The sequence below is a fragment of the Neovison vison genome, chromosome 5 (assembly GCF_020171115.1).
Source record: "Neovison vison isolate M4711 chromosome 5, ASM_NN_V1, whole genome shotgun sequence".
Taxonomy (NCBI): Eukaryota; Metazoa; Chordata; class Mammalia; order Carnivora; family Mustelidae; genus Neogale; species Neogale vison.
The window spans coordinates 43,344,643-43,488,821 of record NC_058095.1 but is presented as its reverse complement, the minus strand read 5'-3'; the positions used below and the strand labels follow the sequence as shown (position 1 = coordinate 43,488,821).

At 37.5% G+C, this 144,179-nt stretch overlaps 1 non-coding gene across 1 annotated transcript; it reads right to left on the bottom strand.

Annotated features, from left to right (window-relative positions):
* Positions 1 to 108,084: 108,084 nt before the first annotated feature.
* On the bottom strand, positions 108,085 to 108,191 carry LOC122908032. The gene has a single exon (XR_006384836.1). It is a non-coding gene; the product is annotated as a U6 spliceosomal RNA (small nuclear RNA).
* Between the last annotated feature and the right edge of the window lie 35,988 nt (positions 108,192 to 144,179).

The window sequence follows — 144,179 nt, the reverse complement described above, 5'->3', positions numbered from 1 at the left end:
ATTATTTGGTGTCTATTATATGTGAGGCATTCTATAAGGCAATTAATGTATGCAACCTTATTTCAGCTCCATAGCAAACTACATAAGAAAAGAACAATTTGAGAGAAGTCATTCAGCCTACCCAAAGTCACATAGAAAAGCAAAAACAAGGATAGAAATAGAATTAGATCCCAAATCTAATCGACTTTAATGTCTCAATTGTTGAGATAGATATAAATAGATATAGATATAGACATATAGATAGATCTATATCTGTATCTCCAAAGTTGGGGATATTTTATATAAATATATAATTTCAATATTTTATATATTAATATAACATTAATATAAATATTATATATACATAAATGCATCTTTTTGGGCTGAAAATAATTGCTAAAGGAATTCTTGGCTAGAACTTTGTGTAGCCTAGATTATAGAGAGATTGCATTAATTTTAACCATTGTATTCCTCCTGCTTTTTCCTTCTCCTCCTCCTCATTATCTTTATTCCTTTGAGTCACAGGCAACAAAGTACTATATTTTCAAAGCAGATTTTTATCATGTTTTCCTCAGGGATATTTTATTTTTATCCCTCAGAGATATTTTATTTATGTTGATATTCTGCCATCAACTTTTACAAATGTTCTATTTTTAATTTTCTTTCTGAAGCGTTAATGCTTTATAAATGATCCTATGCCGATTTTATTGTAACTCAGTTTAAAGTCAAGGTACCAAAATTCTTGTTTGTGTTGATTTCAATTTACAGTATTAATCAATGAAATAAATTATTAAAAATAAACAAATTGATCTCTGGATATCCCAGAACTTTTCAAGGTACTGAAGAGATGTAGGTAAATAAACATATTCTCTGTCTCCTAGGACCTTATATTCCATTTAACAGTAATGATACCTTATATCAACACAGAACTCTATGGCTAATGAAATACTTTAACGTCTAAGATATACTTAAGTCGTTGGGATATATTATACTTAAGTTGTTGGGATATATTATATGAGGAAGGAATTTGAAAATAAGATTTAATTAGCTATAATCAGTTTTACATTTAACAAAAAGCCTATTGATGAGGCTATTTTCTTTTTTTTTTTTTTAAATAACTTTTTTTAATTTTTTATAAATATATATTTTTATCCCCAGGGATACAGGTCTGTGAATCGCCAGGTTTACACACTTCACAGCATTCACCAAAGCACATACCCTCCCCAATGTCCATAACCCCACCCCCTTCTCTCAAACCCCCTCCCCCCAGCAACCCTCAGTTAGTTTTGTGAGATTAAGAGTCATTTATGGTTTGTCTCCCTCCCAATCCCATCTTGTCTCATTTATTCTTCTCCTACCCACTTAAGCCCCCATGCTGCATCACCACTTCCTCATATCAGGGAGATCATATGATAGTTGTCTTTCTCCGCTTGACTTATTTCGCTGAGCATGATATGCTCTAGTTCCATCCATGTTGTCGCAAATGGCAAGATTTCATTTCTTTTGATGGCTGCATAGTATTCCATTGTGTGTATATACCACATCTTCTTTATCCATTCATCTGTTGATGAGGCTATTTTCTATAATACAGAGTAGAAAATAAAATTTTCTCCAAACCATAATGATTATGCCTCTATAGGTTTTTATGAATTTGGCTGAAGAAATAGGGTTATAATTTACGGGCTATTGTAGGACGATGGAAGAGAGGGATAAAACAAATTTCAGGAATAACGAGATTTGGGGAGGAACTGGAATTGAAAATAGTGATTTGCTATTTTGGCCACAAATAAGAATTATCTTGGAGCTCTCGAAAACATCACTGCCCAAGATTCACCCATAGATGTTTTGAATTTCTTGTTGTAGGGTGAGCCCCACGTATTGGCATGTTTCTATTGGATAACAAGGATTGAATACCACTCCCTTAGTGTTAGCGCTCAGATTTTAGTGTGCATCAGAACTGCTGGAGGATTTATTAAATCCAGAGTTTCTGGCTCATTACATTTGGGTTGGGACCTTACAGACTAAATGTTTGTGTCCCCTCGAAATCTATATGTTGAAGCCATAACCCCCAACAGGACTATACTTGGTGGTAGGGCCTATGAAGATGTGATAAAGCCCTCATCCAGCAGGGCTGTTGCCCTTATAATAAAGGGAAGAGGCCCCAGAGCTTTCTTTTTCCATCATGTGAAGACACAGCAAGAAGGTAACTGTCTGTGAGCCAGGAAAGGGCACTTTCCAGAAAGCAAATTGGTGGGCACCTTGATCTTGGACTCTCTAACCTCCAAACTTGTGGGCAAATAAATTTCTTTTGTTTAAGCCACCCTGTCTATGGTATTTTGTTATAGCAGTCCTAGAGGTCTAAAACAGGGCCCAAGAAATGACATTTTTAAGAAATTCCAGAGTGTTGCTGATGCTATTGGCTCAGGGACCACATTTAAAGAATACTAGTTAAATAAAAGCTGTCTTAGTCACCAGAAGTCGTTATTGATTATGTTCATGCAAAAATAACAGTGTCTACAGTAGAGTTTCACACTACTGGTTTAGTATTCACTCCTCATGGAGGACACATTCTCATGGTTAGTAACCACATCCTCATGGTTTAGGAGTGAATTTCCTTGGTTTCCTCTATAGCTTAAGCAAATTGTCTTGCTAATAGGCATTCTGTTTTATCCTAAGGAGTTATAACAGACTCTATCATACCTAGAAAACCCACAGAGAAGACTGTTCATTCACAGTACCTTGTCTACATGTAACTTTGCCCTTTTTATTTTATTTCTAAATAGTCTATGATTTGTTTATTCATTCTAGAGAGAACCAAAGCTGTAGGATTAGTATATTGTGGACTTTTGGGGTCTACTTTTTTAGTTTGTTTTAAATAAAATTATCATATGGTTTCACTTACTTGTGCAATATAAGGGATAACATGGAGGACATTCGGAGAAGGAAAGGAAAAGTGAATTGGGGGAAATCGGAGAGGGAGATGAAGGATGAAAGACTGTGGACTCTGAGAAAGAAACTGAGTGTTTTAGAGGGGAAGGGGGTGAGGCTGGGTGAGCCTGGTGGTGGGTATTAAGGAGGGCATGTATTGCATGGAGCACTAGGTGTTACATGTAAACAATGAATCTTGGAACACAACACAAAAACTAATGATGTATTATATGGTGACTAACATAACACAATTAAAAAATTAAAAAAAATATATGGATTACACTACTCACCTATGGTAGGCATTGCTGATTTATGGAAGATATTTCGCTATAATTTTCAATAACAAAATTAGTAATTTCATACAAAGAATAAACATCAGGATCTTTTCCAATCATAGGACACTGCAAGAAGATTAGTTAAAAGAACTAGTTGTCTTCCTCTGACAGTATTCACTGTCAGAAAATGACAAACTTGAATACCATAAAATAGCAACCTTAACCTCCAAAAATGCTTTATTTTTCTCAAAAACAAATTATTCATAGAGGTTATTCATAAAGTTTAGTTAGAGAAGAACAGAAATGGAAAGAAAAGGAATCCTATCCTAAAAAGATAAGAACCTGAGAATGTCTACATATGTAAAGTGAATGAAGACTTCAATTAATCATTTCGGTGCTTTATCCCACAAGCATTGCTATTAATAAAAAATGTAGGTTCTTCTGAGAACTAAGTTAACCGATTCTGTGGCTTTATGAGTCTGATAAATGATTGGTTGTGTATTTCACTGTCCTCCCTGAATTTGATTCACAGCAGCAGGTAAAATTCTCCTTTGTAAAAGTGGCCGGCTAGGGAAATCACTCTGGAAGGAGAAGGAACTGAAAACTTGGAGAAGCAAAGAAAAATGAATCTGGGGATGACATTGGAGGCTTTGAAAAATGGATAAATTCTTGGTTCAAGAACACTGAAAATACTATTCAAGGACTCTGAATAATGAGACCACTTGGGTTTGTACATGGAGGTTACTGGCTGCCAAAGCATTGTCTCCACCTACCAGAAATAGCATCATCTGCTCAAGAAATAAAAACCTGAGTGTCCTCGTTTTATAGACTGTTTGTGCAAGAGAAGACTATCTGCTTTATGCACGTGGTGAAATAAGCATGTGCAGTATTTTCTCTTTCCTAACAAATAGACAAGTTTTTGTTTTGTTTGTATCAGAGATTCATCTGGAAAAACTCAAGCAATTCTGTAAGGAAATCAGAAAGCCAATGTGTGGAATCACACCATCTCTAGAATTTGTGGACTATAAAGAGTAGACTGAATGAAATACTAAATATGCTTCTTAGCTTCCAGTGAATTGTGGATAGTGGGAAGTACGTGTATTTGAGATTTAAAGTCAAGAAAAGGTGATCAGAACTTTCTTTACTGGTTTCCAAGCTTCTTCTTGGTATGAGTAATAATACCACGGCTGATTATGAAGCTCAAATTTTAAAAATTGTCCAGTGAAGCTATTTTTGTCACCCAGAATGTTTAGTATCTACTCAGGTTAGAAGGTTTAAATATTGCCAAGTAATTTTTCTTTATCGATAAAGAACTTTTGAATAGGCTCAGAGACAATTATTTTTTAAAGGAACATCTTTCTATTTCTCCTAAACTATGGATCTGGAGGTCTTTTGGATACATCTTTTATAATGTTTCCTTTTCAAAAAAAATTGCTAATCTAAGTTTCTCAAGACAGCTCACTACTAAGGAAGAGGCAGAATTTAAGCAGATAGATCAGTATTGACTATCGTTAATACTGCATGGAGAAATCTGTTAGGAACAAAATGAGATTGTTTCCAGCTTGTACTGGTCTCTCTGCTGAGTTTCATTCAGACTTTGACTCTGGATAGCAAACAATGATTAAATAAGTAATGCAACCTAAAAATGAGCTCTCAGGCAATGATTCTCACACAGAATACAAATCTTACTAAAATTATAAGGGCCAGAATAGCTATTGATGAGAAGATTGAATATTGAGGTAGTTTAAGGCACTGGTATTTAAAAGTTTTGTTTCTTAACCTGTTTCCTCTTCTTTGAAAAATTATTCTAGTGAAATGAAATAACATTTTGTAAATCAAGATTCAAGACCTACTGATATGCTGACAGATAACTGTTGTCCTCCAAGCTGATGATAGTTTCATTGCCTTAAATTATAAAAAAAAGCCATAGCAGATAACTTGCCATTCTATGTAATACAATTTAGAAACCAACACTTCTAAAACAGAAATCCTCATTTGGGATAGCTGCATTCTCATATATATATATATATATATATATATATACCATAAATATAAATATATTCTCATATATAATTCATAAATATATTCAAATATAAATATAAATATATATTTATATATCTTTAATATATTTTAAATATAAAGATAAATATTTTTATACTTATATATAATATAAATATATAATATATAAATATATTTCTTATTATTTATTTATATAATATATAAATATATAAGTATATATTTATATATAAATCTATATTTTATATATTTTAATATATTTTGTATGTTTTTAAAATATATTTTGTATATATTTTTAATATATTTTTTGGCTTATCTCAAAAAATTTTATAAAGCCTATCAACTAACTGAGTTACATGAAACATACATTTCCCAGAAAAATATTTCCAGGAGTCCATATTGCAAAACACTTACATGTTTCCTATATGTGATATTGAGATACTTTTCTAGTATGAAACAACTAGAGTCGTGACATTTTGGCACAGCTACCCTGATGTGATTTTTCAAATACATTTTTTTACAAGGACTAAAAGCAAGCCATTCCATTTGGGGCATGGTAAAAGGGGGAAAAAAAAGACTTACTATTTTATCAAGAGCCAAAGACTGAGGTTAGCCCCTAGGAATACAGTTTGGACAAGATTAACAAAGTCTTTTCCTCTATTGACCATACCTTTTGTTGCAGAAACACATCCACTAAGAATTAGAAAATTATTTAATTTTGATCATAATGCAGACTGTGAGGGGAAATTACAGGTTCTCTTGGGACTCAAGGGAAAGTTTATTGATGAAGTAATCTTTACGCTGAGTTTGCAAGAATGAGGATTTACTTGAATCAAGGATCGCAGAGAGTGTTTCAAATGTGGGACAGATTGTGTGAGGACCTTGTGGCAGGAAACATAACAAATTCAGGAAACATAACAGATCATTCAATAGACCGAAAGAAAACACTGAGCCAAGAAAGAAGCACGAGTGATAGATAAGTCTCAGGAGGAAAGTAGATCGAGATATGATGGAGGGATGTGAATCTACATTGAGGAGTCTGGTCTCTGCTCTAAAAGTTGTCTGTTAGTCAGTTCTGTTTAAGGTGGATGTTAAAACTTTATGAACCTGAAAGAATTCTCAACCAAATTTAGTCTTGTCTCATGTCTTGATTATTTTAATTTCAAAAATGATTCAGTCCACATTAGCTCAAGGGGATGAAGAATTTGCCTTCATAAATTACCCTGTTGTTCACTTTGAGGGGTAAGCTCTTCGAGAGATAAGAACCACATTTCTCCAAGTCATGTAAATTTTCTGAAGTGTTGGCAGCACTCTATACCTTGTGTAGTACACTCAGGACCTTTTGTTTGATGTTGCTGATGAGACCTAAAAAAAGAATCCCTTAAAATACCTGCTATTAAAATGTAGCAAAACGGATACATCAGTCTTTCTCTTTTCTCATGGACCATAAGCTATATATATTGAAGTGATAATTTATATGAAGAAGCATCTGCTGTTGTTCACATAAGTATGGTTTCTATGAACAACAAATGCCTTTTACCAGTATTTAAAAAGCTTAAATTGAAAAATAAATAAAAGTGATGGGTAACCATTGATCACTTTCAGTAGGATAATTAGAGGGTTGGATTTGTGATTTCAGTGAAGGAACAGGTAGAGTGTGTTAACGAATTTGGAAAAGCTCACTGGAAGGCTTTTTAAATCATTTGGGTCAGAGACTAAGGGAACTTGGATTGGGTTTTGGTAAAGGAATAAAAGAAGTGGACATATTTGAGCAGTAACTACAGATGGTTAGGATATATGGGAAAGGAAGAAATCTTGGAGGATTATGAGGTTTGTTTCAAGAGCTATTAAATGAATGGCTATATTATGTTCTAATGGAACTAATATTGTTCAAAAAGCAGAATCTGTGGTGAGGTTGAGGGCTGAGGGAAGAGATTATGAACGTAGTTTTATACCTGAGTTCGAAATCCCTATGAAATCTCCCAATGAAGCTGTCAAGTAGGTAGTTGGATGTCTTAAGCTATAAGAGATTTAAGACTAGACCTACCGCAAGATGTTCTGTCATGGGGTGAGGCTACAGTGAGATCTATCAAGGGTCGGTGTTACAACAGGCAGATAGAGTAAGAACTCTCACAGGAAGAGTTTAAGCAACTCGCTCATCAGGGCACCAACCCCAAGTAGATAAAAAGGGAGTTAGCCACAGGCCTGCAATCCATTTTCTCCCTTTTCTGAGGAATACCTCAGGAAAGAAAGAAATGTAACCTGATCTAATCTTTATAGATCTGCTAATGACAGAGCTCTTGGCAAACACCTTAATAGTACTTACTAACTGGAGTGTCCTTTTCCATGGAATGCTTTGAGGGCATTTACCTGGTCTTTCCAGGATAGCTTAAGATAAACCTAGAAAATGTCACATAAAGTATGTCACTACTGGAACATAAAATGGAGTTTGGTTCTTTTTTGAATAATACATGTATGGACATCACTTAGATTTCTCATAGATTATATATAGGACTATACATGGCCCATATGTCTTAATGTGACCCAAAAGCATGTCAGAACTTGCAGTGACATTCTGAATTTCTCCATTTTTCTTGTGCCCTGTGAATACTTGTGTCCTTGAACCTAGGACCCAAGACTAACCTTAAAAATGAAAACAAGAACAAAATACCAACAATTGAAAATTAGGTCAAGGATGAGCTAGGAAAAGAAATCTGAAAAGTAGTTCTCAGAGAAATGTGAGGAAACAGCAGGAAAATGTGGTGTCACAAGAGCCAGGAAAGAAAGCTGGTGTTTTCATCCCTGAGCCTTATCCCATTGCTGAGCCTCTCTCCAGTACTTGGCAAAGGATGAGCCTGGGCTACAGACTGTTAGGGACAAAGAATAGAGTGGGTTAGGGATAAAAAACTTAGAGATGAGTCTCAGAGAAATGGGTAGCAGTTAGGGAGGAGGTTTTGTCAGGGAGGGGGTGAGGAAGGACATAATAGTCAGGTACCACCCAAGTCAAATTATGTATAAGCACAAGATATGAGTAGGATACCAGCTTAATTCAGAAAAGTTCTTAAGTCATTTTAAGCAGAATGTTTGTTCAGTTTCTAACAATTCTCTGATAACCTGAGTGATTTGCCACTCACATTCACTAATTACTTCATGAACATTACGATGGTCATACTTATTTACTTTCTAATAATAATTTCAGAATACTAATGGAATTTATTTTGCTTTCTCTTTGAAAATGTAGCCGACAAATTAATCTGCTTTTTGTAACTTCCTAATTGTAGTAATTTTGTTTGACTGAATCTGTATTGGGCGCTGGAGTAGAATGGGGAGAGGAAATTGTGGGTCCATAAAAAGATCCCTTAAATCCAACTGTCAAACTATATAGTCAATCCTCGATTAAATTTTTTCCCAGTTGTTTCAGTAAAACACAATGCTATGAATTAACTTTAAAATAATGGTTTTAGGATAAATAACCAAGATCACAGAGCCCAAACAAAAATAGATAATACATTTTTCTGGTTTAAAAAATTAATACTGGTTCATGGAAACTCTAAAATGACGGAAATGAACACCCATCATAATGGGTGAGGGTCAGGGATATGTGCAAGGCACACCTGGTAATTAAGAAAAAAGAGTCTTTTTGATGTAACTATGTCAATTCTTTGCTAAAATATCCTTTGCATAAAAATGATTATATCAAAACTGCTAAATCAAAATGGCTATCATCATACAAATCTATGGCAAACCCCTACAGCATGCAAAAGTAAGTGTTAAAGCTTTAAGTTTCTCTGGCACACTAGTCCTTTTGGAATACTTTGAGAAATAAGGGCTTGTGTTCAAACTATTTTGAGAATGCTGCACACTGCAACCCTCTTGCAAATTTACAATGCGTGTTTATATTTTAAAGGTTATGAAAAATATTTTTGAAGCCTGCTTATATTAATTTACTCCAGAATGTCCAAAAGTAATTTGATCACAGGACTCTCAGTGTATGTGTTTATAAAATGTCACGTATTTGCTCATATTTATTTAGCAATTATTTTGTCGAAAGCATAATGCTAAGCACTTTATGTGCATATTTCAAATAAATCTTAACCAGCCTAGGCGGTAGTTACTATTATTCCTGCCACTTTACACAGAGAGAAAGTGAGACATAACACAATTAACCCATTACCAAGGTAATCTAGCTAATACCTTAATTTAGCCAACAAGCATCTGGGACTGAGTTTCATCTTAGGTCTGACTGAATCCATGGTCTGATCTCTTAAGCATGACCCTGTACAAATCTCTAATATTCCATGGAAGTTTTGTTAATTTTGCTCTAACTTTTGGAGCTCCAGCAGTTAATTTCTTTTTTCTTTTTAATTTTATTTTTTCAGTGTTCCAAGATTCATTGTTTATGCACCACACCCAGTGCTCCATGCATTCAGCTGTTAATTTCTTTAAAAAAAAAAATAAAGAAAGACTCTTCTCTTCATATCTCTCATTATTCATCTCTTTTGAGGTGGAATTGCTGCAGTTTTGTTTTGGTCTATTTCTCAAAGCACACAGCTGCCTCTCTAATTGGCCCTATCGTCAATCTAAACTCCAGATCCTTGTTAGAATGTAAGATTTCAAATTCCCCACTGCCACTGCCCAACTCTTATTCAAACTTCAGTGACAAGTAATTCAGCTGTACTGCATAAAAAAAATGAAATCCATTCATTCTTTCCAATATTCTAAAAAGATGTTACACCTGATAGAACCACTTGGTCACGGAGAGTTCTCTCTTTGAATCAATTGCTCTGAATTATGTTTTGGTGTTAAGTGTATTCTTAGTGAGGAATGCTATTAGAAGCAAAATTTACTACTATATTTGTAGTGGAATTAGCTGACTTCTCTTGTTTCAAGCAATGATTTATAGTCATTAATATATACAGTACTTTAGAAGACATTTGGGGGAAAGAAGAGATCTTTCATCAGGATTAGGGTTTGCCCATGAGCAGCCATATTTGGTGGAATCATGGTGGGGGTACAGAAGGTGACAGAGACCAGACTTTAGGAGGGAGGCAGCAAGGAAGGAGCCAGTCAAACATCCAGTGTTTCAGAAGTTCAGTGTGACACCTGTTGAGGGAATCTGTCACAATCTGGCTCTCTGTCCTTGATAGCAAGGAACTGACTGGAACACCATTAGCACAGTGGAAATTTGCAAAGTGAATGTAGCTCACCTTTGTGTGGCCTGTGATAGAGCCCGGACTTAGCTTGGGTCAACTCTGAGCAACTGCCGGAACAACTTTCTAAATAAAAAGATGGAGGATAAGAAATAGTTGCGGGGTGGAGACAGTCTCTGCAGGGGATGAAATCAGAGCAGAAGACCTGGAATTACCAAGATCCATTAACATAAATGTGATGGAATTAAATGGCTGAGTTGGTGAACGTTGAGATCTCCCAGGCACATAAGAATGTATTTACATGTGTTCACTTCACACTGTTTTCTCTTAAAGCAAATTCTTGGGGGAAACTAGGTTTTAACTCCAAAAGAAGCTCTACTTCTCTAAAAATGTTCAGATAGTAGGGGTGCGTGTATGTGTGTGTGTGTGTGTCTGTCTGTCTGTCTGTATTGATCCCATATTGGTAAAACCAACTTTTTGGTGTATATATAGTTCTATGAATTATAACACATGTCTAGATTTATGTATTCACCTCTATAGTCAGGATACTATAGGAATTGTTCCATCAACCCAAACCACTCCTCCGTGCAACTGTTTCATGTCCAGAGCTTTCTTCTACATCCAGCCCCTTAATAACTACTGATCTACTCTCTGATGGCATAATTTTGCTTTTGCAAAATGTCATATAAATACAATCATACCATATGGGGTCTTCTGAGACTTGCTTCTTCTTCTCAACTCATGACTTTGAAATTCACCCAGGTTATTGCATTTTTATCACTGAGTAGGATTTCATTGCAAGGCTATATCACTGTTTATACATTCACCCACTGAAGGACATTTGGATAGCCCTTAGTTTTTGACAATTATCAAATAGAGATGCTATAAATATTTGTGCATAAATTCCTGTGTGAGCACCAGTTTTCATTTTTCTAGGATAAAAAGCTAGGAATGGTATTGCTAGGTCATGTGGTGGTTATATGTGTACATTCATAAGCTGACAAAACTGTCTATGATGTTGTAATTTATAATAAGAAACACGTATTTGGTCTTCAAACTCTTTTCTGGCAAGACAACCTAAAACTCTTAGAATTTCCTAAATGTGAGAACTATAAAAAGTGTCTTGTTATGTTAATGAGGTGAGGTCTAGAAAGCACCTGAGGATGGGGACTAGTTCCCAGGGGTGCCCACCATGTGATTAGACAGTTGGAACTTCTAATTCCATTCCCTGATTTCTGGGGAGAGGATTGGGGTTGAAAGTTGAATTCAACCACTGAAAGACAATATCTAATCAATTATGTCAATTTAATGAAGACTCCATAAAAATCTCAAGGGAAGGATTTTGCAGAGCTTCCAGGTTGGTGAACCCATGGAGGTGCCCAGAGAGTGGGGCACCTGGAGCGAGCATGAGAACGCCACCCCCTTTCCCTATACCTTGCCCTATGCATTTCTTCCATCTGGCTGCACCTGGTTCATATCCTTTTATGGTGAACCAGTAATCTAGTAAATAAAGTGTTTCTCTGAATTCTGTGAGCTGCTTTAGCAAATTAATCAAACTCAAAAAGAGTGTGTTGGAATCTTAGAGCCATGCTCATTAGTCAGAAGTAGAGGTGATATTTTCAGTTTGCAATTCCCTGATGACATATGATGTGGAGCATCTTTCCATGGCTTCTTTGTCATATGCCTATCCTCTTTGACGAGGTATCTGTGAGGGTTTTTGGCCCATTTTTAAAGAAATTTTTTATAAGATTTTATTTATTTATTTGCCAGGCAAAGATCACAAGTAGGCAGAGAGGCAGGTGGGGAGGGGGTGAGTGGAAGTAAGCTCCCTGCTGAGCAGAGAGCCCAACACGGGGCTCCATCCCAGGACCCTGAGATCATGACCTGAGCCGAAGGCAGAGGCTTTAACCCACTGAGCCTCCCAGGTGCCCCTGGCCCATTCTTAAATAGGATTTTTTGTTTTCTTATTGTTGAATGTTAGCAGTTCTTCATATGTCTCCTATAATGATCCTTTATAAGACATCTTTTGTAACTATTTCTTCCAGTCTGACTTGTCTTCTAATTCTCTTGATTCTGTCTTTCACAGAGCAAAAGTTTTTAATTTTAATGAAGTTTATCCAGTATTTCTTTCATGGATAGAACCCTTAGTGTTGTACCTAAAAAGTCACTGTAAATCCAAGGTTATCTAGATTTTTCTCTTATGCTATCTTCTAGGAGTTTTACAGTTTTGTGTTTTACATCTAGGCCTTTGATCCACTTTAACTTAATTTCTATAAAGTGTGTAAGGTCAGTGTCTAGATTCCTTTCTTTTGCATGTGGAGGTCTAGTTTTTCTAGCACCATCTATTGAAGAGATTATCTTGACTCTATTGCTTCACGTTTGGTCCTTATGTCAAAGATCAGTTGATATATTTATGTGTGTCTATTTCTCAGCTCTCTCTTTCATTGATCTATCTGTATATTCTTTGACCAATACCACATTGTCTTTATTACTGTAGCTTTTCAGTAAACCTTGACATCAGATAGTGTCAGTCCTCCAACTTTGTTCTTCTCCTTCAATATTATGTTGGCCTATTTATTTTTAACTTAGTTTTTTTTTTCTTTCTCTTGAGTTTTGAATGTTCTTTATTACTTTTAATATGAGTCTATCACAGGATAAATGATTTCTTAAATTTTTCCCCCTGGTATATATTTTTCTCTTTTCTAATCATGCTTTTGGTGTCATATCTAAAAAACTCTTTGTCTAACTCAAGGTCATGAAGACTTTTCTCTATAAGTTTGTCAGAAAGTACAAGACTATTTCTAGGAGGATGAGATCATTTAGGCTTTTTCTCTGACTGCATATCTTGTAGATACTAGATGAAAGATGGTGCCTTTTAATATAGTTAGGTTAATGTATTCTGGTTTGCCTCTTTTTGTTCTGAATATGTTTAAATCATTAGAGAAACAGATTTTAAAATAAAGCTATCCAATTCTTTTCATGCAATGGGACTGGAAACTAATTTATTATATTTTGTGTGGGCATAATTTTATATACATACTGTAAGTTGCCTTCATGCATTTATAAATATTTGAGTATTGACCATGTGAGAGGTACTCTGGAGAATATCAGTGATTAAAATCACAATAAAATCCTTTCCCTCATGGGAAGGATGTATTTCAGTGATATATAGATAGAATATAGATATAGATTATACATTATTATGTATGATGTATATGATCATATAGATCACTATATATGAGCTAAATATATATATATTTAATACATATATATTCAATTTACACTGACTCAAAGGAGAAAGATAAATAACAATTTAAATGTTATTAGTAATTCTTTCTGTCATTTTAGTTAATGAACCTATTCCCCCAAATCTTTTTGAGCTAGGAGCTGTGAATGAGGTATTTCTTCCATAAATCTCAGTTTCCAAGTGAATCTGCTGATGCAAGTATCTCCAAAGGTAGCATGAGCCCAAGATTAGAAGCCATATTTTTTCCTACAATATAGTTTTTAAACGTTGGGTAGGGACTTTATTTACTGGCCCACTCTCTTAGGAATTTTTTTCTAAAGATTTTATTTATTTATTTATTTGACAGATTGAGTTCACAAGTAGGCAGAGAGGCAGGCAGAAAGAGAGGGAGGAAGCAGGCTCCCTACGGAGCAGAGAGCCCGATGCAGGGCTCGATCCCAGGACTCTGGGATCATGATCTGAGCTGAAGGCAGAGGCTTTAACCCACTGAGCCACCCAGAAATTTTTAACTGATATATTTTGATCATAGTAATTTTTTTACATACTAATTTAGAATCTAATCCTTATGTACTCTCTAACTCAGCGACTTTAAGTTATATGTAATGATCACTATTTTAATAAGAGTGATGGATACACATCACTAAAATATGTTATATATTGACTCTTTCAATATAAACACTATCACTTTTCATATTATCCAAGTAGTTAAACAAATCCGTTTTCATTCTAGAAAGATTTGTGGCTGTGGACACAAGTATTTATCACAGAATAGAATACAGATTTGAAGGCATTCAAGATAGTACAGTGTAGTGATAAAAGTGGAAAATAAATGTGGTAAGATATAGAATAACAAGTATGTAGCAGAAAATCTTTCACACTTGTGAAATGTTTTTAAAATCACTTAGTTTTCTAGTACCAAAATCAAGTTGGAAATAGTTATATGACTCAATACCTTCCAAACAGAACAATATTTGCAGTGAGGGCAAACAAATTTAAGACATATTACTTCCAAGTGTTTGAATAAAGGGGTACTAAAAAAACATTGGAAGAAATATGCTATGAATATTCAATGTTTCACATGATGGCAACAAGGCATTGCCTTGTGAAATCTTAGACTGATTATTATTTGTAATAGAAGAAGCACATTGACAGCTAAGTTTTGGTTTGTAGAAATAGCCAAGGGCTGATATCCAAGATCTATAAAGAACTCCTCAAACTCAACACACAGAAAACACATAATCATGTCAAAAAACGGGCAGAAGACATGAACAGACACTTCTCCAATGAAGACATACAAATGACTAACAGACAATTGAAAAAATGTTCATCATAACTAACCATCAGGGAGATTCAAATTAAAACCACATTGAGATACCACCTTACACCAGTTAGAATGGCCAAAATTAGCAAAACAGGAAACAACGTGTGTTGGAGAGGATGTGGAGAAAAGGGAACCCTCTTACACTGTTGGTGGGAATGCAAGTTGGTGCAGCCACCTTGGAAAACAGTGGAGATTTCTCAAGAAATTAAAAATAGAGCTACCCTATGACCCTGCAATTACACTACTGGGATTTACCCCAAAGATACAGATATAGTGAAAAGAAGGGCCATCTGTTCCCCAATGTTCACAGCAGCAATGACCACAGTTGCCATTCTGTGGAAAGAACCAAGATGCCCTTCAATGGACAAGTGGATAAGGAAGATATGGTCTATATACACTATGGGGTATTATGCCTCCATCAGAAAAGATGAATACCCAACTTTAGTATCAACATGGAAGAGATTATGCTGAGTGAAATAAATCAAGCAGAGAGAGTCAATTATCATATGGTTTTGCTTATTCGTGGAGCATAAGGAATAACACGGAGGACATGAGGATATGGAGAGGAGGAGGGAGTTGGGGGAAATTGGAGAGGAGGGAGGTTGGGTAAGTCTGGTAATGGAGGGCACGTACTGCATGGAGCACTGTGTGTAGTGCATAAACAATGGATTCGGGAACACTGAAAAGAAATTAAAAAATAAAAAAGAAATAGTATGGTAGTACAGAAATTTCAAAGTGTTAAAAACAGTGTGTTTTCTTCCAAGATGTTAACTATTGCTGTGACCCCACCCCCAAAAAGTTTACTATAAGTTGTACAGCTATCTTAGATTGTGCATGTGTAAACCTGAGTTTAGTATATTTATGAATGAATTAGCCCACAATCCAAATTAGTTTTGTCCATTTACTGAGGACAGAACTAAAAAGAGACGGAAGTGGGAATAAAGTATTTCTAGTAACAACTTACGTGGAAGAAGACAGAGTAGCTGGAGGAACCAAGCCTTAAGTATAAAGTCTTGGTATATTTTCCCACATTCCAGTGGTGCTTCCCCCACCAACAGTTTAGTCCATCTTAATACTATATAATGATTGAATCAATTTTTACAAATGATAAATCAGTTGCTTCCAAAAGAGAAAAACACTGCCAATGTATCAATTTAATGAATGTTATCATTAGGAGGATGTAGTCCATCCTATTTAGACCTGGATTCATAACTGTGATTTGGACCACTTGCTAAAATGCATTGCTGAGCCCAAAATCAATATTCACAGAAATTTCACAGCCATTTGAGCATATGGGTAGAATGTTGAAAATCTGAACTGTGCAACAACGTTTCCACCTTAGGTTGAACAAGTTGCCCTCTGCTTTCTTGTTTCCTCAGTCATATTATAAACAAGTATCTTTTTTTTTGCTCCACAGAGTGTCACATTTTTGCACTTTGTGTTCATTTTTTTGGTTTGTTTAAAATGGCCCACAACATAGTGTTAAAAATGCTGTCTAGAGCTCCTAAGGCCAACACAGTTCTAATGTGCCTTACAGAGGAAATATACATGTTAGATGAGCTTCATTCATTATTTTAAATAATATGACTTTAAGCAGAAACACATACTTTAAAAAAGGTTGTAGATTGATCAGATGATGAAAACATTGTAACCAAAGGCTCACAGGAACTTAACCCAGTATTTCTCTTAGGAGCAATGGTTTAGTATTTGCTAATTCTATGTTTGTAGTAATTTTATAACTACCATGAATAATAAGAATCAATTGTATATTTCATGCAAATGTATGATTTTCTCAAATAAAAATGTCCTACAATAACCATCAGTAGTGTTTCTACTGAAGCAATTATTTGATTTAATTGATTCCAGTTATGCAGAGCTTAATTTAAGTCTTTATTCAAGCATCTAAGTAACGCATCCAAGTGGAACATAAATACACTTGTACCTATAAGGATGCTATTGTCAAATTAAGAAGTTATAGTTAAATAATTGAATAATTTCTGCAGAAGGAAAGCAGATACTGTCACTATTATTATTTCTTCCTTTTTCATAAAAACAGAAGTATTTGTTAAAGTTTGTGCAACAGTTATTTTAAAGACCAGATACTTTTTTAGATTTAAACTCCATTTAATTTCACATTATTTGACACCTACTATGTATAGATCATTCTGTGCACTAGGTCCTATTGATTCAAAAACAAAGAGAAAGGAAAGAAGGGAGAAAGAGAGAAAGGACATGGCCAGTGCCCAGTGCCCTCTCGGGATTCATAACTCGTGTGTGTGTGTGTGTGTGTGTGTGTGTGATAAATACATCTAGCTAGAGTTTGTAAAAGGAAGGGAGTTATTTCCTCCATTGGATCAAAAGGATCCTACTCTGCTTGGATCAGAGAAGAATTCACACAAGACAGATACCTGAGCTAGGCTTCAAGGACTTTTGTCAGTGGGATACAAGAGTAGAACAAAATATATGCAAAGAGAAATGAGTATGGAGTATTGAAGTCACTGTGCACAGTTATACTCAACATGGCTGGAAAAAAGAATTCTTGCAAAGTCGGCCCCAAAGCAAAGAAGAATAATTGTGTTTGCTTCAGCCTGCTTCTAAGGTAATCTATTGTTAACTGCTTAGCAGTGGCATCAATATTACAGATAACTTCAGTCTACCTGTGGAAATACTTTACAGGGTAACCTGAACTTAGCAGACAAAGGAGGTCCCCTTGGTGTTGTCAGGGTCTTGGATGTAAATATTATGCTTTCAGCAATGAACAAATCAGCAAGTAGTTTCCAACTAGGTGGTAGAGAGGAAAATTAAGAGTTATGGATAAAAGAATAAGAACTGGCAAAAAGAGAGGGGAGTACAAACACAGTATGCCAGACATAGGCAAAACTCATAAAATGAAAGCATTTACTTTTGCCTCCAGAACTATACTGTTTTCAGTTACATTATCTCACTTAATACTTAACTCTGAGGTATCATGTTGCTCAAAAAAAAAAAAAAAAAAAAAAGAAAAGAAAAAGAAACAAATGAGTATCAGAGAGTTCTATGACCTGCTCTAGGTCCCATAGCTAACATAATATGATTGTTAAGATTAAAATCTAAATCTTTAAATTTCTCACATTGTATTATATGGCACTACTTTACTCGCTTACTTATAAATCTCTTCCTAAACACTGAATATGCTTAGTCTCTTCTGGTATCCTTTCAATTTTCATAGTTACCCCTTTAGCCCAAAAGAATATTACTAAGGGTTTCCCTCTTTTGGCAAGACCTAGACCAAACTTCCTCCCTCACTGGAATGTACTCTGAAGATGTAGTTTTGAATTTTTGCTCTGCCACCAGAAAACAATTCCTCTGCATAAGTTTGTATGTATATTTGCATATACATTTGCGTATACAGAAATTTTTAAGTGCTTGTGTTCATATATAATGTATCTTGCTCCAAACAGGATTTAAAATTGTTAATAAAAATAACAAGCAATATAACAACTTACTAAGTGGTTTAAATATTTGAAGAGTACTTCTCACTCAAGAGGGAAGTTAAATAATAGTAATAGACTAAAAGTGCATAGATTCTTCATGATGATTAAAGGAAAAAGATTATAGGAAAAGGATCAGCATTGAATGAGGAATTTCAACACATTTTTTGAAGATGAAAGCAGACAACTGAGGGTTAACCAGAGGAGTCGGGCCATGGACACAGATGGAACTGCAAGGTCATTTGGGGGGAATGTGTTTACCTACAGTGATTCTAGAAAGAGAGACTAACACAATGAACAGGAGAAAGGAACTTATGAAGGAAACAATGCAAGCAGGAAATTAATCTTAACACTGAAGGGGACTATCAAAGTCCAATCAGGAGGAATGAAAATTACCCAATTGTGACATTTTAGAAGATGAAAGATTAAAAAAAAAGATATGAGAAGAGAGAGGAAGAGAGAGGAAGAGAAAAAGGGAGGGAGGAGGGTAAGGTGGGAGAGAGAAAGAAAGAGAATGAGATTTAATACTGAAACATGATATGGGTTAGATAGTATGCCCAAGTTATTGGAAGAACGAGATAATTTGGCAAAGGCAGACAGGGCAAGGGGGGAAAAAGGTGATTAGAAATGTCTAAATAAAAATTAAAAGCTATATAAGAGAGAAAATTTCATCACAGCTGACTATTTGACTTTGTAGCAAAATATAATTAGAAATTCATTATAAAAATAAAATATTTTTATTGATATTCAACTTGTAGAATTAACTTGAGAACAAAAACACAGAAAATTAATTTAAGTATAAAAATACTAATAATAAAAATTGGGAGAAGAAATAGAGAAACAAAGATCCAAGAAGTTTAGACAGACTAATATGCATATCTTGTACAGTGGGGAGGCAAGAAACATGCAGGATAATTAGCATTTTCTATAAAAACTGAAGAAATAGAGACACTTAAGTAGCCTAAATATATCAATCACCTTCCTTTTAGAGCTGGGATGAACCTCATGGGAATGATCAGGGAATTAACCTGATGGGAATGAACAAGGACTTTAGATACTGAGGCATAGAAAAGACATTATTTCTTTCAATTGAATATTGCCATTAGAGTCTCAATATTCATTCCATTCCTCTTATTTGGGGTGGTCTTAAGCAGAATGTGATCTTAAGACTTGACCCTATCCCCAGGCAAGGACTCTGATTATTCTAAGCCAATTAATTCAATTCTTTTAATTTCTTTCCCCTTGATAGTTTGCTTTAGGAACCCAGGTTTAAGTTAATCAGTACAAATCAGTCTCCTGTTGAAAGTTCCTGGAACAGGGATAGATACGTAAATTGGTCCAATTAAACTGAAAGAGAAACATCTTATCATATCCTTCATGGAATATAATAAGGAAGGCAATTCTAAGTTGCTGCTGGCAACCATCTTGTGACTATGAGAGAAGCAAAGAGCAGAGCCAAGAGAATTGCAGAGAAACAAGAGTTTTGCCCAAAATGTGCATGAAATCCATATCCCCCATCTATTCTAGCAGATATATGAAACCATCACATCTTGCATTAAGTTAAGCTGATGTAGGTTTCTACTAACTGTAGCTGAAAGTACCCTATAGAAATACCACCTCAGTTATAAGGCAACCCTGGAAGCTTCATGAGTGTGACCTGAGGAGTCAATGCTTTTCTTTATTACCCCCTACTTTAGACACAAGAGCATCATTTAAGTCATAATCATAGCTCCTTTTCTCCCTGGCTTCTTAGAGGCACAATGATGGGGGTAATGATTCAATCAACTCTAACAGATTCTATCTAAAACACTAAAATTATCTAAACCCTGTGCCATACAACTTTAAATAATGAACTAAATCTTAACCAACTCCCTAATAACTAATAACTGAATCTTAACCAACACCACAAATAACTTTGTGAGAATGCTGCAAGTATTTTGTCGGTGTGATAGACAAGGTAACCATATAGGTTACCGTAACAAAATTTAGGGAAAGGACACTTTTCTGTCACTTTAATTGCAAAAAGTTAAGGCATCTGAGGTTAGTGTTAAAGACCAAGGATACCAGCATATAGCTCAACTTTCTTCAGTTGGTTCATAATAACATACATGATTATCCATTAAAAATTATCTCTGGTAAATGAGTCTGAAATGATATGGATATCCCACAGTAAATGGTCACCTTTAATTATCTTCAAATGGATACTTTGCCTGACAGATTTCTGTCACATTAATAAATATTGCAGAAACAACACATTCATCATACCAAATAAGAGACAGCATTTTCTTATAATTTCATCAACCAATTTCTAGATGACAGTGTGGAGAAGGGGAAAGGGGTATTCACCAGAAGAGGTAAATAGCTGCGTGGTATACCTTGACAGAAGGGAACACAACCAGAGATTTATTTCCCTTTCATCTTTTTAGTTTAGATGAATTTTGTGCCAGACCAAAAGAGTAAGTCATGTGGACCAGAAGAGATCAAGGGGAAGCAGCTGGACATGAGGACTCCAAGGACAGATGTTGATACCACCAACCTGATCTTACTAATATTTAGAGTTCATGGGTAACAATTAGAGAGAATTTTTCTAACCCAGACTTTGTGTCAGTGAAAAAATAGTAGGAATGTTCTCATACACGGTAGAGATATGATGATCCCAGTGAGTTAGAACACTAAATCAGAGAGAGAGAAAAGGGGGTTAGTTCTTCCAGCTGGTGAGTTGACAGATACTGAAAGCACTCCATTACAGTGCTCTGGGAGGGGACTTGCAGTCTGGGGAGAAACTAGCGCTGTCTGTAAAAGCCATGAAAATTGCAACTCAAGTGTATCATAGTATGAAGGCCTCTTGATGGGTTATAACAAAAAAGGATTGTTTTTCTGAGACTACCTTTATATCTGGGGAAAAGAGCTCTTCATTTCAAGAATGTGTACACTCTCTTAAGGGATAGTTTTGATTGGGCAGATATCAGCTTGCTTACATGCAGTGCATGCTTCCAGCTAAGGACTGGCTGCCAGTGAGTTTCTGAGCTATCTCGGACCCTGGGCAGGATTTTGGCTCTCACAGATCCTGTTTCATTGTCTCGAGAATCCATGAAGTCACCACACCAAGTGGAGCCCGATATGCTCCACCTGGTTAACTTTATGATGACCCTTTGTTACTCCACGTTCATTGCCCTGCACTGCCTTTTAGAGCAGTGGTTCTCAGACCAACACCACCATCACTATCATCAAAGGATTTTTCTAGAGATATGAATTATTTAGCTCTACACCAGTCAAAACCAGAAACTCTAGATGTTGACCCCAGCAATCTGTTTTTTTTTTAACAAGTCTCCCAGATGATTCTAATGCACACCAAAATTTGAATAGTTCTACCTTAGAATGTTTTTTGTTTGTTTTTTAATCCTTAACTTTTCATCTACATATTTTCCTCCAACTCTTGTTGCTATCTTTACTGGGACTCTAGCTTATACCCATTCTCTAGAAGCCCACTGTCCAGGAAAATCAATCAAATTCAAATTCAGTGCTCTTTGTGGATGATTGAATAGGAATCACCCATACTTTATTTTAAATGCTCCAAGATATACACCAGGAACTTCTTGCTAAAAATCTAGATACATGTCAACTTTATTTTTCCCCACAGAACTGACAAAATTGATGGGAGCAGTCTACTCTTAATTTGTAATTTTAAGCCAACTACATAACACCGACCCATAAGTGCAAGAAATGGATGGTCAGAAATATTACTAGTGGTCGTTACAAACCTTTTCCCCTTGCTCCCACCTGTATTCAGTCAACTTCTTGTCTTGTTCCGGTTGTTAGCTTCAGTCCAGTCTCTTTATGCTTTTGGGATGATTTACAAATGGACAAACTAGTCTTGGCATTTGAAAATGGTCTCTCTGACACTTGATCCTCACACCTTAGATTCAAATTTTAGCTGCTTTCCTCATTTAAGGGAACGTCCAGTGGTACGCCTGTGGATTGGTTGCAATATGTTTGGAGGCAAGAAACGTAATATCCCCCACACAGTGGCATCAGCGATAAACACATCTATTTATGTTGCATAAGAATTATCTCACAAGCAAGAAGTCAGACGGCAGTTTCAGGACATCCATCCAGTAGCTCAGCACTGACAGGTCTCTATAGGCTCACCCTGACTCCCTGATCTTTCTCACAACTACAGAATGACTGTGTTAATTCAAATATTTTTAATGGGTAATATTCCAAGTAGGAAGAAAGGAGGAGAACAGAAAGAATGACTTCCTAAATGTGTTTCTATCATGTCCTTTTGCTTTATCATGGAGGAGATAAATTCTGGAAATTTCTAAGCAAATTTTCTCTTATGTCACCTTAGTCAGAACTGAGTTACATAATCACCTCTGGCTTAAGGGAAGCAGAAAAATCAAAAAATGACTGAGCTATTGTGTTCATCTTATCTTGTATAATGAAAGGCACAAAGTGTGAAAGGGGTTTAAAGGGTGTTTATTTCATCAAATTTCCTGCTTTTATCATTAATTTTTTTTTCTGGAGTTATATGTTACCAGCAATATTTATGTAGTAGTGTCTGTCTTCTCATCTTTAAAATGAGGGGGGTTAATAATAATGGTAGTGATAATAACAATAACAGCTAATAAACAAGATAAAAAATTAAAAAAATAAAAAGTGTTTACATCTTGCCTTATGTAAACCTTCAGCAGTTTGCTCAAATCTTTGAAGGGGGGGCAGAGAATGATACCTCAGTGAAATAGAGAAGGAGGAAGAGAGTGTAAGACTAGTCAAATTGGATAGCCAATTTGACATTTCAAAAGTGTTCCAGACATAAAGACCTGAAAATGCATTTTTAGTTTTAAAGCTATTTTCTTTTTTTAAGAGATTTTATTTATTTGAGAGAGAGAGAGAGCATGCACCAGCAGGCAGGAGGGGCAGAAGGAGAGGGAGAAACAGATTTTTTACTGAACAGGTAGCTGGAAACAGGGCTTGATCCCAGGACCCAAGGATCATGACCTAAGCAGAAGGAAGGCAGACAACCAACTGAGCATCCCAGGCATCCCTGTGTTGACTATTTTTAATCATCTCCAATGCCTTACATTGAAATGCTTAACATTTTATAATTTAAAAATGACTTCTATTTTTATTTTGATAATTTAACAATCTGCAAAGCAGACAGTATTATTCTCACTTTATAAATGATTGAGCAATGTTTAAGAGAGGTTCTATAACATGCCCCAGGCTTGGCAGAACAGAGTCTGGATCTCTAACCTTTTGGATCTAAGCCCAGGACACTATTTATTATCAAATATGATTGAAAAACAAACTTTATTTTGTCCATTTGTAAATCATCCCAAAAGCTGTCAGTGGAAATATGGAATTTGTCCTTGTGAGGTACGTTGCAATTACCTGCTTATTGTACCCCAGGAAAATGGCAGCCACGTAGCTCATTTATCACAATGATCACAGTGTCCTAGACTTTTTGAGTGGTAAGGAGATGGAGAGCATTAAAACTTAAGAGTCCCACAATATCAAAGTTCAGAGACTTTCAATGATGACACATTTTGAAAAAGAGAAGTAATTTTAATATTCATTGAAAATAAATTGTTAAGTAAGAGTTGTGGATACATAGGAGTATGAATATGAGAATATGTGACTAAAATGATAATGATGTTAATAATGCCAGATACCATATATTAATTACCTTCTATGTTGTGAGCACTGTTGTTAAGAACAGAGCTGGAATTAGTTTATCTGACTCTAAAGTACATACTCTAAAGCACTGTGCTATATTAAAATATGTATGTGTTGAATGTATGTTTATGTGAACATATATATCTCTATATTAGTTAAAGCTCCTTATTTTTCTTTTTCTTACCATTTTAACCATTTTTGTAGTTAAAGCTCTTTGAATTGCAAGTGAAAGAAATCCAGTTCCAATAACCTGACAGAAAAGAGAATTGAGTAAATAAAATAGGAAGGTCTAGTGATGTATTGGCATCAAGAATCACAGTGTTTAGGAGCACAGCATTTAAAATGAATGGATTTTGGCGTGCCTGGGGGGCTCAGTGGGTTAAGCCTTTGCCTTCAGCTCAGGTCATGATCCCAGGGTCCTGGAATCGAGCCCCACATCAGACTCTCTGCTCAGGAGGGAATCTGTTTCCTCCTCTCTCTCCCTCTCTGCCTGCCTCTCTGCCTACTTGTGATCCCTGTCTGTCAAATAAATACATAAAATCTTTAAAAAAAATAAAATGAGTGGATTTTGAACCATGGTACCTTCTATCTTTTGGTTAATCTTACCCCGATGCATTGGCCCCATTTTCTGTTCATGGCCCCACTTGCTTCACTCATTATATATTTTAGATCAGTCACTGTTACTAGGGAAATGGTATACAGTATTAACAATGAGAAGGTTTGAACTATGTACCATGAGGGTGCAGGGGCTGACTACCATAAAGGACTATCCTAAGAAAACTATCTAGAATATACAGAGTTTCCCAAAGGAATACTGCCTGAGAAATAACTAGTGCATCTCCAATGTATTTTACCCTTTGGTTATAAAAATACAGACATCTTCTTTCCCTTCATAAAATTTCAAAATGCCTCCACTTAATATAAAATTAATCCAAATGTACTCACCTCTTCTCTAAAGCGGACAATTAAAAGTCATATTTAGTTTTGGCTCTAACTTCATGTTTAGAATCACAATCTAGCACAAATTTCTCTTGATCAGATCCAAATAAGGATCATCATATTCTTTAACCTATGGCTAAATCATAAATATAATTCTCTTTAACATAACCAAACTGCACTAAGTCACGATAAATACAATGCAAATTCCCATATAGAAAACAGAAGATGTAAATAATAAATAATCACACACTGATTTTTAGTCTACTTAGTCTGGCTTATCCTTAGAGTAAGTTCCTTGGTCAGCCAATTTGGCAGTCTAAGATCCCATGTACTAGAAGTGGCTTCCATGTTTCTTGTTGGCCATCATCATGGTTGAAAGGAGGTATACGAAGATCAGTCTTCAGATGGCTTCCCTATTTCTTTCTCATGGTTATATAATTTGGAAACTGTCTTGGGTGGCTGAACAGTCTTGAGATTACCCTCATAATAGCAGTCACTCAAAACCCTAATAACCGTCAGTAAGATTGCTCAGAAGAAACCCTATGAGCTATTAACAAATAGTGAAAACCTTGTTTGTCATTTTATCAGGACCCCACATTAAGGATATCTATCCATAGTAATGGACTTTGGTGTTCTGCCCAGCCTACAACACAGCCCACACTTGAAATCTTTTTGGGTTAGCCTGTCTTTGGGAAAATAAACAATAGACTGGGATGGAATAGAATATGAACTTTAATTTCCAACTGGACCTGCTCCCCAGTGAATGACATTTAAGATGGGGGAGGATGAATACTTTAGTTTTTTGGTGTATGAGATATTTGAGGGAATCATATTTCATTCCATCAACCAAACTTTTCATCACTTTCCCTGGGTCTTAGTTTTATATCTCATTACATTTTGCCCTGCTTTGCTTTTACCAACTTAAAGACAGGGAAGAGCAGTAGACTCTTTTTCATAAGGCACTGGCTTATTTGGACCTGAGTGGTCTTGGATTGCTGACTTGAGCAGAAAGGGCCTCCTATATACGAATCATATAATCCTTACACACTGCTTATAGAAGAGACAACTTTAGTAGATTATATGTTCTAGAACTTTGTAAATCTGTAAGAAGTTATCAATATACTACCAAAGTGTTTTTATGAATTGTCTTGAAATTATAACCTTGGTAAGTACATGTATAAAGGGGTTTTATGTTTACAAATGACAGAAACCCAAATCCAACTTGTTCCAAGATATAATGAAATTTTTGACTTATGTAATTGAGATACCAAGAGTTGTCTTCAAAATAGATGAATTTAGGAGCTTAATAAATGTCATTGGGCAGTTTTCATTTTGCCGATGTCTTTCTGTATCTCTCCATTTGACTTTCTCTTGTATGTCGGACTCTTGCTCTCCTGTAACAGATGGGATTTCTCTATGTGTCTGGGGAAGCTGGCCACTAGTGTTGCAATTTCATATATATGCAGGCTAGCAATTGAGGAAAAACTCAATACTTGCTGTCCCTATATGATAGATCATTACCAATCAGCTGCCTGATCTGAGTTATATTCTCATTTAGGCAAATCACTAGACTTTAGGAAATAGGATACTGATATCAACCAAGTCTGAATCACTCTGTTTGGCAGAAATCAAACTATCTTTGCCAAACAATTCTCCTTTGGTATGAAGTATGGAACTATATTTTCAAGCTTCCTTTCCAGTTAGATGTGGGTAGGTGACAATTTTTGGTCAGTGAAATTAGGGACAGAAGCAGAGTCCCATTCTTCCAAGTCTTATCCACATAAGCCTACCAAACAGTTCTCTGTTCTTTCTCTCCTTGTTTACCAACTGACAAGAGACAATTTTGAGAAACTATAAGGAAACCTTTACTCCTGAATAACAACTCAGAAGGCCACTCTCTAACAAGGAATATCTGCACGGAACTTTTTAGGAGTTTGATTCAGGAGTTGGGCACTGTACCGACTACTGATGTTTATGTTAATTAATATAACTTTCTGTCTCTGTAATTGATTGTTAGCTCCTGCAAAGCCTCATGAATTTGGGAAAAACTGGTTTTCCAAAGGACAAAATGCTAGGCAGATTGGGGGTGGGGGGAAGGTATATATAAATGTTTTATGTGTTTACAAATCTATGTATTACAATATACCTCCATAGACAATCACAGTGTATGTGTGTGTTGGGGGCAGAGTGTAGACATACAGATGTGTTCCCCAGATCCCTTTTCAAGAAGAAATTGTTGCCCAGCAAGGGCAGTACAGTCAGCAGATCGCCTCTAGCTGTCAGTTCCTTTGGAGTTTATCTCACCTGCAGAGATTCAGACCAGCCAAGATAATGCCCTTCCAGAAGCAGCCCAGATCCAGTGACTGAGTGCGGTGGGGTAATGAAGTGCCAGTCATTGTGCCCAGATGCCAGGCATTATTATGTTCGGAGTTCCTTGCCAAACTGGCAGAGGCTTTGTTGTATCTGGATCACAGTTCTTTGTCCCATGATTGATCTCACTGCTCCCTCCCTTGCCTTTCTAGATATGGACTCCTCATAAACATCTAGAACCTCAAACTTCATCAGAATCTGCTTCTGGAGAATTCAGTCTGCAATAGTGTATGCATCTCTAAATAGATAGATTCTGAATCGATGTGTATATGTATATTCTAGAGCAAGTTCATCTAGAAGAAAAACTCATGCTTCCACCATTTGTTAAAGGAAGACGGTAAGTTATCACAGAGGACTGGACTGCGACTGAAGTGGTTGAATCCATGAAAGCTCAGACTGGTGTCTGGTACACATGAAGTGCTCAACAAATTGTGAGTGATCTGTGTATATGTATGGGTGTCTGTTGAGAAAGATTCCAGGAATATATGCCTCTTGATTTATGCAGAGCACGTCCCAGAATAGAGTAATTATTGTTAAAAACTGCCTGCTTTCCATGCTTAAAACAGATTACTGACAATGCTGCCTCATTTTCATATACAATAGACTCTCTATAATTATTTTTCACTAATATAACCATAACAACTCCAAACACAGTATTTAGCTTTAACAAGCTACTCTTATTGATGCCATCTTTGCTAAAAATGCTTTCTACAAAAGCCTGTAGAAGCTAGGTTTCAAAAGGAACTTCCACGTGTTCGCACCAGTTTCTCTTCCAACACATAAGGCAGCTGCTTCCATCACAATCTGGGCACTCTTAAAGCCAGGTTCATGGTGACAGGTACCTATGATCAGGAATTTCCTTTTGCCTTCTTTTTGACTCCATCTTCTGCCTTAGAGAGTTTCCTCTTTATCCTTGAAGTGTCCACCAAAAAATGAAGGTCTAGCAAAATAAAGGTCTGACTTTCAAAAGTCTTTTCTATTTTATCACCTTCCTTCTTCAGCCAAAGTCAGGAGACACTTTCTTGGCATTCTCAACGACTTGTGTGCTATGAGCCAGTTTTTCCCTTTTATGACTCCTGTTCACAGTGGCCAACCTTGATTCCCATGTCTTCTAGAGAGGGAGCAGGGTTGTCTTTAGTCTCCCACTGACTGTGTTCTCCCAGAGAAAAGGTTTCTGCCATAGGGCTAGCTAAGAGTTAGGTCATATAAGTATTAAATGGAATGAGCTTGGGGGAGGGGAGAAAAAGAGGGAACATTGTGTCTTTCAATATACTTCTCTGTCCTCAACTTTCAAAGCCCAAGGAGGACTTCTGTGTGGCTCGTGGCTATAGGAATGAAGTGTTTCAAGAGCTCTCAGAAGGACTGTGCGTGAGTCAGGAGAGGAATCTCATTTTAAACCTGTTATCTTTTTTGTTAAACACTCAGCATTTTGCACCTGGAGATTAATACCAGTACAGCCCCCTTATCCAGGTAGTTGGAACTACATTTGGAGTACAAAACAGGAAACTAGATTCTATATTTTCTTAAAACAGTGTGCTGTGAAGGAACAAACTTGAAATCCCCCATTTTCCCCCTTTAACAGAGATGTCTAATAAATTATTCTGACTACTCATGAAAAATCCCACTTAAGAGGAATAACCCCTTCAAGAGTTTTAGGATTTGAACAATTTATTATGATGATTCTTCAGGGTTTTTATTCTTTAAGATCAATAATCAGGTTTGGTGGTCATAATGTATATTTTATATATTGCCAGTTCTGTGAGATAGTTAAGATTAGAGTTTGTATCTATTCATCTTCACATTCCCAGGGTTTACTATAGAACTTGTAATTGGACTTTGCATTGTTGTTGCCTTGAATAAAACTGGAGTGTTAAAATTGCCTTGAGTATGGTTATATCATCAAATGTATGTACATGGAAGTTGGCCTTTCTGAAAAGCTAATTAAGAAGGTAACTTTGGGGTATTAACTTGAATATTGAAGCTACTCTTATCTCCTACAGCATACATTACACAAATATAAAAACAAAGTCATCTCCAAAAGGGAGGGTAAGGATCTTCACTGTTACTATACACTGTTATTACCAGTAGTAAGAAGCATTAGAATATAATAGACTTTCTGGTATATAAACAAACTCGAAACACATGTAGTCACATTTTTAATAGTTTAAGTTTTATGAGAAGTCTTATGGTAGTAAAATGGAGAATAACGAAAATTCATTTAAAATGCCAGTAAGGATGCTTACAGAAAATGTTAAAATATGCATACAGTTTCTATTGAATAATTCATATCTTGTAGTAAGTCTCCAGATAATGTAACATTTGAACTGTGTATATTGAAAGTTGACTTGAATGATTGTTTTGCCTATATAATCGACCAACATCCCACGTGTATATAGATATTGTATTTCCAGAAAACTATGCTGCTTTGAGCTATAGAGGTAGAGAGTTTGGGCCAATTAAATTATTCAAATGTTAAATTTGTTTTGCTATGGGATAAATTACCATAATTCGTTCTGAGAGTTTTGGGGGAAAAAATGCTGTCACCATTTGCTGATTTTTTTTTTTCTTTCCATTAAACCAGTAGAAATGGATCACTACAAAACATTTATGAAACCTGGGAAAAATCATTTATTTATTTTTTTTAACAGAGTTGTTTACCAGTTTTTCAAAGTTTATAAATACTGCTCTCATGTGAAGTTTTTACATATGGCAAAATGACCCAAATTTCATGAATCTGCACATCCAACTCAGAGGACTTTAAATATAACATTGCCCTTAAACTTTTCTGTAATTTCAGAAAGTAGTTTCTTTCTTCTTTTTTTTTCCCCCCTCCAATCTGTAAATACTATTGAATGCCAGCTACTTCTAAGCCACAGGCTGGCATTAACAGCTATAAAGATGAATCAAATACATTTTTCCTATAGGAGGCAAAGATAAGAGAAAGGGGGAAGACATTTTTAAAAATAGCTATTGCAAACCAGGAACGATGTTTTGTGTTTTCACGTGTATTTCCTACTCATTGATTCTCGCAACACTATGAAGGAGTTATTACTTTATTTGACAAATGAGCAAACTAAATAACCAACTTGAAGTCTGTGCATTTTGTAGGCATGAGCCAAGAGCTCATTCCTGAAGTTCTTTTACTCTCAACCCCTTCTATACTATACCCTATTGCCTACGGTTAAATAGGAGAGATGAAGTAAATATAATATAATACAAAATAGAAAATGTTAACTGCCAGAAGAGAAGCACTGATAAAGTAATATGAGAGTTTTACAGTTTCACATTCCACACTATAATCTTTGGAGGGCAAGAAAGAAACTTGACTTATAGCTTAGTATTTAACATTAGTTTCAGCCCCCAATGATTCAAACTCAAGGTGACTTCATTGGTGTGGTGTGCTATTTTTAGAGTTGAAAACATCAGGAAATAACCATGGTGTAATTTTTGAGATTACATAGCCATATTAATGCTGGACATTTCTTTATCCTTTAAAAAAATATTCATTTTTAAAAATTAGCATTCTACTTCCTTCCCTTTCAATAGGTCTTCTAAAAGTCATTTCCAAACCATTACAGCCCATGAAGTATTTACAGTGGCTGGCCTCCTTTCCACAGGATGATGACAACCATAATTACAACTGCAGGTCATAACCTCTCACATATACCTATAGCTTTAGGGGTTATAAACCCATAAAGAAGCTTCACATTACCATTTTTATGGTACAAACCAATCTTTTTACTGTGGGAGTCTCCAGGAGAGCCACAGCTAATCAACCTTTTTCTCCACTGTCAGTCAGCAATTGGACTTTTATAAGAATTTGAAGAGACTATTCATATCCACAGCTATAACTGTTCCAAACATGTCTCTATTTCTCACTTTCTACTTTTCTCCAAAACACAGAACATTTGTTCACTGGATATTTACTATGAAGCCTACTCTTGGTCAGCCGTGGGTAATATGTGGATACTGAACATCCAAGTGTCAAGAGTTCTAGAGTCATGCTAAGTGAAATAAATCCATGAGAGAAAGATAATTACCATATGATCTCACTGATAGGAGGAATTTGAGAAACAAAGCAGAGGATCCTAGGGGAAGAGAGGGAAAAAAAATACAACACCGAAATCAGAGAGGGAGACTCAGACCATAAGAGACTCCTAATCATAGGAAATAAACTGAGGGCTACTGGAGGGCAGAGGGTGAGAGAATGGAGTAACGGTGATAGGCATTAAGGAGGGCATGTGATGTAATGAGCTCTGGGTATTATATAAGAGTGGTGAATCAATGAACTCTACCTCTGAAAATAATACATTATATGTTAATTGAATTTAAGTTTAAAAGAAAAAAAATAGTTCTAGAGCCATAAAAAATAAGGACAAAAGGGGAAGAAAAGGACTCTGGGTCCTAGTTGGTCTCAGTGAAGAAAGATGTATGTTTGCCAAATCTGAGAACAGAGTTTTGTCTCTGGCTCAGTTAGGACTGGAATAACAGAGTGTCAGGACAGTCACAAAGGGTCTGCCACTTCGAGAGAGACTGTACCCCATAAGGTGGGTGATCTATGAGAACAGGAGCATCATTGATTTAGACAAGTCTGGTGGATGTGGTGGAGACTTAATGGAAATGTGGTAAGAAAGTGGTAGCAACAAGCTAGTTCACATTGTTTGAGAGTATTAGTAAATATCCCTTGGGAATTCCCAGAGCTATTAGGAAGAGATAAGAGAGTTGTCAGGGGGTTAAAGTCCTTTGTGAGCAGGGAGAGTATAACATTGATGTTAATCTGAGCTTATTTGCATACTAATGAAGACCTGAGCCAAAGATTGATCCCAATTTGTAATTATGAATTTATTTTCTTGTGTAGCATTCATGTTGCCCACTGTATTTTAAACTACCTGAGGACAGAGAACCTGTTTTAGACACCAATTTTTTGGCATCAAGTAGCCACTTCTTTCTTTCTTTTCTTTTCTTTTCTTTTCTTTTCTTTTTTTTTTTTAATTTGACAGACAGAGATCACAAGTAGGCAGAGAGGCAGGGAGAGAGAGAGAGGAGGAAGCAGGCTCCCTGCAGGGCAGAGAGCCCAATGGAGGGCAAAATCCCAGGACCCTGGAATCATGACCTGAGCCGAGAGCAGAGGCTTTAACCCTCAAGTAGCCATTTCTTAAATGTTTGCTAAGCATGATGGTAACAGGTCCCAATACTTGAGGCAATGTCAGTCAAATGTTGCAGACAACGGTATAATAGTGATAAGAACTATAATACAGCCAACATGGGCTCTTCGCCAGAAAACTCATGTCTTACATTTTACAAATGTTAACTAACTCAATCCTAACTAACTTGGGAAGGAGATACTTTGGTTTTGAATTTGTCTCAGAGGTCAATTTTCTGGTGACATTGGGGAAGTTGTTTATCTATGCTTCAGTATTACTATATCATAAAAAGAAAAGGGTGATAATACATGTGTTCTAGGGTACTTGTGATAAGTACATGCTAAGTACGGTGATCTTCACATATTAGATGCCAATGACAATACTGATCTCCATTGTTCCTTCCCTTCTCTTGTGTAACCCCGTGTATCCTCAGAGGATAATGCCTCTCTTCCTATAAATATAAGGGACCCTCCACATGATGTTTACTTAGAAATTACCTGTATTGCCCCCTTTCCTCCTTTTTTTTTTTGGTTGATTTTCTTAAACAAAGGAGTTTTTCAGTCTTTGGTCAGAAGGATTCTGTATCACTCTTCTCCGGATAGCTTTACATGGGAGTCCTCATTTTCCATCTCCACACAGCCCAGTATGTTGGAGGCATCAAAAGTCGTAGTCGAGAGTCATCCATCATTTTGACACCTTTTATGAGTTGACTGTTCCTGATGGTGATGATAGGAAAGGCTGCTTAAAAGTGATGACTGCCAGAGGCACTTCATGTTCAGAGTATTGAATGACTGAAATGTGTCCAAGTGTGGGGCAACAGAAAAAAATCAATAAAAATTGAAGAACAAGAGGAAGAGGTAATAAACTGCAAAGGCAACTCTGAGAAGCATGTCCTGATGCAGAAATATTGAAATACCGATTGCAGGGGAAAAATGAACCTAACTGTATCTCATCTCAAAGATGGAGACTTGGGGCGCCTGGGTGGCTCAGTGGGACAAAGCCTCTGCCTTTGATTCAGGTCATGATCTCAGGGTCCTGGGATCGAGTCCCGCATCAGGCTCTTTGCTTGGCAGGGAGCCTGCTTCTTCCTCTCTCTCTGCCTGCCTCTCTGCCTACTTGTGATCTCTCTCCGTCAAATAAATAAATAAAATCTTTAAAAAATAATAAATTAAAAAAAAAAAAGATGGAGACTCAAGGAATGTGCCTCATCCCAGATGCCAAAGTGTCCACATGGCAATAAACCCTTGAGCCCGCCCACTGCCTTAACATTTTGTCCATATAAATGAAGCACTTGGGAATCTGGCTAGTTCCAAATATCCGTGTCATGACCAAATGAAATCAGTGTCTTTTGAAGTCATGTTATTATTGCTAAAATAAATGTAATATTTCCACTGATCTCCATTATCCTATCAGGATTGTGTTCTGCTATTAAAATGGGTCAAAGCCTCTGCCTTCATAATCTCAGGGTCCTGGGATTGAGCCCTGCTCTCTCCCCTCTCTGCTCTGCCCCTTTCTCTGCCTGCCTCTTTGCCTAGTTGCAATCTCTCTGCCAAATAAATAAATATAATCTTAAAAAAAATGTGTAGTGAATATAGCCCAAATATATTCAGTAGTAATAACATTAATTGCGTGCTTAGGATATGCTCTGCTCTGTGTGGCACCTTGGCTTTCCCATGGGATCAGTACTATCATCCACACTGTTGGAGGAATTAACAATATCGCATGATCGGCCCAAGTTCAGAATCAAGTAAGATAATAGTACAGAAGGCTAGGGCAGATAGTAAACAAAATGCCTGCTTTATAACTGGTACAGATTACTGAAAAATGAAGCTTTAGATTTGCAGCCAAAAGGGGTAGTTGATACTTTACTTCAACGTGAGCAAACTATCTCAGTTACTAGATGAGCTGGAAAACCAGAGGATGCTCCCAAAAGTGGCAATGCCTTCCCCAGTTTGCTTACAACAGAGCCAGAAACAGACTAGAATGAATGTCTCCTGGAGAAAAGATGACTCAGAAGAGAGAAGGGCTTGTTTACTTCTTCCAATATTCTAATCACATTCGACTCTGTGAGGAAGAGGAAAGTGAAGAGGCAGAGAGTAGCTGGAAGTGTTTCTCCAATGATTCCCACCCATCCCTCCCCACTGAAAAGAAAGACCAAGTTTCTTTCTCTCACTGCCAATATGAGAAGGGAGAAAAAGATGCCCCCCCACCGATAAGCACACTACACAGTAATAATCGGAAAAACAGGCATAAGATGTTAAATGACTTTCTTAGTTTCATAAAACCAGTAAGTGACAGGAGCGCCTGTAAGGCTCCGTGGGTTAAACCTCTGCCTTTAGCTCAGATCATGATCCCAGGATCCTGGGATCAGGTCCCACATCAGGCTCCCTGCTCAGCAGGGAACCTGTTTCCCCTTCCCCCTCTGCCTGCTTCTCTGCCTACTTGTGATCTCTCTCTCCATCAAATAAATAAATAAAATCTTAAAAAAAAAAAAAAGAAAAAAACCCTAAAAAACCAGTAAGTGACAGAGACAGGATCCTATGAAGTTTTTCAGCCTCCAAAGCTTTACCTGTGAATGTCTGCAACTAATAAATCATTTAATATCACATATTGCAGAACTCTGAGGAATTGAGTTTATATAATCTGTAACATGCAAATGAAATTTAAATAATTGGATTTCATATCATTATGTGATTAAGACTAAATTATGAGGGCATCTGGGTGGCCTAGTGTGTTCAGCCTCTGCCTTCAGCTCAGGTCATGATCTCAGGGTCCTTGGACTGAGCCCCACAGTGGGTTCTCTGCTCAGCAGGGAGCCAGCTTCCCCCTCTCTCTCTGCCTGCCTCTCTGCCTATTTGTGATCTCTCTGTCAAGTAAATAAATAAATTCTTCATAAAAAAACCTAAATCACATTAAAAAGGAATAGACATACTCAAGTTTTTAATTTTTTTTCCGCAGACTAAGTTATTCAGGTGAACCAAGCTGAGAGCAGTTTTCCAACCAGAGAAAAAAAGAACTGGTAAGTCATAGAACCACAGATAATCATGCTATGCTCCAAGAATCACAAATACTTCCATAAGGATGTGTCCAAGGGTTGTTTGCATGTAGGGTTATGGCAGAGGGCTATATCTGGAAAGCTGACAGACGATCAAACCAATATGAACTTGGCAAGAAGTGCTAAGAATTTTGGAATTCCTTTTGAAGTTCTTAAGAATTCTCAAAGATTTGAAAAAGAATTTCATATGGAATGATTTACAGTTTAGAAATACCTCTTTGGCAGAAATGTGGAGGGAACATCACAGTATTATGTGACTGGAGAGAAGGGTGCCGATTGGGGGGCTATTAAATCATCTAAAAAAAAAGAAGTCAACGAGGTCCTATTTCAAGGAGGTAGAAGGAGTTATATAGAGAAACGAATAGATTTGTAAATTGTATACAAAAAGTATACACTCAGTGAATAATCCAATGGTGGAGGCAGAAGAAGAGTGAGATCTGTTCCCACTGAGAGCATGATCATGGCTACCCAATTGAGAAGGGGGAAATAGGCATTCTGGGATATAGGATAATAATGTATTATTTTTTATCATATTGAGTTTGATGGCCAACTGGAGATGTCCAACAGAAAACTGCACACAAAATCCTGTCCTCAGTGGAGGGCGCCTGGGTGGCTTAGTTGGGCGCTTGGGTGGCCTTCGGCTCAGGTCATGATCCCAGACTTCCAGAATCGAGTCCCGCATCGGGCTCCCTGCTCCTTGGGGAGTCTACTTCTCCCTCTGACCTTCTCCTCTCTCATGCTCTCTCTCACTCATTCTCTCTCTCTCAAATAAATAAATAAATAAAAATCTTAAAAAAAAAAAATCATGTCCATAGGGTATGTGCTTTGGGGTAAATTGGAAGGGGAGGTGAACCATGAGAGACTATGGACTCTGAAAAACAATCTGAGGGGTTTGAAGTGGCGGAGGGGTGGGAGGTTGGGGTACCAGGTGGCGGGTATTATAGAGGGCACGGCTTGCATGGAGCACTGGGTGTGGTGAAAAAATAATGAATACTGTTTTTCTGAAAATAAATAAATTGGAAAAAAAAGCATGTACTCAGTGGAGAAAACTGGGGTTAATACATCTATAGGTCATTGGATTAAAGAGGCAGACGTGCAGGTCGGTGGGATCCACTGGAGCACGTGTACAAAGTAAGAAAAGGATCAAACAGTATCTAGCTGGGGATGGTAACATTGAAAAGGTAGGAGAAGAAAGAAGAGTGTATGATTGAGGAGTTAGGCACAGAGGATGAAATTTAAGGAGGACTGCAACTATCACAGTAGAAATGAAAGAAGGTAAGAGGAGAGCCGACACATTTCCAGGGATGATTAAGAAACTTCTCTGCTGACCTTTGTGAGTGTAATTTTTGCAGATTTCTCAGGGTTAAATAGATTGTGAGTGGATGAGTCAACCAGAAGTCAGAAAATCCAGAGAAAGAGTCGTCGGGGAGGTGAGCTTTAGGATGAAGGACGCTCATAAGGAAGTAGCCTCTAAAATAGGAGGAAGTTCAGATATAGATATTTTTTGGATGTGTGGTTTGGAAGTTAAGAGATTTCCTTTGCTGTGGACTTTCATTTCATCTGCAATTAAAGTCAGGTCCTGGGCAGGAAATGCGGAGGAAGGCTGTAGTATTAGATCTTGCAGAGAACAGAAAAATAAAACACTCCTGTAAAGAATGGCACAGGCACTTATAGAAATGTTATAGGACAGCTATAAGACAAGGAAATTTAAATGTGACTCTCAGGGGCGCCTGGGTGGCTCAGTGGGTTAAAGCCTCTGCCTTCAGCTAACGTCATGATCCCAGGGTCCTAGGATCGAGCCCTGCATCCGGCTGTCTGTTCCAGCAGGGAGCTTGCTTCCCTTCCTCTCTCTGTGCCTGCCTCTCTGCCTACTTGTGATCTCTGTCTGTCAAATAAATAAACAAAATCTTAAAAAAAAAAAAAAAAAGTGACTCTCATTGAGAAAAAAAGGAATACTATTAAAAGGAATGTATGTACTAAAACACTCCAAAATCATTGGGTACATATCATAAGAGCATTTATCACACTTTTATAAATTATCTTTTGTATTACTCTTTCCTTAGGCCATAAGGTAACCTGAGAGCAAGTGCTGGGTATTTTTTCTGTGTGTTCTTCCCGAAGCGCAGAGATCTGCAATTTGATAGACGCTACGGCAAAGACTTTTGGTAGCCAATACAATGGACGTTTTAATTTACAGAATCTCAACTTTGTTTAGTAAGCAGTATATCGAAGCCTAGGAAATGAATGATGAATGGTCCAAACCTATCACAGTAATCCTGTAGTTTTTTAATGGTAATTTCCATATGCTGGTCAAGAGCAGGGTTCAGCAAACTTTTTTTTTTTTAAGATTTTATTTTTAAGCCATCTCTACACCCAACATGGGACTTGAACTTATAACCCTGAGATCAAGAGTCACATGTTCTACCAACAGAGCCAGCCCCTAGCAAACTTTTCTGATAAAGGGCCAGGACATTTTTGGCTTTGTAGACCATATGGCTCTGTCACAACTATGCAATTCTGCTGCTGTGGTGGGAAAGCAGCCACAGATAGTATGAAAACAAATAAGCATGTTGGTATTGCAATGATACTTTATTTACAAAAACAAGTGGGATCAGATTTGGCCTAAGCACCAAAGTTAACAGACTCCTGAAGAAGAGTTTGGCATAGGATACTTTTTTTTTTTTTTAAGATTTATTTATTTATTTATTTGACAGACAGAGATCACGAGTAGGCAGAGAGGCAGGCAGAGAAAGGAAGAAGCAGGCTCCCCACTGAGCAGAGAGCCCAATGCGGGGCTCGATCCCAGGACCCTGGGATCATGACCTGAGCTGAAGGCAGAGGCTTTAACCCACTGAGCCACCAAGGCACCCCCACTTTTTTTTTATTGATACATATTTTTGAATAACAAAAATTAAATTTTATATAAAGACCTGGGGGAAATATTTGCAACATAATTAATTAATTAATTAAGTGGTAAGGCCTCCTGTATAGAAAGAGCTTTTATAAATCAATAAGAAAAAGCTGAGCATCTCATGGGAGGACACAATCTTGGGCAATAATACATAAGCTGAAACCTGTTTGGTTGGAGAATGAAATATTTTAGACCAAGTGTGACACTGAAATAGCTAGTTAGGACATGTTTATAGCCAGGGTTACACATTGTGTGTGTGAGTGTGTGTGTGTGTGTGTGTAAACTTAGATGAAAATATACCTTTTTTTAAATTATTATTTTTGAAAGAGGTTTTCTATGCCAGGAAAAGTTCAGAAGCAGTAAATCATAAAATGCCCCTGACTATCTGAGGAGAAGCACTACTCTGAATTAGATGTTGCAGGTTGAAACTTTGCAGACTAATGCTTGAGGAGGAAAAGGAGAAAAAATCTGAAAGAGAGTCACATGTTATTACATGAAGTAAGGCTCATCAAGCAAAGTTACGAATTGCTGACCTGAGAGGAGATTTGCAAAGAGAAAGAGGAAATATTTACTGCACCGTGTGCCTGGTACTCTGAATAATTCTTACAGTGAAGTATCACTTGATCCACAATTACAAAATACCCTGTGACTAGCTTCAGAAGATGCTCTACTGTTTTTCTTGTTTTTAAATGAAGATTAATTAAAAATACATTACTGAAATGTTCAACTGCAATGTTCAGATTCAACAGAAAAAAACTAATAAAAATGTAATATACCATAAAGATGCATTTATCTTGTCTAAGTGTTATCAATAAATTAAAGCTAAAAGTTGGAAAATAAACTATGTAGAATTTATATTCACCAACTTTTGCTATGTAATAAATCCAAGAGTTTAGTGGCTTAAAAACAGCAACCATTCATGCAGCAAAAGATTCTACAGGACAATAATCAGGGTGGGGCTTAGTTTGGTATTTCTTTTGGTTTGACTAGGCTTGGCTAATATTGGTACAGCTTGCTTTTGTGCATCTATAATTGACTGGTGACCAAAATGGCTGTTTTATGATGGTTAATAAGGACAGTTGGAATGTCTGGGACCAATCTTTGTGTAGCCTCTTAATCTCCAGCAGCTCACCCTGAATTAGTCTCATGGCCACTGAATTCCAAGATCAGCAAAAGTAGAAATGTCAAGCTTCTTGAAGCTCAGGCTCAAAGCTAATATAATAGCACTTCTGATGTATTCTGATGGTCAAACAGGTCACAAGACCAGCTCAGATTCTACTGTTGGGGTAATTGATTCCATATCTTCCTGGGACCAGCTGTAAAATACAGTGGCCAAATATGCTAACAAGCAGAAAATCAAATACCAGCTTTTTTTTTTTTTAAAGATTTTATTTATTTGACAGAGAGAAGTCACAAGTAGGCAGAGAGGCAGGCAGAGAGAGAGGGGAGAAAGCAGGTTCCCTGCGGATCAGAGAGCCCAACACTGGGCTTGATCCTAGAACCCTGGGATCATGACCTGAGCCGAAGGCAGAGGCTTTAACCCACTGAGCCACCCAGGTACCCCTCAAATACCAGCTTTAAGATTACTAGTTATTGTTTATAATTTCAACTATGAGTTTTGCTTTATTAAATATTTAAATAAGGAGCGAGTTTATGAAGGCTATAGATGAACTATTAAAGGTGTTAGCTATATCACATGCATTTATCTACCCCTCTTTCTTGTTCTGTTTCTATCTTTATAACATGATAACATGTTATCCTTATTTTTTAAGGTAATTTCAAATTGGGCTATCTATTATTTGTAACAAAAAAAATCTTAGCTGAAATGTGAGGACAACTTTTCTTTGAGAGTTGATTAATTCAAAACTCAAATTCAAATATATATTGATCTTTGGCTATGGTTCAATCACTGTGTAAAGTAATGGGGATTAAAAGACAAATAAAACTAAAGGCATAACAGAAATATCTCCATTTAGGAGCTCATAAAAGAAGAGGGAAGGACCATTAAAGACAGTGTCCAATGCCTGAGATAGGGCTCATCATGGGGAGGCAAAAAACTCCACAGAGGAATTGAAGCTTGAGCAGACCATCAGAAAATAAGGTGTTTTTCTAGGATATCAAGAAAGAAGGGAATAGGGAAATAGGAAAGCAATAAAGGAGTATTTTAAACTAAGGGAAACCACATATAAAGGCAAATGTTTATAAATGAATTTGTCGTTTTCAGAGAACCAACAGTTCTCTTACAGTTAGTTCAGGGAGTGGATATTAAGTGGAAGATGATATGACCGGAAACGTCCAGAGGTACACGGGAAAGTGGAAGGCAATCTCTACTGACTGATGATTTGTGAACAGCAAGGCCCATGATCCCATCCAACCAATAATTTCCTACAGACTATCAGTCCCTTTTCACTTTGTGTGTGTGTGTGTGTGTATGTGTGTGTGTTTTATTTTGTTTTTGACACAGGCATCCGCTATCTCTCCAGGTCTGTCCTTACAGTGTCATAGTCATTCTAAGTGAGAAGTCAATCATTCACTAGAAATAGTTATTACAATCACCATTTCAGATGTTTCTGATTAAGTCTTAGTGAATTGAAATCTTATGCTAATTATATGACATATACAATTGTACATAATAGAGTGAGGTTTGGTTTGAAAACAATCCATGGATATGTTATGACAGGTCAAAAGAACTGAAGGAGCAATTATTAACTATATGCTTGTTTGACTTAACAAAGCACGTCACAGTAGCAGATGCAGTCGATTGTTTTCTAACTTAGTTCCATGATAGACTGACTTCAATCTATCTCTGTTGCTTTAATTTCCCCAAAATTGATATTTATTTATTTATTTATTTATTTATTTTAAAGATTTTGTTTATTTATTTGACAGATAGAGACCACAAGTAGCAGAGAGGCAGGCAGAGCCTGCTTCTCTGCTGAGCAGAGAGAGTCCAATGCGGGGCTCAATCCCAGGACCCTGAGATCATGACCTGAGCCGAAGGCAGAGACTTAACCCACTGAGCCACCCAGGTGCCCCCCAAAGTTGATATTTAGACACAACTGCTCTTCTCTGAAAGCAAATGCTTTTAAGGAAATTATAAAAAACAAAATGAAATTATATAAGTATTAGTGACTTTACTGTTCATTCCCCTTAATTAAAATTTTAGGAATTGGGAAACTCACCAGAATTTTCCCTTTACATCATGTTTGTTAATAGTTTGTATAACTTAAATATGCCTTTTTAAACTGTCAACTACTCTTTAGCATATTTATCTGAAATAGCAAAATAAGTAGAAATCCTCAACAGACAAAATACCATATTAGTACTGTATATTTAAAATATAAAGCTGCTCATCAGGTTCAATTATAGAAAGGAGACATCTAAAGTAGAACTAACAGTATGTTTATTTTAAATTACTTATGGAATTCTTTTTTAAGAATGCATAACCTGAAAGAATTTGAAAAATAGCACTAAGAACCGACATTACAAAATCAGTTAATACTGGCTCATGGCCCAAATAGTTTTACTTACTTGAGCAATGCTTATCTATATTTTATGTGCATTTATAAATTAAATTATAAGAAATAAAGTGTGTATATTAATATAGTAGAAATTTCTATGTAAATAAAGCCAGAAAGAATTTCCCATTGGTTAAAAAAAAGTTTGTTTAAGTAATCTGTACACCCAGCATGGGGCTCAAATTCACAATCCCAATCAAGTGTTACATGATCTTATGACTGAACCAGCCAGGTGCCTACAGATTGGTAAAATTTTTAAAAATACATTTTTTTCTTTATATTTCAGATTATTGATAATGAAGACTGAATTTATTTATTGTTTTAAAAGCATCTACACTGTAATCAAGTATATCTGTGTATATTACAATTTCCAGAATTCTTTTTTTTTTAAAGGTTTTATTTATTTATTTGACAGACAGAGATCACAAGTAGGCAGAGAGGCAGGCAGAGAGAGAGGAGGAAGCAGGCTCCCCACTGAGCAGAGAGCCCGATGCGGGGCTCGATCCCAGGACCCTGGGATCATGACCTGAGCCGAAAGCAGAGGCTTTAACCCACTGAGCCACCCAGGTGCCCCATGAAGACTGAATTTTATATAGAGTATTCTAATTACTATTGACAAACTATGTGTATCAACTGAGATAAGTAATAAACGATGCATACAGATACTCAAATATTATAAGTTTAAATAGGACATGAGTAATGTTAATTTCCATAAGCTGTTTGATTATAAAGCAGAAGGCATCACTGCGCATGTTAAAATAAATGTAAGTCAAAGTGCTCTAAGGTGAACCACAGGAGAAACCTGGTGGAAACTGAACACTTTTGTTTGTTTGTTTGTTTGTTTATATAATGACAAGAGGATGTCTCGTTTTTGATCCAAAAAAGAGACTTTAATTCTTTAATGACGCAGCTGTGCAAATGATCTCTTTTGCTTTGAATTAGCATCTCCAGCCTATCATTTAAAAATGATTCTTGGGTCTGTCTGGTGCATAATCAGTATTTCTGAAGCCTACTTTGTGGAGCGGGGGGTAAACACCCACATGCTGGAGAGGAGGGAAAGACAAGTGCCACACCACTTCTGGGGCTCAGACAACCCGATGCAGATTCAGTTAAAATCAGAGTTGACAGAAACCAGGTCATTATATAATTTTGTGGGTTTTTTTTTTTCTTTTAATGCCCAGAGATAGAAGTAAGTTGCTTCTATTTTTCAAGTTCTCAGAATTTCTGACTTCAGCTCCACCCCGGTCAGACACAACTAAACAATACAACAGACTCAATGATTTCATAAAATTCTTTAGAATTTAATTTCTCAGTGTATTGATTAGAAGGTAAGGAGGAGGAGGGATGAGAGCCAAGGCAGTGGAGAGCAGGAGGAGGAAAAGAGAAAGTAGCTACAGTGCCAGCTTGCATTAAAAGCAGATGTTCATCAAAACTTTTCCCTTTGTAAAACTGTCCTTAGTCACCCATCCCAAGCCCTCCTCTGTTCCAAGAGCACTTCGTATATATCTTGAATTCTTGCACGGGGACATTGAATCATATTCTGTTGTTGCTTATTCTTCCCCCTATGATGAGCTTTTGGGGGCAGAGATTGAGTTTGGGCCATGACTGTGAGCATAGTATGTAACACAGAGACTGGCATAAATAGGTGTTGGGGAATTGTGTGGGATGGACCAAAAAACTGAGTGGAGGCTACACGTAGAGCCTTCTGCAAAGCTCTACACCCAGAAACATTCGTTCCCAATAGAAAAGGGAGCTGCAAAACACAGCCTATCTTCTGCAGCCCCTTCTTTCAGGAAGTCAGATACTGCTGGGACCTTCCATCCACTTCTCATGCCCTCACTCCTGGGTGTCCATGGCCAATGATGACCCCAAAGAGGCACTGATAACATCTAAACTTTGGCTGTTGATAGGAAGTTGTAAGCCTGAGAACACACATTAAACTTGGAGTCAGGAAAACATCTGGGTTATGCTGTAAGCTTTGGCATATATCATTTCTTGTGATTTTTAAAACCACCTTGCACAGTGGGAGTTTGTAACCCCACACATTCACCTTCTCTGATTTTCTCATTTCTTTGATTTTATTTTGTAACTGATCAGGTAAATTTCTTCTCCCTTCAGAAAAGGGGAAACTGGCCTCAGCGAGGACAAAGTACTCGTCATACCTAGAACCATAAGGCTAATCAGTAGCAGAGCTCTGATTGGAATGGTTTATAAATTCAGCGCTTACTCTGCTGCCTCAGAGTTCTAGTCCCTATTCTGCTGACATTCATTTTATCGATGTGGGTTGATCATGGGAAATAACTTCTCTGGCTGTTTCTCTATAAAAGGAAGATGACAATTAGGTGATTTCTAAGGCACGGCTTCTCAAATTTTACATGAACAGAGATCACCGTGGGATCCTGTCAAAATGAGATTCTTATTTGGTAGGTCAGGGGTAAGGCCTGAGGTTCTGCATTTCTTGCAAGTTCCTAGGTGATGTTAATGTGCCTGCCCCATACACCACCCATCCAGGAGCAAGGGGGCTTTTTCTAAGAATTTCTGATTCTAGACAGAGTAGTCACTATAGAGAGAGTAATAAAACTATCCTCTACCTAGTGATCTTCTAAGTGACACCAGATATACTCTCAGCCTAAAGAACTGAAGGAGAAGAGAGAATCCAATCAGAAATGTTGTAACGGGACTGTTGCATACATGAGCAGTTCTGCATCCTTTCAAGCAACTGCTATACAGGCAACAAGCTCTCCTGCATGTCTTACAAGTCCCTGAATGAAATTCCAAAGACCATCTGTCTCAGGCACCACTGGGATGACTTTCCATCTGTACTTAGTCTTTCCCTGCTTTGCAATAATCACCCAGCAGCCAAGAAGCTCCAGAATCTTTAAAGACAGACACCCACACGACTCATCTTCCAGAGATTGATGATAACCGGCAATTGAGCTAATGCTGTACAACACCGCCCAGTATAGCGATATCATTCTAATGCAGAGCAGGGTTTGTTTTGTTTGGGGGTAACTGCCGACACACTTGGCATGGGGGAATGACAGCTATTTTTGCACATCTGCTAGAAAAAGTAAGCTTCCCACACATTTCCCCGTTGGAAAGAAAAAATCCTATCAGCAGCACCTATAAATCACAGCACTACGAGAGAGAAAGGGAAAAAAGGGATACAGAACGGGGTTGAAAAGCAAGAACTTGGTGTTACAGACTACTGTGTAACAAGTTCTCTGTTATACAACCACAATAGAGCAGTCACTGGGGCCGGGGTTATAATTAAACTCAGATGACTTCGAAAGCTAGGATTTGAAGCAGAGTCATTTTGTTATTAAGGTATTTTGCTCCGATCTAATATTTTAAAATTTTCACTAGACATTAATATGTCAGTGCTTCATAGAAGTAGCATATGAGAAAATGTCAGTGCGGAGGTTGGAGGATTGTCCTATCTGATGTTTTTTTCTTTGTTTTTTCTTCTTTCCTATACATATTCTTGGTACATGGTTGATAAATCATCAAATTACCTTTTCCTTTATTATTGCCAGTGATCTCCTGGTCCTGAAAGTTATCACATTTGTAAGGGTGATACTTTTCAAAAGGTCAACAATTAAAAAAAAAATGCTGTTGTCTAAATTCATCTTTCAATTTTGATCATGTGTATCTTACACCAAAGAAAATACTAGTGGATGTGTTTTTGTTTCTCTCTCATATGAAAGACTAGGTAAATTATTCTCATTTACATGGGAACTGTGGACTCCTCAGCTGGCAGTTTTTCAGTACTGGGACATCTTAGGAGAGGAGGATACCAAATAAATGAAATCTACCAAAGGTTTGAGAAACTCCTGAAAACAGTAGTTCAGAACCTTAGGGATCCATGGAAAACAAGCATCAATATATAGGGCCTAGCTATAGTGTTGTTTTGTTTTTTTTTTTAAAGATTTTATTTATTTGCCAGAGATAGAGAGAGAGAGTACACACAAGCAGGCAGAGAGGCAGGCAGAGACAGCGAGAGAAGCAGGCTCCCTGCCGAGCAAGCAGCCCAGTGCGGAACTCGATCCCAGGACCTTGGGATCGTGACCTGAGCTGAAGGCAGCGGCTTAACCAACTGAGCCACCCAGGTGTCCCCTTAGCTGTAGTTTTTACACTATTCCAAAAGTTTTCTGCCCCTTCCTCCAAACTTAGGAACACCAAAGTGCTTGTGTTGTAGAGATTGGGCATGGGGACAGATAGAGGAGGATGGGTGATTTCGAAAACATCGGGCTCTGTTTCCATACTTCATTTTACTATCCATATCCATTAGCCATTTATTAATGCTTTATTTTCCTATTATAAGAGGAAGGTCTTTGAGACCACCCTAAGAAAAGAAATGTTTGTCAGGCAACTACCACTAGAAGGGGAATGCCCAGAGTTATAGTCATTCTAAAATAGGAAGGACTGATACAGAGCATTTCTAAGTTAAGTCTCAGTAAAGAAAAAAGGGTGAGATGATAATAATTGTAAAATAAAAATGTTGGAACTTAATTCTTTTTTTTTTCTTTAAAGATTTTATTTATTTATTTGACAGAGAGAAATCACAAGTAGACTGAGAGGCAGGCAGAGAGAGAGAGAGGGAAGCAGGCTCCCTGCTGAGCAGAGAGCCTGATGCGGGACTCGATCCCAGGACCCTGAGATCATGACCTGAGCCGAAGGCAGCAGCTTAACCCACTGAGCCACCCAGGTGCCCCTGGAACTTAATTCTTAATTGGATTATTTTAGGAACTATTAAACGAGACATACTAAAAACAGTTTATTTAAATCAGAGCAGTGACTGATGAATGAGTCTGTAACTCGGTGAGTGGTTTTCAACATTATTTTGTATGGTGCCTTACGATTCTTCAAAGGTGCTTTAGTAGCAACTGTAGGCCCTCTTGGGCTGTATTCAGTGTCTCTGGCCTCTAATTCCACCAAAGCAGTTTTGCTTCCAGCTATTCAAAACATTGTGTTTCAAAATTATATTAATTTAAAAAAGACAGTGGCCATTCTAGTCTAGATGACGTGTTCATGCTTAATGATCTCCCTGATATGAGGAAGTGGTGATGCAACATGGGGGCTTAAGTGGGTAGGAGAAGAATCCATGAAACAAGATGGGATAGGGAAGGAGACAAACCATAAGTGACTCTTAATCTCACGAAACAAACTGTGGGTTGCTGGGGGGAGGGGGGTTGGGAGAAGGGGGGTAGGGTTATGGACATTGGGGAGGGTATGTGCTTTTGGGTAAATTGGAAGGGGAGATGAACCATGAGAGACTATGGACTCTGAAAAACAATCTGAGGGGTTTAAAGTGGCGGGGGGGGGGTGGGAGGTTGGGGTACCAGGTGGTGGGTATTATAGAGGGCACGGCTTGCATGGAGCACTGGGTGTGGTGAAAAAATAATGAATACTATTTTTCTGAAAATAAATAAATTGGAAAAAAAAACACAATACCTATCGGATCTAGAAACAGACAGCTAGATACATTTTGTGTCTGTTTAATCTCTATGCAGGGACTGGACAAAATATTTAGATGAAACTGTGCTTATTAGACCTACTTGTTCTTCCTGGGCCCCCAGCTGGGTGGTGCTTCCCAGTCTCCGTTGGAGGGGAAAAAAAAGTGGTCATCTAGCCAAGTTCTGTCAAATGCACAGCAATTCCTAAAAAATCCTTTCACTTGGGACTCACTCTCTCCTTCACCTGGATATCATTGTCTAGATTGACCCTGGAAACTAAAGATTTAAAGTGACAAACCTTCAACTGCATGAGGCAGAGAGAGCCTTATCCCTGCTGTCAATAATACTTTCAGTGAACAATAAGTAAACCTCCTATTTTGCAGCCATTGATGTTTGAGAGTTTCTGTTACAATAACAAGCATCACCTTAAATCACACCCATAATGTGAAACAACCTTTCCGAAAAACCCTACAGCAAACATCCACCTCATTGTGAAACTTTACAAGAATTCTGATTGAAGTCGAGAGGAACGCGAAGATGCTTTCGACTACCCCGATAGATAGTGCCTTTTACTGTAAGCCTCAGCCAACGAAATAAAACAAGTCTAAGAAGTAAAAATTACAATGATTGAACAAGGCAGAAATGCCATTATGTGCAGATAAACATTATGCTCAACATGAAAATCTCAATATAGAAAGTATACAAATTAACAGAGATCATGAAAGCACCTAGTTAATCTGCTGGATCGACATAAAAATTAGTAGATTCGACTTCCAACATTGTGAAAGAAAACATTTCTGTTGTGGTAAGCTGCCTCCTTGCAGAATTTTGTTATGGTAACCCTGGGAAAGTCATACAACTACATTGTCATACTATCAACTTTCTGAGAACCTGGGAAAGGAGAAAGTTTCTCTGTGGACTCACTAAAAGATTGTGGTTAACACAAGATCATACTGAGAAAATTTTCCTTCCCTACCAATCTCTGAGACCCTCAAGGCTATGAGGGTAGTCAGGAGACTACTATGGAAAATGCTCCAATAAAAGAGATGCAAATCTGTGTCTTTGATTCAACTCTGTTATTCTGCAAAGAAAAAGCGAACCCAAGGTGTGCAAGTAAGAAGAAGGAAGAATTGAAGTCAATCTTTCCTTTCTTTCAACCACTAAGTGTGTCACTGGGGACACATTTCATTTTAAGACTTGGAAAACCTTAGTACTGTTTTATGCTATTTTTCATTGTTTTAACGCACAACAGTAAAGGAGCTACGTAAGCGGAAACTGTCAATCAACTAAAAAACAGTCATGGTCTCCATAGTAACCTTCACTGTCCCAATAAGTCATCATGCATATAAAAGTGAGGAGCTGGTGAGGAGTAACGAGATCTTGCTGTGTCTCAAGGAATTTTGATTTCCCAACAAGGCCAAATAGGTAGAAGGCGATTATTCACTCAACTGGGCTCTAAGACCTCAAGGTGCAAGAGGAGGTAACGTTCAATTTTATGCTGACTTACACTGATTCTCAAAGCCTAGCATTTGCATGATAGGTTCAAAATATTCCTCCAGTAATTTATAAACCATGCCAGGATATATTAATTTGAATTATTTTCTAAAGTGTGATCAGTAGGAGATATATTAAGAACTACAAACATATTGGTATGAAAGATTATTAATCTCATCATTGAAGACCATTGTTCTGGAGTCTGGTTTCCATAAGAATTGCCTTGGAAGCCTGTTAAAAGCTCATATTCCTGGGCCCTTCCCCAGATTTAGAGTATCAGACCCATGTATTTTAAATAAAATTTTACACGTGTATCTGCTGCAAACATCATTGAATCAATTTCCATGTGGGTTACCATGTGAAAACAATGAATTTAAAAAATGGAAAATACTTGTGTATTGTGTAATAGTGTGTCATACTACCATCCTTCGTACAAGGTCTTTCCAGGTTATGTAAGTAAGCTGGAAAAAGACAACAGCTATTGACTCTTGTATACAGATTGTGAGACTAGGTGTTTTGTCAGGTTATCTCATTGATACTCAGAAAAATTTTGTGTAAGAGGGAATAGCATTAGCCTCACAGAATCAAGGGAAATGAGACATAAGCTATATAAATAGAATGGCGAGCTACAAGAACAAGTCAGTGTTGGAATTGGCATACAAATCCAAGTCTGTCCAACTGCAAAGCATATAATCTTTTTACAACAACCTTTGACTCAATGGCCGGAACAGAGTTCTTATGAATGAAAATGGATAAGGAAAAAGAAAAGTGTACTTGTTTGTCTTCAGTACGATTAGGGAATGACGTCTAAAGAGCTTCTCCCCACTGCAGGATATTATAATCTAATAATGTCTAATTTTAATAACAAAACTGATACTATATAAGGCTGTATGCTTTTCAGAGTGTCCACATAAAATACCTTACTAGATCCCTTCAACAAACTTCTGTAGTAGGTAGGACAGAGATTATTAACTACCCTGTAGATGAGAACAGAATGGCTCAGAAAAGACATTTTTAAGATTGCACAGACAGTGAAAGGCTTTTTAGTTCTTTTCCTTTTCCATGGTTCCGTAATATTTCTTCATCTTTTTCTGAGGAAGCCATACCCTTATTCATGGGTTACTCCAACCTCATCCAGTGTGGAGTCTGGTGTTCAGAATCCAAAACACGGGTGGAAAAGGCTTACAGTGACTGTAGTAAGAACATAGATATTTGTTTTTGATTGAGATTTGAGCTGCAGCTCTGCAATTTACCAACTCTATGAAAGGCTCAGCTTTACCCCCCTGTAAAATGGACATGAAACTGACATTCCACATGTTAGGCAGTTGCTAGAAGTGTATCAGTCAGCCATGGCAGTGCCCTGACATCACACACAGCAATGCCAGTCCGAGGATACTCATCACTGTCACCACTGTGAGGAAGACACCCATGGACCTGCAAAGGGGAAGACATCAGGAATTAGGAGGCCCTATGACACAGAATCTTGGGCAGACAGGGAGGCACATACCATTCATTCTCTTTAAATTGGGCAGACGGATGTAGTCACCTTTCCAAGAATGGAGTAGGGCCCTCTGTGGGGAGCACTAAGGATTTTTATAAAAGTTTGGAGAGATGTGCTTTGAATACCATTGTTTGAGGAGCCTTGGGTAAGTCTCTGGGACAGGCACCGCCTTTTGCTTTGCTCCTCACTTTTGGCTGCATTGAACTGAAGAGACCAGGAGAAGCTGGTATGGAGGCTGGCTGCTTAGGGCTCATCCCAGCTTAAGAAGAATCTGATAAATGAGACCTTTAGCTAGCTTTCCTTCAGATTGTAGCTTGATTCACCAGGGTAGGCAAGGAGGCAGGACCTCAGGGCCACAGCTCCAGCTAGGAAAACAAATTACACACTTTTCTCAAACAACTTGATCTCATTATGGTTTGGGCATAGAGAAGGGAAAAACTAGTTAACCTTGGTTCAGTGCTTTCTTTGGTCAGTGGTATGCTTTAGATATTCTACCTTTTCATAGCCTTTAAGAGAGGTGTGCTGGTCCCACTTTACAGCAGAGTCAACTGAGGCTCAAAGAATTTAAGGAAAGCTCTGAAGGAGCTGCACCCAATAATTATGAATCTGGCATTAAAATCCATGTCTGCTTACCTGTGAAGCCACATTTTCACTCTACCAAGCTGCCTAGTATTTTGTTTGTTATATGCCTGCTGTTTTAAATTTTCATTCACAAAAATGGAAATGAAATATACAGAGCTAGAAGGATATTTTAAGCAGTGTGTCTAGACCCCAAATAAAGGATTGGTTATTATTATTCTTCAAGGATTGAAGCATTTTGCTTCCTTCCCATTTTAATTTCAAGAGTTGAAGGGTCTCTCAGCAACTACCCCCTGAAGACTTGCACGTGGGCTGTTACTAGGAGTCCACCCACCTGTACATGCTCACCTTCCCTGGGGATTCGAAAGCAATGCAACCACGTCAAGGAGACCAGTGACAGGGTAAACAAAGCCACCTGTCTTGATAGATCTGTCCCTTTCTTCCTTCCCACTGCCAAGTCCTTCTCCATATGATGCTTTACAACATGATGCACCTATAATTCCCTGCCACATAAAAATTAGTCAGGACATAATGAATTTTAGGCACAAAAGCATCTAATCCTCACAGCATCCCAGAGCCTTTACAGTGGCAAGGACAGAATGTATAAAAAAGAAAATTAGCATAGCTCTTTGCTTGCTGTCAAAAGAAGCGAAGCTCATGTCCCAGGCATACATCAGAGACCCCACTTTAAATTTTTAAATTACTTGCAGCTCTCTACCTCAAGATTTCAAAGTGGTATGACCTGGAGCTTTGAATTGAGTGTAATTCCAACAAGTCAGGCTTATTGAAGAACAATTGAAAATTCTGTGCGTGAGGATGACAGTGGTTCCCTTTATGAGTTTATGTACTTCCTAATTGTACTCTGGCTTTCTGTTCATGCCACTGGGTGGTTCGTGTCACCTTTGCTTAGAACTTTCCTCTCCTGCTCTCCATTCTCAACATGCTTGATACCCAAAGGGGGAAAAAAAATCTGGGTTTATTTAAAACCAGCTTTAGTGCTTGCATGCCTTGTATTTAAGACATTAAAATTGGGAAATTAGATGGATGCCTGCCAGCCAAGGCAATTACTTCCAGCCATTACACTTCAAGACCAGATTATTTTACTTCTTGAAAGAGTTTCTCTTGTTTCATGTTTTACACAGTGACATTAAGCTCAAATAGTCACTTGGGGGGGGGGTAGGGTGTTACTGACAATGTATGTTTTGAATTATGGGTTGTTGACAGTCTTTTTGGCAACCTTATAGTTCACAATTTTTCTTTCTTTCACTTGTAATTTAGTGGTGCCAGGGTCTTACCTAAAGTTTGCTTATTCTTTACAGTTGCTTCTATAAATACATATTTTCAAAATTTACAACCTACATCTCATAGACTCAAGAACAAGAACTTTCCACTCCTGATCTTTCCTTCTGCTGCATTTTCCAATACAGTAGGCACTACTCACATGCTGTTTTTTAAAAAATTTGCTTTTATTAAAATTAAGCAGAATTAGAATGTCAGTTCCTTAGTAATAGTAGCCATCTATCAAGTGCTCAATGTAGCTAATGGTTATTTTGAATTGTCAAGATGAAGAACATTTCTATCATCATGGCGGAAAGTTCTATGGGACAGTACTGCCTCAAGGGTCCCTTCCAAAGGATGAAGCAGCTGCTGCTTCACCCAGAGTTGCAACAGAGAGCCATCAAAATAAACCACCAAACCCAACCCAACCCAACCAAACCAAACACTAAGCATCATTACCCTGAAATGGGTTCATGGAATGCTCATTTATTGGACTATGGGATATGGTATACAATGGGGTTTTGGTTTGAGTGTAAGCTATGTTCGTCATTGGCATTCTAATGACCCTCCACATGTTTATTTGTGTGAGGGATCAGAGATTCAATTAGGTAAGGGGCAGTAAGAAATCCTTTCTATTGAGAGTGTGTGTTTAGTGTATGTAGAAGGAGGTAGACATTAGAGGGGAGGGAACAATTTGGGTTAGTCCATTGCAAATGAAACTTAAATACATTGAGTTGAGGTCTCCAGATGCCAGCTACTGAGGGGAGAGATTGTTATTCATAATAAATAGGAGTTAGAGTTTAAGAACCCTGAAGCACAAGGAATATAGCTCTGGGACCCTTCGAACAAAATAAAACTGATGGAAGCAGACATTATTTCCCAGTGTGCTACTGACACTGCAGCAGCTGGATGGCTATTTCTATGAGGAACCATGGGGAGCAATGGCATCTAGGGCGGGAATAAAGTTTCCCTTGGAACAGGAGGGTTACCATGGGACACGGGCAACAGACCCTGAAAGGACTTGGTAGAATAGCACCAGAGCTTCTCGGAGAACACAAAGAACAACAGAGGCACCTAGAAGAGCGAGGGGTAACCTCATGGCAAAGAGTGGAAATTGAGATGTCATACCAAAAAAACGCTGAGCATCTCTCTCAGTGCTTATTAATACCAAAAAAAAAAAAAAAATAGGTTGATATATTTTAGTTTTCACCGAAGAAGGAATATGGTTTAATATATACATTAATATTCAAATATATAGTTCCTGGTGAGGTTGAAATTAACATAGTAATTTAATATATTAATTTAGGGTAACATTACACTAAATTGCAAAGAGTACAATGTACTTATTTATGTGCATGGTTGTATAATAAAGCCCTGAGAGGGGATGAGTAACTGTTAAGTGAACAATTCCCTGTCTTCTTGCTTCTATACTTTGTCTTTAAACTACCTGGGCATTTTAAATATCAGTAAATAATATTCTTCAACAATGGTAGGCTAAGGTAAGCTTTCTTAACTAACTCCAAACACCCGAGGGAATTAAGGAACCAGATGGAACTGGGGGATTTACAAGTACACCTGTGAACAAAAACTGTGGCTCACTCACAGGTCAGTGACACGTTATATCCAAACATTGACCCTCTCTTCCTGCTGTTCTGCTCTACTACGCATCACAAGAAACCTGGGTAAATGTTGGGGATTGAAATTAAAGAATTCAGTCTGAATCAAATAGAAAAGAAGTTAATTTCTTCTCTGTTGTCCCTGAATGAAAGAAATTTTTTTTTCTTTCTCCCTCTCCTCAGAAGCTGGAGCTTTTGTCTAGCTGTCATCCGTTTTCCACCTGGCCTGGGTCAAAAATTCTACATTGCCTTAGTGTTCTCATAGTGAACAAACAACCATCCTCATTCTACATGTGAAAATGTGAATGACTAATGAGGAAAAAGATCATAGGTATTAGGTACTTTAATCAAAGTACCTTTTAATACTTTAACCAAATACTCTAACCAAAGTACCTTTTAATACTACCTTTTTTTTTTTTTGAGAGAGAGAGGGAGAGAGAGAAAGAAAGAGAACACACACGTACACATCAGCAGCAGGGGAGGGGCAGGAGAGGGAGAGAATCTTAGGCAGGCTCCACATTCAGCATGGAGCCTAACATTGGGCTCTATCCCATGATCCAGAGGTCATGACCTGAGCCAAACTCAAGAGTCAGATGCTTAATTGACTGAGCCACCTCGGCACCCCTACTACATTCTTTTTAATAACCCGTGATGTGATGGAATGGAAACGTATAACATCAGTCCTCCTGAGCATTTGGATACTCTCCTTAGTTTGGAGGACAGCAAGATGGGGGGAGGCAGAGTTCACTCTCACTATCAAAGTCTAAGGGTTGGGGTAGACTTTCCTTCGCTCCTTGGAGTCTAAGGCACAGCAAGTAGGCAGCCACAGGTTTGTCCTGTAACTACCTGTAACTTTAACTCTTGAGGGAGTTACTCAAAGGTACAGGGGCTGTTTGCAGTAGTCATCACAGAGCATCTGCACGAACATTCCATCCACCACTGCACAAAAGACTTCCTGTGATAGGATTATGGTTGACCACGGTTTCCTTGGTCCCTGCTCATTTTCCCTCATCTCCCTAAGGCTTCTGGGAGTTCCCTAATATCTCACCGATAAATGACCCTTCTGTTTAACTTAGCTAAAGTAGTTTTTATTTTTCTTTTCTGTCACCAACAACTTTGATTGGTCCAATAGGAATTATCACCTATATTATAAGAATAAGGAAACCAAGACCCTTGTGGGTTGTCTGTTCACCACTGCCGTCCATGTACTCACTCAGTATTGTCTCAGTGGTAGACAGATCCAGGCCTCCTCAAACTGAGTATCTTTTCAAATGCACTCTGACCTTTCTCTCCCTCTTCCTCCTTTGTCCCCCTTGCTTTTCTCCTACACTTTTCACACCAATTCTCCCTCTCACACAAATAATTTTTAAAATAGCTGATGGACTCAAATTCTTATTTTTGAACAATCTGGTATTAATCCTTAGTATGTATTAGCTAAAGTGAATTCCAGATGAATATTTAGAGGCTTGTAAATCCCCATTAGCTATAGAGTATCATTCCAGGCATCTTCCAACACTAAGCAAAATATATACTCACCTATCCCGTACACGATCCCAAGTTCTTTAGCTACATCTTCGTAGGAAATCCTCACCAACAAGAGGCTGGTTGCCCACTGTCTTTATAAGCATGTACTGCTCAGATAATACAATGTAATAAGGAAGCATTGCTTAGAATAAATATAAATATCAGAAACAGCATGAAATCTTCAACCAATTGATTCTGACTTTACTGTGCATCTTTCTGAAGAATAAAGGAGTCACTGAATGCTTAATCCTGAAATCAGATAAATGTAGAAGCACCTTTAGTAACCAGATTACCAGTATTTGAAAGAAACAGCAAAACTCCAAGTGCAGGGATTGCATTATATCCAGAAAGCAAGGCTCTCCTGGGCTTTATAACAGAATGTGTAAAACAAGCAGAAAATACACATTCATCTGACAGCTGCTAGAGAGGTGTCCAAAAAAATGTGATGTGTCAACACGTATTCACCTTTTAGCAGAGGTGTGAAGCAAAGGGAACTATTATGAAAGCTTGTCAGAATAGGAAGGGTAAGGGGCTGGAGTGTTTGTCACTCAGCCTTGCTACTGTTATTAAATGGCAGGTAAAGAAAAGAGTCTCATGCCTGTCTGAGCGGGAACAGAGGAGATTATAAAGATGCTGATCAAGCAGAGGTTTGATTGCTGGGAGTAAATGTGCATAAAATCCAAGGCCAGCTGTTGAACAGTGTATGCTAATGCCTCTTGGGTACAAATAAATGACAAGAGGCCAGGCTAACCCAAGCAAGGTAGGATACTCAGCTTCCGCGCAGCTGAAGTGGTAAGAAGAATAAATTGCCTTTTCCTGTGGCATCAGAATAAGAAACAATAAAAAGATTGCCTTTTCTATTATTTCACAGCGGAAGGCAAGAAATCAGACCCCTCAGATGGTCTCTGGCTCTACGGAGAACGCAAAGCTCAGGTCAATACTTTTTGAAACTAGTCTCTGAGTAAGGTTCTCATGGCAACGCCAACTGCCACTCTCCTCCGAAGAAACTAGAAGAGATGCAGTACATATCCTGCCAGTAATCTCTCGGGTGATTCCCTTTACTGGAAACTGTATCACAGGAGCTCCAAGACCTCAGGTGCTTAAGATTGATCTGCAGCACTTGTTAAAATGCAGATTTTGACACCGGAATGGGACCCAGGAAAATACATGTTAGTAGGGACCGTGGGATATTCCGACTCTGTTTCAGGAACTATTTTACTGCCATCGTTGAATCCAGGGGAAGCTTGGAGGCTAAAGGCACCAGCTTTTTTTTACTTTTACTTCCCTTATTGCAAGTGGCCTCTGAGGGAGTGGCGGTCTGCAGTCAACCTTTTCAGGTCTCAGTCCACTAAGCATTTCTGTCGGCTTCTCTCAACTCTCCAAGTAGCGCGGCTAGAACACAGGCTTAGGCACTGCAAATCGTTCACTGAGCATCCCTTCCTTCCCAGGGTTATTCTTGCAATTGTAATAGTCAAGCTAGTGCTAGTGCACTGGCTGGTTCTAATTCCTGGTGCTGGTGCACTGGCTGGTTTGCCAAACAAGCCTGCAAAGTGACCTTGTGTTGAGAACAGACTTTATCCTGGACTGTGGGTATCTGGTTCTTTAAGCCATTGCTCATCCTCTCTTCGTTTTAGACTTGACCCAAAGGACTGGATAATTACCACTGGTAATGGTCTTTCTGCCATGTCAACTTCTGTGATCAAGATATTGCCAAACTTTTTTCCCCCCATTTTCCTCTTCTATTCTCCAAGGCTGCTACCGCACTATGGATATGCTGATGTAAAGCATCCCTACTTATAAGAACATTTTGTTTCCCTAGGGTGTTACTTTTCCCTGCTCAGTACCTCAAAAAGAAAATGAGTCTTTTCCCCTCCATGTTAAAACTCTTGGGGCAAGCCTAGGAGTGGGCAAACATGAATCATATGCCCATTAACAGGGAGAGGGAAAAGTATCTTTAACCAGGCAAAGAATGTCTGTAGAAATATCATCATGAGTGAGTTCTCATCTCAGATACCTTAATGGTGACTTCTGACAAGACTCCCAGAGGATTCCCTGGCTGGACTAGATGCTTCTCCTGTCCTCGCTGCTTCCTTTTTCCTGTCTTGCCTGCACTGGCTAAACTTGGATGCTAGAGTTGAATGAGTACATCAGGGGGAATGCTAGATGTTTCTCAAATATTTTTTTCTTTCTAGATTAAGCTTAAAAGTACATTAACTGAATACATTAATGCTGCTATCCAGGTAGTGTAGATTAGCTCACCTAATTTTCACACTCAGTGAGAGAGAGGATGTTTTGACCATTTATGAAAAATAAACCAGCTGAGAGATTAAATAACTTGCCAAAAGTCACACAGCTAATATCTAAGTGAATCTAAGATGTGAACCCTATTCTTCATTTCAAATCCAGTGCTCTTTCCACTACTATACAGTTGTTTTCTCTGTGTGTAATACAAACACTCAAGCACACCTCCTCAAGAATTTAAAAAAAAAAAAAATACAACCAACCTATTCACTGCATGGCCAGCTTTTCATCTCAGATGCACTACATCCACTTTGCACCTGTCCCCATGTATGGAAAAGTCCTAAGTCAAGTCTTTATCAGTAGTATCCTACCCATTCCTTCAACCACACAGCTCCAGAGCCCCACTGGATTTCCTACCTTTCTGAGTACCGAGCAAGCTTCTTTTGCCAGCTGTATTATTTCTGGCTTGAAACTCTGAGTTTCTTTGTGATCCTTTCATCATTCATTTCACAAATAATTTTGGAGGACCTGTTAGGAACGCCCCTTCAACACTTACATGCAATTGACAACTGTGTTTTCTTTCTCTTTGATGAAATCTGTGTGCTTCACTTGTTGACGTGACTACTTTATTTGACATTTCCATTCAGTTCCTAGGTTATTGTTGTCAATAGTCTGCTTCTACATTTGTGAAGCTGCTCTTGGCCAGTATCCCCACCTCAGGGGCTGTTGTCACCATGCTTCACTAAACACCTACATCAATTTAGGTGCTCAATCCGTACACTACCTCCTCCTCAGGAAAGCCTTCTTTTGTCTCCCGGGACTAAAGGAGCTATCCCAAAGCACTTCACTCAATGCTTTCAAACAGACTTTAACAAGATCGCTTTACAAGAAATTTGGAAATGCTTATACTGTGATGATTATAAACATAAACCTACCAGACAAATGAAAATCAAAAACTCTTAATAAAATTTAAATGCATTCTTATGGCTTTGGGTAACTTTTTCCAGCGAAAGCCCTATACATGGAATTCAATCAGTGCTATATCTCAAGCCACAGAAAGTTGAAGAATGTGCGCTCTGGAGATCCGTTCAGTGACACCAACGATAGCAGTGGTGATGTCAATGGCATTGACACTGAAGATGAATGTGAGAATGAAAAGTAATACTTTAAAATTAACATCTATTACGTGTTCAACACGTGGAATAGGTTGAAGTATAGATATATCAGTAAATTGGTAAATCTCACATCCTAAGTAAATATTTGGATACTTCACTTATGTCATTCAAATATTGTATGTTTCAGATGGCCAAAAATAATTGCTCTTCTTTGTTTGTATTTTATCATTAGGATATTAAAGCATTTCCCTATATCAGGTCATATCTTTTATTTGCACATAAGTGGGCTTTTGACAGTCTTAAGGAAAGAAGCAGGGGCACCTGGGTGGTGCAGCCTGTTAAACCTCAGACTCTCGGTTTTGGCTCAGGTCCAGATCTCAGGGTTGTTAGATGGAACTCCTCCTTGGGCTCCAGGCTCAGCCCAGAGTCTACTTGAGATTCTCTCTCCCCCTCTGCCCCTCTGGCTCATGGTCTCTCTCTAAAATTAATAAATAAATCTTTTTAAAACAAGATTTTTTAAAAAAGGTAGGAATCAGTCTCAAACTCTTTGCCTCCATTTGTCCCAGGATAATACAATGATAACAAATAAAAACAAGATGAATGATGGAGATCTTACTATGTCTTCATTAAGCACCTTATGTCCATTATTCCATTTTACTCTCAGAACAACCCCATGAAATAGGTACCATAATTATCAACTATTCCACAGATAAGAAAACTAAAACACTGAGTAATTAACCTGATATATGTCCCATCACCAGGAAATAAAAAGATCTAGGGCCAAGGTCTTTCTAACTATATAACAAAAGATTCTTTCCAGTGTACTGTGTTATTTTGTCATTTATGAACTACAAGTCCTGAGAATAGGCTAGAAATTCAACTAAACTGAGATAGTTTGAAAATATGACCTTAAGAACAAGCTTGTGAAACTATAGGGTCTAAGATTGTCCAGCAAATTTTGAATGGGCTAAATATTCTATTGGCATTAGAAATTTCCTTGACATTTAAAACAATGTCCCTTGTTTTATCGCTAGGCTTTCTCACTCACAAACCTACTTTAGACATTCATTTAAAATTTAGATGCTAATAAGCAACATGTTCTTCTAATACAGCGATGGGTATGAGCCTTCAAGGACATATCAAAAATCCTTAGCCATCTGGAACCAATTTTTTTTTTTTTGGTAGAATATTCTTTTCCACAAAGAGACCTAATATGGATTAGCTTTTTCACTTGCCAAATGTGATACCCTAAAATAAAGAGATGCAATTTCCTAAATAGAATTGTGCCTGATCATTGTTGACTGCTGGCCTCAATTTGTTGACGCATTATATGTACTCTTCTCTTATTTATCTTCAGTCTACTTATTTGTAATGGAAGGAAAAGGGTAACCAGACACGTTAGTAAGTTTCTCTGGCTCTTCTAGTAGCAAGCAAAACTCCTCTAATTTTGGCCTCCCTGCAGCAATTTGTTACCCGTTTCTGTAAATGAAAGAAGAATTGAGGGCTTTAAAAATAGATTTCCAGGAAGCTTTAATGCACATTTCTAACATTAATGAAGCTGAAGACAAGGATTCTCTAAGATTGGACTTCACACACTCAGAGATCCCGCCTATTTCAAACCAAGTAATATGGGAAAATAAACATCACATCTGAGTTCTAGAAAATTTTGTGGGAGTATCTGAGCGAATAAGAACACAATGCCATTCTAGATAACATATTGTTATCTGAGGGTTCTGTTGTCATGAAATTCTACAGAGCATATTACACTCTCCTCTATACACAAGATGTTTATTTTTGATGTGACTATCATTGAGTATATAATTATGGATCTAAGTATATTAAAATACTTAGACATGATTACTCTCTTTTCAACCTTCTGAGTCTACATGGGAGCAAAGAAGGAGGGGAGAGAACAAGTTTACAGTAATTTACGTGAAGATCTGTATGGCATGTTGAGAACTGATATTACCCACTTATGGTTGAATGGCACTCATTTTCTGTGACTAACCATCAGCTAAATTTTGTGATTGGGTTTCATTATGCCTATGGTCACCAAAATTGTAGGTTTTACATTAGTAAGAACAATGCTGCTACGGTCTACATTAAGAAGATGGGAGAATAAATTATCTCACTTGTTTTACTACAAGATCCTTGTGCAAGTTGCCATTTTAAGAGCTATTATCTCCATCAGAAGATAAAGGAAATAATGAAGAAGAGAAACAATTTTTCAAGGGACTGGACTGAGAGAAATATAACACCATGCTGGTTATTAGTTTTGTTTTTAATTATATCACCCATCTTCAAATCTATTGAATCATGAAGTGCTAGGAGGAGCCCCAAGTTTACTTCCTGATATTGCTATCGCTGGCTTATGACAACTTCTTTTTTTCTAAATTGACTTCTTCATCTGTAATATGGGATGAGGATGTCTCTATCTTATGGTTGGTGTATAAACTAAATGAGATAGCTTGGGAAAGGGTCTATGCACAGGACAAAGACTTCACAAATGTTGAAAAAATGAGGATCTACTTACTTTACCTTGCTAGCTATAATCTTCCTAAAATGCAAATATGCAACGTGCCCTGTTTAGGCAACAAACAAGATCTTGCAGGGAGAGTTATCAATATCCCTTCAGCAGTTTGAACATATCCTCATCATGGAGGATGAGAAATTAGGTCCTATCAGACTTCTATGCCTTCTGTCCTTTCTCTGCTCAAAAAAGCCCTGTTACATGCTAGAGCAGTCCCAGTCCTTCCCTGCCAGAATTACAGTCTAGAGGACCAGAGCCACTAGCAGTAAATCTCATTAGTGAGATGACACTAAAACATTCAGAGAAAATAAAGCTCTCTCCTAAGAAACACTGTTACATCCTACAACCTATTCTTCCCAAGCCCCACCCTTCCTACCCAGGCTCTGCCTACCCGACGTTAGAAGATCCCACGCAATGCATGTCAAGGAAGCCACTGGGTCCAGATGGCTCAGAGTTGGCCACAGGACAGAGATTCAACACTGACTAGAATGTGAGGGGAAAGGCAATCGTGCAGATAAACATGCCAATGAAAATAAGCCCTCCACTTCTGAGGATCACCACGGGCTGTATGTAAGTGATCAATTGCTAAATTCTGCACTGGAAACCAATATTACACTGCATGTTAACTAACTGGAATGTATATAATGATTTAGAGGAAAAAAATAAATCCTCGTGCATTGATTAATCATTGATTAATACCAGCTGTGATTACAGTCACGTCAAAGCTCAGGGTACTCAGTGAGAATCTCACAGTGTTATTTTACAGACATTTTTATTTGCCTTAGTGTCTTGAATGATGGTTCTCATCCATTCTTGATTTGAGTCCACCCCATATCACACCCTAGGAAATACTTGTGCACAAGTGAGGATGTGGGGACAGTGGAACGAGAAAGGGAGAGAACTCAGTTAAAGGGCTGTGCAAATGAGCAGGTTTCCATGACAGGTTCCATTCCACTGGGGAACATGTCATGAGCTGGGTAGGACACATTACAGAATCGCCCCACAAAGAACTAAGGAAGCAGGAAAAAGCACATTTATCCATCAACAACTGTCACTCATTTGATGGTTTCCTCTGGAAGCAGCATTCAATTCAGCATTTTCAAGTTTGCTCTGTTATGGTATAGTGAACTCCTGGGGAGCCAGAGAAAACCCTAGAGACTACAGAAGCTATGTGTTCTTGAGGTAGAGAGTGGTCATGGTGCAAGATGCAGATGAACACAGGGCCAAGGGCATATGTGTCTGCTACAAACCCTGTGTTTCAGACTATTTGAGGCAATATAATTACATATAGCCCCATGACAGTATATGTGTATATATGTGCATGGAGGTATACATATGCATGTATATGTGTTTTTATGATAAACACAGCTTAATGAGACAGGAGCAGTCCAGGCCTCCCCACCCTCTTAACTGACTTAATGACCATTCATCCTTTATACCTCTACCGAATTGTCCCTTATTCAGAAAAACCTTTCCTCATCCCTGTAACTAGGTCAAATTTATCTTTCTTTACACATCCATAGAAGATCTATTTTTCTATGGTAGTGGCACTCATTAGAATTGTACTTTTATAACGAGTTGCATGATATTTGTTTTAACATTTTTCTTTTCCATGAGGCTCTAAGATCCTTGAAGTCAGGAACCAAAGCCTACCAGAGATCTTCATCCTTAGAATGGACTAAATGAATGTGTAGTGAATGGATGACCCTTTTAAAGAGAACACAACTTGAAGGAAATAAGGATCTGTAAGGAACTATAAAATGATGTGAAAAGTGGGAATTACAAACTTCTGTGAGAGCACAGGAGAAACAAATTCTTTCTAGCATGGGGAAAAAAAAAAGAGAGAGTATTAATAGATTAAGTATCTAAGGGGAAGTGATTTGGAACTGGGCATGAAATAGGACAGAATAGGAGAATGAGGGAGAAAAGGATGGTTTAGGAGAATCAGGAAGGCATTAATTCCATATGGTGATGGACCAGGGAGTTTCATTAAACACATTTTTGAATATTTTGTATATAGAATTTGCATTTATATGGTATCTCCATGCATGCATCATGTGATTGAGCTGAAACAAATCTTAAATTATGTGTAGTTTTTAGATAACATCAGAACTGTGATAACTGCGATAATCTCTAAAGTAATTGCCAACCAGTTTTGATCAATCCCATTAAATTTAACATATTGTTGGGGGTTGGAATTTCCAGATCAGTCATGCATTCACAATTATTGTTTACCTAATGTAACACTGCATGTTAACTACATTGGAATTAAAATTAAGAAAAAATTAAAAAGTGCAATGCCCAGGCTTGCTTAATCATGAAGCATTTATGGAAAAACATTTTCAAAAAGGGGCCTGTTCAGTAACTACTTTTGTTCATATTGTTGGGCATCTTCAAAAACAATTTTCAGGGTGCCTGGGTGGCTCAGTGGGTTAAGCCGCTGCCTTCGGCTCAGGTCATGATCTCAGGGTCCTGGGATCGAGTCCCGCATCGGGCACTCTGCTCAGTAGGGAGCCTGCTTCCCTCTCTCTCTGCCTGCCTCTCCATCTACTTGTGATTTCTCTCTGTCAAATAAATAAATAAAATCTTTAAAAAAAAAAAAAAAAAAAAAAAGAGTGTTATCTCCTGGTGAGTGACTGTTTAGCAGCCGCCATTTAAAAAAAAAAAAAAAAAAAAAAAAAAACAATTTTCAGGGGGCACCTGGGTGGCTCAGTGGGTTAAAGCCTCTGCCTTCAGCTCCGGTCGTGATCCTAGGGTCCTGGGATCGAGCCCTACATTGGGCTCTCTGCTCAGCAGGGAGCCTGCTTCCTCCTCTCTCTCTGCCTGTTTCTCTGCCTACTTGTGATCTCTGTCAAATAAATAAATAAAGTCTTTAAAAAAAAAAAAACAATTTTCAGTATGATCCAATCCTTGAATAAAGCTATTAGCTTATTGGATACCAATGAATGAAAAAATAAATAAATAAATTGGAGTACCTCCTTGGGATTTCTGCCCTGGGTTTAAATTTTCCAATTTTCTAAATTGCTCAGGAAGGAAGAAAAAACTTTATATGCCTTTCTCCCCACCTTGAGAAATAAAAATAAATAAATAAATTGGAGTATCTCCTTGGGATTTCTGCCCTGTGTTTAAATTTTCCAATTTTCTAAATTGCTCAGGAAGCAAGAAAAAACTTCATATGCCTTTCTCCCCCCTTGAGACCAATGTGCTGTTCTTTATTTAAGAGACTGCTTGGGGCACCTGGGTAGCTCAGTGGATTAAAGCCTCTGCCTTCAGCTCAGGTCATGATCCCGGGGTCCTGGGATCGAGCCCTACATTGGGCTCTCTGCTCTGCAGGGAGCCTGCTTCCTCCTCTCTCTCTCTCTCTGCCTGCCTCTCTGCCTACTTGTGATCTCTGTCTGTCAAATAAATAAATAAAATCTTAAAAAAAAAAAAAAAAAAAAAGAGACTGCTCTTCAGGCCTGGCAATCTTGAGTAGGTATACCAACAGAGTTAAAAAAAAAAAAAAATCCAACCACTCAGTCATCTGTTGCCTTGATGACTGGTGGTATAAGTTCCAACATGCATGGCTGGCAAAGAACTATGTTCTTGGGCAAAAAATAGACTAGTAGGATTGCCTCTCATGGGATCTGAACTAAAGGCTAGGAGGGAAGAGGGAGGGGTAGGAAAGGGAAGGAGAATAAGCTTTGTTGAACTCTGTTTCAGGCACAGAGCATATTATCTAATGTAACTTGCACCACCTCCCACCTTTGAGGGATAACATTTTAGAGCTGAGGCCTATAACGAAGGAATGGTTGAATGGTATGACTATATAGCACCTTAGATTTTCCATCAAGTCATGTAAAATAAGCCTGCAAGATAAATTAAAACAAGTTGGTCTTGAAAAAAAACAGCTTTAAGAAAATTCCCCTCGGGGGCACCTGGGTGGCTCAGTGGGTTAAAACCTCTGCCTTCAGCTCAGGTCATGATCCCAGAGTCCTGGGATCAAGCCCCGCATTGGGCTCTCTGCTCAGCAGGGAGCCTGCTTCCTCCCCTCTCTCTCTGCCTGCCTCTCTGCCTACTTGTGATCTCTCTCTGCCAAATAAATAAATAAAATCTTAAAAAAAAAAAAAAAAAAAGAAAATTCCCCTCGTTTCTCTTTTCTACCAGATCTCATGTACTACTTGTGCGTAAATTCTAGGGTTGGTTCAGCCTGGACAGGGTGGAAAATGCTTGACATGCAAAACAACATGCTAGGAAGTATGAGAACTAAGATTCAGACCCAGGGCTTGCTTCAAACACCGTCTTCTTTGTTGAATTTAGACTACTGAAGCTATCACCAGTACACTTTACCATCTTGAATATAACCATTTGCCCTTCTGCTAACACAGACCTTTGTATAAGCCTGAAGGATTTGTATTGACTACTAAGGGCGATGTGCTCAGAAACTAATATTACTAGCATGGCATTTTAAATTATGTAACATGATTGCTTATAGGACGTGCATTCCTTTTTATAGACTTACGATGCCTGCTGTGTCGTGCAATTAAAAGTTCCAGAAAAGCATTCTCAGCATGTCAAATTCCTGAGGCTGATTTATAGGATTTACAGCTTTTCCCCTTTGTGATTCAATTAAAGAATTTTACATTGGGCTATTATAGGGTTTAGACTCTGATCATAGTTTGGATGCTAAACTATTAGATTAGCATGTGATCTGATTATAAATAAACTGAATTTCTTGTTTGCAAAGGACCATAATTAAAGCTGCAGTAAAAATGGCATAAGAAGCAGTTAGAAAGACCTATGTGATAGACTTCAGTGGTAAAAGTAGGTAATACCAGAATGCAACTGAATGCAACTGTTGGACTCCTTAGATAAATACAAAAATGCAGGTCTGTGATAGATACTTTGAATTTTATCCAGAATTATTATTTTTGTAACTTTCTTGACGTATACTTAATGTAGAGTTCCCGGGGTTTGAACCGGACCAGGTCAATAATACGTGACACAAGCTTTCTCTTTTACATGGCTCCCCTTATGTATTTCGCTTTCTACGGTTTCTGGAAGCTTCACTTCTATGGTCTGGAAGCAGAAAATCTCCTGATGGGTTGTCAGAAGGTCTATAAAACCTCATGCTACATCACATACCTATCCCATACACCTCACTTTGTCTCATCACTTAAGCATTTTATCATCTCACATCAGTACAAGAAGGAGGAGTATAATATAATAAAGTATTTTGAGAGAGAGAGATCACATTCATATAATTTTCATTGCAGCATAGTTATAATTGTTCTATTTCATTCTTATTGTTTATTTCTTACTCTATTTTATCAATTAAACCTTATCAAAGGTATGTATTATAGAAAATGACACGATATATATAGGGTTTGATATTTTCTGTGCATCCAGTAGGGGTCTTATCCCCTATGGATAAGGACCTGTAGAAAATCTGAGCAAACTCAACTTTCCAATTCTCTAAGATTTGAGCCCAGTCTCACATTATCTGGAAAATTCTTTTTAGTATTGTCAAGCTAAAACCCCTTAGAAGATAATGTTCCCCCCAACCAACAAATTGATAATAGTTTCAGACATGTTGAAAAAGAAAAAGGAAACAGAATCACTGGCATTAGCATCGAAGTTTGACTGGTGGTTATTTCAGAAGGAAATATGTTTTCTTCTGTTTTGATATTTCGTTTTATTTTTTATGTTTGATGGTGAAAAGAGTTAATTCTAAATTGAATGATGTTGACTGAGCATTAAAAAAATAGCACCTACTCAAAAATAATAAGAATAATAATAACGCTTACTCTTCCTGAGAGGAAGAGGGCAAAGGCAGTTGAGCATGAAGACCAAATAAATCTTTAAATGATGCAATAAAAGAAAGATAACTTAGAGATGATATGTTTGCCATGGCCCATAGAGATGTCAAGTTACCACCTGTGGAGATGGATAAGCGTCTGCTTAATAGAGAAATATAATTTTGAAAGAATAGTGGTCCAGACCACTTACAAAAGCAACAAATGAGTGATCTACTGATAACATAAAGTTGACACTCTTCCGTCTTGAGGATGCTATTAGGCTGAATGTATTTTCCATCAGGAGAGAATATTGCCTCATTTCAGGGTTTCATTTTCCCTTGCCTGGGCTATTGTAATCGCTTCCTAACTGGTATTTCTGACTCCTCGTCTTACTACCTTCTCCAATCTATTTCTTCTGCCATCAACATAATCTTCCTAATACCCAAATCTTAAGCCATTTTCATGCTTGAGAACACTTCATAGATTCACGTCTATCTAAAAAATAAAATCCAGATGAATTATCATCACAGAAAATGTGCTCTGGTATCTGGCCCTCCTTTACCTCTCTCACTTCCTCACTCCACCCCGTGCCTCATCAACTATGCTCTGACCATACTAAATTATTTGAGGTTCTCTTTTATGGTCCACGTTTTTCACCTCCATGATTTAGTTCACAAAGTTCTCTCAGTCTGATATAACCCTATTATGCCTAGAAGTCACTTACATATTTTTAAAGCAGTAGCTCCTAAGATGTTTCTGACTTTCAATCTTTTATTTAAGTGACTCTACATTTTTGTCAGATTACTCTCCCCTGATCACAGACCTTTGACTACATACCCAAACTCATTGACTTATACACATGTTGGTTCATTTTCCTGTGTTGGACTAGAAATTCCATAAAAATGACATTTTTATTTGTCTTTGATATCTGATACACATCAAAGTTACATATGCAACTTTAAATACTTTAATTACTAAAAGCTGTAGGCAATATTTATTAACGTATGTAGTTGAATTTAACAAAGGGTGGGGAGTTTAAAATCTTTTATACAGCTTTAGGTTTAACCTCTTTAGTTAGGTTTAGGTAGAAAGGTTAATAGTAACTCAAAGTTTTTTTAAATAACAAAAATATTCATTCCATTCTTTGTTTCTAGTGAAATGGGGCTACAGGGAGATAATATGTGTTTGTGAGAGTTTTATACACTGTAAAAGTGCTTATTCCATCACTATGGGAAGGGTTACATTGGTGAAGAATGAGACACTACACCTTCATTAAAATGAAGAGACTAGGTATATAAACATCACCCTAGTCAGATCTGAAAAATGAAATGTTGAATAAAAAGGTACAATTATAATATAAAACACATATGACATGCATATATGTATACATGTTTGTATATGCATATATGTATACACAACTGTGTGTGTACATATATGTATACACATGTGTGTGTATGTGTATTTTGAGAAAGAGAAGGAGCAGGGGAGAGGAAGTCAGTCCTCAATCCTTGTTATTCTACATTCTGTATGGACTAATTCACCTACTAGCTAAAAACCAATCCTCATGGAGCTTTCACAGTTATTTGCAAACATGTGGAGGGCATCATTTGAGTTCCCAATTGACATGTTCTCAGCTGAGGTCAACCAGGGCTCCTCCCTGTTGTTCCAGTCCCATCCTGTATGCAAGTGTATCTTTCTTCCAGCATATTTGGTCCCGTATTTTTAGATCTATGTGTTTTTTCCTGGTGGTTTTATACTCTAAAGGGTCCCCAAGTGCAGTACTAAAAGCTGTCGGATATTCCTAAGAATAAGAAGGCTAGGATATGCCTCATGGAAAAACTACATGTTAGATAAATTCTGTTCAGGCATGAGTAATGGCACTGTTGACTAGGAGTTCAATATTAATGAATTAACCATATATATTAAACAAAGTACCTTTGAACAGAAACACACATAAAACAAGGTTATGTATTGATTGGCTGACAGAAATGCTCTCCTCTCAGGAGTTTGGCTCACAAAAACCCCACTGAAGAAGGAGCGTCAGGCAGAGACAACAGCGTTTACTAAAATTTCACAATTCTAAAATAATTTATAGCAGAAGTGGATACGAATCTCTCCAGAGATAATATAAAATTACTGGTTGGCCCTACAGTGAATTCATGATACAGTTGCCTGTTATAAACAAAGAAAGCAAATGGAACTGGAGAGGGGAAGAAAGGATGAAGTTTTACATGTAAGGTGGCCAGCGTTTTACTTAAAGGTTATACTCCCCTCCAGATAAATAAATAAGAGTCGATTCGTTCTGTTCCCACCTTCCCACTATTCCCAAGCACAGACCCTCATCATTTGGGGTGTATGTAAGAGTGTGTGTGTGTTTTGATTCAGACAAAAGCACTTGCATTCTGCCCTATTAAGTCATTCATTTCATAACATGTCATAATATTATCCGTCTTCCTTCTGATCAGGAGTGCACACATTTGATCCCCCTGCATCTTGGCCAAATATCAGCTCCTCTACCTTTTCTTGTACCCCAAGAACACCAGCCACGTGTTGCTCCTGTGACATGCTTTGTACTTTCCTTTCCCATGCTCATGTGTTCCCTCATGTGTCTCATGTGTCTATGATGCTCTGCCTAATCAAATACCACCTGTTCTTGGTGCCAGCCTCCCCTCCCCCGACACTCCACCCTGGTTTTGTAGCAAGCCTTATTGCTCACTTCGGCTATGTTCTTTTGTATCATTCACATCCTTTTATGAATCTTTCTTCTGTGAAAGCTGAAAAGGCAAAGACCATGGCCTTTCCAGTGAAATCTTTAATTTGGTGATTGCGTTTCTGAAAACATCTACAGAAATATGTCAAAACTGAACAACAGGTTTACATGTTAGAAGGCAATTCCATACCCAGTAAGGTAATTTTCTATCAATTTCTAAAATTATTTCTAACAATTTGGACATAATCTTTGATAATATATTTTGCTTATATTTTATATTTTGCTTTTCCTTCATAAGTTAAACTACCTGTAAGTGTCTCTCTCATAAACACCCAAATGAAATTAAAGATTTGTTGCTTTTGTCCCTAGTGGGGTAAGAGTTGGTTTTATTATATGTACATATGAATTTATATATATTTATATATATATATTTATTTAAGATTTTATTTATTTATTTGTCAGAGAGAGAGAGAGAGAACAAAAGAGAGCAAGCACAAGCCACAAGCATGGAGAACAGCAGGCAGAGACAGAAGCAGGTTTCCTGCTAAGCAAGGAGCCTGATGTGGGACTCAATCTCAGGACGCTGATGGCATGACCTGAGCCAAAGGCAGACACTTAACTGACTGAGCCATCCAGCCATCCCAGGAGTTGGTTTTATAAGGATTCCCTTTTCTTTCTATCATTCTTACCATCTTACCCCACTCAGAAAGTATTGGATTTATCATTTTGCCTCTTCTCTGAACTTCTTTCACATCCCTTGACAAAAGATTAAGGACTCACTTCATCTTATGGGTGAGGTGTGGATACTATGCCAAAAATTGACAGCATTTCCTCTTACATCTTCTGTCCTGTTGGAATGGTCAGAGTGAAGCCATGGCTCGTCAGTTTGCTGACTGGAAATGATGTGGACTTCCCACATCATTGGGAATGTTGCAGACCCAACTCCTCACATAGGTGAGTTTTAAGATCTAGATGAAGAGTGATATAAAGTCCTTTGCTAGTATCACAAAAGAAAGCTACCTTCTCCAATCCAACTTTAACAAGATTGAGATGCCTTGGACTTTGGACATTATTGACAATCTAGCTATATCATTAATGATGTGACTCTACTTCTATAGGCTCCTTGAATCTTGGTTTATTGTCAGTGGAGGGTAATACATGACTATACACCTGCCTCAATCCCTAAAACTTTTAATTATGCTAGAAAGTGACTAAAGACTTGACTATGGAATAAGATAGTCCTAAGTTCAAATTACTGTTCTGACTCTAATCATTGTCTGTTTTATTTCTTCACCTATTCATGGGGACATTAACTGGACCTATTTTAAAGGTTATGAGGATTAAATAAGATAATCCATTTAGGATACGGTCTTGCCTTTAATCACTTTTAGGCTTTTGGATTATTATCCCCATTTATTTATTCTTTTGATAATTATAGACAATGCTCTGATGCTAAGGACTGAGATAAAGAATAGACCAAATCTCTTCCACACTAATCCAGTGGAAGATAGATTATAACAATACAGAGGTAAGCATATGCATTAATTTTTCAACTTTATCGCTAAAACATTTATTGGACACACAAGTATATTCCAGGTTCTACGTATTGGGGACACATCAGTAAGCAAAAAAAGACAAAATGTACTACCGAGCTCTAAGGAGAATAGATAAGGAAAATGAATGAAACACACACATGCATAATATCACTCTGATAAATAAAAACCAAGTTGGATAATAGTAAATGAAAAGTAAGGAAGAAGAAGGGAACACCTAGATTGTGCACATGACCCAGCAAGTACTCCAAATGATATGAAAGTATTTGAGGGAGAGAAAGAAGTTCACGTAGATAAGGTATCTAGAGTGAGAACGCTCTGATATTAGACTAGAGATGTGGGCAGAAGCCAGATCAGGTCAGAACTTGGAAGCGTAATTAAGAGGTTTGTTTGTAGTTTAAGTTTAATGAAGAAGCATTGGAAGTTTATAAGAAAGGAGTTGATGTGACCTGATCAAGCTTCCAAAAACAAAAAAAACAAAACCACACACCAAAACCTCCTGGTCTGAGAACAGATTAAGATGATAGGAATGGAATCACTGTCAAGAGACTGCTCTAAGTCTGGATGGGAGGGAACGCTTGTTTGGGCCAGGAAAGAGTAAAGACAGACAAAATGCTAAAGACGCATTAGAGGAAAAAAATTAATTGCTTATAGGACATGACCTTGATGCAAAATCTTAGGTGATATCAATTCCATGTTCTTGACTGGACTTGCTACGGGATCCATGTTTTATTCTAGGCTACTGGAGAAATTTTAAACATCATTGGGTCTAATGGCATATATGTGCAGAGTGTGAAAGCCACTAAGATTATGGCTGCAAACCTCTAGAAAGGGGTCACTTGTTTTGAACCCTTAAAACTGACAGAGGTTAACGGGTCACAGGTCTCCAGCACTAGGCTGGTGTCTTAACAAAGGGTATGTAGACAAATCAAAAAGTAAGGGAATTTCTATATCCTCAAATCCAAAGGACTCTCACAAATATGAATCCACCTGAAAATACATCTCCTGTTGAGTCATCAAGCAGGCTCTCCTTTCCCACCTTCCCTTTCATATTCATGAGAACCCTTCTTCCGCATTACAAAATAAAGGCATACCTCTCAGTCATGCCAAAGCTTACCATGGTTCATTATATGAGGGGCACTAAACAAAGGGGCAATTTCAAATATTGGTTTCTGGGACTTTTTTTTTTTTTTTTAAATCTAGGCATCAGAAACTTGTAGAAGTTTTCCCTATGTTTATTTCTGCTAAAATACAAGGGCAGCATCATAAGTGGGATCTTTTTGCATGGTTTGGTATTATCTGAATTCACATACGGAGAGGGGGGATAAGAGAAATGTGTTTTTACTAAACAACCTCACGTCTTGCTTTCCCCAGAGCAAGGTCAAAAACTAAATCTTTTTCAGGGGGTATGTTCTGTTTACTTCAAAACTGTTCGGGACATGAAAAATTTTAATGGGCATCCAAGAATCCACACAGCAGATGGGGAGGGAGTATAGATTAGGCCCTGAGGACAATGTCCATCTCAATGACAATTGGAGACCTCTTGGCCCCTCCCAGTGTCCACCAAAATCAGTCACTGTTCTGTGTCTTTCGGTCTTCTGTCCAGGAAATGGCCAGTGGAGTAGCCTCTGTCTGGAACATGCCAGATAAAGGCAGTCTTGACCTTTTTCCTGCTGTGGACTTCTGGCAATTTTGTGAAGCTTATGGACACTTCCCAGAATGTTTCTCTTCTTCCCCTTCTCCTCTCTTCTGTCTGTCCTTCCTTCCTTTTTCTTCCTCCTTTCCCCTCCCTCAGATTCAGAATTCTGAAGTGACCTGATGTTACCTGGTACATACTGGTTTGAGAATGTCTGATAGGATCTATTAGCCCTGATAATTAGGTTAAATGAGGTTAAGTGTTTAGTACCGTGTAGCCACCAACAAGTCAGGATGGCTGCTCAACTAATTAGAACGCTATCAACCTATAGGTAAGACGTGTGAGAAGCAATTAAATATATGTTTTATATGGACTTCTTTCCATATATGGAGTAAACTAAGATTGTACTTCCAAAGTTTTAATGAAAATATATTTAATGCACTGGATAAAGCAGCTTATCAAAAATATTTTATTGGAAAGCATTTCGAAATTAATAACCACAAAAATTTTCTAACTATATTGGGTTAAAATAAGGGGTCTCTAGGTGAAAAAGGCAAAGGTATAATCAACAGTCACTTTACCGCTTTAAATTCTTTTTATTTTTCTCTAAACGTCAGGAAATGTGTTACTGTGATGGGTTTGTTTGTTTGTTTGTTTGTTTTAAACTATATCCTTTTTACAAGCAATGGAGTTTCTAATGCTTTGGAGTTAACAAAATTGAAGGAGGACACAATTGTGTTGCCTACTGATGTATAATTAAGAATAACTTTTTTTTTTTAAGATTTTTATTTATTTATTTGATAGAGATCACAAGTAGGCAGAGAGGCAGGCAGAGAGAGAGGGGGAAGCAGGCTCCCTGCTGAGCAGAGAGCCCGATGTGGGGCTCGATCCCAGGACCCTGGGATCATGACCTGAGCTGAAGGCAGAGGCTTAAACCGCTGAGCCACCCAGGCGCCCCTAAGAATAACTTTTGATAATACATTATTATTTGGTCTTTTTGGTTTGGGGGAAGTTTATATTTTAAAACTGTTTTTAAAAAATTGATTGGCATCACAATAAAGAAATTCCTCCCATTCCAATATACTTGTCCATGTTTTTCTTTATAAGCATATAAAAAAAATACCAAAAGACAGAAAATTAACATTGAGCCTTGTCTCATTTTTGCAGTAAGTGTTTTTCTTCCACAGATATCTTAACTCATTGGAAAGAAATGACCTATTTATTTTATTGAGATTACTTCCTAAAAAAAATTTGTAATACATGTTTAATAATTTGTCAAAGTCCCTAATATGTTTGTGTCATTTTCTTCAATTGTTTGTTAATTACAATTGTTAAGACTTGATATAGAAGGAATTATTTAATGCTCAGAGTCTTATGATAACAGGGAATTTTAAAAATTTACTAAGATATTTTTGTAGCAGAAAAGCATATGAGAGTATGATCAATTCAGGCATAAAAGATGATATATCAGGATGTAATTCTGTAAGAAAAGCAGAATGCAAACACAAGTTCAAGAGGATAAGAAGAGATGTAAAATTTATGGGTGCTAAAGGAAACCTTTTTAATGTGTTTTTATAAATTGTTGATGGTGGGTATCAAGTTACTATGGTATTTTGATTCCGCAGACTACATTTTAAAAGAAGCATATAACACTTTTATTTTTGAAATGCCAATATTTACAACTCTGTAGGAATTGTATCATTTGCAGATTTTAAAACTCATGATGAAAGTATTCAAATTTATCAGGGTAGATGGGCAAAAAAAAAGAGAAAAACATGTATGTTGAAGTCTCTGGTCTTTGTCACCTCCAAAATCCAGAGTTCCATGTCGCTACTCCACTTTCTTCTTAAAGAGCGTTCAAGATACACTGTCTTTTGAGGTATATATCCTTCACTTTTGAATACATACTCTAACATGTTTAAAAAGAGTAGATTTGCAGGAAATTCCAATAGGTGGTATGTTTTCCAAGAGCATACATTTTAATTATAGGCTATATGTATCTAAGATATCTAGGGTATCTGCTACTTTCTGCTCTCTAGCTGATAGTTTTAATATAGTGGGGGGAATGCCTTCTTGGGGTTGATGGTAGTGTCAAAGTCCCTGTTGTCTAGGTGATAGAAAAAGAAGACAACTGATACATTCCTATGTCATGGTATCAATAGTACTGATCCATTGAAATAGGATATGACAGGATGAAAATTAAAATTAGGAAAAAGTTTATGTGCCAGATCAATAATTTTAGATTAAGTTCTAAGGGCATTCTTAACTTGCTCCATCAGGGCAATCATATATGGAACACTCATTTCCGTTGAAGCCCCCATCTGATTAAGTCCTCCATAATCCCACTATTTTGAAGAACTATCACATGTACTAGAAAACAGAAAATAAATGAGAATTTAGAACTGTCACCTATGTATCATTCAACTCTTCTACAATATCTTTGCAATTGCATCAAGGTTGAAATACTTTTTTTGATTTATTTTTTTCTGTAAGGAAGAAAATCCAATGACTTCCACTTGCCATAATTGCATATTAGCCTCTATGTTAAATTCACAGACCTAGGTTTTTGTCAGTTGCCAAGGCTCATTCTTATTACCATATCTACAGGAACTGATGAAGTGGCCCGGAGTGACAGCTGGAGTCCCTGGCTCTATCATAAGGGGAGTGCAAGTGAGAGCTTTATTACCAAGTCCTTCTTAACTCTCATTCTGATGGATGCATTGCTATGGTATTTTGAGTCTCAGTTAGTGTGCTGCCATTTCTAGGATTCAAAAGTTTCCTTTTCAGCAAAGAGTGAACCAAGCCAATGGCCATAGGGAAGTTTAAAAGACCGTGAGATACACCTTAACTCAGGACTGGAAGTTAGGAGGAAGGGTTTGGCTCATGTAACTCAAATTGGCCTTTTTTTCTCTGGATTCGTGAAGTATTGACTGTGTTCCTGGTGAATCCTTGATTGGTTTGCAAGAGAGATCTCTTGACACCAGACCAATCCCTGCACCCAGATGATCACATCCATACTGCTGCTTTTACAATGACTGTGCCCACTTTGTTAACGGCATTTCACTGTTACCCTTGAGGACAGAATCCCAGACTCATTTAACTCAACTGGAGATCGGAAATCATAAAACTTTCATAACACTTTTGGCCTACAGAAACCAGGACTTCAAAGATTGTGGTAAATTGTTTCATTTGATCAAACCAAAAGGAGATTTGGAACTGGTCATGAGACAAGGTGGCACGTTGAATATTCTGAGATCTAATCTAGCATTTCTATTGCCTGTAATCCTTGAGTCCCTTGTTTTGTGTCACTCAAAGGCTTACACCAGTCATTGTTTGGTTACAGTTGTGTTGCAAATCCAGAAACTGTTTTAATCACTGACAAATGCTCAAAAAAAAAAAAAAAAAAAGGGTATGAAATGCAGAACCTCTGGTGAGAGCACATACATCAATTTAGTCCAATCCCAAATTATTTTGTCCTGTTTTATTTTTACCCAGAAAATCCATGCCTATATATTTAACCCAAATTGTTGGAAGAATATATTGAAAAATTCCTCTAGGTTATTCTAAATGCAACCTTTTCTTCTTCACTCATGTCTTCATCTAACTTTTCAGGCCATATTGTGTTCTGATTATAATTACTTTGTGAAAAACAATGAGTGATAGCATATGGGAACAATTATTAACTCTATTCCACTAAATAAAGGTGATGTTTCAATGTGGTTGGGTCATTCCTTGGCTTGGTAAGTTCTATGGATTCTTTCAGAGAGTCTTCTTCCAATTGTTGGGAATCTCACTATTTCTGATAAATGCCTTATAATATTCATATGATCAATGAATATAGGCATCACAGACTTATTTGGGACATAAAATAAAACAGAAGTTCAGCATTTCATAGAATTCATTTCTATATATTCCCTACACATCATCCTCAGTGTGTCTATGGATCCAGCTAATTGTATGACCAGTTAAATCATTTTCCTATTGCCTCTGCTGCTAATTTCCCATCTGGGAATCTGAGTTGGCAGAAGATGTTGTCTCACCATTTCTGCCTTATGTCAACCTAATAACCAGTTTCATATACTCACCTATCCCTGAGCATTTGTTCTCAAAAATCCAAACGGAAAACAACTCTGAAACACAAACATGGATAGCTCATGGAATCCGTGAAAGAGCTAGACGGTCAAACCACAAGGTGGGACCAACATGCACTTAGTCAGTTGGGTTAATACAACTGTGAGTAGATGGTCTTCTCTATGTGTGGATCCGCCTAACTCCTAACATCCTTAGGGGTGTCAGGGTACTATATCAGCTTATTATTTCATTGGTTTGCTGTATTTGTGCTTTATCTTGGGGACAAACATATCAGAGGGAGGGTGCATTCTGAGAATAAAGCGTTTATACAACTGTTTCCATCTCTCTAATATCTCTGCTGACTACACCATGGTTGAGTTCTCCTTTGCTCGCTTTCCTCTCATCTTTAAATTACTATGGAGTTCTTCTCAAAAACAATTTGTTTTTGATGGTCTCACCTTTAGCTTGAGTAGGATTTCAAGGTGTTCAGATATGTGTTTGGTCTCCTTTTCTTTCTATTTTCAAGAAATTCTCTATCATTTCATATTTCATTTGTCAATGGGACCTGTCCCAACTTTGGAGCACAATTATGGATTCATTTTATTTGTATATATCTTGTTATTTCAATGCAGTATTGTTAAGAACTAATAAATGCATTATTTGCCATCTTAAGTTAGATATTAAGACAAAACATTTAAAAAAATTAAAAAAAAAACTTTGAATCCTGCCTAGATGCTAAGAAATAAGATCACACTTCATATATGTGATGACTCTGTGGATGGTTAATCTTTTCTCCTAGTTTGAAGATTCTAAAAGCAAGAATAATAATCCCAAATACCTTTTACCTCAACAAGAATATTTATTAGATTTATCAGAAAAGTATTAAATTAGGGCCATAAGACTATTATTATCAGCCCTAGGGAATCTTTGCTGAAGAAAACTCCTCATAATTACTTATAACTAAAAACCAGAAACCAATTAACTGGGCTACAGAGGTCCATGTCCAGGAAAATGGTAACACATGTGTGTGGGTGTCTGAGAGCTCAGAAAGGGGCTATGTGATGTGCAAGACAGCATCAAATGTAAGCGAGAGACACTGCTGAAAAAATACAGACATTCATGTTAAAAAAATGCTTTATAATGCAAGAAAGGTAGTTTACAAGGCAGGTTAATAAAGCAAGAAACAAAATAATGTTTTGTTTTGTTTTTTTTTTAAAAGAGGAATATTACAAAGGAGAGAAAAAAGGTAAAATGTGCTTATGTCAGAGTGATCACTTTCACCACAGACTGTGTTAAGGATCGTCTTTGTGGGCACACGATATGGGAGATGGTGAAAAACTGGAGGTCGAGGATGAAGAACTTGTTGAGGAGGTTTAAGTATGAATAGAAGAAAGTTAAAATAATGGCTGGTTGAAGGCAGGGTGCCAAGGAAGGATTTAACTTTTTTTTTTTTTAAACTTAAAGGGATTTTTAATCATCATGTGAAAGAGGAGAAATTGACTGAAAAACTAAAGACTTCCTGGTTTGTTTTGAAGATCAGGGCTCAATGCATTTTGGAAAGAATTATAAAACATCCAGGTGATACATCCCTTTTTTTTTTAAGATTTTATTTATTTATTTGACAGAGATCACAAGCAGGCAGAGAAGCAGGCAGAGAGAGAGGAGGAAGCAGGTTCCCCGCTGAGCAGAGAGCCCAATGCGGGGCTGGATCCCAGGACCCTGAGATCATGACCTGCGCCAAAGGCAGAGGCTTTAACCCACTGAGCCACCCAGGACCTCTGGGTGATACAGTCTTAGAAAGAGTCACAGAAGTTTCCACCAACTGGCATAAGTTCACCAAAAACAGATCCAATTCTCTGCAGGTCCTTTTTGAAAATTATACTAAATCAATGTAGACATAGTTTAATTGGCATAGCCAAGAGATACTAGGGAAGTAATACTCAGTACCAAGTAGGTGCCAAGTGCCATGACAAGAACTGTTGCTTACTGAGGGATGCATTTCCTGTTGCCAAGGACGTGGGACTAGGGGCATTTTAAAGTTCCTTTCACATTTTAGATTTTATAATTTTCTGTTTACCAGTGAACATGTATGGTATTTTACAAAAACTGTACTTTGTACTTTAAACTTAAAATTAGCCACAGCCATTAACTAATTAATCATTATTTGTCAGAACACAGGTTCACCTGAGAACACTGTGTTGTGTATACATTTACCTACAGTATGCATTTATTTTTAACAGAAGTTTAAGTAACAGTTCAAGCTTCAAATTAAAGAAAAATAAATGTGATTAGGCTGCTACACTTGTTCCTAGCTCTTCAGATTCCTCGTGATTTTTTTAAATAAAAACCTATATTTAAAATGCCTTATTTAAAGCTCTAAAGCATAACTCCTTATATGTTTGAAATTCCTATTAAAGTTCACAATTTTAAAGCCATGTTCTGTGACTTTACATCCCCAACCATAACAGGGGGAAGCTGAGAAGAGGTAAAAAGAAAAAGGAGAAGGCAACTGATACTACTTTGCTAAGTTACTATACATGATCATTCCTTTTTTTATTCTAGCTTTGAGATATAATTAACATAGTATTATGTAATTTAAAGCATACAGTGTGATGACTTGACACATGCGTATGATGTGACATGTTTATCACAAGAAGTAGTTAACACATCCTTCACTTCAATTAACTGCTGAGGTAATCATGAGAACAGTAAAGATCTACTCCCATAGCAACTTTCAAGTATACCGTATTGTCACCTGTAGTCACCACGCTGTGCCTTAGATTCCTGGAACTTTCCATCTCATGTCTGAAAGTCCGTACCCTTTGAACAACATCTCCCCATTTCCCCCATCCCCAAGCTCCTGGTTAATAACCATTCGACTGTTGCTAGGAGTCTGGCTTTTTTAGATTCCATCTCTATGTGATATCATGTGGTAGTTGTCTTTCTCTGACTTATTACACTTAGCATAATGCCCTCGAGGTCCATTCATATCATCACAAATGGCAGGATTTTCTTCTTTTTTATTGATGAATAATAGAGATATATAGAGATATATCTATCTTCCACCCATATCATCTTCTTTATCTATTCATTCATAGACCAATACTTAGGTTATTTCTGTGTCTTGTCTGTTGTGAATTATGTAGCAATGAACATGGGAGTGTAGATATCTCCTCAAAATAGTGATTTCATTTCCTTTGGGTATCATACCCAGAAATGGGATTGCTGGGTCATATGGTAGTTCTATTTTTAATTCTTTTAGGAAACTCCATACTGTTTTCCATATTTACTGTATCAACTTACATTTCTACCAACAGTGCACAAGGGTTCCCTTTTCTCTATATCTTTGGCAACATTTGCTATCTCTAGTCTTTTTGATAAATAACATTCTACCAGGTGTGAGGTGATATCTAATTGTTGTTCTGATTTGCATTTCCCTAGTGACTGGGGACGTTGAGCATCTTTTCATAGCCTTATTGACCATTTGTAGATCTTTGTATTTTCTTAAAACCTCCAGTTAATCTAATTGCCTTGCCTCTATGTGCGTGTATTGAATGATGTGAACTGGAGAAGGTGGTCATAGTAAATGTTTAGTGATACACATGGAGTTCCTAGATGGTGTCACAGAAATGTATAGCTGCTCTGATTTACAAATATATTTTAAGTTGATTGTGATTGATAAGTGATTCTTATAAAAATGGCTGAGTTGTAATAATGGAAGATATTAAACAATGAGACATTAAATATTGTGAAAGCCGAATTTTAGCAGAGGGAACTAATATTACCTACAGTGGTGCCAGACTCTGGGCCTGTGGCTTTATGTTTATACTACCATAAACCTCACAACCCTGGAAAGTCAGTCATGGCATTATTTTTATGAGATTAATTTTCTGAAGCACAGATTTAAGTATTATTTTTCAATATTATTTGCCTACTTAAAAAAAAAAAGTTGGACTCTGAGTTGAACCCCAAAATAAGCTGCAAACTTCGCACTTTTTTTTTTTTTCCCCCATTTTTCAAGGCTTTCAATACTTGCACTTGGCTGGCTGGGGGAAGAATGATATGCACCATAATTGTGAAAGTGACATCCACCACTCTGCTGGTTCTGAATCATTGCCTTGGGGCCAAAGCCTTTGTTCCCATTCCTTTCAGTTATTTACATACAAGATAATAGAGGCACAGGTCTGTTCATCAGAATTCTCTGCCTGAGATACTCAGATGGAATGATATGTAAATATGGAATTCTTCTATCCCCATGGTCTTCTAACCTCAGTTCTCAGCTATACTGTGATTGTTGATTGTTCTTAGTGATTTTTAGAGCTGGTCTCTTGTACGACCTCTCTCACAGAGTAGTAATAACCACCAACATTTTTTGAGTGTTTACAAAACCAGGCATTGTTGTTTTTTAAGTTCTTTGCAAGTTATTGATTCGATTAGTTGTCCTGCTAACTCGAGGAGTTTATGGCTGGAGGCGAATGAAGCGTACAGCCAAAGGTGCCTATGAAGTACCTTAACCAATGCCCTTTTGCTCTCTTCCCTGACCTCTTCCTCCCTGGTGTATGCAGAAGCATTGAAGAACTATTGTACTATTGTAAACCATAGGGTGGGATGCTATTTATTCTTTAGATATGTCAGTTTGCCTAAGTTTGGGTGAGGGATGCATATTTACTAGAATTTGGGGGTTCTTATTGTGCTGATTTTTTCTATTAAATAGTTCTAGCACACAAATATACATATTTACTCACCACCAATAGTTATTATTTCATATTATTCATCTATAATCTCACTTTTAGCTTAAAGGAACAGTGGGTTTTTGTTGTTGTTGTTGGTTTTTTGGATTTTTTTTTTAAAGAACAATCTTTTTTAGATGAAGCCAAAGCCCCATCTCTCCAATCCATTTTCCAGCCTTCCTTCCTCAGATAACTATTTTATACTTTTATTGCATAGGCATGTATTTTAAAACTTGATATAAATGATATCTACCATTATTGTCATTTTGCAAATATGCTTTATCACTAGAATTATATTGCTAAATTTTCCCATTTTTTTACATAGAGCTGACACTTTTTAATTGCAAAAAAGTATTCTATTATAAATAAATCATAGTGTACTTATTCATTCCCTTGTTGAAAAAGTTCTATCACCAACACCTTGCCTTTAAACATTACTACAATAAATATCCCTGGACATCTGCTCAAAAAGGTCTTTAGGGAAAGCAGAAAAAAATAGAATTGCTTGATTAGAGAATATGCATGTATTCCTTTTGTACAGATTTGCTCAGTTATTCTTTAAACTGGTAGTACCAACTTATACCCCCATCACAATGTAGAATGGTCTCAATTTCCACTTGTTATTGTTAACACTTTTAATCAAATATTAATTTTAATAGTACCATGGATATGAAACGGTATTATTTTAGTATGCAGTTTCCTGATTAAGAAAAACATTGGGTATCTTTCCATTGCTTTCTTAGAAATTCAACATTGTTGGGGCACCTGGGTGGCTCTGTGGGTTAAAGCCTCTGCCTTCGTCTCAGGTCATGATCCCAGGGTCCTGGGATCAAGCCCCGCATCAGGCTCTCTGCCCAGTGGGGAGCCTGCTTCCTCCTCTCTCTCTGCCTGCCTCTCTGCTTACTTGTGATCTCTGTCAAATAAATAAATAAAATCGTAAAAAAAAAAAAAAGAGAGAAATTCAACATTGTTTCTAGCTAACTTACTTACTTACCTAGTTTCTACTGCCTGGATCATTTGTGTTTTCTGTTCGGTTACATATATTCTGTTTATAAATCATTTGTTAGTTGCATGTTTTGCTCCTATTGTCTCTCTCCACTTACTTTCTGGTGTTCTTTACCCTATAGATATTAATTTAATTTTTTTTCAAAGTTTTTTTTTTTGTATTATTTATCCATTTGAGAGAAAGTAAGTGAGAGTGAAAGAAAAAAAAATACAAGCAGAAAGACAGAGGTGGGTGTTGGGGGTTGCTGAGGGAGAAGCAGACTCCCTGCTAAGCAGGGAGCCTGACATGGGGCTGCATCCCAGGACCCTGTGATTAGGACCTGAGCAGAAGGCAGATGTTTAACCAACTGAGCCACCCAAGTGCCCCTAGAAATATTAATTTTAAATGTAGTCCCTTATAAAACCTTTCATTTATGTTCTTTTGAATTTTTTGTCATGTGCCAATATCCTATCAATTATGAAGCACTCATTCCCATATCTTATTCCTTTATTTCTTATTAGCCTTTTTATCTATTTTTGTACTGAGACCATTTTTTTATTAAACTTTTCAAGCTATTAATGTCTAATAATCTAAGTCTCTCCTCATATCTTTGAAAAAAGTCTTGCTTTTTTGCTCTTTACCATTCTATATACAGTTTAGGATTAATTTATCAAGTTTTACCTTAACATAACTCTAGTAGGATTAGTTATCTCAATTTCTTTATAATCATAGATTAATTAGAAGTCAAGAAACATCCTTAGGATATTGAGTCTTTCTATCCACAAACAAGATATATCTCTCAATTTATTTCCAGTTTCTATATAAAGTAGTTCTTTAAGTGAAGTATAAAAATTAGTTTTAGATGTACAACAATGATTTGATAATTTTACACAGTATACAGTGCTCACCATGATGTATGAAGTAATATTATCAAAGCATTTGAAAATACATACAATTGAATAAATTGATAACCCCGCTAAAAAGTAGTCATTGTTAACTTAAATGAATTTAAGACATAAAGGCAAATAATTTAAAACTAAATAGGTTTTTTTTTTTTTAAACCAGAAAAGAGTTGTTAAGCTCCCCTTGGGCTTACAAGAACTTTTACAGTATATACTAATAGTGAGAAATGCTTATTGTTGATGACTTTGATTTCAGACAACTCCATTTGTGCAGGAGACATAATTTAAAAATTCAAGGAGACTATGTCAAACAAGGGCATTCTATACATATATATATATTCTATACATATACATATATATATGATCAAATTTAAAACAAACCCAAAAAAGAATTAAATGTAAGAAAGCTACCAAAAAAGACAAAATATTTCAATCCACTCTGGAATCAAAGGCTTAAAGAGTTATTTTTGACCATTACATTCTTGTGAGCAGTTGTTCACACTGATTGTTTTCCACAATTCCATCTGGTTCATTTCCTTGCTCATGTCTTACACTGTAATTTTTTTTTTTAACACATCTGTCTCCTCTTGTCTCACAGTTCCCACATTGCTCTATGCTTCTTTCTTCTCACCTGAATTTATATTACTCTTTTTCCTTCCAAACTTTTCCACTGTGCCCTTTTGGGACCCCCATTTCATGGCAAACGCAATCCCATATGTTTTCAACTTTTGACTAAAAGTGCATTATCATTAAAACCTGCCTCTTACCCAAAGACACAATTTTCTTTGCAATATATTTCATTTACTACTCCCTCTGGTCTTTCCAGTACTTTGTTGTTTTTACTCTACTTTGTACATCAGTTTCCCCTTTTTAAATGAGCTATAATTGATTTATGACATTATGTCACCACACAGGTGAAAGACCTGTACACCTAAAACTATAAGATATTTATAAAAGAAACTGAAGACACAAGGAAATGGAAAGATATTCTGTACTCATGGAATGGAAGAATACTGTTAAGATGTCCATTCTGTCTGAAGCAGTCTACAGATTTAATGTAATTTCTATCGAAATTTCAAAGGCATTTTTCACAGGAATATACCAATCCTAAAATATGCATAAAATCACAAAAGACCCTGAATAGCCAAAGCAAGCTGGAGAAAGAACACAGCGTGAGGCAATCGTGCTTCTTGATTTCAAACTATATCATAAAGCTACACTAATCAAAATAGTATGGTACTTGCATAAAAACAGACACACAGATATTAATGGAACAGAATAGAGAGCCCAGAAATAAGTCCACACATACACTGTCAATTAACTTATGAGCAAGAAACCCAGAATGCATGATGAGGAAAGGGAAGTCTTTTCACAAAATGGTGCTCAATAAACTGGTCAGCTATATGCAGAAGAGCGAAACTGGGCCAGTATCTTACATCACATACAAAAACTAACTCAAAATGTATGAAAGACTTGAATGTAAGGTCAGAAACTATAAAAGAAAACATAGGCACTAAGCTCCTTGACATCAGTCTTAGAGTTTAAAAAAATCATCACCAACACCAAAAATAAGCAATTAAAGCAAAAGTAAACAAGTGGGACTATATCAACCCAAAAAGCTTCTGAACAGCAAGGAAAACTATAAACAAAATGAAAAGGCAGCTACTAAATGGGAGAAATATTTACAAGTCATATGTTTAATAGAGGTTAATATCCAAAAAATATCAAAAATATACATATAACTCAACAGCAAAAACAATTTGATTGAATAATAGGCAGAGGATCTTCCTATTTTTCTCTCAGTCTGTTAGGATCCTTTTCTATTTATTTTTTTCCCCAGTCAGACTAAAATTAGAAATCCATCATTTTACTCTCTTGCCAATATTGCCAGACTGTGCTTCACTCAGATATACCTTACAAAATTTCTGACTTGGTATCAATTTTCAGCTTGGAATCCATTTATCTTCTGTTCTCCTACCCTCACATGCCTTGAAAACCTGGGAAAGTAATCATGCTTATAACAATCAGCTACAGTAGAGATTCAAGTTCTTCCATCACAGGTCCTGAGTTGTGTGAGGAACAACTAAGAATTCTACCATATGTTCTCAATTAGCCCTTTTCCCAAAATAGCAGTTATTATAAACCTTTTCCAATATCTTTAAAACTCCAATGTTATCCTCTTTGCTTTGAGCAGATAACTTTGTTACCCATTTTACTCACATGTAACATATGATCAACATTCATTATATCAATTTCAAGTGTACGACACGGTAATTCAACATCTGCATACATTGTGAAATGATCACTGCAGTAAATCCAGTTAACATCCATTACCATACACAGTTACAGAAATTTTTTCTTTGGGGTAAGAACTTCTATGATCTACTCTTTTAGCAACTCCCGAATATATAGCACATGCTGGGCACCATATCCTACTGGTTCCTTCACTCCATAACTGGAAATCTGCACCCCCAACTCCCCGACTCCCATTTTGCCTGGGTTTCAACATCTTTAACTTACCTGCATTTTACTCTTTCTCCTTTCTATGACAATAAAGACATAGTTTCATTTTTCTAATCCAACAGTTCTCAAACCTAATGTGCATCAGAAGATACCGGATGCCTCGGTCAAAAACACTGATTTATTGGCCCTACACCCAGCAATTCTGAATTAGTAGGTCCTGGGGATGGGACCTGAGAGTTTGTTTTTAAGAAGTTTGTTTGTATTTGAAGCTGCTTCTCTAAATAACACTACTCTAAGGTAATTCTTTACTTATATCCCTCCTTGCCCCTTCAGGGATAATGTTTCCTCAATACCCCAGTTTTCCCAATTATTCCCAAACTTTCCTTCTTTACTGGCTTCTTTCTATTGGCATTCACATATCCTCAAGTCACTTATAAAGAAAAGGAACAAAAACTCATTCAGGCTCACATCCCTTCAAGTTACCTTCCCACCTCCTTCTCCTTTTTGCAACCACACTGACTGAACAAATTCTTTACATATGTTATTATCAATATCTTAATTTACTTAAAAGCAGGCGGTGACAACACACACAAAAACCTTTGCTGAAATTATCAAAGAACTACTTACTATAAAATCCCGTGGGCACATTTCAGTTTTCATAATCACCAGAGCACTGAGACTTACCCATTTCCTTCTTGAAAAACTTGGCTTTGGGCGCCTGGGTGGCTCAGTGGGTTAAGCCGCTGCCTTCAGCTCAGGTCATGATCTCAGGGTCCTGGGATCGAGTCCCGCATCCGGCTCTCTGCTCAGCAGGGAGCCTGCTTCCTCCACTCTCTCTCTCTGACTGTCTCTCTGCCTACTTGTGATCTGTCTCTGTCAAATGAATAAAAACAAAAAACAAACAAAAAAAAAACTTGGCTTTAACTTTTCTGATTTTTCTTCTTTTTTTCTCCACTATGATTAATCTTCTTTTTTTCTCCACTCTGATTAATCTTCTTTTTGGAATCAGCCAATGCCACTGCTTCACTTTCTACTTTGCAAGCATTCCACGGTTTCAACTGTTTTTATACACTGAAGTCTCAAAATCTAGGCTAAATCTGTCTCTTTTTCTCAGCCTGCTCATGGGATAAGTCTGACTGCCTTTCCTTAAGGGTATCTATCTGATTGCACTCTCACAGGTGAAGGAAGCTCCTCCCAGAAAAAGAGGAGGGGAAGAAGGTATGGAGTCTAAAGAAAATGGGTTTGTGGATCTGGGAAGATGAGAGGTTCTCATTTAGTCAAAATGAAATGGGAAGGATATCACAGTAATGTGTAGGAGCATGAATTTATCATAATTTTTGAAAGAGTTTTAAGTGATTTTTAGAGTCTGAGGCAGAAAATCTTAAATTATTAATGATACCAATCTGGTTTTATAATTTTCTATTGCCTTGCCTGAATTCATAGATGCCGATGAAAATGTTGATGACTAAGCTTCATTTGAGGGTAAGGTGTTGAAAAACAGCTTCAAAGAAATAAACAAATGACAGAGTAAATGAAACCACAGTTGGGATGACTATAATTTTGTCATAGATTCTAAGTTGGGCAAAAAGGGAAGAATATATAAGATAAGGTCAAAGAATAGAGAGAAAATATCAAATAAACTTGATGCCCTTACAAATTTAGTAACTGTTGTTTTGGGTGGCTCAGAGGACAGAAGGTTGTGATTAAGGACTAAGTGACCCCATGACTTCAGGTGGTTACCTGTGCTGAAAAAGGACGTTTAAAGTATATCGGGATGGAGGAAAATGCAGTTGGAGAGGACATCTGACAGCTCAATGCCAGGCATCAGATTCACATCAAACAAACCTGGAATGATGACAGAAGTTGCAGAGGCTATAATACCGTGAGTGAAATACTAACGTTGTTCAATAAATGAGAGGCAGTGGGCGCCTGGGTGGCTCAGTGGGTTAAGCCTCTGCCTTCGGCTCAGATCATGATCTCAGGGTTCTAGGATCAAGTCCCGCATAGGGCTGTCTGCTCAGCAGGGAGCCTGCTTCCTCCTCTCTCTCTCTCTCTTTGCTTGCCTCTCTGCCTACTTGTGATCTCTCTCTGTCAAATAAATAAAATCTTAAAAAAAATAAAATAAAATAATAAATGAGAGGCAGGCTTGGTGGTGAGCATGTCTGCAGATCATTACTATTAAGAGGGCAAGTGGGTTACAGCTAAATGAGCCTCAAAGGGATGAGGTTTTTGCTCAGGTGAGAGTATTTAGCTATCTAAAAACAGCAAGTGGAAACTTGGGGAACTCTGACTTCTAGGTCTTTAGATAAATGGAGTGGAAGGAAAAAAAAAATCCCAACTTAACTTCATGGAAGAAAAGTGGTGTCTTCAGGAAACTCTAGGTTTAAGTTACATCAAGATGGAGGGAACATTTTTGAAGATGAGGATGAAGATACAAAGGATTATTATGATTATTGGCTATAATAATTCCAGCATGAGTGTTTGGGAGGGGAGGGAAGGTTTGGTTAATAAAAGAAATATAACGAGTAGTATGGGAATGAGAATTGGGGAATTTAGGATATAATAGATAACAAAAGTGGTACATATTTTTGGCATGATTCACAGGGACATAAGATGGTAGATATAGTGCTGATGGGATCTTAGAGCAGAGGCAGTACTAGATACAAGGTTTTAGTGATTTGCTACATGTAGGGCTGGACTTTTGACCCCATTATAGTTTCTGCTACCGGCTTCATGCAGGACATACATGAAGGAAAGTTTCCTTCTTTATACCCTTGTTCTCAACCCCATCAAATTCCTTGTTATTTTTTTCACCTTGTTTCCATGGAAATGCAGTTTACAATGTGTTACAATAATAAAGGTCACATGAATTCCACATTCTAAATTTCTTCCAGCTGGTATTCTAACCACTTCTTTTGGCAAGAAAGTTACTGTGGTTTATTGTATAAGGGACTACTTGTTTTATTTTCTACTGTGCCTGTGATAACACCCAGGACAATAAACTCCAGCGAGCTGTAATATTTCCAAACCCAGGTAACCAGTATGTTCAATTAACCATGGAAAGTTGAGTGATTTTTTTCCAAGTTCAGAAATTCTCCAAATTCAATATGACACAATATTCAATTTAAGATATTAATCATCCTATAAAACTATCATCTCCGATAGGTCTATATTTTCATATACCCATTAAAATAATTATACTAAAGCCAAAGTATTAAAAATGTGATTAACTATACAGAAGATGCATAAATTTGAAATCTGTGCATGATTTAGTATGGCTTGTAGAATGATTAAGGAATTGAGCTCTATGCATATCAAGTATGAATAAAGCACAGAGGGTTGAAATGATGCATTTTCAGTAAAACCAACCAGTCAAATGGGTTTGTTCTCTGGAGTATTATAATTCACTTGTCCTTTTGTGCTTCTCAATATAGTTCTCTTATTTTCTTTCCTTCCATTTTTCATTTTTCTCTCAATTTTCCTGATTCTGTATTTCAACTTGAGTGGAAGACTGTTTCAAAAACATTTCAATTGTACCTTCTGGTCAAAACTCTCAATAAAGGCTAAATTCTGGCTACTGTGAAAATATGCAAATATACACAGTCTCTAGAAATAGTAAAACTTCACAGAAAGCCAGATTCTATAATTGAGTTTGCCTATGAAATCCATTTGATGGAAAACAGCCTTTATTAGAAGGGATGGTGTGAACGGTGATGGTGAGAAATCAGTATGAAACTTATCTAAGATGGCTTTTTTTGTTTGTTTGTTTGTTTGTTTGTTTGACGGAGAGAGATCATAAGTAGGCAGAGAGGCAGGCAGAGATAGAGGGGGATGTAGTCTCCCTGCTGAGCAGAGATCCCAAGGCGGGGTTCAATCCCAGGACCCTGGGACCATGACCTGAGCCGAAGGCAGAGGCTTAACCCACTGAGCCACCCAGGCGCCCCCCTAAGATGGTTTCTGATCATCACTGGAGAAAGATGTGTGGACATGACAGGATCTCTTTGGACCCAAGACTGGTGGAGAAGGTTAGGAAGAAGCTACTGAGGAGAACTGTATTTCCAGGTTGTAGAATGGATGGATAATTAAATGACGGAGGGACTAAATGACGTTTAAGTGCCCCCAATATTCAAGGCACTGAGTAGGTATATTACCACATCAATAGATCATGCAATGGGTTATCCTCACCAAAACCTGTGAGTCAGTGATACCCCGATTCATTAAAAACAAAACAGAAGGAAAAACCCTTAAGCTCATAAAAGGTTTACATGCCTATATCACAAATTAGAAAGAAGTAGAACTGAGATTCACCTAGGTCCTTTAACTTCTACTCTAAATTTTCCTCCCTTACCAAGAGAGCAAGGCAAGAGGGACGAGTTCAGACATGATAAACTACTAGTTTAAAATCGGTTTTCTTTGCAGAGATTAAAAGCAAAAATATTCAATACATAAGCATAAAGGGTAAATAATGAAACTGGATGAATGAAAAAGCAAAAACCTGAAGATAAAGCACCAATTTGAGGCTTCCATGGCAAAACACATCCTTTTTTCTTGCTCAGTGGGTATTCTCTTCTAGGCATATATAAGGATAACATATTATAATAGTATTTATAGAATTGCTTTAAATCAAGCTATATTTTGTTAGAAAAGAACATGTTTAGTTGAACTGGGTTCTTTCATTTCTGTCCTTCTCATTGATCCATACCTGAGAGTATTCTTCCAGAACGTTCTATAATATGTTCACAGAATCTACTGCTGCTACATTACTCGGGGGGGGGGGGAAGCAAAGAACAAAAAACTTCATGGTCAGATAAGTTTGGGAATCACTATTTATCTTCTTCTTCTTTTTTTTTTTATCTGTTGTTGTTATTTTTTTTCCAATTTATTTATTTTCAGAAAAACAGTATTCATTATTTTTTCACCACACCCAGTGCTCCATGCAATCCGTGCCCTCTATAATACCCACCACCTGGTACCCCCAACCTCCCACCCCCCCCCGCCCCTTCAAACCCCTCAGATTGTTTTTCAGAGTCCATAGTCTCTCATGGTTCATCTTCCCCTTCCAATTTATCTTCTTATTTTTGTAGATTCACAATGCACAGGAGCATAGCAATAAGTGAAAAATTCCACACTCATGTAACATGTTTAATTCTGTTTAACTCAATACTATTGAAGTATATTTGATTATAGAATCCCTCTTTTCCATTTGGACTGTAATCATTAGAAACATCACAGCCAGTATTCCACAGAAACAATTTCAGAAATGCAAGGTTAATGAACTAATCACATGATACCCAGTATTATGACATATTCATAACTGTCATTAGGCAAAGGGACACATGGCAACTGTAAGTGTTGTAGGATCTACGATACCACTTACACAGAAAAGAAGAGTTTGAAAGAAAATAGACTGCAAATTTATGTGTGACTCAAGAGCCTTGATCTGACAGTCCCCATAAATGTGAGGTTGGTTACTCCCACAAGCACTAAGAGACATTTATCAAGCTACCTACATTACTCTGGGGAGAAATAAAGGACACAGCCTTTGCAAATACAGCAGTATTATCATAGTATTCCTCCCTCCCCCCATTTCCCTTCCTCTAAGAATCGAACACTTTCATGCTCACACATTCCGTATGCCTTCATTGAGTTTCTGTAAGTTAGATGGCATTACTCTAACCACTGCAGACACCAACACAACAGCATTATTTCCCCACCTTCCTGAACCCCACAATCTAGTAGAAGAGAGACAAGGCTGCCCAAGCTTTCAATATAAGTGTTAATGCTGCGTAGGGGTAAGTACAGGCTGGGATGATTATTGATGAAGGCCATCTAACTCATCCTGTTTACATCAGGACAAATTTCCAAGTTTGTTTGTTCAGTGGCAAATGATGAGTTACATGCAGCAAATAGATGAGAGGAACTAGTAGTTTCCAGGCATAGATGAATTCATAGGAAACAGTATACAGACACACACAAAAAAAAACCCACAGTGCATTTAGCATAAAAAAGAAAAAGCTTGGTATGACGGACCAAGATACGGAATGTGCATCTGTGTGTACTTGGGCTGTGTGGGTTTGAGCAACGTGGCTACCAAAGTGGGCATGGATCAGATTATCCAACATCTTTTTTTTTTTCTTTTAAGTTTTTTAAAATTCATCTGAGATAATGAGAGAGAGAGAGAGTATGAGCAGGGGGAGAGGAAGAGAGAGAAGGAGAAGCAAACTCCCCACTGAGCCAGGAGCCTGATGTTGGGTCAATTCCAGGACCCAGAGATCATGACCTAAGCTGAAGGCAGAGGCTTAACCATCTGAGCCCCCTACTTGCCCCTATCCCACATCTTCTATAGGCATTAGGCAGCTGGGAATTCTTACTAAAGACTTCAGGCAACTGCAAAATGTTTTAAGCAGTAGAGATCATACAGTAGCAATATAGAGAAAAGACAGAAGAAATGAAAGACTGGTAGGGCACCTGGGTAGCTCAGTCCTTAAGCCTCTGCCTTCTGCTCAGGTCATGATCTCAGGGTCCTGGGATCGAGCCCCACCTCAGGCTTACCACTCAGCAGAGAGCCTGCTTCTCCTCCCTCTGCTGGGCCCCTGCTTGTGCCCTCTCTGTGTCTGTCTCTCTCACTCTCTGTCAAATAAATAAATAATTTTTTTTTTTTTAAAGAAAGAAATGAAAGACTGGAGGTCAATGCAGAAATCTTGGTAAGAAGAGATGAGGAACCCAACCAAGATAGTGAGATAGATGGATATCAAGATAGACAGATAGATACACAGACACACTGATGTAGACATAATAGTAAATTAAGTCGCCTAACTTTTCAACTTCCTCTAATAGGCCATCTGTGAGAAAGCACAGTGCATTCTACCAGTGTACTTAGATTTTGAAAAGGATATTGGGATATAACGTTTTCATAAAAATAATAGTGGAAATGTTAAGCTTACACTTAGCTATATTTAGACACAAAACAAGTATCATATTGTTCTATCAAACACATTCCATAGATTATTAATTTTACTTTTCAGACACCTGACCCAAATTTGTGTGTGTGTGTGTGTGTGCATTTAAATGGCAGGTAATTAGACATCAGGTAAATTTTATTACGTGGTTATATTAAAAGCATACGTCTGATGTTAATTTCATTTCAAAACTGCCATGGCTTTTTTTATTCTTGAAAGGTAGAGTCTTTGACAACACTAACAATATGCTAGGAAACTAACATTGATTAGGTTTTTATTGTTTAGCAGTCACTATTATAAATCATGCTTGCACATTTTAGTAGCTTCTACTAAGTATGAAGAGATGAATTTTGGAAGGGTAGGAATAATCCAGCCCTTAAATATTAAGGAAATACTCAGATCGTGATTTTCTGTCCAAAAAAGAAATCTGACTCCCTACACTTTCCTCATGTCTAGAGGACATATGTGCTCTAGTGTGCTGCACAGTTAATAGAAAATTCTGTTGTAACTACATTTTTTTTTTTTTTTTGGTTTTGGAACATTTGCAAGTTTTCTTTTGTAAAACAGTCTTCTCCTTCACCTTTTCCTATTTGATATCTATGATTAATGTGTTTTTAGGCTACATCTCATCTGTTGATACTGGGTATTGGTGAAAGAACCATGATGATCTAAGTAAAATCCTTGGTGTTAAGATGTTAGTGCCACCTAAATCTCTCAGGTGTTTTTCAGAGAGATAAATGTATTGATATTGTACACCACAAGGGGACAGAACTGTTAGGAAGATAAAATCTAAGTGAAATGTCCAAGGACAAATGTCTTCAAATTGTGAGGAAAGGTTTTTGTTTTGTTTTTTAAGATTTTATGTATTTATTTGACAGAGAGAAATCACAAGTAGATGGAGAGGCAGGCAGAGAGAGAGAAAGGGAAGCAGGCTCCCTGCTGAGCAGAGAGCCCGATGCAGGACTCGATCCCAGGACCCTGAGATCATGACCTGAGCCAAAGGCAGCAGCTTAACCCACTGAGCCACCCAGGCGCCCCATGAGGAAAGGTTTTATTTAGAGTCTCATTTGCTTACTTCTAATAATGTCACTGCCTCTTACGGGGCTGGGATTTTTATGCTGACATAAAGGAAGTTTGAGTCTAGAGAATGTCATAATATAGGGAAAGGTCATAAGCTTTTAAGTTTGTAAAAATTTACTTTGTCAAGCTGACCTTGAAACTACTGATCATTTCCATTCTAAAGTATTTATTTTGATCACTATTCTAAAACCAGGGGCTTTAATGATCAAAAGAGAAGTGAGTCTCAGTCCCAATATAAAATACAAAGTTTGACATTAGAGTCATCTCTTTCCTCATCAATTATACTAATATACAGATAGGTTATAGATGATCATTTCAAGAGGAAATTCTCATACAAATGGTCTGGCCTAGAACTTTCTGGAAGAGTCTGCTTATCCCCATTAATGTTTAAAGAGAATTCACGACATTTCATCATACTAGGATATTTCAGAGATGGAAGGAAGCACTGCCTTTGCTCTCCAAAAGCCTATAATCTATTATTTAAAATGTTTCTGAAATTTTTGTGAAGATAAAGCCACAAGTAAGGGGGAAATATACTAAAAACTTCATGCATACAATCACAGACACATTACTGATATTCTTTTCTCTAGGTATATTCATGTGAATTTTTCTATTGGCAATATCTCTAAGCTTAGCAGAAGAATTGATCAGGCCAAATCATGACTTAACTTTGACTAATCATTTTAGAGACCTATGTAATTTTTTAAAGGGAATATGATATTGACTTTATATGCATGATGACAAATACTTCAAGCAATTTCTTCTGCTCATTTTACTTATTCTACAAATGAACTTTAGATATGTACTAGAATTCTATTGTAAGATAGCTTCGTGTAGGAATATAGCTCTAGCTATGTGGCATCAGTAGAAAAACCAGCTGGAGAATTTATTAATAATACAGATTTCCAGCTTTATCCCCAGAGATTCTGATTCACCAGGTTTGGGTTGAATCTTAGGAACATATATTTTTAACAAGCCCTTCACATGATTCTGATACAAGTGTTTCTTGATACATACTTTGAAAAACATGATCTAATGTTTAGATAATAATTACTAATAATTACTATTTCTGAATCCTCTCTACTAAGCTCCAGCAGACCCACGTTAATAAGATACTTGGAAATTGGAAATTTGATAGGAAATTTGTTCACCTGAAGTTTTATGTGATTATAACAATCAAAGAGGCAAGAGACAAAAGGAGTCAAGATCAAAAAGACCAGATTAGAATTCTGCTGAAGTGGTGACTTCAAATGATAGAGAAGAGAGAAGCCAAAGATCTGAGTATGTTGAATGGTCTGGAGGTTGGAAAACAGATGAAAATGGGAAATTCGGGAAATCGAATCACAAATAAGGTGCACATGGAAGAACATCTGTTTTTATGCAGTCAGAATGTAACAGCTCCTTAGATGCCTTCAAAGGAAATACAAAAGCCACAAGAGAAAAGTGTGCTGGAACTCAGTTACTTTGTATCGGTGGTGCCGGTCCTGTAAGCTCCCCCTGGTGGTATATGGTGGTAATGAGGGGTGGTGCTCTGTGAACGGTGATAGAACGTGAATGAGTTTGTAGAAAAGGAAACGCTGGACAAATGCTACTATAGACGGAACAGGTAGGCACTTAGTAATTTCATGATATTTGAAATAGGTTCATATTTAAAACAGTATTAAATAGCTTTTCAAGGGAAAGTTCTAGTAAAATTCTGATAAGCAAGAGAAGACTATTTCCATCTATAGGCAACATTTAACAGTTATAACATGGCTTGGATGAACAGAGAGCAAGTGTATTTGTATCTTATTTTGTCTACATTAAATTTTTAAAATATACTTCCAAACATTTTTTAACATTTATTGACTTACTTCTGTTGATAAAATCCTCTGAACACACCTGGAACATGACATTGCATACTTTTTTTCAGGCTCTCAATAACTTTTATTTAAAAAAAAATGTATAGTTTTTGGGCACCTGGGTGGCTCAGTAAGTTAAGCCTCTGCCTTCAGCTCAGGTCATGATCTCAGGGTCCTGGGATCGAGTTCTGGATCAGGCTCTCTGCTTGGCAGGGAGCCTGCTTCCTCCTCTTCTTTTCTATCTGCCTGCCTCTCTGCCTACTTGTGATCTCTCTCTCTGTCAAATAAATAAATAAAATCTTTAAAAAAAATGTATAGTTGTCCTCTCTGAATCTTATTTACTTTGACTTAAACATATTTACAAAGTGTTCATCATGTTCCAGGCATTTTTCTAAAGTGTTAAAATGCTAACACATTTCATCCTTGTTAACTTCCCCTTGTGTTAAGTACTTCTGTTTTTCCTTGTTTTATAGATGAGCTTATGCACAGTGAGGTTACCTAACTCATTTAAGATCACAGATGCAAATCTGTAGAACTTGATTCAGCCCCAAGTATAGTGGTTCCAGCATCCATGCTCTCAACTACATTACTATTCTCTTTCTCCTCCCTCGATAATATGGTAGTTCTCAGTATCAGCAAAAATTCACTGAAGAAGGTGGAGATTAACAGATAAGAATTGTGCTTGACAGCAGAATGTTCTCAGAGGGAGATCTTCTTGGAGGGAGATCTTACTTGGAGGGAGATCTTATTTGGAGGGAGATCTTACTTGGAGGGAGATCTTCCTGGAGGAAGATCTTACTTTTCACCCTCTTAAAGGTAGGCATGACCACATGAATTGCTTTTATCAATGAAATGTGAACAGAAGCAGGAAATGTCACTTCTGAGCACAAGAATTTAAGAGCTTGTATTCAATTCTACACCCTCTTTTTACTCTCTATGATGCATGTGTTGGTCGAAAATACCATAAGATCAAAGTAACTTAGAATACAGAGCCACCATATAGAGTACAATTGCCCTGGAAAGGTGTCCAGTATAATTTATGTCAGCAAGAAATAAACATTTGGTATATTAAGCCACTGAGATAATTTCTTCATGTGGTATAACATAGGTCCGTAATTCTCAATCAGGAGTGATTTTGACACCCAAAGAATATTCAACAATGTCTAGAGATCGTTTTGATTGCCACAACTGGGGAAAGGATTAACACTGGCATGTGGTGGATAAAGGCCAGGGATGCTACCAGATATCTGACACTGACCATATAGACTCCACAATAAAGACGTATCTGGTCCAAATAGTGCTTGAGATTGAGAGAGCTGATCTAGCCTATTCTAACCCACATTACTGCCTCACAGTAAGCACGAGAATGTGTGAAGCAGCTATAATGAGGATCACCTGTGATGATCCCTCGCATTACAGTGAGATAATACTTTAAGCTACACGTACAATATTCTCTTCTACAGGTAGCAACTGAGTGCAACTTACCCATATGACTTCCTCAAACCTTCCTTCATAAACAAGCATTATTCATTTTACTCAGAAAAATCCCTATGTGCTGTCCATCCAAATCCTCCGAGTTTGTTTTTAAAAGCAGTCTGGCTCCTGTGAGACCTTGCACAAATGCAAATCACCAGTCACCAGCACAAACATACTAGGTTAAGTAAAGTTGGCAACCATGGAAGATACATTTTTCTCCTGTGACTGACTCTTGTCAATTATAATTAGGAAGGTAAATTGTCTGTGCTTGGGGGAAAAAAAAAAAGATTTTTTTTTTTTTTTTAAATGGGAAACCTATCCAGTGCTTTCTGGCACCTGAGATTTATTTTTATTTCCACTGTTTCTGAAGAGGCTGCCTAATGCCTGCATTATAGAAACCAATGGCTCATTGATAAATGGAAAAGAATTGAGCCACTCTCTTTGGGACCAACCCAAAGGAAATGTGCTTGATGTAGCATCTATTGAATAATACCCAAAAGACTTCTATGACACACTGCTCCTACAGCTTCAAAAAGCGAAAGCTCCAGGATTTTCAGGTATTGAGAACAGCTCTTGGCAAACTTTTTCTGCTAAGGACCATGTAGTAAATATTTTAGATTTTTGTAGGTTGCATGGGTTTTGCTGGGATTACTTAACGCTGCTGTTTTAGTGCAAAAGTAACCAAAGAAAACTGATAAACTAGTGGTTGAGGATGCTTTCCAACACAATTTTATTTGCAAAATTAGGTGGTACCTTATATTTGGCCTATGAGTGGTATTTTGCTGACTCTTCTTTTAGAGGATATTATCATCCTAGAGGTGACCTTCAGTCTAAACTTCTTGACAACTACCAAGTCTAAGCAGAAGACGTGGGAAAAGAAAGGAACAAAGATTCACCTGATTTCTATTATATGTCAGGAACTGGGGCAGGGATATTAGTTACTTAGTGTCCTGCAATGCACAGGACAACCCTGTAGAACAGAGCATTATCTGGACCAAAATGTCAGCATTCCTGATGATGAGACTCTACCTTGCTATAGAATGTGGTCCAAAATCTGGCAACATCAGTATTAATGGGCAGTGTGTTAAAAACAGGAAATCTGAAGCTCCACCAAGATTCCTGAATCAGAATCTGCATTTTAACAAGACCCTCGGTGATGTCTTGGCATAAGTAACATAAGCCCCAAGAATATAGTAACATTATTGGACAATGAGCATCAGAAAGGTCAAACAGGTTCACCTAACTGGTAACAGTTTGTGAGAGGAACTTGAAGCCATCTTTCTGACTTCAGAGAATGCATTTTATCTGTTGTGCCAAATCACCTCCATGACCAATATCTAAAAAAACAAAACAAAACAAAAACTATCTTTAAGTCACTGAAATTTTGGGGCACCTGTTTGGCTCAGTGGGTTAAAGCCTCTGCCTTTGGCTCAGGTCATGATCCCAGGGTCCTGGGATGGAGCCCCCCCCCATCGGGCTCTCTGCTCAGCAGGGAGCCTGCTTCCCCCACCCCCTGCCTGCCTCTCTGCCTCCTTGTGATCTCTGTCTGTCAAGTAAGTAAATAAAATATTTAAATCACTAAAATTTCTACTGGAGTTTAGGTAGTATATACTTTGGATTTCACATGTATTTTTACACTTATATTTAATGATTTTACTTATATTCATGAACACTTACCATACCTGCCACTACCTTTTCCAATAAAGAGAAATGAAAATCTTGTTTTCATGGGGAAGATCTCCCTGACCCTTCAGGAACCGCTTATGATTATTTGTGTAATGACTGAATACAGAACCCTAGGTGCTATCTTTTAACAAGCAGTGGAAAAATCAAAGTCAGAGTCAGATGGATTCAAGTCCAAGTTTTAACTTCGTGGCATTGACCAAATTACTTAACTGAGTTGGGACTACCCATTGTGTAGTGTTATTGTAGAAACACAACTAGGTAACAGTGATTAGACTTTACTTTCTGAATGTCTCATGTGGGCTGATTTGCTCTCTCCCAAAGGGAAATAATGATTTGAAAGACTCCCTTAGACTAGTATAGCAACTTCTCTCAGAAAGAGTTTTATTTTAAAATGTAACTACCTGAGGCCTCCCTGCACCTGTCCTATTCAGTGGAAAATACAATGTCAGTGCTTATATCTAATGAATAACTTTGTTGTGCAAGGAAGATCTGTTTATAGTCACCAACCATCTTGCAATAGGACTTGGAACACTGGGACACAGTTCATTATGCCACAAGATATGGTGTAGACATCAGGTTTTATCAGGGAACTTTATAAAGCCAGCATTAACAAAAAGAGGAGGGAAATGATTCCTTATATCCCTATAAAGCTGGGGAGAGGAACTCTAGAACCAGAGTATTCCACTGGTCATGTCAAGAGTAAATCATCCCAGGAAGAGGAGAAGCTCTGCTTCTATGTTGCTTTCTCTTCTCATGGAACAAATGTGAAGGCAAATTTGTCAGTGAAGAAAAAAAACCCCTATGTAAGTATCAAGAGCCTGTGTTTAGATGCCAGCTTTTTGCAAGAACTGTACAGTAAAGCCAGACAAATTCAGGAGACCTTTGGGCCTGAAGAATATTGAAGCTCCTTCAGTCAGGGCAAGTTATTGGTCCTGGGAGGTGTTCAGTTCACCTATGTCCATCTCAGCCCCCCGGCCAGATGGACAGGGGCATTCAGGTCCCTGATACCTCACTGTCCAGGATCCTCAAGTGAGTCACTAAAGGCAATTTAGAGAACTCGGTTTGTTGTTTCACAGACATCATTTCAAGCATCAGGCATGCAACATCTGAACTAGTATCATTGGACAAGGTAACTTCCAAAATTTTTCAATACCATCAAACAGGCAAGTATTTCTTTCACCAGCACATAAACTGCTCTTTAGGGTGTCCCTGAATAAACACTTGTAATCTGCAGAAGGGCCACTTACAAATCTACTCAGGTGTTCCCATGCACTTCTTCTGCAAAATAAATTGAAGTAGTGTTTGTTCACTTATTCACTCATGTATAAGCCAAATATCTTCCCAAATATTTGCAGTGCCAGGCATAGTGATATGCATTGGAGATACAAAGACAAAACAGCATCTCTCACTATGAAATAAGAAATTTAGCATCCATAACTTGTAAATTTCTCTAGAGGTCAAAATGGGCATGAATTTTAGTATTATTTTTAAAAAAATCAACAGACCCCATCAAAGAATGTAAGCCTAAATATATATTAACATTTTTTGCATATTTAGCTATTTAAGTTTTGAGTGCACATGGTGGCCTTAAAAATAGGTAGAATGGGGGGGAGGCACCTGGGTGACTCTCATTAAGCATCTGTCTTTAGTTCAGGTCATGATCCCAGGGTCCTGGGTTCATGATCCCAGGGTCCTGGGTTCGAGCCCCGCATTCAGGCTCCCTGCTCAGTGGGAAGCCTGCTTCTCCCTCTCCCACTCCCCCTGCTTGTGTTCCCTCTCTGTGTCTTTCTCTCTCAAATAAATAAAAATATTAAAAAAAAAAAACAGGTAGAATAGGATATACCTCGTATTAGCTCTCTTTCCATTCACTTCTTCTAGGAATACAAAGTATATGCTATCTATGAAATTTGTTAAATCAATCATAAATATGTGGACCACTGAACATGCTGTCAATAATACCATACTTTTAATTAGTTTTCAGTGTTGGATTACCAAGGATTCTACTAATACAGATTTCTTCCTACATCTACTACTTTTTAAGTGTCAAACATTAATTCACTTTTTCAACAAACAAAAAGTTATCAATTGCCTAGATCTTTTATTTTTTAAATTTTTAAAATTATGTTCAATTAGCCAACACATACACCTCATTAGTTTTTGATGTAGTGTTCAACAGTCTTTTTAGAGACCTATTCTGGAAGTCCCTCAGTGTTACTTTGAAGGTCTTCTTGCTCACAGTAGCATAGTGGCTGAGTGAGGCCACGTATTCAAACTGGCAAAAGGAAATCTACAATTCTATTGAAACCATGACCCACATAGTTTAGGTTCAAAGTGCTCCTTAAGTTGGGGGAAAAAAAAAAAAAGCCCAGCAATTAAAACCTAAATTTGAAAAAAAAAAGAAAGCTTAAAAAATGTTTCTTAAACAGTGAAGAGCCCGTGTGATCCTCGTTTAAAAATCATTTTCTTTTTTGGATCTATTTCCTTCATTTGCGCAGCTCCCTGCTGCCTCTTTCTTCAGGACTTCCCCTCCCACCCCTGCCCCAAATATCCCTAACTGGCCCTAGCCTTATCTTTCTATTGCTTTCTTTCTTCTTGCTACACTATGATAATTTTATATCTTTTTTCTTATTTTGTCAATGTGGTGCCCCACCCCAAGTTTAAAAAAAACAATGAAGACATAGTATGGCAGTGATAGAAAGCTTCTGAACGGGAGTGGGAAGATGCAAGGCTCAGAAACAAAGGGGGCAAAGTTGAGCCCAGTCCGGGGTCAAAGAGAAAAAAAGACTGGGGCACTCATATGAATTTTACTGTTACATAACAAAACATGCTTTTTTTTTTTAGGACTCTGAGAAATGTCCTCATTTGAACGAAGATTTTGGAAGAGCACTGGACAAATGTTTGGTAGCATGTAAATATTACAAGCTGGCTTAGTCACTAATAACATTATGCATCTACCTCTTTCCTGTTTGCTGCTGGTTTACCTTAATGTTTCACAAATTAAATAATTAAAAAAAATAATTTTGCTACCTGCCTTGGGGAATCAAATGGCTTTGTACTACCCAAGTGCAGCGTACTTATCCAATCCACGTAGCTAGACTTAATCACTCCTATGACAAGAAAACAACACTGGAAAATAGAGCAAGGCATAGGTCTGTCTTGAAAGACATTGAACTTCACTGTCAGTTTCAGAGGTGATCTGACCACCAATGGAGGCTGGACTGAGTGGGCCTTAGCTGGCCATTGTTCCTGAAACCTGGCACACTGGGTACCTGCTATGATTTCTCTCCACTGGATAAAAGCATCTCAGTGGCCTAGGACTACTATGATTTTACTGATGAGGCAGTTGTGTATCATTGGATAATGTTTACCTTTAGCTATAAGAGCTTCATGACACCTTCGCACATAGCTCTTTCAGTATTCATACATGTGTCGTGGGTACAGACTCACTCCCACACTCGACCAGGAGTGACTCCTTCTCTTCCCTATGTCTTCTGATACCTAGACGTGAATAAAGACCCTCCCTCTTCCAGTCCAGAGGCTACCCTACTCTCTTAGCTTAGGATGTATAAGACTTCTTGCTCAGGAAAATTCCACCATATTTCTGGTGTATGAAATAGCCTGTATATACACCTATCACTCCTCAATGCTCAATATTAATACATCTTTGAGTTCTACAGGATTATTTCAATTCCTAGGACAACAGTAGGTACTCAATAAATATTGGTTGAACTGAGCAGAACTGAATTACAAGGAAGATGGCAGTCTGGGGAAGCACTTCATACCTTGTTAGCTAATAAGAAAGAGACATCATTTTCTAGCATTTCCCCCGAGTACTTTATAGACTTCGTGGAGTAGCAGGTACAAATGTTATGAACTATAAGCAAAGTGGTAAGTGTAGTAATACTTCAAATCTATAAAAAACGTTCACTGAGCACAGTAGTGAATGATTCATATTGGGAAGTAGAATAGACAAGGTTTCCTAAAGAAAAGGACAAGTGTGGGTCTTGAAGTTGGAGCTGCCTTTTGTTAGGGTCAAAGGGCCTGATGTGGAAGTGGGGTGCATGGAAAGTGCATGTTTGGAGAGAGGAAGCCGTTTGAACAGGCATGGACACATTAATGACCATACTCTAAGGAGATAACATCCTCAATGTGCCGCTGTCTTGATCGAAGAAGCTAACATACCCAGAAGACTCTTGACAGCAACTCAGAACAGGAGCTTGGGGACTGTTGAATGAATCTGTGTTCAATGACATATGTCACTTCCCCACCCCACCCAACTCCTCCCCTTCTCTGGCTGTAGCTCTCAGTAGTAAATTAAGGACCAGTGGAGTTTCTATATATCTGCTTTTAAAAACCAGAAAAGGTATGGCAGATCACAAAGCCGGCTTTTAAAGAACACAGGGTTTGAAGCGTGTGATTGAATTGGAATACAACAAATGGTTGAAAACTAGAGCACTGGAATGACGAGGGTTCCTGCAAAAAGAAAGAGACTCAGTCATACAAGCAAGAAATCAATTTTTAAAATAAGACTGGGAGGGGGATATTTTATTTAGTATGTATATGTTGACCCAAAGAAGACTGTAATTCTATTTTTCAGGCCAGATATTCAAGCTGCATTATTTAAGGGCAGCTAATAATGACAGAAATTTTATTTCATTCTTTAGCTTCTTAGCCTATGGACTTGAAGGGAATAGAGCCCACTGATATTTCAAGTCAAGGAACTCTAAATATCTTGTTCAAAGTATATATTGTTACTATATACTTTTTATTGGGAAAATTAAATATTCAGTGAGAAGAGAGTACAGTTATCACAGACCCCTTACCATTTAAAATTATATATTAGAATGAACAGATCAAGAAATGGGCAGAGGACATGAACAGACGTTTCTGCAAAGAAGACATCCAGATGGCCAACAGACACATGAAAAAGTGCTCCATATCACTCGGCATCAGGGAAATACAAATCAAAACCACAATGAGATATCACCTCACACCAGTCAGAATGGCTAAAATCAACAAGTCAGGAAATGACAGATGGTGGCGAGGATGCGGAGAAAGGGGAACCCTCCTACACTGTTGGTGGAAATGCAAGCTGGTGCAACCACTCTGGAAAACAGCATGGAGGTTCCTCAAAATGTTGAAAATAGAACTGCCCTATGACCCAGCAATTGCACTACTGGGTATTTACCCTAAAGATACAAACGTAGTGATCCAAAGGGGCACGTGCACCCGAATGTTTATAGCAGCAATGTCCACAATAGCCAAACTATGGAAAGAACCTAGATGTCCATCAACAGATGAATGGATCAAGAAGATGTGGTATATATACACAATGGAATACTATGCAGCCATCAAAAGAAACAAAATCTTGCTATTTGCGACAACATGGATGGATCTAGAGCGTATCATGCTTAGCGAAATAAGTCAAGCAGAGAAAGACAACTATCATATGATCTCCCTGATATGAGGAAGTGGTGATGCAACATGGGGGCTTAAGTGGGTAGGAGAAGAATCCATGAAACAAGATGGGATAGGGAGGGAGACAAACCATAAGTGACTCTTAATCTCATGAAACAAACTGTGGGTTGCTGGGGGGAGGGGGGTTGGGAGAAGGGGGGTAGTGTTATGGACATTGGGGAGGGTATGTGCTTTGGTGAGTGCTGTGAAGTGTGTAAACCTGGTGATTCACAGACCTGTACCCCTGGGGATAAAAATATATATTTATAAACAATAAAAAATTTAAAAAAAAAGAATGAACAGATCATATAGCTGAAATCATCCAGTTAGCTCTCCTAATTCTGATGCCTTTATAGTTCCAGAGTACATACAGAAGGTAGAGTTCATCTCTTTTTAGTCAGTTTACATTATTCCACTCAGTGTCCTTGGAAAATAAAGTGCCCTCTTTATGTGGATTTAAATGTGTACTCAGAATAGAAAATTGCATGTGTATTCTGTGGAAACAAATAGCATTCTGCAGTTAAATACATTTCTTTGTTACTATGCTCCACACATAAGTACAAACATTCATTTTGTTTTTAAAAATGTCCCTCCATAAATGGCATTTTTTTTTCACCTGTAGTGTAGTCATAGGCAAGAACCAGAGTGGAAAGCTTTCTGCACAAAATGTTCTTTATTCAAAGGCAATAAGGTATATATGTGGTTATTTTGCCAAACTGTTTTACGAGACTTCTGTTTTTATCCCAGCTCTATGAACCTCACGGAAATACTTTGCTTGGTGTAGAGAAAATTCCGATTTCATGCTTGGAAGAATTTTATCAAATATTTATGGACACAAAATATTTATTCCTGCTATACATGCGCATATCATTAATACACATACACGCGCATACACACTTTCAGTCCTTGCTCATCCTGATCTAGATAAGCAGCTGAAAGCTATTTCACATGAATTATCCAAGAGGACATTTTTCGTGCCATAAATGTAACCTTTGCACCTTGCTCTTCTCAAACCCAACATGGACATTTAGTTTACAGTCATAAGTATCCCAGAAAAAAAATAAAATAAGATAAAATGGGTGCATGGTACCAGTCAAATATTTTTTAATGAGCCACCTGGGTTTAGCTACCTGGTTAATACCTGGTTAATGTGGGGGCAGAGCCTTCCAGGTTCATGCATGGCTACAGCTCACACACGTTCAGTCGCTGATGCAATGGATGGCTAAAAGCATGAGGAAACTGTGATGTTTTGGTAAGAACAAGGACATTGAAAATATCTGGATGTATGTGCCCGTGACTATTATATCCTGCTCATACCTGCCACATCAGTGGTCCTTATAGTGAAGGCTGGACACCCTCAGTCTCCATGTCCAGTGGGCATTTGAAAATGCAAGTCCTTGTGTCACACCACAAACCTACTGAATGAGAAGCTCTGGATGTGGAGCCAGGCCATCTGTGGTGCACCAAAGCCTTCAGGTAATGGTGGGAGAGCCTCAAGTTCTTACCTAGAGGCCACTGACTTCAAGGACTTCTTGTGATTACCTCCTTAAAAATTACTTGAGGGGCACCTAAGTGGCTGCATCAGCTAAGGGTCTGCCTCTTGGTTTGGGCTCAGGTCATGATCCCGTGGTCCTGGGATCAAGACCTGCCTCAGGCACCCCACTTTCTGGGAGTTTGCTTCTTTCCCTCTCCTTCGGCCCCTCTCCCACCCCTTTCTTTTGGTTTCTTTATCTTCTCCCCACTCAAATAAATAAATGAATCTTTAAAAAATATTACTTGAACCCAAATCCCTGCTTAGTGTCTGCTTTGAAGGTAATCCAAATTAAAACATTGTGTGTACATTGTGTCAACACACACACAGGCATTATAGTCCTAAAAACAATTTAGTAATAGTCACAGCAGAGTTGTTGTTTTGAAATAAAATATATTTTTGCATGTTTGTTTTTCTTACTTGAATGAGAGTCCTTTAAGGGCAAAAGATAACAGGTATAATTTATCTTTCTATCTCCTAGGCCTATGAAAGTGCCTGGCAAATAATAGATCTTCAAAGAATGTTTGTGAAATTAATATATAAATGGATAAAATTGATAGCTTTTTAAAATTTAACTAATGTTAATGACTATAAGGATATCAAGGGTTACAGCTGAATCAACAAATGCTCTGAGTTGCCAGTAAACAGCTCTAGGAACCCCAAGTCAGTCACCACCTAATAAGAAATACATATAATCATAATGCCACTGAAGAATATGTAAACTATTTCTGAGAACTGACAGTGAACTGTGTGTGTATAGGGATTCCTGTCTTCTGAGTTCAAGTAATGTATTGCTGTGTTTGACAGAAATGCTGTTTTATATTCATACTGGAACATTTGTTGCTGAAAATGTAAGTGTTTGAAGTATTTATAAAGTTATTTTTCACATATGAACTGAGATTTCAAGGTTAGAATCATTTATCCCCATGGAGAGAAGATATAAATGAAAATATTACCAAAACTCACAGTGTGGATGAAGGTCACAACAACATTGCTGTGTCAAATAAAGAAAAAAAAAAGTAACTTGAAATTATTTTCTGTAAATGGGAATGTTCCCATTGTGAGAAGCTAGTTATTTCTACAGTACAGTCTGTGTGGCGCAAATCTCTATTCACTACCTACTAGTTTTTATTTTTACAACACTTTAAATGGGTACAGTAATTTATAGCTGGTGCCCAGGATGTCTCTCTTAGAGAGATATGTCTTAAGAAGAAAAGTATTATTATCTATATTTCTTTTCTTGCATTAATTTTCTTTTGGTTATTGCAAACATTAAAGGGAAATATATGGGCAGTATAATTATCATACTTAATACTTTCCAGAATTACTGTATATTGAATGTGAAATAGGCTAGGGAACTTATTAGGCAATTGCTAAAACTTGCAGAGCTCCACCACATCTATTTTTTCTAAAGTGTATAAAATCAATTGAAACTGAATTCTTTCTAGTGAAACGTGGGACAGTCTGAGTCTCATTTATTCCAAAGATAATATCCTAGGCTCTGATCTAGAGATATTTTGTGGAGAATGAATAGAAAGAGGCTAGTGAGATCCCTTATTTGGAATTTAATCAGTTTAATTCCTCATTCTTTCTCCTGTGGCTCTGGTCCTTGGCATCACCTCTCATTCCTTCTTACTCATTTTTCTTGCACACCTGTAGGAATGCATATCTCTCTGGGGGCTCTGAGTATCCTTCTCTACTGTTCCACCTGCAGAGAGGTTTTCATCTCATCCTAGATCCTGGAAGTGACCTGGCCCTTGTATTTTACCCTTTTTAAAAAAAAATTCAGTTTAATTTAATTTTAAATTCCAGTATACTTAACATACAGTATTGTATTAGCTTCAGGTATACAATATAGTGATTCAGCAATTCCATACATCACCCAGTGCTCAAAAATATGGAATGCTTCATGGATTTCTGTGTCATCCCTGGACACGGGCCATGCTAATCTTCTCTGTATCATTCTAATTTTAGTATATATGCTGTTGAAGTGAGCACTTACCTTTTGTTCAAAAAGGTATGGGCAAGTGACTTCTCACCTTAAAAACAACAAAGGGGCGCCTGGGTGGCTCAGTGGGTTAAGCCTCTGCCTTCGGCTCAGGTCATGATTCCAGGGTCCTGGGATTGAGCCCCACATCAGGCTCTCTGCTCAACATTGAGCCTGCTTCCCTCTCTCTCCTGCCTGCCTCTCTGCCTACTTGTGATCTCTCTGTCAAATAAATAAGTGAAATCTTAAACAACAACAACGACAACAAAATGGTAGTAACATCAGGCAAAGAATGTGTTAACTAACCTTATTGTGGTAAAAGTTTTTCAATATATACACATATCAAACCATCACATCATACATCTTAAACTTACAGGTGTTTTATATCAATTATATTTCAAAGCTGAAAAAAGTCAGACTATTTTTTTTAAGTAAGTCTTTTAAAAACAAACAAACAAATAGCTATGGGATTTCAATCTCCCATTTCCTTGTTGGTGATTCTTCTAACCAAGATTAGGATACCTTGTTTACATTTATTTTTTCTGATAGCCATAGCATCTCATTCATTTTTCATAAATACTACATAAATACAAGAAAATTCTCATAACGAAGAGGTAAGAAAGCTGAATCACACAGGAATCTACATAAGCTCTTCACTTCAATAAGAGGGTTCTACAACAAAGATTTTTGCAAGGAGGGGAAAAAACAGGTAGCAATTTTTTCACTTCAGAGTTGATGTCCCAGTTTCTTTCTCTTTGGGAAGTATCTGGAATACTTTGGTTTGTCAATTGGAGAATTGAGTTTTTCCAGTTTAACACCTGCTGTAAAAGATCATATTTTGAGCCCCAAACTGAGCTGTAAGTTTTGAAGTGATACATGCTCTGAATTATTTTTCTTCCTTGACACAGAATCACTGAGGAAACTTATACTAAAGGATTGCAAACAAAACTTGTCCTCCCCTGGAAAAGAAATGACGTGGGGAAAACATCTCCCCTTTGGAGGAGCTACTGTAAATTAAAAAGATCTCAGTGTGAAGTTGCTAGTATTCTGTTGCAGAAAGAAAAAAAAACAAAAAACAAAAAAACCCTATCAGGTCTTTTGGATGAGTGAAAATTTAAAAAACAAAAGAGAGAGAGGACAATGAAATGTGTGTAACACTTAAAAAGCACTTTTGGAAGCTGGAGACCAAAGATTTTACAGGTGAATATCAAGATGGTAGAAAATAAATCTCAGTAGACTGGCAGATGAGCTTAATGAAGTAACAGAGGATGAATCAATGTTTATCAACTTAATCAGCAGTTAATGAACCTCTGATTAAGAGTCACAGACCAGATGAAGTAATGGCAGACAGATATGTCAGGTTCAGAGCAGTGGGAATATCCAGATCAGAATAAAAGTGTCTCTACTACCCATAGAGAAACAAACACAGAGATGAAGCATTGTGAAAAGGCTTTGTACTCTCTAAAATGATTTTTGTAAGAATTAGCTGACCATGGTATAATGTAATTATTGTTTTCTTTTGTTTCAGTCCTTCTTCTTATAAAGACACAAGACTTTGATAGGGTGCAAAGTGTTAATATCTTTGCTAAGGGGGGTGCCTGGGTGGCTCAGTGGGTTAAGCCACTGCCTTCAGCTCAGGTCATGATCTCAGGGTCCTGGGATTGAGCCCAGCATCAGGCTCTCTGCTCAGCAGGGAGCGTGCTTACCCCTTTCTCTGCCTTCCTCTCTGCCTACTTGTGATCTCTCTCTCTCTGTCAAATAAAATAAAAATTGTTAAAAAAAAAAAAAAAAGATCTTTGCTAAGGACAGGGGTTTTTGTTCTTTCTTTTGTTTTTTGTTTTGTTGTTGCTGCCGTGGTTTGCTGAGCGCACCCAGCCTCTGGAGAAAGTGGGAAGCATAATTACAAAATTACTCTATTCAGGCTATATCTAAAATAAAATCCTTGGGAACTTCTGAATATTATAATAGGAAGTGACCAAATACTACTGGATGAGGTAAACTTATAAAAGCTTCACAGAACAAGAAGGGATAATCTGTATAGGGTAAGATGCTGGATGACTTAAATAAATCAAACAAAACAGTCCAAATAGTTTAGAACTAAAAGTTCATTTATACAACAACCAAGTAATTGTCTTGATAATATTTGCTTAATTTAAATTATTCCCTATTTAATCACCCCTTACTGAAATCTCACTCATGTAAACAATACACGACTGTGCCTGCGGCATACAAGAAACCAGCAGGACTGCAAGTGGCTGGAAGGATCTGGGGGACACAAAATTCAAACAAGAAGCTTAAAGAGAATTTTGGAGACATTCCCACTATCTAATACCTCCTTGGTTATGCCCACTTGTGAATGGATCCCATGTTTCGAAAAATCTAGACTGCCCAACTGCATTGTTTGGGGAATACTTAATTTGTTTCTTTTTTTATTAATAGAAGACCAATAACACATATCTGAGCTAGCCAGTTTCCCCACAGTGAAAAGGTACAATTCTACCCCAAAGCAAAGGAACCAAACGTTTTAATTAGTCTGTACAGCTGGATCTTGAATAAAGGTGCAATTTTCATTAGTGTTTTGGACATTTTCAAATTTCTTAAAACCCTATATCCAATTACTTTTGCTCTAGGAAATTTAGGGTCTCAGATACCCTCAGCTGTAAAGAGATCTTTGGACCCCAGAGAACAATTAATAAGTAACAATAGTTGCAACAACAGTGAAGCCCAGCCAAAATCCTTAATTAGGTTTTTATTGAACTCCAGAATACAATTTATTTTTCTAATAAACAGAGTACATTTTAATATGTTTGGCATTTTATTGTTCTACTTACCTTTCAGTTGTGCAATTTTATTTTATTAAGCTATGATATTTTTAGCCTCTAACACAGTTACCTCCCTACCTAGGGTACATCCCCAGAAGCAATTACTTCTTTAATTAGCTTTGACTCATTAATCTCTGCCTCTAACACTTTGCTATCAGGTGCAGGGGGACTTCCCACCCACTTGTACAGTATAATACAAACATCACAATAAGTTTATCTTGATTGCTTCACATTACTTAATTTTTTAAAAAATGAATAGAATTTATTTTTTAGAGGATTTTGTTTCATAGTAAATAGAGCACAAAGTATAGAGATTTCCCATATAACTGCTACTCCCTAGACACACATGCACAATACCCCCCGCATTATCAACACCCTCCACCGGAGTGTACACGTGTTACAACTGATCTGTCCACACTGCAGCATGAGTATGACTCAGAGTCCATAGTTTACGTTAAGGTTCACTCTTGATGTGGTACATTCTGAGGATTTGGACAAACTGTACAGCGATATGTATGCACCATAATGGCATCATACAGGGTAGTTTCATGAGCCTAAAAATCCTCTATGCCTCACCTTCTCATCCCTTTCTCCCCCATAAGTCCTGGCAACGACTTATCTATTTCACTCTCTCCATAGTTTTGCCTTTTCCAGAACATCATACAGTTGGAATGATAGGGTCTGTAGCCTTTTCAGATTGACCTCTTTCACTTAGTAATATGAATTTAAGTTTCTTCCATAACGTTACATCTCTTGATCGCTGTTTTGGGGGCTGTCTGTTTTTAGTGCTGAAGTGCTGAATAGTATCCCTTGGTCTGGATTTACAACGGGTAAATCATCAGTTCCTGAAAATGCTTCAAAGCCATAATGGTGAAATGGGCATCTTCTTATTCAGAACAAGCACCTCTCAAACACAAATGAGTTCATATTAATGAGATGACTTTTGGAAATGCTTTAAAGACGGGGGCTGTTAGCAGGGGAACCAACCATGAATAGAGGGTTACAACCTTCAGGCCTACTCTCTGATGTCTGAGAGGGGAGAAGGACTGGAGGTTGAATCAATCCCCAATAGTCAATGATTTAATCAATCATACTTCTATAATGAAGCCTCCATAAAAAACCAAAAGGAGAATATTCAAAGAGCTTCTGGGTTGGGGAACCAGAAAATTATACATGCCAGCATGCTGGGCTCCAAACGCTGAAATGAGAGAAACTACTTTGTTCAGGACCTCAATGTATTTCTTCATTTGGCTATTGATTTGTATCCTTAAATATCCTTTGTAATAAACTGGAGATCTAGAGTGGATTCGTTGGCTAATACTGTTGGCTGCTTTGGCAAATTAATTGAACCCAGGTGGAGGGGTGTGGGAATCTCCAAGCCTGTCAATTTGAAGTCCAGGTAACAGTTAGCTTGCAATTGGCATCTGAAGTAGAGAGCAGCCTTGTAGGACTGAGCCCTTAATAAAAGGAATCTGATGCTATCTTCTCATAGAACTGGGGTGCAGAACTCTTAGCTGCATCATATAAGTTCTATGTTTAATTTTTTCCTTTGAGAGAGAGAGAACATGGGTGGGGGGCAGGGGCAGGGGCAGAGGGAGCGGAAGAAGCAGACTCCCTGCTAAACAGGGAGCCTGATGTGGGGCTCAATCCCAGGACACCAGGATCATGACCTGAGGTGAAGACAGACGCTTAACCAATTGAGCCACCCTGGTGCCCTTCTATTTTTAATTTTTTTGAGGAATCGTCATACTTTTATTTTTGCATAATAGTTGTAAAAATTTATATTCTGATCAATGGTGCACAAGGGTTCCCCTTTCACCATATCCTTGCCGGAAATTATCTCTTACCTTTTTGATACTAGCCATTTTAACAGGTGAAAGGTGATATCTCCTTGTGGTTTTGAGTTGTAGGAGTTTCTCTGATGATGAGTGATTTTGAGCATCTTTACAAATAGGGGAGAAATTTATATGGGATCTTTGGGGGAAAAAAAAAGATTATCTAGTTCCTCTGGCTATTTTATTTTTAAAGATTTTATTTGAGAGAGAGAAAGAGTGGGTGAGAGAGAGAGACAGCACAAGCGGGGTTGGGGTGGGGGTGATGGGGGCAGGGGGAGAGGAATAAGCAGACTCCCTGCTGTGCAGGGAGCCCAACTCAGGGTTGATCCCAGGACCCCTGAGATCGTGACCTGTGCCAAAAGCAGCTGCCTAACGGACTGAGCCAACCAGGCACCCCACCTCTGGTATTTTTAAATCAAATTGCTTTTATTTGCTTTTGAGTTGTATGAGTTTCTTACATATTTTGGATATTAAACCTTTACCAGGTTTATGATTTTCAAGTATTTTCTCTCATTCAGAGGGTGTTTTTTTCATTTTGTTGTTTCTTTTGCTTTTTAGGTTGATGTTGTCTCATTTATTTATTTTAGCTTTAGTTGCCTTTGCTTTTGGTTCCATATCCAAAAAATCATTGTCAATGCTAACATCAAGAAGGTTTTTTCTTCTTTTATTCTATACTTTTTGCAGTTTCAGGCCTTACATGTAAATCTTTAATCCATTTCAAATTAATTTTGAGTGGTGTAATGTAGGAATTCAATTTCATTTTTTTTTTCATGTGATTATCCAGCTTTTCCTATGCCATTTATGGAAGAGATCATTCTTTGTACTTAGCTCTCTTGTCATGGATTTGAGGGCCATATGTAAGAAAGTTTATTTCTGAGCTCTCCATTCTGTTCCATTGGTGGTCTGTGTGCCTGTTTTTAAGCCAGTACCATAGAGTTTCAAAGCATAAAGTTTTGTAATACTGTTTGAAATGAAAAAGTGAGATGCCTCCAGCTTTTTCTTGCTTTCATGATTGCTTTGGCTATTTGGTCTTTGTGGTTCCATACAAATTTTGGAATTTTTTTTCTGTGACAAATGCCATTGGAACTTTTGATAAGAAATCAATCTGCAGATAACTTTGAGTAGTAAAGACAGTTTAACAATATTACTTCTTCCAATCTATGAACATAGGATATATTTCCATTTATTTTTGTACTCTTCAATTTTTTCATCAAAGTCTTATACTGTTCAGTGTACAGATCTTCATTTCCTTGGTTAGATGTATTTCTAAGCACTTTTTGATGCTATCGTAAGTAGATTGTTTTCTTTTTTCCTTTTCAGATATTTTTTGTTAGTGTTTAGGAATGCAACAGTTTTTGTATGTTGATTTTAAGTCCTGTAGCTTTACTGAATTTATTAGTTATAACAGTTGTTTGGTGGAGTCTTTAGGATGTCTGTGCATAAGATTATATCATCAGCAAACAAAGAGAGTTTTACTTCTTCTTTTACAACTGATTGCCCCTGATTTCTTCTTCTTGCCTAATTGCTCTGGCTAGGACTTCCAGTACCATGTTAAATGGGAGAGGTAGGAGCGAGGATTCTTGACCTTTTCCTGATCTTAGAGGAAAAAATGTTCAACCTTTCACTGTTAAGTATGCTATTAGTTGTGCACTTGTCATATATGGCCTTTATTACGTTGAAATACACTCCTTCTCCCCCCAGCTTGTTGAGAGTTGTGGTTTTTTTGTTTTGTTTTGTTTTGTTTTGTTTTTCCAAGAAAGGAGGTTGAATTTTATCAACTGCATTGTCTGTGTCAACTGAGATAGTCATATGATTTTTATCTTTCATTCTCTTAATGTGGTGTATCACATTTATTGATTTGTGTGTGTTGAGCCATCCTTACACCCCAGCAATAAATCCCACTTGAACATAGTATATGATCCTTTTATATTGTTGAATTTGTTTGGCCAATGCTTTGTTGAGAATTTTTGTAACTATGTTCATCAAGTATATTGACCTGTAGTTTTCTTTTCTTGTTCTGTCTTTGACTGGTATCAAGGTAATGCTGCCCTCTTAAATGAATTTGGGAGTGTTCACTCCTCTTCATTTTTTGGATAAGTTGGAGAATTGATGTTAATTCATTAAATGTTCATTAGAATTCACCAGTGAAGCCATCTGGCCCTGGGCTCTGCTTTACGAGGTTTCTGATTATGATTCAGTTTCCTTAGTCATTATTGGTTTGTTTAGATTTGCTACTATATGATTCAGTCTTGGTTGGGTTGATGATTCTAGGCATCTAAAATATTTCTTTTGGTTTATCGAATTTGTTGGCATATAATTGTTCATATTAGTCTCTTATGATTGTTGTATTTCTGTAGTATCAGTTGTAATTCCCCTTTTTCATTTTTTATTTTATTTGAGTTTTCTCTCTTTTTTCTTAGTTATGACAGCTAAAGGTTTGTTAATTTTTTTAAATCTTTTCCATAAGACCAACTTTTAGTTTCATTGACTTTTCTGGTCTTTATTTTTTTGTACAATCTTTGTTATTTTGCCTGCTAAATTGGGCATAGTTTGTTCTTGTCTTCTTTAGTTGTTGTTTTTTTTAATGGTGAGAAATGAGGTTGTTTAAGATCTTTATTGTTTCCCTGATGTAGACATTTATTGTGATAAATTCCCTCTTAGAACTGTTGTTGCCACATCTTATAGGTTTTGTGATGTTGAGCTTCCATATTCATTTCTCATATTTTTTGATTTCCCTTTCTATTTTTTATTTTACCCTTTGGTTCTTCAGGAGTATGTCTATTAATCTTCACATATTTGGACTTCTCTGATTTCCTTTTGTTATTGATTTCTTGTTTTATACAATTGTGGCTGGAAAATACCCTTAGTATCATTTCAACCTTATTAAATTGGCTAAGACTTGTTTGGGGACCTATCACATAATCTGTCCTGGAGAATATCACATGTGTGTTCAAGAATGTGTATTCGGCCTCTGCTGGATGGAAATGTGCTGTTTATATCTATTAGGTCAGTTTAGCCTAACGTGTAGTTCAAGTCAAACATTTCCTTATTGATTTTCTGTCGAGATGAGTTAACCATTGCTGAAGGTTTGGTACTTAAGTGGGAAAAATTACAGGCCAATAAGATTTCTCTTGGCCTTGAGCTGTGGTACCTAGGAGGAGGATTGATGTGGGTAAAGTCAGACTTTCCCTCTTACCCTCTCCAGTGCATCCAACCTCCTGCATTTTTGTTCCAACACGGTGCTGGAACTTTTCCACTGGAAACCTGGACTTCCACAAAGACTCTTGTCCACAGGTGATTGTCTGAGACATGGTTCTCTAGGGGTTCCTGGACCACAGCTGAGGGGGGCTGAAGCCTGTTCACAGGCCACTCCAAGGTCCATAGTCAAGACCAAGGTCTTTATACCTATTACTAAAGACATGAGTGGGTGAGAGTCCTCTGAGGTCCCTTGGCATGTGTTGCTGAATACCACAGCTGCCATAGAGTTACTATTATCTGTGAATAGATGCCCAATTGTTGTCACTGGGAGGGTGGTGTGAATGAGGATGTCTTGTTCAACCACGTCTCTGATATCACCTCTCTCCATTTCTTTAGTTCTTTGATTTAATTCATGAGGGTTGTGCTGTTTTCCTCATATAGGTCTTGTACATATTTTTGTTATGTTTATATCTAAATATTTTATTTTGGGGTATGCTAATGTAAATGATACTGTGCTTTTAATTTCTAATTTCAATTATTTGCTGGTATATAGGAAAGCAATCGTCTTTTGTATATTAATCTTGTATCCTGCAACTTTGCTATAATATGTATTAGTTATAGGAATTTTCTTGTCAATTCTTACAGATTTTCTACATAGACAATCAACATCATCTGTGAACAAAGAGTTTTTTATTCCTTCCCAACATGTTTACTTTTCATTTTATTTTCTTGTCTTATTATAACAGTGACTTCCAGTACAATGTTGGAAAGGAGTGGTGATAGGAAATGTTCTTGTTTTGTTTCTAATCTTAGGCAAAAAGTTTTGAGTTTCTTGCCAGTAAGTATGATGTTAGCTGTTGATTTTATGTAAATATTGATTATCAACTTGAGGAAGTTCGTATTTATTGTCTGTACTATTTAAGATAATATTTCCATTATCAAAATGTCCCAAGCATCCTATTCCTGGGATTTGTGGGTATGATAAATAAGGTGCTCTGCTAGAAAAAGAAAAAGAGAGAAAGACAGAGAGAAACTTGGCGATCTCATTACATCTCAGAGGTGCTTGATTCTTTCTTTTAACCCATTATTAATTACTACCATAACACTTTATATATTTCTTTTAAGGGATCTGACACCTTGTTGCATAAATTTTTATATATATGCTATATATGTATATATAAAAATATATAATTTATATCATATATAAAATATATTTTATAAATATATATACATTTATACAATATATATTTTTATAAATATATATATAATTATAAGTATACACATACATATATGTGTGTGTGTGTGTACATATGTTTGTCCTCAGTGTCTCACACAGAGATTTGCCAGAGTCGATATGCAGTACATTTTGGTTTTTGAGTACTTATTCCTGCCTAATAACTGAGTGAAATGATAAAGTCTAATAACAAAATATTCAGTAGAGAATTGATTATTGTTTCACTGATGGCTGCATTAGGCTATTTTCCCAAGTACAGTTGTTCTATATGTGCAGGAAAAAGCTGATCACATATTGGCAGCCCCTAGTAACACTACTCCTAAAACTTGTGCATAGTGAACCAAATTATCTTAGTAATAATCCCAATAGCTCTAATGTAGCTTGAGCCAGAGATTCAAATAATTCACTTATGCGCTTTGGAATTATATTTTTTTTAAAAAAAGATTTTATTTATTTATTTGAGAGAGTCAGAGAGAGCAGGAACACAAGCAAGGGAAGTGGGAGAGGGAGAAGCAGGCTTTCCACCAAGCAGGGATCCTGATGTGGAACTCGATCCCAGAACCCTGGGATTGTGTCCCGAGCTGAAGGCAGACACTTTAAATGACTGAGCCACCCAGGTGCCCCGGAATTACAGTTTTACTTATATTAGCAGGAAGTTTACAAAAGTGAAAAATAATTCTGCTTTTGTGTAATTTCACATGAGTTCATGTCAAGTTTGTCAACAAAGCACTAAAGATACATCATTCTATTAATAGATTGTTGCGATCTTTTTAGCCAATAATAATGCTACTCAGAAATACCTGATGAACAATCTGAGCGGTTGGAAGTGGTGGTGGGGGGGAAGGTGGGGTACCGAACCCCAACCTGGGTGGGTATTATAGTGGGCACAGATTGCATGGAGCACTGGGTGTGGTGAAAAAATAATGAATACTGTTTTTCTGAAAATAAATTAATTAATTAAAAAAAGGAAATACCTGATGAATAATAAAACATAAATGTTATATATCATTTGCAGCTACTAAGGACTGTGGTATTACTATCTCAATTTGTAAATTGTGGAAACTTAAAAACAGAGAAGTTAGCTGGATATTTGATAGTTCCACAGTTTACTACTGAAGTAAGCATTAAACATATAAGACGAGCTCAATTCTTCCCTTTTTTCCATCCAAGGGACAAACATACTGGCATAAGCCTAAAAAGGACTTTCCTCCAAATTTTTATGGCAACAGAGCCTCATTAATGATGAGAGAATTCTTAAGTAGAATACTTAATCATGTTGGATAGTAGAATTCCTTAACATATAAATCCCATGTTAAGAGCTGTAATTTAGATAAATATAGTCAGTGAAATCATGTTTAATTTCCCCCAAATCACCCATGGTATAAAGTGGAAAAAGGTTTATAGTCAATCAACTGATGTTTGTAAGGCTAACTCTATCAGACTAATTACTTTCTAGATAATATCTATAAACCATTTCTATATCAACAACATGTCCCAGAAAGTTAAGATTATCTTACGGAAGATTTTTGTAGTCTGTTAATTAAAAAATATTGTGTGTTTGCTTCCTTAAATTAATGAGACAGAATAGAATAGTTATAATGATTAAAATAACAGTGCAATGTAGAGACAAATCTAGTTTTAAATCCTGGCTCTACCATATGCTTGCTGCATGACTTTGGGCAAATTCCTTAATTTATCTAAGAATCAATTCTATAGTCTTGAAATGGGTTTCATATAGTTCTTAATTCCTAGGATTATTGTGAGAATTAAATAAATTAATACTATTAAGTTGCTCAGCACAGTGCCTGATATATCATCAACATGCAGTGAATGTTAAGTACAATCATTACTACCAAATCACAGTATCAACAACATCAAAATTACCTAGTGATAAACAAGAAATACAGAACTCACCTTATATCCCAAAACTCAACTGAAGGACACAAAAGAAATTTTTTTTAAGCTTACTGTTATATTTTATTCTTTTTAAAATTTTTTTTAATTTATTTCTTTTCAGCGTAACAGAATTCATTGTTTATGCACCACACCCAGTGCTCCACGCAATACATGCCCTCTATAATACCTACCACCTGGCTCCCCAGACCTCCTACCCCCCATCCCTTCAAAACCCTCAGATTGTTTTTCAGAGTCCATAGTCTCTCATGGTTCACCTCCCCTTCCAATTTCCCTCAACTCCCTTCTCCTCTCCATCTCCCCATGTCCTCCATGTTATTTGTTATGCTCCACAAATAAGTGAAACCATATGATAATTGACTCTCTCTGCTTGACTTATTTCAGTCAGCATAATCTTTTCCAGTCCCGTCCATGTTGCTACAAAAGTTGGGTATTCATCCTTTCTGATGGAGGCATAATACTCCATAGTGTATATGGACCACATCTTCCTTATCCATTCGTCTGTTGATTCATCTTGATTCTTTCCACAGTTTGGTGACCGTGGCCATTGTTGTTATAAACATTGGGGTACAGATAGCCCTTCTTTTCACTACACCTGTATCTCCGAGGTAAAATACCCAGTAGTGCAATTGCAGGGTCATAGGGAAGCTCTATTTTTAATTTCTTTTTTAAAATTTTTTTTAAGATTTATTTATTTATATGACAGAGACAGAAATCACAAGTAGGCAGAGAGGCAGGCAGAGAGAGGAAGGAAAGCAGGCTCCCTGCTGAGCAGAGAGCCTGATATGTGGCTTGATCCCAGGACCCTGAGATCATGACCTGAGCTGAAGGCAGAGGCTTTAACCCACTGAGTCACCCAGGCGCCCTGCTCTATTTTTAATTTCTTGAGGAATCTCCACACTGTTCTCCAAAGAGGCTGCACCAACTTACATTCCCACCAACAGTGGAAGAGGGTTCCCCTTTCTCCACATCCCCTCCAACACATGTTGTTTCCTGTCTTGTTAATTTTGGCCATTCTAACTAGTGTAAGGTGGTATCTCAATGTGGTTTTTATTTGAATCTCCCCGATGGCCAGTGATGATGAACATTTTTTTCACGTGTCTGATAGCCACACAAAGGAAAATTTTAAGACATGAAGAGAGGAACAATATTCCTACAAGGGAATCTCAATAGTATAGAGTTGTGGGTTATCCCCAAAATCATTTAAAATCTGTCAACATTATTTCTTTCTATAGATATTAAAATTCATTTTAGATTTTATCATAAAAATGAGCTCTCATCTATAAAATCATCCAAGATAATCATTAGAAATTTCAACTCATTTGGGCTGTTAGAACAGAATACCACGAACTGAGTGTATTATAAACAATTGAAAATTATTTCTCATAGTTGTTGAGTTTAGGAAGTCCAAGATCAAGGGCTGGCAGATTTGGTGTCTGGTGAGGACCACTTCCTGGATGGCTGTCTTTTCACAGTGCCCTTACATGGTGGAAAGGAAGTCCAAAGCAAGGGAGTCTCTTAAGCCTCATTTATCATAATAATATGCAACTATAATAATGTAAGAATCACATGCCTGAGGGAATCCACCTTCATAACCCTAGTCAGCTCCCTGAAAGCCCTACCTACCTCCTAATACCATCACCGTAGGAGTTCGGATTTCAACATATGAATTTCAAGAGGACACAATCACTCAGACCATAGCAGAAATGCAATAAAAATGCCATGTAACTAGTGGATTAGATGAGAACTTTTTGTCAGAGTACACAGTGGAAGGAAGAGTGGCCCTAGGGATGGCAAGAAGTATAGGACTACTCCCTGGCAGAGGGCCCAACGCTGGTAATTCACATTTATAACTCTCACATCCCTATCACAAATACTCTGAATTCAGTAGATAAAAGTCCCCTAGGCCTCACAGGCTCCTGCTTCCTCCTAGACCCATAAACCTTTCATGATCTCTTCTTGTTTTTCTACTCCTTTCCAAGACTCAAGAAATCCTTTCTTTAATCTGCGTAGTGGTGGGAGAGGTTTGGTAAAGGTTTGTGGAGAGGCCTTTTTTCCACCCTCATGTTTCTCCAAATAGTTGTGTCATCCCTCGTGTCTAAATATTTAAACACTTCGAAGTTAAAAGTAAAAGCTTACCACAATTTTTTAAGATTCATATTGTTATATTCCTTTTCCAAGATAAGGAGCACAGAACAGATCATCTTCTGAAAAAGAATGGAAACAAAAAAGGGAGAAGTGATCACTAAAATGATCACTATGTAAATAATAGTCAACTACAAAAATACATGTTACTAACAGCTGTTTTTGCATCAATTAATAGAAAGTAGGTAGTAACCATTCAAAAGTGTTTGAAGGTCCACAGCTGCAAAAGTTGACTTGCTGTACCTGGAGACCAGGCAGCTGTGGGTGTCCCAGATAACCAGGAATCACTCTTTTCTTGTTCCCCTTCTTCTCCTTGTTTCCCTCCTTGCTTTTGTGCTTTCTCAGTGTCCTCTCCCTTGGGGACACTATGCAACACAGTTAACAAAAAAAAAAAAAAAAAGGGCAGACATTCTAAAAAACAGAACACAAAAAAGCAAAAACAAAAGAACAACAGAACCCCCCCCTTACCCCCATCCCCCCAAAGAACAACATTTGCAACATTTAGTAGGATTCTTCGGGAAAAATAATACAGTGAAATTCTAAAATAAAGTAAATTCTTCTCTGTAACATATATAGACATATATGGAACATTCACTGATGGAATAGTAAGCCAGAGTTTTATATTTAAAACTCCCAACAACTCATTTAAGTAAAATGAATAGCCTTGTTTTTCAGAATAGGGAACGACGTATGCAAGGTGAAATACATTGGGCACTTTTTAAATTTAAGATTTTATTTATTAATTTATTTGGCAGAGAGAGAGAGAGAGAGAAAGAGAGCACACATGAGCCAGAGGGAGAGGGAGAAGCAGACTCCCCACTGAGCAGGGAGCCCAACGTGGGACTCCACATGGGGCTCGACATGGAGCATGTGTCCCTGGGACCCTGGGATCATGACCTGAGTTGAAGGCAGATTTTTAACCCACTGAGCCAGCCAGGCGCCCCTACACTGGGCACTTTAAAGCCAGCCATTCCTCTGTAAGTGACATGGCTGGCATTCCTGTGTAGACCTTTCTGTCCTCAAATCCCACACTTCTGAGGGAATGGCGCCCTTCCGCTCACTAACCCTCACCATGTCATAGGTGACTGGGTAACTTTTCACCCTGTGGGAACACTTTGACAATGTCTCTGAGTCCTGAGCTCTCAGATCTAACAGCTGGGGGAAAGTCTCCTGACAGCCTCCGAAACAGCTGCTTTTCTCTGGTGGAGGCAACCTGGTGCTCTCCGCACAGTATTGTCCTCCTGAGGCCTTTCCAGATCTCTGTTAATGGTTCTCCCTTGAAGGGAGCTGGGTTGCATGTCCTACTCAAGAGTGTGCGTGTGCGCGCGTGCGGGTGTCTACATGCATGAATGCAGAAATCAGTTGGCAAACAGAGGATATTGATTGGCAGACAGTGAAGATCAATAACTGAAACTGGGTTATCTGGCATCAAACAAACCTCATCTGTCACATCTCTCTTACATCCTTGCTACTGCTACTTTGTACCTTCTTTCACTGTTTTGGCATTCTGTTGATTTCCTTATGTCATTTTGCTCTAAATTAAGATGTATGGGAAAAAATGGGAAGCGATTATATTACAAGTTCAACGGCTGATATTTTCCTCTTTTGACAAATCCTGATTTGCCTTCCAACACTGTCACGTATGTTCTGGCTTGTTTTTTTCTGTCCATTTTCTCACTTTAAAATGAGCTGTAGTCTTTTTTTCCATCAGAGTATTGATTTTGCTTTTAAAAAGGACTCTCTGTTCCATTATCCCTCCCGATCAATTCAGACCATTTTGCATGAGAATTTTTTCCTTTTCCTTACTACACAAAATGTCTTTGTTTTTATTTCACTTTCCTCTATATGTCATTTGTGGAGCATTTAATTATATCCCCAGAGTTTATTTTGAAAGGTGTCAGTTTGCTTAAAAAAAAAAAAAAAAAGGTCACTTGACAATTTCAATTTCTTGCTTATTTATTGGACACATATCTGTTGTACCATACACCATAGACAGTGCTAAGGTTAAAATAATTAAAGTGAAATTAAAAATAATGAACATTATTACAAGTAATATATATTAAGTTGCCACCAATGCCAGGCAGTATGCAAAAGGGCTTTATAACTCTTAAAGTAATAAAAAAGACATTTATTGAGTGTTTATGCCCTAGGGAATTTCCACATGGTTTATATGAATATAATATATCATTCTCAGGAACACCCTGTGATGTAGGTACTGCAATTTATTCCCATTTTCAGATAAGATGCTAAAACAAAGAAGAAAGTAAATGACTTGATCACAGCTGGTAAGTGACAGAGCCAGGATTCCAAGCATCTTAATCACTATGCTTTTCTCTAGGTATTGTATTATTATTATTATTATTGCCACTGTATATTTTTGCTTTACTATCTAAAAGCAATTAATAGCTCAAAATCCACCAAAGGGAAACACTCACATTCCCATTTACCTACAGAGTTTACATAGAAAGTTCAATCTGTGTTCCCCAGAATCTACTTGACTAGATAGCAGCCTCCCCATCCCCCCAAAAAACCTCAAGGATATTAATCTGCTGCTGCTTTGCTCTACCTCATAGATGTTTTAAGAGATCATAGCCACGAGTTTTTGGACAAGCTGCTGTACTAAAGGACTCAAAGAGGAGTAAGTAAGTCCAGTTTTTACCCATTTTTCCCTAATTTTGCCTTAAACTGGTATATTTATTATTCTTTAATAATAGTTAGATTTACAAGTTCCTCCTATACCATATCTCACACTATGCTAGTTGCAAGAACCACTATAATGATTATGACTTTGAAACCTGTCCTAGCTAACTTTTAATATTTTTTAAATTGCCTTTAAAATAGTTCTCTCTGGAGTCTTTCAAACCCTATTAGACAAGTTACTTGATGGTAAGAGATCTTCCTTTGTCTCTCACCAATATCCTTCAGTGTCTTTTTCAGAGTAGGAACTTAGTAAATGTTTGTTGAAATGAATCACAAGAAATTGACTTCCAATAATGGCTAATGGCTCACAAAAATTACTACCATATACTCCTGAAAGTGTACTTTAGTGCAGAGGTTTGAAGGTCTGGGCAGATAGTTGAGAAATGTAGCCCTATAGATTTATTCAGGGTTCTTGTCATGTTTTCCTACCTTTTTCTTTTTCTTTTTTTCTTTCTAATACTTCTTAATTGAAATTACATATCATAAAATGCACATATTTTAATTGGAGTTCATTAAGCTTTTACTAATGTATATCCGTTTAACCACTACCTAATCATGATTTACAATGTTTCCATGATCCTAGAAACTTCGTATGTGTGTCTTTAAAAAAATCTGCTCCCCTAACTGGAAGCATTCACTAATCTGATTTCTGTCATCAGGGATTTATTATGCCTGTTGTGAACTTCACATAAATGCAATTCTACAACATGTACTCTTTTGAGTAAGACTTTCTAACTCAGCATTAAAATTTGGAAATTTATTAGTGTTGCCATATGTTTCAATAGTTTGTTCCTCTCATTGCTAAGTAGTATTACATTGTATTATATCACACAGAGCTACAGTGTGTTTATTAGTTCCCCATGCTTATGGACATTCTGGTTGTTTTCAGGTTTTTTCCATGATGTAAAAATCTCTTCTGACTTTTTAAATATCCTTCTTTAAGGGGACATACATTATCATCTTTCCCGGGTAAATGCATGGGAATAGAATTGCTGAGTCATAGTATAGGTGCATATTTCATTTTAGAGAAAAAATAAGGGCACCTGGGTGGCTTAGTCAGTTAAGCCTCTGTCTTCAGGTCAGGTCCTGATCCAGAGGTCCTGGGATCCAGTCCTGCATCAGGCTCCCTGCACAGTAGGGTGTTTGCTTCTTCCTCTGCCCCTCCCCCTGCTCATATTTGCATGTGTGACTGTGCACCCTCTCTCTGAAATAAATAAAATCTTAAATATATGTATGTATAAATATACATATATATATATTTGCAAAATAGCTTTTCAAAGAGTTACGATATTTTACACTTTCATCAACAATAGGTGAGAGTTCTAGTTATTCCACATTCTCTCTAACATATTGTTAGCTTTTTTTTATTATTGTTAGTTTTTTAAAAGCCATTCTTGTGGGTTTGATACAGTATCTTTGGGAGGTTTTGCTTTGTATTTCACTAAAAACTAACAGTGTATGCCATTTTATGTTATTTTGGTTCTTCCCATATCTTCTTTTGTAAAGTATCTACTTAATTTTTTCTTGATGTTCGTCTATAGTATTGATTTGTAGGTGTCTTCACATAGTCTCCCCATATACTCTTCACCAGATATATGTACTGCATTTTTTTTCTCCCAGTCTGTGGCTTGCCTTTTTATTTTCTAAATAGTCCTTTGAAGCACAGAAGTTTTTCATTCTGATGAATTAGTTATTTTTTTTTACACTACATAGACAGCATATCAAAGCAAGTGACAAATTATGGGAAAACTGAAAACAAAATAATTAAAAACAAAATCAAGGACAAGGCTTATAGCTCCTTGCTGCCGTAAGACCTGTATATGATGTTAGAATTAGAACACACATTTAACTTGAAGTTTCCTATTAATCAAAACAGAGAAAATATTAAATGTCTCTCTATTAGATAAGGAAAGATAGGAGGTAAGTGTAGTTATTCCTGGAAGTGAGCGCTACAGGAAATTCCTCACAAGGGGTGGTCACAGTAGCATTGTGGTAAGGAGTATTCACAACATTCTTTTAACTAAATGGAGTAACCAAGTGAATGCTCTATAGCCTTTCTCCTTTTTTTTTTTTTTTTCTTGCCTGCTTCATAAGTCTTTGAAGGCAGGCCTCCTTGAGTTCCTTCTCCTGGACTTTCTTGCACTTGGAGAGAAACCAAGCAAAGAGCAAGGGCAGAGAAGAAATACTTCAGGGTACTGATTTGTTCTGCTCCCACCATGCAGGGCTATACTCGGCTTCAGGCAAGAGCTCCTGTGGTGACCCTCTCTCATACCTACAACTCCTCCATGGTTCTGGTTAAGACCATATTCTCCCTTGTTTCTTCATATCCAATCATGTACTGCTGTCCTTTGTTGGTTCTTTTAATTCTTGTCCACTGTACTATTCCTTCCCCGGCTCTCTTCCATCAGCCTTGGGATTACCATTTTTTTCCCTGCCAGGAATAACATCCAGTCTATACAGTTCCTTCCTGTAATGTCCTTCAATGAGAGTAAAACCAGAATGCCAGGAGTAATTCATGAAAAACAATTCTGTAATGTTATGCATGAATCTCTGATTGTTTCCATTAATCCACGGATAAAATTTACACTATCTCTAAAAAATGGATCAACTCTTGTTTTTCAATAGTAAAATACAAATATTCTTGTTATGCCCCAATAATGGGTCCGTGATTAAAGGAGCGAGACTGATACAAAGTGAAAGTCAAGCAAAGCTTTATTTCTCCCCAAGCATCAAGAATCTAATCGAACATTCGGGGCCGCACCTCTTACAAGAGAGGGCGACCCTTCTCTGTTTCACAGACTAGCTTTTAAAGGCAAAGGCCATGCGGTCAGGCCTGGCCACGCACAGGTGGCCAATGAGATTGTAACACACACAGGAAACTCCACAGTGATGCTAGGTGACTAGTTGAGTTACAATTTACCCTAGTAGACATTTGAACCAGTCTATTATACCTTGATTGGGATTGGCATCAAAAAGGCTCCCAAAGGGCAGGGCTCATACTCCTTGGTAACCAGGGAGACAGTATGCAACCCCCCCAACTGATCTAGGTCTCCACCTGGCCTGACCCACCTTTGTATCTGGACTTTGTTACCTGAAGCTGGTTTCTGGGGCTTGTCTCCAAGTAAATCCCCTGGGGGAAGGGGAGCAGGGACAGTTTCTAAATAGGTCCTTACAATTCTCAGATGTAGAAAGCAATACTCCAGAGGTTCAGAAACCATAGACAAGGAAACCTTATCCAAAAATAGTTTTCTCTCCAGTGTATGTGTTTTTTAAAATTTCTGTAGTTTTTCACATATATGTAGAAATAGAAGTTATTTGTATATTTTCATAGTGGCACAACACTGGGCTTATCTTTTCATGTTGGTTTTTGTTGGTTAGACTTCATAGAAGGCTACTGGAAATCTTTGTGGGTTTATGTTATCTGGAACTGGATTATCATTTTGATGATAAATTGTGCAGGACTTGAGCCTCCCATGGTCAACAGATAGAAATGACTAGTTTCTTGGGAAGTCTAATAAGTCTTAGAAGAGGCAAATATTCTTAAATTTCAACAATTTGAAAATTTAAATCTCATTCAGATGAGATGTGTATATTATTTATTAGAGTAATACCTTGGAGCTGATTCAGTATAGCTACTGATCTGCAGTTTAATGTGACATTTTGGTCATTAATTTTCTCTGCCTGCTGACTCCTTCATGACACTATTTCCTTGGAAATCAGTCCTTTGGCCTCACTTTGAACTGGAAACCTTGATAAAAGTGTGACAACACCCTTCTTGGAGACATTGTTTGTTTGTGTTTAATTTTTTTCCTCCAAATTTTTCTCCTCTTCTCCCTTAAATGAGTTTCTCAAGTAATAGTCATGCAACTGAATATCTATCCTAAGATACTGGTGTATCACTGCCAACCTTTTTAAATACGTGGATTAGTTTTCTAGGACTGCAGTAACAAAACAGCATAAACTGAGTGGCTTAAACAATAGGAACTTATTGTCTCACAGTTCAGGAATCTAGAAGTCTGACATCAAGGTGTTCGCAAGTCTGTGTTCCCTCTGAAGGCACTAGGGAAGGAAGGATTTGCTCCAGGGTTTTCTCCTTCACTATGATGTCTAAGTCCAATCACAGAATGTTTTTCTTTCATGTGTTTCTGTGTCCACATTTCCCCATTTTGTAAGGACAACAGTCATCTTGGATTAGGGACCCACCCTATCTCATTCTGATATTAACTAATTATATTTGCAATGATCTTCTTTCCAAATAAGGTCACTGTTTGACCTCCTGGGAATTAAGACTTCAACATATGAATTTGGGGAAAACACAATTCAACCTAAAACAGTAGAGCACTAATTAAAATAATTTTCTTCACACCATCTGTTCAGATGCCTCCTGTGCACTATTAAAATCCTGTTTGTATTTCATTTGTATTTGTTAGTTTTGAATGACTATCCTGTGATTCCTTTGAAAAAAAATCAATGTTCCATAATAGAAACACAATTTTAATGAGAGAATAATTTATAATTGTTTAAATATTTGATAATATTATCTTTTTAAATTATATGACTAGAAATAGAGATATATCAGGTTTTGAGTAGCATAAAATAGTTACCTTCAATTTGCCTCAAGAAGCAATTAGCTATATCAAGCACATTGTTGATATATACAGTAAATCAATTTCTATCTTAAGTTCCTCCTACTGAAGAGTAATTTGATGCTATGGGAAGATCCAATAACTCTTTTAAGCCATTAGGTTACTAGAAATAATTTAATAATTCAGCATACTAAATGGCATCTGCCTGGTTTGAAAGAGTGTCTGATATCATCCCTAAGGTGTTAGCTTATTCTTTTTGGAAACTACCAAGGACTTAGCTGTCTTTGAAGAAAATTTTGAGCATAAATTAGAAAACACAGTTCCATGATCCCTTTGACTGTACTATTATAAAACTCATGGTGATATGAGCCTTTCTGGGAAAAATAAAGGGGGAAAAAGTGCAAGCTAGTTCATTACAATCTCTTCCCTTTTGATTTCTTTTAATGAGTTAGCTGAAGTAATGGCTGCCTAGTTGTTGTTTTAGAAGCACATTTTAAAAAAATGGTCACTTTATTGACTTTGTTTTTAGAAAAATGATAAGTGCTCATTTAAAAAGAATCCCAAGGGTGCCTGGACAGCTGAGTTGGTTAAGCATCTGCCTTGGGCTCAGGTGGTGATCCCAGGGTCCTGCTCAGTAGGGGAGCCTGCTTCTCCCTCTCCCTCTTCCATTCCCCCCTACTCAGGCTCTTAATTATTCTCTTACATAAATAAATAAATAAATAATCCCAGCCATACAGAATGGGGGCGGGGGGGGGAAAGAAAAAAAAAAGAAAACAAAGGATAAAAGGAAGGACACACATAAATAAATAAATGAAACTAATATAACACTGTATGTTAACTGTATATTATTAAAAGAAAAATAAGATATTATGGAAAAGAAGCCATTATACTTATTAAAATATCATCACAAGATAAATTCATCATAAGAAAGGAAGAAAGAAAGAAGAAGAAAAAGCAAAGCAAAGCAAAAGCAGGTGCTAAGCCCTAGATTGACATCATTCCTTTTCATTTTGGAATGGTCAGTAATTTGTCATCATGGAAATAGACCCTTACTCTTTATTTACAGATTTACCTTCTCTGCTTACAGCAAATCTGCAGGCATTATCCTTTCTGGGTTTGAAGCATACATGATTTGGCGACATCCAATATTGATGATCATCAGATCACTCACTTTATGGCAAAAGAAAGGAACAAAAGGTTCATTCTCATAGAAATCACTACATACCTATATGCTTCATTATCTAGAAAGGGACAGCTTGATAGAATAATAAAATGGTATGCTAAATGACTGATGGAGGTGCTATTTTGAAGGCAACACTCCATGAGGTTAGAATGCTATATCCCATCTAGGATATATAGGTTTTCAATAAACAAGGCTAGAAATTAACTTCTAAACCTGAATTCTTAGCCCAGGAATCAAGATCTATAGGTGATACTGACATCATCACCACCATACCTATAATCCACTTAAGTACTTTTTGCTTTCTATAGCAAAAAGTTATCCTGGGTGGGTTAGAAACCCTAGTCTCATGATAGAAATACTTCTACTTTGGGACACCTAGGTGGCTCAGTCAGTTAAGCATTTGCCTTTGGCTCGGGTCACGATCCCAGGGTCCTGGGATTGAGCCCCACAACCAGCTTCCTGCTCAGCGGGAAGCCTACTTCTCCCTCTCCCACTCCCCCTGCTTATGCTTCTGCTCTCACTTTCTCTCTCTCTGTCAAATAAATAAAATCTTAAAAAGAAAGAAAGAAAAGAAACACTTCTACCTGACAGCACAGTTCTATTAAATTAGGAGCTAAGACTTGGCCTTTTGGACTCTTTCCTGGCCATTTTAGACTATTCAAACAACAGAGGTGTAGGAGTTGAGTGATTTATTTGAGTACCTTGGACAATTTTGGTTGTGGTCAAACAATGAAAGCAAAGAAGACTATGGCTGGAACCCTAAGGAAACGCTGGATTATCTGTTACTCTCTTGCACACTAGTTTTGGACAGGGGAGAATTACAACAATCTAGACTCCACAGTGTACATTCTGAATATTAGTGCCCCCCCTCCAATTATATGTTGGAACCCAATTCCCAATATGATGGTATTTGGAGGTGGGGCCTCCGTGAAGTAATTAGGTCATAAGGGCAGAGTTTCATGAGTAGAATCGATGCTCTTATAAAAGAGACCCCAGAAGGGCCCATATCCCTGCTACCACATGAGGACACAGTGAGAGTATAACCTCTGTGAGCCAGGAAACAGGCCCTCAGCAGACACAGAATCTCCTGGCACCCTGATCTTAGACATTCCAGACTCCAGAATTGTGAGAAAAAAATTCTGATGTTATTAAGCCATCCAGCTTGTGGTATTTTGTTACAAACCCTGAACAGACTGAGATAACAATTGAAAGTTTGGTCAAGAATCCATCTGGCACAGATTCTGTCAGGGGTGAGGGAAGACATGGAATGGGTGATCGGAGAAGAAAGGATGATTATCAAATTAAGCCCTGGAAACAGATAATACAACAGGTACAGGAGTAAGGACTGTAATAGGTATATTTTAAGTTAATATTCTTGCTTCCCTCTTTGTTCAATTATTTAAAAGGCACTAATCATGAAAAAGGTTTTTGTTTTCCATTGGAAGTATGGAAGAATGGACACCATTCTGTGATGATATAGACTCTGATGACACTTTAGCTACCCTTATCTGGACAAAAGATAAGAGTAGATGATAAAGGTCAAATAGGTAGACAGTTAATGGACATTTTCTGTTTGCCTCTCCAGACCCCATCTTCTCCACTCTGCTCTGGCCTTGGAAGTCTCATTTCTCTGGATGGTACCAATGAGCTTCCTTCCCTTAGCTTCCATGTTGGGTTCAGCCAATGGAACACAGCAGCAGAATCTCAAGGGGTGTAGATGAGCAAGGCTAGGACTTACACTCCCTTGCTTCCTTTCTGGTAGAAAGGCTATGTCCCTCTTCTGAAAGTTACCCTCTTGTCAGGCAGCCATCCTTTACAGTCCTCCCTTCCTCCTCTGGGCCCTTTAGGTCATGAGGGGCAATATCTTCCCCTCTTCTTCTCCTCCCTGTGGAGCCCCAATTTTTGTTGGCTTTTCCTAATTCTGCTCATGTCTTTGTAAATTATATCTTTTATTAAACTCTTCTCAATTACCTCCAGTCTACCACACTTTCTGTTTCTTGCCAGGATCCCCCACAGATACAATATGTGAGCTATCAAAGACCTGAAATTTCATCTTTCCTGTCTGTTCTCTTTGCATTTCTAACATTATCCGTCTAGGAAGAAGGGTTTGTGCATTTGTGTTATGTTTACTTAGTAAACAGAATATTTATGTTCCACTCATATTTGAAAGTGCTTGTCTCCTATATAATTCTGTAAATATAAATAAGAAATAAGGGAGTGGTTTTCAGAATAAATCCCACTGACAAATATTAGACATGAACATGGAGATGTGTTGTGCTAGTATGCTATTCAATATGTGGGAACAATAGGAGTCACTGTCAGAACTCTTGGGTTCAAATCATAAGGTTGCCTTTTCAAAAATTTTTTTAGTAGAAGAAACCAGAGACTGCCTTTGGCAAATAGTGTTGAAAATAATGTTCTTGCATTGCCGCAGGAAGGGAATCAATGTCCAATTCACACATTTTATTCAGAGCCCATCCAGATATTTTCTTATAGTTCTGAAGGGCTTGCAAAACCACAGAAATTCTGCCCCTTTTTCTTTACTAAGTTAGCTCATGGCTCCCATACTGCTTATATGATTCATGAGTTGCCAATGAAAAATCAATACTGTGCTAAATACAGTCTAGCCTGGCTTTGTTTTCATATGCATTAGTGGTTTTAAAAGATAAACTGAGGCATGTTTAAATTTTTAAGAAAAAATTGATTCAAATCAGGCAATATCCAATCTAGCAGATAGGAAAGAGGTTTAAATTGCTATACAAAATGAAAGACGTTTGTAGGTAGAAAGGAACAGAAACAAGGAAATTATACTAGGCAAAAAAGCAGGTTGGTTATTGCAAGGTTACTTCCCTTTAAGGGATGGTAGGGATCTATTAGGCAGATTACCTAACTAGTGCTGATCAGGTGATGCCTAACTTTTTTTTTTTTTTTTTTTTTTGAGAGACAGAGAAAGAGAGAGAGCGAGCTTGAACAGGGCAGAGAGAGAAGGAGAGGGAGAATCTTAAGCAGGCTCAACATTCAGCTCAGAGCCCAGCAGGGGCTGGATCTCATGACCCTGAGATCATGACCAGAGCCGAAATCAAGAGTCAGACACTTAGCTGGCTTGCCCCATTCTTGATCGGTTTAAGATTCCATTTCTGTGACAGACATAACTAATTAAATTCAGTCTGTTTGTTGGCATAAGGCTTAGGATGGGCCATTCCATTTTAGGCCTACTGTCTTATTTTTCACAATACCCCTCCCCCCCCTTTTTTTCCAATTTATTTATTTTCAGAAAAACATTATTCATTATTTTTTCACCATACCCAGTGCTCCATGCAATCCATGCCCTCTATAATACCCACCACCTGGTACCCCACTCCCCCCGCCACTTCAAACCCCTCAGATTGTTTTTCAGAGTCCATAGTCTCTCATGATTCACCTCCCCTTCCAATTTACCCCAACTCCCTTCTCCTCTCTAACTCCCTATGTCCTCCATGCTATTTGTTATGCTCCACAAATAAGTGAAACCATATGATAATTGACTCTCTCTGCTTGACTTATTTCACTCAGCATAATCTCTTCAAGTCCCGTCCATGTTGCTACAAAAGTTGGGTATTCGTCCTTTCTGATGGAGGCATAATACTCCATAGTGTATATAGACCACATCTTCCTTATCCATTCATCCGTTGAAGGGCATCTTGGTTCTTTCCATAGTTTGGCGACCGTGGCCATTGCTGCTATAAACATTGGGGTACAGATGGCCCTTTTTTCACGACATCTGTGTCTTTGATACCCCTCCCCTTTTGATCAGACTCAGCCTGAGCTATATGATAAAATGTTTAAGTAACCACTATTCCCTGCTACTACTGTGGAGTTCTCAGTTTTTGCTGAATCTCTGTGTGGCATTTGCATGTCTCAAGATCAGGTTCACACTCTTTAATTTGATCATTCTCTTTGTTCCTTTTCTGATGTTCTATTCAGGAAATCATTTGCTTGGTGATTAATGGTACAAAGATGCACTTTTTTTGTTCCTTTCAAACATGCATTTATGCCTTTTGAGCAAATATAATATGTCAGGGGGCTACTATGATTATTGTAAGTGGGATAATTCCCAATAAGTGTACTTCAGGGCCATGGTCTCTATGACCCAAACCAATCAGAATCAAGTATGTCAAAAAAAGACCCCTTTGAAGGAGTCGGTTTCTTAAGCTGACTTGTTCAGTGATCTTGTGTAGCTGACTATCAGCTTTACCAGAAGTGTTAATCCAAATGCAACAAGAGGTATTGACCATAGCACAGACATCTTGCTCAGCTAAAATAATAACCAAGCTATTCTATGATCAAAAACAACTTTGGACAGGTCTAGGGATTTTCCTTGGGCAGCTACCGCTTTAGGAGCAGATGCTTAAGTATCTTTAAGAGTTAAGGGGAGATTCCTAATCATAGCCTCACTTTCACTTAGTTCCAGCCAGGAAGGAGGCATCTGCCAAAAAAACAAAACAAAACAAAACAAAACACCCCCCCCCATTTTGGGTCATGAATGCCTCCTGGAGATTGCCATTTGAGTCTGTGGCTTGGGAATAAAAAGGTGATAGTCATGGAGGCCAGTAAAATGTAACTATCTGTAGTCTACACAGTTTTACTCTTGTTTCCCTTGCCTTGTACCTGGATGCAAAATTCCCCGAGTTTGGCATTGTTAGCCAAAGGAATGCACCCAGGGTTAAGTAGTCTGACATGATAAAGGGAAGGCTGAGTTTGTTCCAGAGAAACTGAAGCATCAAAAATTCTGAAGTTTGTGATGGGCAGATCGGTAAGATCACCAGCATCATGTCAAATCCCAAAGTCATTTGGAGGTAGGATTGCACGTGCACACACACACACACATACACATACACCCTTTGCAATGGCCTGAGACATGTACTAGGCCAGAGCAAGATAAAAGGTGGACAAAATAATCATAAAGACCTGCATGGTGTAAGAATTAGGAAAAGAACAGAGAAGGAAGGCAGAATACCAAAAAAAACATTTTTGATATAACATCTTGGGAAGAAGCAATCTGCCTCAATGTGAGTTACTTCTCCTCCTAGCCAATTTGATTTTGAGGTCTTAGCATTGGCACTAGACCAGATGTCAAGTGGATCCTTCTTGAGTTGTGAAGTATCCACCCAAGTTTTGACACTTCGTAATCTGGCAACAGTGCTGGTATAATGTTATCAGTTGTAATTCTAGTTATTATTTTCAAATGTTATGTGTTGGAGAAATACCAAATTTACTTGTCAATTCACTATAATGAACTTTCGTTAGATCTTTAAGCATGGGCCTTTTAAAGGCTTTCATTATTTACAGTTAGTGTTTCACTCTGATGCTTTTGCAAAAGTAAGAATTATGGAAAGCACCCTACTGAGTACTCTTCATACTGATACAACTGGATGAGATGCTACCTGATTTGAATCAATTTTTTGTCAAACTCTTAACAAATTTTGATGTGCCTTTGTTTATCTTTTAACCCTGTTAATCTAATTTATGTGAAAACAAAAATAGGCTACACTGTATTTAGCACAGTATTGATTTTTCACTGGAGGCACACAAATCATACAAGCAATATGGGAGCCATGAGCTTTATTAGGTCTTTGCTTACTTAAGAAAACCCAGTATTCTCAATACTAAAAGAGCTGGATTTTGTTCACACCTATGTAACTTTCTGTATTTGCCTTTAACACCTTCTATTGTTATTTTCATTAAGTAGATACTTTTTATTTCATAATTTTCACTCATTCTATTTCTTCAAATATCCAAACCTTTTGATGTTCTGGTAACTTCCTAAAAATTAAATTCTAAACAGAGTCTGACAGGAGATCATATGGTGCGTGTCTTTCCCTGTCAGACTTATTCACTTGGAATGTCTTCAAGTTCCATCCACGTTGTTGCAAATTGTAGGATCCCCTTCTATTTTTTTTTTAAGAATGAATAATATTTCATTGTGTGAATATTTCAGTATATATTTCATGTGTATACACATACACACACACACACACACATATTACAACTCCTTTATCCATTCATCCATCAATGGATATGCAGCTGTTTCCATATCTTGTCTATTGTAAATAATGCTGCTATCTATGAACAGGAAACTGCAGATATATATATATATATATATACATATACATATATACATATGTATATACATATACATATATATGTATATACATATGTATATATGTATATGTATATATATATATTTAAGATTTATTTGTTTATTTATTTGAGAGAGAGAGAGCATGCATGATTGGGGGGAGGGTCAGAGGGAGACAAAATCTCAATTAGACTCCCCACTGACTGTGGAGCCCAATGTCAGCCTCAAACTCATTATCCTGAGATCATGACCTGAGCCAAAACCAAGTCAGATACTTGACCAACTGAACCACCCAGGCACCCCTCATTGTGGTTTTAATTTGCATTTTCCTAATGATTGATTTCCTAATGATGAGCATCTTTTCATATACCTTTTGGCCTTTCATATACCTTTTTTGGAGAAATGTCTTCAGATCCTTTGCCCATTTTGTAATCAGGTTATTTGGGTTTTATTTTTGCTATTGAGTTCTATGAATTCTCTATGTATTTGGAGCATTAACCCTTATTAGAATAACGACTGGCAATTTTTCCCACATTCCATAGCTTGTCTTTTCATTTTGTTGATGGCTCCTTTTGCTGCAGAAGATTTTTAGTTTGAGGTGATACCACTTATTTTTGCTTTTGTATAGGTGTTCTATATTTCTGAGAGTATACTTGATTTATATAGACCCTTAGCTCTCTTTAAGCCATTAAATAGAGATGAACATATGAATTCTGGCAATACCATCCAGAGGTAGAAAAAATTGCTTATTTATAACATACATATCTAAACATATATGAACATACAGATAGATACAAAGACTTTATAGGTTTTATTTAAAAATCTTAGCCAACAGACAGGTACAATAATGTAAAACTCACTAGTTTGTGAAAGAACAGTGGTATCTAGATTGTGTTTCTGGAAGATGTAATAAGATAAATTTACCTGTTGGATTTTTTTTTTAAACTAATGTTTTCAGAAGAGACTTTTAAGATTTTTAACAGGCCTAGTTTTTAAAATAGCTTTCTCTCTCTCTCTCTCTCTTTCCCCTTCTGATAAGAAATACCTTGGACCCTGGAGAAGACCATGTAGAATACTTACATATCAAAAGGCACAGAGAAAGAATGCAAGTTCCACCAAGAAGGACTAAATCCAAACCTTTTACAATATCTGCAAGCTGTTTGAGATGAATAGAGGAGGTTTGGGGATTGGTAAAAGAAGATAGGTGGGCTTTGAGTTATTTCTAGAGTCACAGTAGATTTATAAGACAAATACAGTTATTTTTAATTCTTCAAAAAAGTGGGTTGCAACCTGCATGGTATCAAGAGGTGCCCTCCACATCTAATACATTATCTCTCCAGTTTGCTTCTTTATATCAAGAACAAGATCTTCAATGAAGATGGAAATCAAAAGATTCCTATGTTTTAGATTTATAGCTGTGTGTCCTTGGAATGCTTTAGCAAATCCTTCCACAAAGGTTTCAGAATGTTTTCCTTTTTCCCTGGGTCCACAGTTCATTTTCGATTAGGGAAAGAAAAACTTCCTATCAAGCTCTAACTATCAGCTTCTAATCTGGCCAACTTCTGACCATGGAACACTTTAAAAATAAATCTTTTCAAATACCTTGTCAGGTTTCAGCCAGGACAAACGGTAAATACTCTTGGCAGTACTGAACAGACCTGTGAATGCATGGAGGCAAAAAAGACCCAAGACCAAAAGCCACTTTCAAAGATAAACCAGAAGGGGTGCCTGGGTTCAGCCAGTTAAGTGTCTGCCTTTGGCTCAGGTCATGATCCCAGGGTCCTGGGATCGAGCCCTGCATCAGGCTCACTGCTCATTGGGAAGCCTGCTTCCTCCTCTCTCTGCCTGCCTCTCCACCTACTTGTGATCTCTGTCTGTCTAATAAATAAATAACATCTTTAAAAAACAAAACAAAAGAAAACAAAGATAAACCAGAAGAAAGACTTAGGCAATTCCTATGAGAGCTGGCAACACTTGCAGGTCCCCAGCCAGAAAGAGTGTAATCCACATTTCTTTCCACCCATACATAGCCACAAATGGGGTGCAACCCACATTTCTGTCTGGTCATCTTTTTGGGTTCTTCATCTGATTGTTACTAAGACACATTCTCAGGATATAAAATGAGACAAACAAGAAAACTATAGTTGTCCCTGGGAGGGAAAGGATGGACAACCAATGGGTACTCAAAAGCAAACTCCACCATAATTCAAAGATCTAAGTCTTACAAATGTTTTTGGCTGCCAATCTGAATTTGGAAAGAAAGAAGAAATGTGAAATTTTACCTTCCTTTCTTGAGGAGGGGCTACAGATAGAGACATTGAAATGGGAGAGCTGACTTCGGTTAAGAATTCTCACCCTTGAAATCAGGCAATGTAATGCCTCCAGCTTTGTTTTTCTTTTTCAACATTTCTTTAGTGATTCGGGGTCTTTTCTGGTTCCATGCAAAATTTAGCATTGTTTATTCCAGTTCTTTGAAAAATGCTATTGATATTTTGATTGGGATGTCACTGAAAGTATAGATTGCTCTGGGCACCATAGACATTTTAATGTGTATTCTTCTGATCCATGAGCATGGAATGTTTTTCCATCTTTTTGTATCCTCTTCAATTTCCTTCTTAAGTGTCCTGCAATTTCTAGAGTATAGATTCTTTACCTCTTTATGTATATTCCAAGGTACCTTAAGGTTTTTGGTGCTACTGTAAATGGAATTGATTTCCTACTTTCTCTTTCTACAGTTACATTGTTAGTGTGGAAAGCAACTGATTTCTGTGCATTGATTTTATATTCTGCCACATTACTTGAATTGCTCTATGAGTTCTAGTAATTTGGGGGTGGAGTCTTCTGGGTTTTCCACATAAAGTATCATGTCATCTACAGAGAGAGAGAGAGTTTGACTTCTTCTTTGACAATTTGGATAATTTTTATTTCTTTTTGTTGTCTGATTGCTGTTGCTAGGACTTCCAGTACTACCTTGAACAATAGTGGCAAGAGTGGGCATCCTTGTTGTGTTCCTGATCTTAAAGGAAAGGCTATCAGCTTTATGCCACTGAGAATTATATTCACTGTGGGCTTTTCATAGATGGTTTTTATAAAATTGAGAAATGTTATGCTATCCCTACACTCTGAAGAGTTTTAATCAGGAAATAATGCTTTATTTTATAAAATTCTTTTTCGGCATCGATTGAGAGGACCATGTGTTTCTTGTCCCTTCTCTTATTCATGTGTTCTAGCACACTGATTGACTTGAAACTGTTGAACTACCTTGCATCCCAGGGATAAATCCCACCTGGTTGTGGTGGCTAATCCTTTTAATATACTGTTGGATCCTATTAGTGAGGATCTTGTTGAGAATTTTGGCATCCATATTCATCAGGAATATTAGTTTGTAATTCTTATTTTTGATGGGGTCTTTGCTTGGTTTTGGGATAAATGTAATGCCTGATTTCAAGCTCCATTATAAAGCTATGATGACCAAGACAGCATGGTACTGACATAAAAACAGACACATAGACCAGTGGAACAGAGTAGAGAGCCCAGATATAGACCCTCAACTCTATGGTCAACTAATCTTTGACAAAGCAGAAAAAAATATTCAATGGAAAAAACGACAGTCTCTTCAATAAATGGTGCTGGGAAAATTGGACAGCTAGATACAGAAGAATGAAACTCAATCATTCTCTTACACCATTATCTTACACAATCATTATCTTACATTATCTTACACAAAGATAAACTCTAAATGGATGAAAGACCTCAATGTGAGAGACTTGAATCCATCAAAATCCTAGAGGAGAACATAGGCAGTAACCTTTTAGATATAAGCCACAGCAACTTTCAAAATATGTCTCCAAAGGCAAGGGAAACAAAAGTGAAAATGAACTTTGGGGACTTCATCAATATAAAAAGCCTCTGCACAGCAAAGGAAATAGTCAACAAAACAAAGAGATAACCCATGGAATGGGGGAAGACATTTGCAAATGACACTACAGATAAAGGGCTGGTATTTGAGATCTATAATGAACATCTCAAACTCAACACCCCAAAAACAAATAATCAAGTCAAAAAATGAGCAGAAGACATGAACAGACACTTCTCCAAAGAAGACATACAAATGGCTAACAGACAGAAGAAAAAGTATTCATTATCCTTAGCTATCAGGGAAATTAAAATCAAAACCACACTGAGATACCATCTAATGCCAGTTAGAATGGCAAAAATTGACAAGACAAGAAATAACAAATGTTGGAGGGGATGTGGAGAAAGGGGAACCCTCTTACACCGTTGGTGTGAATGCAAGTTGGTTCAACCACTTTGAAAAAGAGTGTGGAGATTCCTCAAAAAGTTAAAAATAGAACTGCCCTATGACCGGGCAATTGCACTATAGGGTATTTAACCTGAAGATACAAATGCAGTGAACAGAAGAGCCATATACACTCCAATGTTCATAGCAGTAACGTCCACAATAGCTAAACTGCAGAAGCTGAGCTGAGATGCCCTTCAACAGACGAATGGATAAAGAAGATAGGGTCCATATATACAATGGAGTATTACGCCTCCATCAGAAAGGATGAATACCCAACTTTTGCATCAACATGGATGGGACTGGAGGAGATTATGCTGAGTGAAATAAGTCAAGCAGAGAGAATCAATTATCATATGGTTTCACTTATTTGTGGAATATAGGCATAACATTAGGAGAAGGAGAGAAATGAAGGGGGGTAAATCATAGAGGGGATGAACCCTGAGAGACTATAGACTCTGAGAAACAAACTGAGAGTTTGGGGGAGGGGGTATGGGTGAGCCCAGTAATGGGTATTAAGGAGCACACAGATTGCATGGAGCACAGGGTGTTCTACGCAAACAATGAATCATGGAACACTACATCAAAATTAATGATGTACGGCATGGTGACTAACATACCATGATTAAAAAAATAATATCTGACCCTTTGCTGGTTTCCCAGTTTTCTCAGGATCCCATCTGTACGCTCTGGAGTGGGGTGTCCCAGAGGGTCTCATCCCCGCCACCAGAAACCACAGAAAAGGAAGAAGAATTTTTCCTTTATTCTTTACAGCGAGTGCTCAGCTGAGACCTCGTTTACTCTAGGGCATCTCATAAATGGAGAAGCTTATGTAGGTTAAAAGTTCTCCACTGCGGCCACAGTAATTCAAGATTATCTTTGGTAAGGCCAGCCTGCTTGTTCAGGCTGAAAATAAAATTTTATTCACCTGAGGCCTCACACCGGCCCCAGCCCAGCTTAAGTCAGACCCAAACCAGCCAGGATCCAACCCAACTCCTACACAGATCCAGGCTGATCTCGGAATGCTTCCTGGTTTCTAAGCGAACCAGCCAAACGCACTCCTTCCGGTTTCTACGTCAGACGCACGCCAGCCTCGCATCCGGTCCGGTTTCTAAGTCGGACCAAGACTTCCGGTTGTTAAGTCCCACGAGGTCTGATTTTGGGTTCTCTTTGTTTCTGAGTTGTACCCAGTCTGACCCCCTAGACCCAGCTGGTTTCTTTCTTTCTTTCTTTTTTTTTTTTTTTTATTTATTCGACAGAGAGAGATCACAAGTAGGCAGAGAGGCAGGCAGAGAGAGAGGAGGAAGCAGGCTCCCCGCCGAGCAGAGAGCCCGACGCGGGACTCGATCCCAGGACCCCGAGATCACTACCTGAGCCGAAGGCAGCGGCTCAACCCATCGAGCCACCCAGGCGCCTCGACCCAGCTGGTTTCTAAATACGACCTGTCCAGAAAAGGAAATACCCAGAGTCTGAAACCGCCTCATGGAAACCCGCAGAGCCAGGATCCAAGAGGGACTTAAACCTCCATAGGGGACGGAAAAGCCGCAAGCTCAGGGGATGCACCAGGTAGGTGAGCCTGGTTGCGGCTTGCTCCAGGGGGCTCCGGACAGACAAAACGTTCTCCTTTTGTTTCTTCTTGGGACACCCAGACTCTTAAAAGATAAACTGAGGCATATTAGACATTTTCAGAGTTTATTTGAGCACAAAATCCATTTCAGTTGGGCAGCATCCAATCTAGCTGAATTTGGAGAGAAAGAAAAGCTTTGAGGAGCTGTGCAGCACCAAACAAAGGCAGAAGGGAGTGGGAACAAGAAGGGGGGAAAAAAGTATATTGGTTATTTCAAGGTTACTTTCCTTTAGGGGTTGGCGGGGGTTTTATCAAGCTGATCAGGCAGTTTCTGATTCACTGGTTTAAGCTTTCGTTTCTGGAGAGCCATAACTGTAATTAAGTTTTGGTTTGGTAATGTAGGGCTTAACTAAAGCAGCTCCATTTTGGGCCTGTTGTCTTGTTTTTTGTTTTTGTTTTTGTTTTGTTTGTTTTAAAAATTTTATTTATTTATTTCACAGAGATCACAAGTAGGCAGAGAGAGAAGGGGACGCAGGCTCCTTGCCGAGCAGAGAGCCCAATATGGGGCTCGATCCCAGAATCCTGGGATCATGACCTGAGCCGAAGGCAGAGGCTTTAACCCACTGAGCCACCCAGAAGCCCTATGTTGTCCTATTTTTAACAACAGATAAGCTTGCAGTTTTCATATACAGTGTAAATTTAGAATTCCTGACTTTATATCTAGCATTGTATTTTCCTGGATTTAATCCATGCTCAAGTTTAACTTCTAAAAATACACGATTGACATTCCTCACAAGCAAAACGTCTTTGCATCCTCAGTGCCCTCTATAATCCTTTGTAAAGAGTAGGGACTCTGTAAATGTTTGTTGAATTTCAGGGTTAAGTGGGGCTTTTTTTTTTTTTTTTAAGATGGACCATATATGCCCATATTTTAATAAATTTGAAATTTGATAAGGTATATCAAGCAGCAAGCAACAAGTCTAAGCAATCAAAAGTGAGCCTCATTGCATAAGCTTTCAGAATCAGAATGTAAGAGTGTCAGGAATGACTTTGTAAATGTGTAAATCACAAAACTAAGAAGAGCTGCTTTCAGATCTCCTCCCCTCTGTTGGTATATAGCTATGAGCTCTGCCCTTGAAGCCAGACAGCTGATACTCTGATTGCTTTTCAAATTGAAAGCCTCACCTGCTGTTTGCAAACGTGTTCTCTTCTCTTTTGCCCTGTTATTGAACAAACAGGCATTGATTTCTATCTCCTTTTTTTTTTTTTTAAAGCAACAACATCCCACAGATACTAGATACAACCTTGCCAGCTTAGTGGAGGGTTTCACTGAATTGTATAAAACAAAACAAGAAAGAAAGAAAAAAAAGGAGAAAAAAAAAAAAAAACCAACCTTGTAATTCCTGCGCAATGTGTTGGCAGATTCCTGTTATGAAAATAACAAATCTGATGTGACAGATGGAACAGGTGTAACTCACTAATTATTAATACACAGCTTCCTAGAGAGGAGAAAGTATGTTGGAAGGTATTTGTGACAGTATTACAGCTGAAACAGTTGGGCAACCAGACATATCAAAGGTGGCTGATGATACCTAGTAAGCAGAACTGAACTCTTCTTTTGAATGAAGATCAGCTCTTCCAAAGGAAATGTGTAAAAGAAAGAGGAAAGAAACTTGACATCACTGTCAAAAACAAGAGAGCAGATCCTGCTTACCATCTTTCCTCATACATCTGCTGAGCACTGGATGAGCCACATATTAAGTGGTATGTTACTAATATCTATTTAAAAATACGTGTTTCATTTGAATTGTTCCTGAGTGTATTATATATGTTTCTTTATTTTAAAATACTCTTTACTTATGATTTTGGAAATAAGTACATGAAAAGGAAATGGAAGTTGAGAGAGAGAGATTGAAAGAGAAAGACTGATTTATGACAACAGGAAAGACTCACACTATTTCAGAATTCTTTGACTTTATTAAATATTTCTTGATTCATTCATCATCTCACTGATACATTAAATCAGTGACATGTTTATTGATTTATAGCTTGTACTCTTCCTTCAGTGTTATGTTTCTAGTCGTTTTGCTCAAGAAGCTCTGATAAATTTACAGGTATACAGATATGAATAAATCATTATAGAGGTATATTTATTCATGACTAATATCAATGTGCAAGAAAATTATGTATACATTGTTAAACAAACAAAAATACCATACAAAATTAGGAGACAGGGCTTGATTTTATATTCCAAAGCTATTGCCTGTAGAAGGGGAGAGAGACAAAGTCTGAATACCCAGGGATACCTAACTCCATAGGGGACTGTGGACCATGTATGTTTGCTAATTGGCTTTACCCAAAGGAAAAGTCAATTTTCTCATTTTTCTCCTATCTTCA